At 42.1% G+C, this 144,179-nt stretch overlaps 1 protein-coding gene and 2 long non-coding RNA genes across 3 annotated transcripts; 1 reads left to right on the top strand and 2 right to left on the bottom strand.

Moving 5' to 3' along the window:
* Positions 1–1,838: 1,838 nt before the first annotated feature.
* LOC135980883 (uncharacterized) lies at positions 1,839–16,592 on the bottom strand. The gene is made up of 2 exons (XR_010597803.1): positions 16,484–16,592; positions 1,839–3,483 (listed from the first exon to the last, which is right to left on the bottom strand). It is a non-coding gene; the product is annotated as an uncharacterized LOC135980883 (long non-coding RNA).
* Positions 16,593–16,865: 273 nt separating this feature from the next.
* Positions 16,866–105,403, top strand: FOXO1 (forkhead box O1). The gene is made up of 3 exons (XM_005305612.4): positions 16,866–17,668; positions 99,688–101,044; positions 101,463–105,403. Exons 1-2 carry the CDS (start codon positions 17,057–17,059, stop codon positions 101,029–101,031), a joined length of 1,956 nt encoding a protein of 651 aa, XP_005305669.1. The 5' UTR covers positions 16,866–17,056; the 3' UTR covers positions 101,032–101,044; positions 101,463–105,403.
* LOC135980884 (uncharacterized) lies at positions 22,665–25,775 on the bottom strand. The gene is made up of 2 exons (XR_010597804.1): positions 25,678–25,775; positions 22,665–24,065 (listed from the first exon to the last, which is right to left on the bottom strand). It is a non-coding gene; the product is annotated as an uncharacterized LOC135980884 (long non-coding RNA).
* Positions 105,404–144,179: the final 38,776 nt, after the last annotated feature.

Raw genomic sequence — 144,179 nt, forward strand, 5'->3', positions numbered from 1 at the left:
TCTTTCATTTACCACTCAGCATCAGTCAGTGTCTGTAGTGAGAGAAAGGTGTGGTCTACTGGTGTGAGCACGAGTGGGAGCCAGAAACTCATGAGTTCTAACATTGACTTCTTCCATGGCTTTGGGAAGGTTGCAGCGGAGCTGCCTCAACTTCCCCACCTGTTAAAATGAGGATAAGAATGTTGACTTCTTCCTCACAGGTGTAATGTGAGGATTAATCAGACAGGCCTTGGAAGATGAAAAGCATTATATAGGTTCTAAGTACAAACTCCCACTTCTGTTTTGTCAGACATGCAGCATGTGATTCATGACGGTCTGCTCATGATGAGGCACTGGTTGGCTCCTACGAGCAACAATGACAGTTTTGCACATCGGAAAGCGCTAGGGTTGCTGGGTGTCCAGTTTTCGACCGGAACACCCGGTCGAAAAGGGACCCTGGCAGCTCCGGTCAGCACAGCTGATTGGGCCATTAAAAGTCCGGTTGGCGTGAGGCAGGCAGGCTTCCTACCTGGCTCTGCACGGCTCTCCAGAAGCGGCGACATGTCCCTTGGCTCCTAGGTAGAGGAATGGCCATGGGGGCTCCGTGTGCTGCCCCCACCCCGCCCTGAGCGACAGCTCCGCAGCTCCCATTGGCCAGGAACTGCGACCAATGGGAGCTCTGGGGGCAGTGCCTGCAGGGAGAGGCAGCATGCAGAGCTGTCTGGGCGCGCCTCTGCCTAGGAGCTGAGGGACATGTTGCCGCTTCCGGGGAGCCATCTGAGATTAGCGCTGCCTGGAGCCCGCACCCTGAAACTTCTCCTGCACCCAAACCCCCTGCCCCAGCTCTGAGCCCCCTCCCACATCCAAACTCCCTCCCAGAGCCTGCACCCCAAACCCACTCCCATGCCCCAACCCCCTGCCTCAAGCCCCCTCCGGCACCCAAACGCCCTCCCAGAGCCTGCACCCTGAACCCCCTCCTACACCCAACCCCCTGTCCCAGTTTGGTACCCCCTTCTGCACTCTGAACCCCTTGGCTCCAGCCTGGAGCCCCCTCATGCACTCCAAACCCCAACCCCACCCCAGAGCCCACATCCCCAGCTGGAGCCCTCACCCCCCCTGCACCCCAACTCCCTACCACAGCCTGGATCCTCCCGCACCCTGAACCCCTCATTTCTGGCCCCATCTCAGAGCCCGTACTGCCTCCCACACCCCAACCTTCTGCCTCAGCATGGAGCCCCCTCCCACACTCCGAACCCCTCAGCCTCACCCCCGAGCTCCCTCCTGAACCCGAAACACCTCATCTCTGGCCCAACTCCAGAGGCTGCACCCCCAGCCGACGACCTCACCCCCTCCTGCAGCCCAGCCCCAGCCCGGTGAAAATGAGCGAGTGAGTGAGGGTGGGGGAGAGTGAGCAACAGAGGGAGGGAGGATGGAGTGAACAGGGGCAGAGCAATTTGTGCAATTAGAGAGTTGGCAACCCTAGATAGCGCCTTTGCATTAGCTTCTACAACGATATGCTAAGTTATGAAAAACAAATTCCTGATTGCATTGCATTGCTTCTTACAGTGCAGAATGAGGGACAAGTGCCCAGATGTGGAGGTAAGGTCACAATAATTGTGCATGTGTGCACGGGCTGATATAGCAATGGGAAGATCTGGCTTTGCGAAAGCCAGAATAGTGGTTGGGGTTATGCTTCACTGACAGTATAGGGCCTGATTATCTCCTTCCTTACACCAGTTTTACACTGGTGTAATGCCTTTAATTTGATGGAGTTATTTCTGGTGTAAGCTGGGGTAACTGCAGGCAGAATCAAACTTAAAGGGTAGGCCTATATACAAAAAATAAATTCACACGATGGCTTTCTTCTGGACTTTTTTATTTCCAGGTACACCAAAAGTAAGACCAAAGGGGTATAGGTGCACTTCCCTTCACACCTTTCATTTTTCTCTAATTCACATTTTGAAGAGAGAGGGCCTGATTTGCTGTTGTCCTGCACCTTGGTAGTGATTTACACAGGAATAATGTGGGTAAAATGCTAGCTTTCTGTTTTCGTAGCATCTGATATCCATTCCGCACTGGGGATAATGATTACACAAGTTGTGGGTGCAACAAAAAAACCTAGCACATTAAGTCTTAACACACTTCTCACTTTGATACTCATAATTAGGCAGTATAGAGCAGTGACTAATTTAAATTGTTTCTGTGGCTCTCCTCAGAGAGGCTTTGTAGCATAGTGACTAGACTTATTGCTTATTTTAATTTGGCTGTGGAAAGACATGGCTCCCCTTTGTGGCATTTGACAGAATTCTTCAACCCCACAAATGCTAATGTGATTTTACTACGTACAAATCAAGAATAACAAATCGAGGGATAATCTCTGGTATCTGATACTTCAGGTGACACATATGAATTGGCTGGTTAGAGCAAACCGAAATCTATATGAAGAGACCTGAATCCTTTTTAACTGTGAAACTGAACTGTACATGTAAAATAAAATGGCACGGCCCCTGCTTTTAACAGGAATAGAAATAAAGCAATGAATCCAGACTCTCTAGGAGAAATTCTGCTCTGTGTTATGGCAGTGTAAATATGGAGTAACTCCACTGATGAAGTCAAGAGTAACCGAATTCTGAATTTACTAAAATTGTTCTGTAAAAGATATGAAAATAAAAGGCTCTCTTACTCTTTTTTCTAGTTATTAATTTACCTCAATTAGGCTATCAGAATAGTATTATCTAATACAAATTGCATACAAATTTAGGACAGAGTTAACTGAACTTAATTTGTACATAACTATGTACACTAATTGTTCAAAGTATCTTACAGTTTACTAGATAACATTTTTATCTGTTAACTTCCAAGCTGCTAGTACTAACACCAGCTACTCATGAAATGAGTCAGCTAACTTTCCTTTTAACCGTTTATTTCTGCTCCCCAAAGGTGTTATGAAAGTTATGTGATGACAAGCTGATTGAGGTTTATTCTTTTAAAGCTTGTGTAGCAATTTTATTGTCGCAGTAGGTGCTTAAAAAATGGGTCAGAGTTATTCAGCAATTGGGTTAAATAATACACAATGGTTACCACTCAAATTTGATGACCTGTTTCAAAAAAATGCTATAAAAATTATCTTTACAATATTTTGAAGCAGGCAGATTTTGCTTTTTGTTTAATTTGATTTTTAAAAAATCTCATTGATACCAGAATTATCCAGAAACAGTCAAGGCAGATGTATACTTAAACTAAGACAGACTATGAAAAAATATAGTAAATTATTAATTCTAATCAAAACAAATCTGAATCATTAAAGGGCTGACAACATTCCCTAAAGGAATTGCATTAAAAGGATGTTACAATTCTCATCTCGGTTCTACCAAAAAAGTAGAAATTTGGAGCTGTGAACCAAGTACAGATTTCTTCTCTCATGTCAGCACAACGGGTTTCTGCTCTGATAGTTAGCTCTCACTTCCTGGGTGAAACTGCCATAGATGTCAATGGGACTTTCACCTATGAAAAGAGAACACAATAGCAATAGACTTAAAAACTACTCTGTAGATCCCATGGCACTTTTCAAAAGAGAATGTTAACCCTAGTGTTTGGGTCAAATTCCAACTCAGATAAAACTACATCCTGGCTACCTAACTTACCTCTTACATTTTCAAATGTATGTGGTATTCTTCTTTACTTCCTGTACCTAACCGTTGGGTAGTATTATTGCTATGCACTGTTGAACAGTTACTGCATTTCATACACTATCCCCTCCCCACACCCTGTGAGGTATGAAAAGGAAATATAAAATATATAGAATCTTCTCTTCGTACCTCACAAGGATGGTTTTGCTTTGGTGTTTACAATGTGTTTGTAGACCCTTGGATGAAAAGTGCTGTTAAAGCGGAAAGCATTAAGCATTGTTATTTTTTCTAGTGCACGGTGATTTAATTATTCTTCTATCTGTAGTTTTGCATCAGATTCTTTATTTGTAAATATAAAAACAAAGCCATTCATTGTATCATTATCAGAGGCCATTTTGGCTAGAATGTTGGGACTTTTGCTTCACTGGTAAGTAAGGAACGAGAAACAAAATGAAACTTTCTAGGGAAGCATAATAACTACTGAAGGATGCCCCAGAACAGATAATTTATTAATCTGCTCAGGTGTGTGAGAGACGCTGTCACAGCTGACGGGAAGAATATGAATTTGATCCATTAGAATAGGGACCAAATGAATACCTAGGGCTGGCTACTCCACTGCAGGAGGGGGAATTGCATCTAGTTACACCAGCTGTGATTTTGGCCCATGAAATAGACACTGCGTTTATTGTATCAGTTGAAGTATATTGCTTTCGTGTTACATACCTGATTCAAAGGCCTTTAAAGTTGATGAAAAGATTCCCATTGACTGTAGTGGACTTTGGATCAGGTCCCAAGATCTCTTTTTATGAATTAGACCCCGACGGCATGATATTTTCTAATGTTTTTCTTTTTATTGTAAACGGCTTCTTTCAGGGCTGCTCATCTTAAATCTTTAATCCACAGTGTAATTGGGTTTACCACCCACTGGGATCCTTCGTTTGGCACCAGCATCATCATCAGATATACCAAGTTCTTATAGGCTATAGGCTAAATTGTCCCCTCCCTCAGAGAAATCAGTAGGAGGGCGGGGAAAGTGGTCAGGAAACTCTGAGAAATTAAACTGGTGCAGTTTCAGGGCAATTATCTCCTGAGGTGGGAAGAGTCTTGGGTATTATGGATTGGAGAAGAAAGGACACACAGGATGAGTCATCTGTGCAGTTTTGCTGGCTCCACCCACCCTCTTTAGCATGGCTCCTCCTGAAAAAGCCCTGCAATTAGCTGGGTCTCCTTTGCAGCAGCTCAACTCAAAGCACCATCAATTCCCAATTGGATTTCCACATAGAAATCCATGGAGCCAGTAGAAGACAATACTGGCAACAGTAGGTCGTCCACTGCCCTATCCAATCTTGCCCCGACTCCAGAATCCTGCAGTACACTGCCTCCACATTCAGAGGCGGATTAAGATTTATTGGGGCCCTGGGCACAAAGACCATTTGGTGCCAGAACTGGGAGGGCCAAGCCTGCCCACTTTTTAGCATGGGCATAGTAGCCTCAGTCAGGCACAGAGCGGCAGCAGCATGGGTGTAGCTGGGGGGAGACTGCAAGCCTCAGGCCAGGGGCAACAGGACGAGCATTGCTGCATGTGGGTGCTGCCTTGGCAGGGGCAGCCTGGCAGTGGGAACCAGGCTCAGGCACAGAGCAAGCCCAGGTGGAGTTGGGCGGCAGCCGAGGCCCGGCCAGTAGCAGTTGGAGCTGCACTAGAGGAGCCCTCCCTGCCCAGCTCCTCACTGCCTGTGACCTTCCCAGGGCTCCCCGCCACCTCCCAGGCCAGGGCAGGACTACCTCTCCCTGCAAAGCATGTCTGCAGGTCCTGGGAAGGGGGCATGAGGCCGGACCAGAGCCCCTGCCCCTGGGTTCCACCGGCAGCAGCGTGCCCCAGGGGGTGGGGACATGGCCGGGGGCTGCTCTCAGACCCCCTGGCCCCCGCCTAGGGCAGGTGGAGGGTCTAGGGCTCCCCACAGTGGCCCGAGCTTCCTGGGTGGCTCTTACCATGGCCTGGCTCCAGCTTCTGTCCTGGTCAGGGGATGGGGCTCTAGGGGAAGAGGTGGGGCCACAGTTCCAATGCCAGTGGCCCCTCCACTTCTACCCTGGTTCTGGCGCTCGTGCGGGGGCCCCAAACTTGCTAGGGATCCTGAGCACGGGCCCCATGGGCGTATATGTTAATTTGTCACTGTCCACATTGCTCCAGCATAGGAGTTTCCCCAAGGTCCATAGGCAGTGGGTATAAGAGGCCAGGGAAGCTAAGCCTCCCCAAACAGCTGGCCCACCACCTTTGGAGCATGCCACTGCCGAAAGGATGGGTGCCCCAGCCATGGCCCTGCCCCAAGGCCTCGCTTCCGTTCCTCCTCTTCCCCCTGAGGCTCCACCTCTTCTCATCCCCACTCTGCCCACATGGGGGCCTTGTGGAAGAAGGTGAAGTGGGGCACGCGAGTGCTGAGCGGCCGGCTGGCTGGAGGGGGGGTTGGGTGGGGGGAGCCGGGCAAGGGGGCAAAAAGATGCAAGTGGTGGGCAGGGGGCCTCAGGGAGCATGGGCGGGGATTTGGGGGGAGGAGGCTGAGCAGGGGTGGGCCTCGGGGTGGGGCTGCACTCCAGGCGTGTGCAGCTTCCCCAAATGGAGGATTCATATGCCGCCCATGCCAAGGTCCCAGATAAGATGGAAAAGCTGCCATGGGTCTGGAATGTGGATGGGTTGACAAATGGGAGGTTTCAGATTCTGGCATAGTTGCAGCCATCTTTTTTCCATCCATTTTCTGTCTCACTTTTCTGTCTGCTCTTTTTTCCCTCCTTCTTGGCATCTTTTCCTTTCTGTGAATTCTTTTAATCCTTTGCCACCTCTTTATCTTTTTGCTCGCTTTTTCCCTTCCTACCCCTCTTCCTGTTTCCCCTTCTCTGCTAGCTCTGATTCTTCCTATTCTGCCACTCCACAGAAAGCTACAGATGAAGGGAGTCCATTAGTGCAACCCACAGCTGAACTGAGGGCTGTTGGAGAACAGAAGAGAAACTTGAGTAGGCTGGCTGCTGCCTGAGCCTTCAGTCTTGAATACGTACACCGCTTTTGCAGACAGCTACATTAGTGGCCACCATGGGGGCAGAGAGGGAAGGTGGGTGGCTTTTCAAGGAGCCACCAGCTGCATTATCTCAGATCCAGCAGCACTTTTGCAGTGTGCTTGGTTGAATGGATCTGAATGGTTCTGCAACTTTCTCCAACAACACTGATCCCTTCCTTTGTCCCAGGTCTCCCCAAGCCAGTTTGGTGATTCCCACCTCCCTCCCCCCGGCTGGGAAACACCACCACACTTTTGCTTTTACTTCATCCTATGAGAGACCCAAAACTTTATGTCAATATTTTCTTTATATTTCTTTAATTTTCCTTTAATATAATTTTAAAAGATAAATTCCAATAATAATCTCCTGATAAATTTAAAACATTTACTCTTTTTTCATGGGTTTAGGGCCTGTCTACATGGAGATTTAGTGCGTGGCAAGCTGGGATATAAATCTACAGCACACTAGCTTGCCATGCACTAACTGGCTACATGGATGTAATGTCTAGGTCTCCCTTGTGCAGGGCCGGCCTTAGCAAGAGCGGGGCCCGATTCCTGGGGGCGGGGCTTGCCACTGGCAAGCCCCGCCCCCAGGAATCGGGCCCCGCTCGGGCTGGGGTCGAGGGGTTTGGGTCCGGGTCGGAGCCGCCGGGGCCAGGCCGGAGTCGCTTGGCCCGGGCCTGAGCCAGAGCCGCCGGGGCCAGAGGGGCTCGGGCCGGTGCCGCTCGGGCCAGCGCCCCAGGGCCCGAGCCGGGCCGGGGGTGCTCGGCCGGCACCGCTCAGCTGGGGCCGGGGCCAGCGCCCCGGGGCCTGAGCCAGAGCCGCCGGGGCCGGGGCCTGAGGTGTTCGGGCCGGGACCGGGCCGGCGCCCCGGGGCCCGAGCCGGGGCCAGGGGTGCTCGGCCGGGGCCGGAGCCGTGGGGCCGTGCTGTGGGTGCTCGGCCGGAACTGGGGCCGCTGCCCCGCGGCCCGTGCAGGGCTGGAGCCAGAGCCACCGGGGCCGCTCGGCCAGGGCCGGACTGGGCCGCGCCGCGCCTCCCAGGAGCCCTCCTCGCGCCCCCCCCCCGCCCCAGCTTACCTGTTGCTGCCGCTGCCTGCCCCTTTTCAGACTTCCCGCAAACATCTGATTCGCGGGAAGCAGGGGAGGGGGAGGAACAGGGGGCGGAGCATTCAGGGGAGGGGAGGACGGGGAAGTGAGCTGGGGGCGGAGTGGACAGCTGTGGGGCCCTCTTAGGCGCGGGGCCCAATTCAGCCGAATCGGCCTACTGCCGGCCCTGCCCTTGTGAATCTAACCGCACAGGAGGGGTGCCGAGATGGGGGGTGGGGAGGGGAAGGGGAAGCAGAACCATGGCCCTCCCACTTTTTGAAAGTGGACGGGCCTGTCCTGTCCACATTTTGACCGAGCCCAACTCCCTGCCCCTCCTCTTCCCCCTGAGGCCCTGCCCCTCGACCAGGCCAGAAGTTGGAGCCTGGCCCAGGTAAGAGCGGCCCAGGGAGCTGTGGGGAGACACAGACCCTCCACCTGGCCGGGGCCAGGGGGGGCCCCAGAGCAGTCCCAGCCCATGAACTCACCCCCAGCCCCTCGCCAGGGCAGATGGAGGGTCCGTGGCTCCCCACAGCTGTCCAGGTGGCTCTTCAGCCCCCGGGCCAGGCTGGAAGCCGGAGCCAGGTCGAAATAAGAGCCGTGTGGGCAGCTGTGGGGGGCTGCAGATACTCCACCTGCCCTGGGTGGGGAGCCCGGGGGCAGGGACATGGGTTGGGGGCTGCTCTTGAGCCCCCCCACCCTGGGGAGATGGAGGGGCCTGGGCTCCCCAGCCAGGATCCAGCTTGTAGCTTGGCAGGGGGCAGGGCCTCAGAGGGAAGGGGGGATAGGGGCAGGGCCAGAAAGGAGGTAGGGCCTTGTGGCCCCCGCACTTTTAGGCAAAATCTGTTGCCCCTGCTTCACAGACTCCTTCAAATGGGGCATCATAAACAGATACTACTGTGCATGTCAGTGGGTTCTGTTTAATATTAATTTCATTATTTCAAAATTATATGAAGAAAAATCCCCAGAGGTAATTCATATGAATGAAAACTAAGACCTTGCTCCAGAAAGCAATTAAGCCTAAGGGCCAAATTCGGTGGGACTATTAGCAGAGTGAGTACTGCTAAAACTAAGGCTGGTCCACACTAAAAGTTAGGTTGACCTAGCTACATCACTGAGGGCTATAAATATCCACATCTTTGAGTGACGTAATTAAGGCAACCTAACCCTGGTCAATTTTTAAAAAGAGAACTTGTATTACATCACAGGTCTCTATGTTAACTTTGGGTACAAAATTATTCTTCTTGAAACAGACATGTAGAAAACATTTTTTTTCAATGAAGTAAAGAGAAAAAGTAAAAACTAATTATCGAGCACTGCATTGGATTAAATCATGAAGCCTCCTCAGGATAAAAGGAACAAGAACCGCTGGATTATAGTGTAACTGTCAAATGTCCTGTTTTTAGTTTATTGCTTAAACATACAATTATTTAATATACAAATGCTATCATGTGATGCAAGTCAATTTTTCCTCCAGCAATATATCAGGAAAAAAACAAATGATGAATTCACTTAAAATGTTGAATGTAATATGTGAGAGAATATTATAATGGCTCATATATACGACAAAACAGAAACATGATACTCTGGAAAATACACACACTATTCATAGTATGTTTACTCCTGGGCAGATTGGCCTTTGCATATGGGTGGACCGTATGATTCTGTCAAAACTGAAACCTGATAAACTCTTACCTCCTGCAATGATTGCACATGACACATTAAAAAGGGATATAACTATGCAGGCATTACTTTTGTTGTTTATTTTATTGGTCCATAGTAAACAACATATGTAATTGCTATGTATTTTTAGCATTTTTTCATATATTTTTAAAATGTTTGATATTGAGTTCAGATTGCAATGGTTTATAGTAGAGCTGAGAGAATAACTGATGGCAATTTATTTGGTTGATTTAGCTTCTTTTTCTGCTCATGACATGCATATGAGCAGATTGTGATTTCCTCAAATGTATTCATCATATGAGTTCATTCAATGAATATTCTTTTAGTTTTTTTACTAAAAAAATTGTTTATGTATAGTGGAAATTTGAGTTGTGTTAGTCACAATAGGTCATGTTATTATTTCTCATCCTTGACTGGTATGAATACCTGTATGTGTGAACTTAACATTTGGTTCCTGTGGGTATTCAAAGGTGCAACTTTGAAATTTTCTTCCCGTAAAATTTTTTTGCCTGTAAAATTTATTTGTTTGAATTGTTTGCAGAAACGGAATACAAATAAGTTATGAACATTGCTAAGGTGAATTAATCAACAAATATTTGCCAAACTTTTTTTTTTTTTTTTTTGCATTATTTCCCTAGCTCTAGGTTATAGTGATACCTGTCTCCAAACATTTCAAGCATGCTCTGCAGCTAGTACTAATTTAGTATCCAGGGTGGTGCCACTGTCTTTAACAGATTCATTCTGGATTTACACCAGTGTAATGGAGAGCAGAATTTTTTGTCCTTCATGTCTGTTTAAGTTCTATGCTTTTTGGTGCAGTGACTGTTGTTTCCTATGTTTTTGTACAGTGTCTAATGCAGTGACCTGATCTCCGCTGGGACTTCTAGGTGCTGCTGTAAATAATAAATACATTTTTTAAAATTAAACCAAATATTAGTCTTAATGGGCCAAACTCTGCTTGTTTTACTTCCACAATACTCCCACTTAAGTCAAACTTCAGTGTTCTGACCACTTCAACACTGATGGCTCAGAGACCGTAGGTGCTGGAACTAAGGGTGCGGGGGGGAGGGGAGGTGCTGTAGCACCCCCGGCTTGAAGTAGTTTCCATTATATATAGGGTTACAGTTTGCTTCAATGGCTCTCAGCACCCCCATTATGAAAACTGTTCCAGCACCTCTGGCTCAGACCGACACCGTAGCATAGCTTACACCTAGCCACCTCACAATCTTGGGGATAGGAGAAGGGAATAATGTATCACACATTTCCTAAGTGACATAAAATGCTTTTTTTGATGTTCTGCTCATGTATTGTACATAAAGGGCTGATTTCAGCCCTGGATTACACTGGCTCCTGCTAGTATAACTAAAAGCCAGGGCCCCTGCCTGTGAAAAGGTATTCTGAATGGGAGTTGTACTGACAGAGGACATCTGCAAACCTTGCACTGTTAAGAGGTCTTCAGTCAGCCAGGGGAGAAGCCAAAGTGGATGGCACTGGCTGGGGCATTTAAACAGCTAGGTAAGCATTGAATCAGCATCTCTGCTGCCCAGGCTCCCATAGATCCTTGATCACAAACTGAAGCTACTCTCCTCTGACAGAAACTTGAGGCGGGAGGAGGGACAGAGGGGGGGGGAGGAGTGCAAAATGCACCAGGCCCTCCTCCAGAAATGAATCCCTTCTGTAGCACCGCAGCACTTATGATACCTGGCATTGTCTCTATTTTCTGTCTTTTATTAAAATAACTCTTTTTAAAATACATATACAAAAAAGGAGATATGCACTATATACAGTGCTTTCCATTGACTATAATCCTCACTTATCTGATGAAAACTTCAGAAACTAAATTATATGTACAGTATTAAAAAGAATGCCACTTCGATCCTTAATTTTGGTTGCCTCAAACAGGTGTTACTGCATAATTCAGTGTTCAGCATGTGAATAGAAGACTATGCTTTATGCCACTGTGAGCCCCCAAAATGACAATACAAAACAAATCTTCAGCCATTTATTCTGGGAAAAATATGAGATGATGCTGTGGATGATAAAGGAGAATAGCTGGGAATGGAATGTGTAGGACTAGAAAATGAATTGTGGTGCACCCATCACCATTTAGGGCATTGTGGGAGATGGGATGAACCTGGTACTGTAATGTCTCGTGCTGTGCAGTCTCTGTGTTAAACTGTATTGGGACAAAGAACAAGGCTGCACCTTTAGTAGAACCAAAAGAGGCTGTTTAGATGGTGGGAGAGTTTCCCTGAAAGTATTCAGTAATTTTGTAAAACTGGGGTTAGAGGCTAACATTATTTATTGTTTTGTGTCACAATGGTATTTGAATTCTTAAATTGGTGGATGTGAAGGGGCCATACCCTCCAATTTTTTTTAGGCTGTGATTTGGAAAGCACTCATATTCAGGAAAGCACTTGTGCACCTGCTTAAATGCTTTTCTAAACTGGGGACTCTCATAAGTAATTCTTATTTAGACAGCCCACACTGTTGAAGCCAGTAAGATTACTTGCATAAATAAGTATCAGAGGGGTAGCTGTGTTAGTCTGGATCTATAAAAAGCACAGGACTCTCTGTTGCTTTTTGCATAAATAAGGATTACTCATTTGAGGAAAGTGTACAGGATTGGCCCACAGGTCTTTATTCTCTTAATAAAGATCTGTGGGGATGGAGTGGAATTTACAGTATGTAATATGTCCAACACCCATTGGTTTTAATGATGCAGTATTCGGTCTTATGTGTTCCTTGTGTCTATTACTTGAATTGTCAATAAAATGCAGCATTTTGGAAATTTGGAATTTTTGTTTCTTGGTATCTGCCTTGGCCATACTTCAACAATCCCATTAACAACAGGCAGCACAAACTATTTTATATTTATGTTCACTGATAAGATCTGACCAAGAAGTGAGTGGGGCAATAACAAGTGGCACAAATCTGACAGAAGAGGAGGTAAACAATATCAACAATGTAACTGCTTTCCTGATAGGAAAATGCAATGTTAATCCTGTAAAATGGTCAAGGTAGAAAGATCAACACAGAAGTAAGCTTGGGAGAATTCAATTTTTTTATAATTTTGATGGATAATTTTTTATTTTAAAGCTTTTTTTATTTATATTTTCATAGTTGCATAGACTTTTGACTACCTGCTAAACATGTCAAGTCCAGATGCTGTTTCTTAAACACACCGCCGTAGTTTTCCTCTCTTTTCATTATGTCATCTTTGCTTCTTTAAATCTGGGTGCTCTCTCTTACTACAGGAAACCACTGTAATGTTGTGTAACACTGCTAAATAACTCTTCTCCAAACTGAAATGTGGCATGGAAGGTTTTAGGCTGAGTTGGGACTATTTTTCTTTTTATAGAATTTAAAAAAATATTTTAAAATGTACTGGTTTTATGTAAATATAATTCAGAAATTACAACTTAAAAACAAATAAACCCTGAAATTTGACAGGCAGCCAGCCTGTAATAAGGTTTAATCACCTTTGTCATTCTGGAAAATAAACATGACACATACGGTTACAAATTGGATTGGATTTCTCACTTCTCACCATATATTTTGAAAAGAGTTTTTAAACTACAAACGTTTATATGTGAATGTATGGTATATTGTACAAATTATAAATGGTAGGCCTAAATTTAGTCTTATACTGGTTTTACCCTCCTGTTATCATAGAATATCAGGATCTATACCCTCAGCAGGTCATCTAGTCCAACCCCCTGCTCAAAGCAGGACCAATCCCCAGACACCTAAATGGCCCCTCAAGAATTAAACTCATAACCCTGGGTATAACAGGCCAATACTCAAACCATTGAACTATCCCACTGTAGTTGTGAGATAGATACACCCCATCATGGAGTGTTCAGTCATGTGTGACAAATAATGAGTTCCAGCTCAAATGGCTAGAGTAGATATTACTATCCTAGTCTACAAAGCAGGGCAGTGCTGCCTAGTAGCCAGAGTCCTTGGGGCTGCCCTTGCTCTCAGGGGAGCGTGGCCTAAGAGCCAAAATCCTTGAGCAGTGCCCATGCCCTGCGGAATGTGTGGGGCATGGTAGGGGGACCTGGGCCCACCCTTCTCCAATGGCCCCTGCCCAGGGCCTGTGAAACCAGTGATCCATGATTTGGTTCAGTTTCCTATTTTAACAGTCACTTTCCCTGGGTTCCTGCTTTGTCAGTTCTCCTGGGAATGTCAGCCTTCTGGCTCACGCTTGTCCTCCAGGGTCAGCAGGGGTTCTGCTGTCGATCCCACTGGCTCAGCCTCCACGGTCTGTAACTCCAGCCACTCCCTGGCAGGAGCTAGCAACAGGTATCCACTCTTCTCCTCAGCCAGCACAAACTGAGCTGGGCCACACCCTTTTATAGCCTGTCTCCAGGTTGAATATGCCTAGCAGGGCAAGGGGGCATGGCCTCTTCAGGCCACAGCGTGCAGTTGACCCCAGCTGGATCAGTGCCAGGTAGATACACCCCATCACACCCAGCTTAACTCTACTGACTTCATTATTGTTTTTCCTGATCAAAATCTATTTTTATAGGAGCAATGAGCTACATTTAAAAAAAAAAACATTGCCCACCTTGATTTAAAGATAAGGGCAACAGATCTACTGGCTGGAAGGTGAAAGCAATCCTGCCTCAGTGGGCTCCTTGAGATTCAACACTGAGTGGTGGGGTTAGTAATGTTTTAAGTGTCTAGCTTTGTACTGTATTACATCTAATCATTTATTTAGAAAAAACACAGTTGGAAAGAAACAAGAAGCCACAATGCTCAACTACCTATTTTAGGTACTTATATACCTCCCTTACTATAGTATTCAGTGTCTGAGGGATGGGTGAAGGGCAGCAATGCTGGCAAGGTAATTTTTTAGTAGCTGTGATCCAAGAATGTAGGATTTGAAACCTATTTTTTGCCAGCAAAACCAAGGAATTACAATGTAAGGACCACTAAGCTCACACTCTTTCAATATATAAACATCAAATTATAAGAATTAAGGATGAACTGTCAGCTGCTACTGGTGAAAGTTGTGATTTATTATTCCATGTCAAAAGTACATTCTTAAATGTACTGCTGCTAGTAAGGACAAACGGGATCTTCTAAAATTTGGAGTTGCCAATTTGTAGGCAGTGTTGAAATGCAGTCATGCATCATCCTTTGTGATCTTTTCTCTATAAGAAAACATCTTTAATTTTAAATAGAACTTAAACTTCTACATTCCCTGGAACATACTGGCTTTTGTATGTACATCCTGGAACCGATGTCTTATTGGGAGGAGAAAGTAAAGCCCTACTAAGTTATGTGGCCATGGCTGAGAAAAGCAATATTAAACGTGTTAATTGTTAATTTAAAAATGTAATTATCTCAAAGTCATATACTGGAACACAATATAAAATATATATTCTGCAAAAAAAGAGGCAACTTAAGTCAATGTTCACATCTCCTGGCAAAGTACACTGGCCAAAAGGGAAGATGGTGAAGTTACACCAGCAATCACTTTGATCCTCACTTCTCCCAGGCTGCTTTTACTACTGAGCAACAACTGGTTGTCAGGAAGAACAGAACATCTGCCTGTGTTGGAAGAATTGTCTTTTAATTTATCCCATAGATGTTGTGTGCAGGAGGAAAAGGCATTAAATCATGCTTTTGTATGTTCTAAATGAAGGGCTGGCTCAGACTGACAAGACTGCAAAGAGTCTCTTAAGCTTATGTTGACTGTTATGTGTATGTCAGGTGGGTGGGTGGAGTAGTTCAATGGCCTTGTTGCTGCTTACAGCTGTCAATCAGCAACAGCAAGTAGTCTGGATCTCCATGTGGTCAGGGAGAAATCCAAAGCCAGGATAGACGGTGGTAGCAACAGAAGCCGTCTGTGTCCATCAGATCAGACATTGCATAGTCCAACACTGCTGGCAGGAATTCTCTCTCTGAGGGGGGTTGGATGCCGGCTCTTATCAACCCTAAAACCAACTGTCCATTAAGGAGCTCTCAGCTCAGGGAAAGCTTTCCCTTTCAAAATAAAGCCAGACAACAAAGTCCCTCACATGTTAAGAGAAAGTAGGAGCTACCCTAGCAGACTAATGATTTGATAGAAAATAATTGCCACGGATAGAGAGAGGATGTGCATGCTTATGTTTGCATGTCTTTTCCTATCTACCTTAGGTACTTGTATAGTTCCCATTACCATGAATACCTCACAATCCTTAAAGAGACAAGGTGGGTATTTTTTATTAGACCAACTTCTGTGGATAATTGTTTTGTGTTTCCTACATGATTTCTAGGTAAGTTTCCTGGTTGTTTTCTTCCAATGGGCAGGTGCATGTGATGATTTCTTGTCTGAGATGACTCATTTGGAGTACATGAGGTGTAGTAGTAAATGATTCTTCAGTTTTTCACAAAGCTTGTCTCTCTAATATCCTGGGACCAACACAGCTCCCCCACCACGGCATATCACAGTCCTTAATATATTACTGTAATCCTCATAACACACCTCCGAGGCAGGGAAGCACTGCTAGGTCCATTTTACACAGAAGCAGGGGTGCTGGAACCATTTGTTCACTGGGGGTGCTAACAGCTACTGAACCAAACTGTAAACCCTGTATATGATGGAAACTCCTTCAAGCCAGGGGGTGCAGCATATATAGGGGGAGCCCAGATAAGTGATTTGCAGCAGCTCTAGGTTTGTGATAGAGCAGGGAATCAAATCCAGGTCTGGCGAGCCCCGGTCAAACTCCCTAACCTAGACCATCCTTCCTGTCATTTAGTTTTATTACCTGAGTGATAGGGGAAACACCCAGAGAACCGATTGCACGCAATAAATTGAATACCTTGCAGTGATAATTGCCACTTAATGACTACAGGGCAGCAGTCCAAGGGAAGCCCGCCTAGGAATCAGTGCAATGTGCATACAGAGCTCAAAACAAACTCTTGCAGCCAGGCGAGTCCCGCTGCTGCAAAACCCTGGAGCAAACTCCAAAGCTGCTTCTCTGCTCATTTTGTAGTAAACAAACCCTGCTGCCTGCTCCGGCTACAGGCACCGCACCACCGAGCCAGGCTCAGGCAAACACTCTGACTTACCAGCAGCCACACACACGAAACCCTCATGGAAAATTGGCCTCTGCATAATGCGACAGGCAAATCGTTTCCTAAGCGGCGTGGGGCACCCATTGGCTCGGGCGGGCCCGTCAATCACATGGCGAAGGAGGGGGGAGGAGGCGGGCCCCGCCGCGGCTGCGGGGCGGGCGGGAGTTCCAGTAAGTCCCTGCCGGGCCGCCGCTGAGTCGCTGCTGCCACGGCCGCGTCCCGTACACTCAACAGGCAGCTGCGCGACCGGGGGAGTGAGTCAGGCTGCAGCTGGCGGCCGCGCTGAGCCCTGCGGACCCCACGGCCGCGCTGGCGGGTGCCCCAGCCGGACAGCACCGACCCTCCCCGGGAGCCTTGATGAAGTGGCGGAGCTAAGTGTCCTTCTCCCTCCCCCTTCTCCGGGCTCCTGCCCGGGGCTCCCGCTCCCCCTCTCTGCTCGCCCCGGGAGCGCTGCGCTCCCTCCAGCCCCGTTCCGCTCCTTCCTGCGGGCTCTCTGCCCGCAGCCTCCCCGGCTGCCCAGCGGGCTCCCCTGCCTCCCCCGGAGCCCGTCCCCTCCCCACCACCACCATGGCTGAAGCGCCCCAGCTCGTGGACATCGACCCCGATTTCGAGCCGCTGCCCCGGCCCCGCTCCTGCACCTGGCCCCTGCCCAGACCGGAGTTCAACCCGTCCAGCTCGGCCACCTCCAGCCCGGCGCCGTCCTGCGGGGGGCAGCCCGACGGGGCCGCCTCTGCCTCGGCGGTCAGCGTCGATTTCATCGGCAACCTGAGCCTGCTGGAGGAGAGCGAAGACTTCGAGCCGCCGCCGCTGCCCCCGGCCACCGCGGGTGCAGCAGAAGGGGCCGCTCCCGGTGGCGGCTGCCTGTGCGGGGACTTCCAGTGCCAGGAGGCCGGCTGCCTCCACCAGCAGCAACAGCAGCCCGGACCGCCGCTCCAGCAGCAGCAGCACCCCCCGCCGGTGTCTGCCCTGTCCGCGGGTCCCATCCCCGGCCAGCCCCGCAAGAGCAGCTCGGCCCGCCGCAACGCCTGGGGCAACCTGTCCTACGCCGACCTGATCACCAAGGCCATCGAGAGCGCCCCGGAGAAGCGGCTCACCCTGTCTCAGATCTACGAGTGGATGGTCAAGAGCGTCCCCTACTTCAAGGATAAGGGCGACAGCAACAGCTCGGCCGGCTGGAAGGTGAGGCGGCGGGGCGTGGGGAGAGCTGGCCGGCCCGGGACCCTGGGAGGAGCGGGGACACTTGCCTCTTCCCACCTCGCTTTTTTCAGGGGAGGCAGGAAGCTCCTTCCCGGGCGGTGCAGCGCACACCCGGCCCCTCGCTAGCGGGGTGCGTGCCTGAGTTTAGGGTGCACCGGGGATTGCGGAGCATTGCAACCCCCTAGTGATCGGGGAGCTGGAGGGGAAGCAGGGTGGTTGCAGAGCGCTGCGAATTCTGCTCCCTCGCCCCCGTAAGTGAAGTGCACGAAGTTAGAGGGCAGCGTAGTGATTTGCAGGCTGCCCTCGTTGGCTGTTCATTGGCGCTGGGGTGGCCGGAGCTTAGGCAGGTTGGCTCGGTTTGCAATGTGGTTGAATACTTTAAAAAAGTGTTTCTTTTCCCCCTCCTCCCCGAGAGTTGGTAAGAGACAGGAGGACGTGGCTTAAAGGGGAGATGCAGGGGTTACGTTGTCACAGGTTGCATGTGTCTGCGGCTGTCCCCGGGGGCGAGGGGGTGCCTGCCACTTTCCCCGTTGCCTAAAAGGGCAGCCGAAGTTGCTTGTGCCGGGTTTGTAACTTAGCAGCCAGCCGGCTGCGGAGACTCGCTGTGTCATTTCCCTTTGCAGAGTTGGGACAAACTTAAAGTGACAGAGATTCAAGGGCTAGCGGAGAGCTAGAGAAGCGCAGTGTTAGGGTGCCACGTGCTGGGGGCGACAGGGCAGCAGACACTAGCTCATTTTGCCTGTACTGTGCCCGGTGTGGAGCTAAAGTTCAAGCCTGTCCATGTGTGCAATGCATTTAAAGGGCCGGTGCCTCGTGCTTCAGATCCAGTCCTAAAACACATGGCAGCGCCCTTCACCCACTGTGTGAGACCTTCCCCTGCAAGTAAGTAGGGGAGTACAGAGCCCTTTCCGACACAGACTTCAATTGCAGTTGATCTTATTGAGGGAATTTGCCATTTTTTAAAGGTAGCTTAGCTACAGCTAGTAGCGCTAGTGCTATTTCAGATCTAAGATATAAAATCACCTTTTCATCCTATTGTTCATTATGTGCTCAGGCATTTGATATATGCTTCACAGAAGCAAATAGACAAGTCCTTGCCCCAAGGAATTTACAGTCTAAATTCAGACATGACCCAATAAATAGGGGAGGGGGGGTCATAAACTAAAACGGGGAAGGGACATAGGCGGGACAAGGGTTATAGTAACACTGAATGTTTTCCCAGTGAGCTGTGCGTTCATTGTAATGGCTTTGTTAAATTTAGTTTACAGGTTTTTTTAATTAGCGGGATACTGTTTCCCTCCGAATGAAGTCTGCCTGTCTAGAAGTAGCAGACTGCTAGATGACCTGTTGATCATAGAATTTGCTACTCTGCCTTGTACAGGCTGGAATGGGGTAGCAAGCACACACTGGCTGTGCATCAAGTCCTGATTCCAGCTTCAGGGTGGGAGTGATGATAATAACAAACAGCCAAGAGTTCTGGTCTTTCAGACTTCTAAAGCTGTTCAACAGTGGACATGTTCTCTATAGCAAGTGGCTTGACCTTTCTGTCACTTCACACATCACCAGCAACTCTAAAAGTCGGCCATTAGCTCTAATGATGGCTAGACAACCTGCTATATTAATCAGTTACATCTTTTCTAAAACTGTCTATTTGAATTGGATTACAAAGTGCTACTTGTCTGAATACACTGATTATTAATGCACTGCCCTTTCCCATAGTCTTTACTGGGGACAATATTTAAACAGTTAATTTACTTCAAAGAAGTTAACCTTTGGTTTGATGCTGTATAAAGCTTGCTTTGTATACTTTCATGACAGAGGTATATAGGGTTTTGTCACTACCTACCAGATTATTTTTAGAAGAGGCCTTCTGTTTTTTTGCCTCTAAAAAGGGAGAAAAATCCCCCCACGCAGTGGGTTACATCACAGGAATTAATTTGATACCTCCACAGTATTTTACAAGTTTTAGTGTTTTCTTCTGGCTGGTTCATAATATAATTTCAGTCACTATTAGTTGAATTTTGCAATGTTGTAGATTTATCAGTTTTTCCAAATACATTGTACTTGGGTTTCTAGTTTAGATAATACTTGAGGCTTTTTAAATATTGGGGTAGTTGTCCATCCAAACAATGTCTTTTAAATTTCCCCCCTCTACCTCGGGATATGGTATTCGGAAAGGAACATTTTTTGTTTTTATAGGTAGACAGCATCCTGCAGAGTTCTTGTAGTATAAAGTTACAAAAACAAAAGGACAATACTTTGCTAAATTTACCGGTAGGAGCTAAGAAACCTAAAGGTTGATGTGTGTGAAGAAATTTGAATGATCAAGCTTAACAGAAAGACCAGCATTTAAAAATGAGATCTTTCAGGTGGTTGTGCAGTCGGTTGGTATAGGCTGAGATTATGTCAAGTGCATTTTCAGTTTGAGTAAAGGAGTATTTAAAAAACTAGAAAGTCTAAAAACAATGTCACTAACTAATTACTTTGTATTCTATTACTTTTGGTGGTGCATTGTTTTAACAAGCCCTACAGAGCTTTAGCTCTCAAATTAAGACTTTCCTGTTCCCAACATTTGTTTATAGACTAAAAAACTGCTACTGTTACTTTGTTGGATGTGGAATGTTTGGGTTTTTTTGGGGCTGTCATAGTCTATGAACCCCTATTTAAGTATGGCTTTTTTAATGTTTATTGTACTGTCTCCTTGAGCATAAGTCACTGATTCCTTTTTCTCCTCGTGCATATTTTTGACAGGATGGTAGGAAAGTGGTTAACCACTTATACATCCAGTCATTCCTAATTTCTTGCTTAGGTAGTAGGTGGAGGCTTTTTTACACCCCCCCCCCCCCCCACACACACACACTTCAGGGTTAGTTATCTAAGTCCTGTTGAACTGAAAACCCTTATGCAGTCTTAAATATTGTCTTGCTACTGCTCCACCATAATATATTCTAGGATATTCTGCTTTTAACCAGTTTTATAGCTGAGTTGACTGAGGCACAAGGAGTTCAAGTCACTTGCCTCATTTAACATGATGAATCAATGGCTAAGCTTGAATAAGGGTCTTTTTGGCTCAGGATCTGTTATTTTAGTACAGTATTGTAATCAGTGGACCTTTTTTTAGGTGTAATTAAAACATTCTAAATTTCAGTCAGTTATGGGCCCTGAAAAAGGAGTGTTACTAGGAAGGTTGAATATAGATTAGAGGGTAAACTTTTGCTGACAGAATTTGTAATGGTCTTGGGTCCATTTATTTATGACCTGCAATACACAGTATAGTATAGTTGCCTCTTTCTCACTTGGATTGCATGTCTTATTTGAGTAAAATGTCTGAAAAAAACTTCCCATATTGTTGTTGTTAGAGTTTAGATGCTTTTACAATTATAAACCTAATGTAGTGAGCTGTCAAATTACACACCTTGTTTTGAGTAGAAATTCAGAATGAAATGTTTAAACAAGATCTAATTTCCAGTGCCTTCAGCCTTAGTTATGATATTCTGCATTGGTAACTGATTATTTAGGTCACTGAATAGGTCTCCTCAGTTTCAAGTGTCTGTGATTCTATAACTACCAAATTGTAATTTCAGTTGTTAAAATTCTTTTAGTGAAAAATGCAGTTTAACTAGGTCAGCTTTATCTATCAGGTACTGAAAATAAACAGAGTCCAGGTCTAGTCTGGTATATTTCTTGATTGTTAAAACTTCATCTCCATATTGTGAATAAAAGGAATGTGAAAGCCAAAGGCAATATAATTTTACATTACACAGAAATTGTACTTAAGTACATACTTAAGTAACCTTGACTAAAGTAGGTAAAATTGATCTCAGTTATATGTGTGCGTAGTCTGCGTAGAGTTCCTGAGAATTTCTAGTCTGAAATGTAAACTCTGCCAGCCCCCCTCAAAAAACCAATGCCCACATGCTCATCAACTCTTCTGAATGAATCATGCAACAAAGGGAGAGCCTAAACATTCTTTACCAAACCCTTTTGTACTATTGAACAGTAACAAACACTGTTGATAACCATATTTGCTTAAAAAGAATTGTAGAAAGACCAAGATCTGTTGTAGTGATAACAAGAAAGTTACTGAGTGTGTTGTAAAGAAGCACAAAGATTTATGGTACTATTCCAGTCAAAACAATCTCTTACCCAAGTTATGCGGATAAGGGTAGAATGTGGTTAAGAAATGGAGTCTGTTGTGGTGGCAGTGGACTTACCTCTGAGGGAAATAACTATGGGTAACTTTTTTCCTTATATAAGTCTGATTTTTGGTTAGATATCCTATATAAACTCAGACACCTGGTGTGCACACACTGCATGATGTGCAGCTTTGTTTTACTTCAGAACAGTTGTGAGATTAATTATAAAGAACATCTATCACATCCTCTCTTTCAGCACTTGCTGCTCTAGTTCTTTTATTCAGCCTTTGAAAATGGAATAAAGCCAAAAGTTGACCCTACCAACATTCAGATATCCTCAGAGTAATTCTTTAGACAGAATGTTCTGTTGAAACAGAAAATACTACTAACTTTTGATGGCTTTCGCTGTAAATTGGGTATATTATTTAAGTCTTGTGGAGATTATTAAGATTGCATCACTGGTTACACCTTCTTGACTTCTGGCTTAGTGAAGGCTTGATCACCTAGATTTACCTGTTGTCCTGGCTATAGGAATGAGACTAGATGATAGCAAGTTGCAGAAGTATGAGTGGAAGTATGCCTGATAGGGTGAGTCCAAAGCATATGCTGAGTTGAATGTCTTTATCCATAAGAATTGTTGTAGTGGTCTTGACTAACTCATCATTGAATAAGTGTCTATACAAAGATGATTCTAGGGTGTGGTATTGATTGAAAAGCCACATAACACAATCTTAAATATTTCAAAAGCCTTTTGCAAATAGAGTACAGAGCACTTTACAAAAATTTGAGAAACCTTAATTTGATATCTGAATAACTGGAAATAACAAAAATGCATTCCATGCTGAAGTATTTAAAATAGGTGTTATCAAACATGTAGGTTTTTTTTTAATATGGAAGGTGATAGGATTCTAGTTGATAAACACTGAATTTACACTGCAGAATTGTTACATGCTCAAACAGTCATGATACAAGAAGTGTAGGTATCTAACTTTGTGCCTTTGCGATAGAAATTGATACTTTCCTAAGTGATTTGTGGACTGATAACATCATGCATTGCTATATGTCTTTAATTTTCAGTGAGAGGGACTCTGCCAACTTAAAACATATTGTAAATAAACATATTTGGTCTGATGTCAAAATAAATCTTTCATAGCCATAAATGTCTGTCCATTGCCACCTCATTTCATACAAGCCACTAAATAGCTCTCAGTAGTAACTTTCACTATTTTTAATTGGCAAGATTCAAACCCAGTGACTCAAGTGAGAGGCTCTGTATAGAAGAGTGCCTGCATTCTTATTTATGTGCTGAGATGTTATGATCAGGAAAATAAAGCCAGTTTTGGGAATTAGTACTTGTGGCAAACTTATGTGGCAATAGCATATTTGTTTTAAAGGGATGTATATGTATCTCAGATGTACAAGTTAGTTTAATGTAATATTAAAATGATTCTGGCAACTTGAAAGCTAGTTAGTTCGGTTTAAAAAAAAAGAATTAAGTGACTTCAGGTCTGAGGGCTTCTTGCCAACTTCTGTGGCTTTATAAACTCATTTTCCTATTCTGTTTCAGACAACAGAAGACAACAGTATTTTTAAAGGTCCACACAGATAGGCGCAAAACTGACTGTTTTGGGGCAACAATGAAATTAATGGACAGAAAATTCATGTGCTGTCAAATGCACATGAAAGATCTTTTCCATCTTTTAGTTATACCAGCTGTAACCGTAGTAGATTTAAAAAACCCTCACTTCTGTATGATTTAAAAAAAAAAAAATTATCATGCCCCTGTAGGTTACACACAATTAAAGTAGCAGGAAGTCAGGAATGTGAAAATTAAAAATTCAGACAGTAATGTTAATTTGATCATACTACAAATCCTATATATTTTAAATTTTACCCTTATGCCATATATATGAATGTAATATTAAGGTATATGATTAAGTAAAAAACAAACCAAGACTGGAACATAGTGTGTATGTCCAAGGTGGCTCGAGTTAATGTTTCCGATTAAATCTTGAATGTGAACCTAAAATGTGCAGAATACTGTGAATGCAACAAAATTGCATACAGTCGAAGATCACAATTTCTATTCCTGATAAAGCCGGTTGTTTTTGGTGTGGATTTTCCTATGTGTGTTTCATTAATGCTTATAATCTTTCTTATACAAACTGTTAATGCAGCAGCAGCACATGTCCCTGTGCAAGTCCTCTCCTAAGGCTGGGCAGTTTGAACATGCATTTCATATCCTAAAGAGGAGCATACTTTCATTAGCATCTATTAACAATCAGAGATGAATATTGAGCATGCTCTTAAGTGGTTTTTTTTAAAAGTGCTTTAACATTTTTATTTATTTCCTACCTTACTTGTCTCCTCCCCACCCCCCATGCCCATGTACTCTGTGGTAAGATGGACCTAGGTTTTGTGGTAAAAGCCCATGATTCTGTCATCCTCTCATGGCGAAATAAAATTAGGCAATCTGTATGTTAGCCATTGTGGTGTAGCCATTTTATAATACATTCAGTTTGGTTATGTCCTTTTCTGATTTTTTTTTTTTTAATATGCTCCAGATTTTTGTATTAACTGCATTGTAGAAGTTGTCAGGGGAGCTGGAGATTTTGGTAGCTATGGCTTTTGGCACACGGGACAGTGTAAGAGAGGCAATCTGAGATGGTGGGATAAAGCTTTTAGTTGGATGTTTCTGATAAAATAATCCACAGTAAAATAATTGGCAGTGTTCTTTAGATTTGAGTCAACAGTATTGAGATAAATTGGGCAGTTCACGCCTCTATGAACTATTGTTTCAGGCTGTCTGCAGATTCAAGATGACACTGCCTTGTTATTTTACAAACCATGAATGCTAGACACCCTTTTTTAAATGAATGCTTTGAGAGCATAATTGCTGACAAATTCCATGGCAATGGAATTGCAAAATACACAGGACACTGGTTATGACCATGCTGAGCTTCAGTCTTCAGCCACCTTTTTGTTTTGGAAAAAATGTGAAAACAGGGAGTTCTAATGGAAGTGATTTTGTAACTCTGAGTATAGCAGGTACTGATCCTGCCAGCTAATTAATACAAAGACATACCAAATATTTCTAGTAAATACACTCTTTCTTTCTTTCTGAAATTATATACAATAGCGGTTCTGAGCTGATGATAGGCGTCTGTCTGAAGTCAGGAGGGACCTCAGGTTAAGTCATACATGCAGCAGTTAACTGTGACTTTCTTAGCATTTGCTAGTTTACACTAGAGTATTGATGAGTTGTGTAGAATTTTTATTTATGAATTAAAATGCAGGGCAGTTGAATTTGATGTGGTAAGAATTCTGCCCTTTACCACACTAGCCTGAACTTCTTATATCTAAAATGCACAAGGGAACAATCATGCATGTATTGGAGAACTGCATTTATGCTTCTGCATATAGAATTTCACTAGTTTGGACTGTATTTAAATATTGTTTACTGCACTTTACCTACTGAAAAGAATATATTTGCTGAGTTATTCATGAGTCTTCATCCAGCAAAGTTGCTGTGTAGCTGTCTTTTAGGCTTGTAATGTGCAACTATCATATGTTAGCCCTGGTGCAATGTAACATGACTGCTTTTGCAGTAGCTTTCAATTAGGTCATAAATGAAGATACAGTGAATGAAATCAAATGCTAAGATTGCACTGGAGACTGCTGCAGATTTTTGATTTCACTAGTCTTGGTATCTATTTTAGATCTCTTTTATATGAATATTGAAGAAACTACGTGTCATGAAGTTGCTTAAAATCTGAGAGATGCTTAAGGGGTGGGTTTATTTGCTCCATTTGAAACACTGTTGCAATAGTTGCTAAAGATTTTGAAGTACTTTACCATTTGTGGATACATCAGGGGACAAGAGGCTCAGTTTGAAAAGTGTTTGCTGAAAATCTGCTGGAACTGCGTGCATCGCTGGGTGGAGTGGATTAGTCCTAGAATTTTGATGTGCAGAGGAAAAAGTTAAGGCTTATTGCTGAATAATGTGGGAGGAAAAAATGAGGTTCAACAGAGGTAATGAGAAGACCTGGCTATGTTTCAGTACTCCTTAAACTTTGTAAGTTGCAAGTTACAACTTACAAAGAGAATAGCTAAGTGGTTGTTGGTGTATCATACGTGTGCTGCTGCTGCTTTGTATTGAGAAGGTTTCCTCATTCTGAGCCCATGGCTGATAACATTTAGGGCTGAAACTTCTCTGAAATGTTTCTGAAATATTTGTTGTTGGTCTAGAAATTAATTTTTGGGCAAGCTAGAAAATCCTTTCAGCTGTTTGGTTTGCAACAGCACAGAGTAATGTTTTCAGTGATTATTGCGGCTGTCTTGTGCTCACATAATTCAAGCAGTTTAAGTTCCAAATTTCACATGCATGTACTGAATATAGTATATTGTGCATGTGCAGTACATTTCCTTACAAGAGTACTTATCCAGACTTATATTTTGAGAACCCCATAATTTGCTTTACAAGCTAAAGATGGCCTCTTTCCTGCAGAGTATAGAAACTAAATTACATCTGTGCACTGTAATACATAGAAGCACTTGCTTAAGTGATTAGATATTGCAATACGTGAAGACAGTATATTATTCAGAAGTCCTCCCGTATTAGACCTTCCCAGTGCTGGCACTGAAATGTGAAAGAACTGTGTAAATCCCACTGTCACTGCCCTTTTCTTTCTCTCTCTTTTGAAAGGTATTAAAAGCTCAAAAACACTATTAAAGCAGTGCAAAAACTGAGATTTTAATTGCCCACCAAAAAAAGGGGGGAGGGATTGAAAGCTGTTGTTCCCACAACAACCAGAGCGCTGTCATAATGGATGTAGAAAGCATTGGGGAAATCAGATAGACAGTAATGAAATATTTATATGTGCAAGCAGCCATTTTATTCTCCATGGAAACTATAACTTTGTACAAAGTTAGAACTTTTATTTAAAGGGGCCAGATGGCGCAGTGCAGCTACTTTGCTTCACATAACCTAAAGTAATTGGTGTGGGGAGATCACTCCAATGTAAAGCTGATCCTCTGCTGACATAGGCAATGTGCAGCTCTGATGGCACTCCCTTTCCCTTTCGCCCCATCTTCTGGAATACAGAAGCATGCATGGGGGAAGGTGGTATGCCTGAAAAGCAATTATACCCTGTTATTTTGCAGCTGTGTTTTCTGCCCCATGCAGCTGGTCTAAATTTGATCAGTTCTTCAGTCCTTATGTTGCTCTAATCCAGCACACAGGCTCTTTTACAGAACAGCAGCTGGATCAGGAAAGAGCGACATGATCCTTAAGGAACCTTTTCATTCCTCCCACCTTGTACTCTACTGATCTGCTGGATCTGGCCTAGTCTCAGTCTTAACGTTGCATTCATATAGGTTTTATGAAGTACATAGAATTTGTCTTTTTTTTTTTAATAGTGAATTCAGCAGTGTTTTATTATTTAAACTGCCTTACTGCTAGACCACTTGTGACAGTCCTTATTTAACATCTTGTAAAGAAACTTTTCCCACGGTCATACATGCTGGGTTTTGAGAGTGTCTTAGGAGTGCTGAGATGCAAGAATTGGTTATATAAAAGAGTAGTTCAAATACAGATTACATCAACTTTTCAAATAGGTAATAGAACTACATAGATCCGATCAGATTTTGGGTTTAACATTGATAGTGCGAATTTGTGATTCCATATTACAACAAAAGTTAGCAAATTCTTTAATTCTCTCAGGTTTGACTCCAGTAATTATCCGTTTAAACTAGGCAGTTAGATAAGACTGAAGCAACTTGTTCTAAATATGGTGACTTGTTAGACTGCATTTATTGTGCAAATGAGCTTACATCCTGCAAGATCAGCAGAAATGTTTGTTTACTTAAAGGGAAGTGGATTAAATTAGGTGACTTTAATTACATGAATTGCATACCTATCAGTAATGAGATTAAGGCATTGGATTTGTTACCCACTACGCTATAGAAGGCTGTCTTCCTATGCCCATAAAGTGAATAAGATAATTGCAAGTGGTGATTGAGCTAAAGCCACCCCAAATTTCATTTGCAAGTTGGTAAAGTGTTGTTGCCACTGGAGTATATTTAGAGTCAGACATCACTTCTCTGCTAGTCCAGAAGGCACATTTTGGCCTATTTTAAACAGCTGAAGGGAGAAAGAACACTTACAATGGCGCTACTTCAGAGTAAAACTGGAGTAATGCAGTAATGAATCAGGGCTGAAGATTCCTAGTTTGTCTACAGTGGGTGCAATTTGTATATGCCAGATTAAATCAATCCCTTAAATAAAGTGGGTTTTTTTTGCAAACTCAATGAATTAATATATTAAAATTTCTCTAGTGTTTGGGACCCAGTTTCACTACTCTTAGAGGGGTTGCTTTAGAATCATTGTGTTATGGAATTACTGTAGTCCTAGGTCTCTCTTAAATTAGTGCTTTTAATTTCCAGTCAAGGTATCTGATTTTTGGGTAAAGAGGAACTTTTAATTCTTTTTTTAAAATCAGAAAAGAAAAAAAAGTTCTTTCTTGCAGCTATTGAAGTATCAACAGAGTCTAACATTACTAGCTCTGATTTGTTGAATGTAGTCCGGAGCAACCATCAATAATTCCCCCTTGAATCATTGGCCTTGGCTACACTTGCAGATGTACAGCGCTGCGAGTTAAACCTGACTTCGTGCAGCTGAGTAGGGAAAGCGCTGGAGTCTGTCCACACTGACAGCTGCCCAGCGCACTGTCGTGGCCACATTTGCGGCAATTGCAGCGCTATTGGGAGTGGTGCATTATGGGCAGCTATCCCACAGAGCACCTGTTCCCATTCAGTGCTGTGGGTTGTGGGAAGGGGGCGTGGGTGCGGGGGATTCTGGGTCCTGTCCCAATGCCCCGTGATGCATCGCTTCGCATTCCAGAAATCCCTTTGTTTCCGTCCACCTTTGGCGCCATCTTTCAACGGTTTCTGTGCAGCGCGATCTGTCTGCGGGAAATGGAGTCCGAACTGTTGAGGCGTATGCTGACGAGTCTCGCCAGCACGTTACATTTGGCTGTCGAGCTATTCCTTAAGATCCAAAATGACAGTGAGAGTGAGGAGTCCGATGATGCTATCGAGCCGTGTAACGTGTACGACACGAAATTGCTTGTGGCATTCACGGACATGCTCAGCACCGTGGAACGCCATTTTTGGGCTCAGGAAACAAGCACAGAGTGGTGGGATCACATCGTCATGGAAGTCTGGGATGACGAGCAGTGGCTGCAGAACTTTCGGATGAGAAAAGCCACTTTCATGGGACTGTGTGAGGAGCTCGCCCCCACCCTGCGACGCAAGGACATGAGATTGAGAGCTGCCCTGCCAGTGGAGAAGCGGGTGGCTATTGCAGTCTGGAAGCTGGCAACTCCAGACAACTACCGGTCGGTCGCAAACCAGTTTGGAGTGGGAAAGTTGACCGTTGGAATCGTGTTGATGCAAGTTTGCAAGGCCATTAATCGCATCCTACTCAGAAGAACTGTGACTCTGGGTAACGTGCAGGAAATAGTGATGACTTTGCACAAATGGGGTTCCCTAACTGTGGAGGGGCAATAGATGGGACGCACATTCCTATTCTGGCACCACCCCACCTAGGATCCGAGTACGTTAATCGGAAGGGCTATTTCTCTATGGTTCTCTAGGCGCTTGTGGATCATCGTGGGCGTTTCATTGACATTAACACAGGCTGGCCCGGAAAGGTGCATGATGCACGCATCTTTCGGAACACTTGGCGGTTCAGGAAGATGCAGGCTGGGACTTTTTCCCCAGAGCGGAAGATCACGGTAGGGGAAGTTGAAATGCCCATTGTGATCCTTGGAGATCCCGCTTACCCGTTAATGCCGTGGCTCATGAAACCCTACACAGGGAGCCTTGACAGCAGCAAGGAACGGTTCAACTATAGGCTGAGACAGTGCCGAATGACTGTGGAGTGTGCCTTTGGCCGTTTAAAGGGCCGCTGGTGATCTCTGTATGGGAAGCTGGACTTGGCCGAAAACAGCATCCCCGCGGTTATATCCGCGTGCTGTGCCCTCCATAATATTTGTGAAGGGAAGGGTGAAAGCTTCACTCAGGCATGGACCTCCGAGGTTCAACACCTGGAGGCTGAATTTGCACAGCCAGAGAGCAGGGCTATTACAAGGGCCCAGCGCGGGGCTGCAAGGATTAGGGATGCCTTGAGGGAGCAATTTGAGGCTGAAAACCAGCAGTGATATCTGGTGCCCTGCACGGGAGTGAAGTGCAGTAGTTCCAATCTTGTCTTAGCAGACAAGCAGACTTGCAGTGCCTGTTTATTTCCTGGGCTAAGGAGTCTTTTACTTTATGCAATAATAAAGAATGTTTTCAAAGCCAAAGAATCCATTTATTGAAAAGAAACAAGGGGGTGGAGTGGGGAACAGTGCTCCAGGCTGCATGGCTCCAGGGATTCAGTGGTGGGCTGGATGGAAACACCCCGATCACTCCCGTTTTCCTCCTCCTCCTCCCCTACCCCCCCACCGGCTCTGAAGTGTCCATGGTGGCGCTCGGAGTGGAGGTGGGGTTAACCCCAAGTATCGCATCCAGCTCTTTGTAGAATCGGCAGGTCGTGGGGGGAGCACCCGAGCAGCCGTTTGCGTCGCGGGCTTTGCGGTAGGCACTCTGCAGCTCCTTCACTTTAATCCTGCGCTGCAGGGCGTTCCGGTCATAGCCCCTTTCCATCATGTCCTTTGATACCTTCCCGAAGGTATCGTAATTCCTACGGCTGGAGCGCAGCTGGGACTATACAGCTTCCTCCTGCCAAACACTGATGAGGTCCAGCAACTCGCCATTGCTCCATGCTGGGGCTCGCTTGGTGCGTGGAGGCATGGTCACCTGGAAAGATTCGCTGATAGCACTCCACGCCACGCTGGGCTGAGCAAACAGGAAGGGGATTTTTAAAATTCCCGGGGAACATAAGGGGTCGGTCACATGGCTGGTTATCTGTGGCTAGGGCAGTAGAGTTTCAACTGATGACCAGAGTGGCTAGAACAGGCATTGTGGGATACTGCTGAATAATTCTGGAGGCCGTTCACAGCGCATTGGGCGGCCACGCTGGCGCCGCAGCGCTGCAGCGGCAGCGCAATATTCGCTATTCCTCTCGGAGAGGTGGAGTACGTGCAGCGCTGCAACCACGGAGATACAGCGCTGCAAATGCTTTACCAGTGTGGACGGGGAGTGAGGTACAGCGCTGGGGGAGCCTTTACAGCGCTGTAACTCGCAAGTGTAGCCAAGGCCATTGTCAGATTCAAACCTTGGAAGAAGGAAAAACAGTTGGGAGATGCTTGTGCCAGGGTGAACCTGAATCTTTTCACTCTAAGGAGACTTGAGATTGGCCACTAAAATATTAGTTCATTGACTAGTAATAGGCCAGTTCACCAATTCCTTTTTGTTAAGAGTTTGAATTATGAGCTAATAGCCCTTTTACGTCAGGATTTCAAGTTGGCTGGAGTTTTCTTAAAGACTTACTTTTAGTTCTTAGACTAGCTTGCAAATATTCTGGCAGTTCATGTGTATCTGGCACTGATATACTGTAGGTAACAGGAAGGAATAAGACTTCCTGTTATGTATTACAGGGAGTATGTTAATTATCTAGTGATAAATATACACCAGTTAAGACTATTTAAAGTAGAATATTTATGGTGGCGAGTCTTAAAAATATTGTGCTTTTGGTTGATCTCTGTTTATGTTCTTCCAATAAAGCATTTTGTTTTTTTCTCATTGTTCCAGCAAGGAAAGTAAATAGTTGAGGTAGAGTGGAAGATTCATGATAAAGAAGCACTTCAGAAAGAGATTTCTTAGTTAGGTTCCTTAATGTGAAATCGCTAGTTGGTCAGCAGTCCTGATAACAGAATGCTTTTTTAAAAAATAAATAAATTTGCATGAATTTGATGCTAATGAACATGAAGGATTAATCTGCTAGAGACAGGTATGGTGCAGGTACTGGGTTCTCTGCACAGCGCAGTCTCCAACTATTTCAAATTGCCTCTTCTCTGTTAATCTAGACCTGGGCCTTTTGAACCAAGACTGCCTTGTGCCAAAATGGAGGCTTTGGCTAGACTGGGGTGGGCAAACTTTTTGGCCTGAGGGCCACATCAGGGTTCTGAAACTGTATGGAGGGACAGGTAGGGAAGGCTGTGCCTCCCCAAACAGCCTGGCCTCCGCCTCCTCCCACTTCCTGCCCCCCTCAGAATCCCTGACCCATCCAACCCCCTCTGCTCCTTGTCCCCTGGCCCTCCCCACCCCTAACTGCCCACTGGGACCCCATCCCCTATCCAATCCTCCCTGTCCCCTGACTGCCCCGATCCCTATCCACACCCCCGCCCCCTTACAGGCCCCCCGGGACTGCCACACCTATCCAACCCCCATTCCCCATCTCCTGACCTGCCCCCCCCCAGAACCTCCTCCCCATCCAACTGCTCTCTGTCCCCTGACTGCCCCCCAGGACTCCCTTCCCCTTATCCACCCCCTTACCATGCTGCTCAGAGCAGCAGGACTGGCAGCCGTGCTGCCCGGCCGGAGCCAGCTGTGCCGCCGTGCAGCCTGGCAGGAGCTCACAGCCCTGCTGCCCAGAGCGCTGACAGCACGGCGAGGTGAGGCTGCAGGGAAGGGGGGACTGCAGGGGAGGGGCTGGGGGACAGCCTCCCCAGTCAGAAGCTCAAGGGCCAGGCAGCATGGTCCCACGGGCAGTAGTTTTCCCACCTCTGGGCTAGACCAATGTCCAGGAAAGTTTAGGGCAAGAACACAATTGTTTTAACCTAATCAAATTGAACTTCGATCTTTTGATTCAAACTTGATTTGAACCTAGATCTTAGGAGTTCATAGGAAAGAGGAAAAAAAATCCTTTTTTGGGGGGGAAGGGGAACCCAAAATGTAATTAGATTCCTAATTAGAGGCCACTTTGCTTTCTTTCCATTCATTAGGATGACTTTGTGAAGCCATCCTAATGGAGGTCACAGGTGTATAAATGTTATTACAGAGGCTATGGCTACACTAGAGAGCTTACAGTGGTGCAGCTGCATCACTGTAAGCTCTCCAGTGTAGCTGCTCTAAACAGACGGGAGCGAGCTGTCCCCTTGGCTTAAATTCTCTAGCCCCTGCAAGCAGCGGTAGCTATGTTGTCGGGAGAAGCTCTCTCGCCAACATAGTGCTCTCCACACCAACACTTAAATTGGCATAAGTTATGTCATCAGGGGGTGGCTAATTCACCCCCCCCCCAAGTGACATAATTTATGTTGACTTAAGTTGTAGTTTCAGAGTAGCAGCCGTGTTAGTCTGTTCCATTCTATATGCATCCGAAGAAGTGGGCTGTAGTCCACGAAAGCTTATGCTCTAATAAATTTGTTAGTCTCTAAGGTGCCACAAGTCCTCCTGTTCTTCTTTTTAAGTTGTAGTGTAGCCATAGCCTGAGTTATAACAAATTATTACATTTCAAATACAGACATAATCTGACTGCAAAAACTGTGTGTCCTCCTTTATTACTTGCATGATAAAATGAACAACTTTTGAGCCCTAGTTTGAAGTTAAAAACCTAAACATTCACCTATCTCCCCCCCTCATCCCCACCACTCCTTTTTCCTTGAACACGTATATCCACATTTATCACTATAATAGACTTGTCCTCAAATTTCTACCACCAAGGGAATCTGTGCTCCAAGAACTGAACAGTCCTCTAGTAAAATTAAGGGTATTCATATTCTAACAGATATGAATTGCCTCCAGTGATTGCACAATACGTATTCTGTTAGCCTGACTGCATAATAGTAGTATGCACATGCATAGAAATAGCATTTTTGGGAGCGGGGAGGAGGAGAATATTTAGCAAAGAGCGCTAACACATTCTTTACAACAACTGGGATAGCAGTATTACTGGCTTTGGCCATTGATCAGACAGCCTCCAAAGATAAAGAATAGAAGAAAAGACAATTTTTACTTGAGCAATAACAAATGCAGAAATCAGTTCATGAGGACTGGCCCTCTGGGAGGAGTTTTTAGTCTGAGGCACAGTGTCTAGGCAGTTTAGTCATCTGTCACTCTTTCAATACTCTTTCACAGTCAATACTTTCACTCTATGCATCTGAAGAAGTGAGGTTTTTATCCACGAAAGCTTATGCCCAAATAAATCTGTTAGTCTTTAAGGTGCCATGAGACTCCTTGTTGTTTTTGTAGATACAGACTAACACGGCTACCCCCTGATACCTGTCTAAAGAAAATGTCCTGAGGTGTGGCAATTACTACTATGAGAATAAAACAAAGAAAAAAGCATTGCATATAGATATTTTTAATAAATGATCGTTTCAGTTGAATGCACTGAGCGCTAGCCTGTCAGATCAGTATATGAATGTTCAACATTCCACTCAACTTGTAACTTAATTTGTGACTTCCTACATTGTATTGTATTTCTCTGGAAAACAGCGCCACTGACTCTTCCCCTTTGTGGTCAGGAAGACACCACTTTATTGCTTCTTTCATTTGGGCAGGTAAGTAGGTTTGATGGGGAAGGTGTTTATTAAAGCTACATGATGCAGATAGTCAACTTTTTCACTTCTTCTAACTTTGAAGCTTCATTTTGACCTATCAGCAATGGAGATATTGCTGTTTGGAAATATTGTATCTCCATATTATATTGTCAGAATATTGATATTTTATTGTCAAGCAATGGAGAATACTACTTGGGTATCTGAATAGAAATCTGTTAAGTATGTTCAAGCTAGATCTTTTTCTGTGGGTTATTTCTGTGGAAATCCCGCAGTGGTCAGTCCTGAGGATTTAAGAGAATAAAATCCCTAACTGACTTTTGACTTGTAAATACTAGCATCAGTGCCAGGAATAGTGAGCTGGGACACGCCTTCCACCCCTTTTATGCCTCATGGTAAATTATATAATAGGAATAATCGCTAAGAGTATGGGGGGTGGCTTTTGTATCCCTTAGTAAAACAGCGGCAAGGCAACTTAATGTTCTCTTACAGTTTAAAAATGACCTGTGTAATGTAGCTGTACAGTATCTCAAATGCTTTTTTTCACGTCTTTACTTTTGGAGGCTTATAGTTAGCAACTGAGGCTGTAAAAAGACTGAAGGGTGTTCTTGCACATGCACCACACAGTCATTAGAAACCGAGGCTTAGTTATAACCATCCAAAATTGGCTGAGTCTTAGTTGATGTTGCACTTTGACTCTTTACCTAACATGTAGTATTTACTAATTTTTAGTGCAATACTGTGCGTTATTTCTGTTGTCCCCATTCTTTGCTCCTGTCCATATTAATCCTGGCAATAGGAGTAAATGAGAGCTGGTGTCTTCATATTTGCTGGGTGCTTGAGATTAAAAGAACAACTAAACTGCTTTTCAGAAGGCAGCACACATGAAAACACCTTCTACAGTGCAAAATATTGTTTCCAGGCCACATTGTGTCTGAATGTGACCAGCAGACTGCACTGTGATCATCTTTTTAACAGGATCTCCAAAATGGTACGCTTCCAACTTCAAGGCTTCTAGGTCCTTCATATTAAAGGGCCTAAAGAAGTAAAATTACTTACATTTTGTGGGTCTGATTTGGTCCTTGGCTATATCTATCCAACCCCATTAAAACTAGTGGGGTTACAAAAGTATAACTGAGTGCAGAATTTAGCCTAGTAACTTTTAAACCAGTGGTCTCCAACCTTTGTATGCACAAGCTCATTTTCTGAATTTAAGTGCAACGCAGGATCTGCCCCGCCCCGCTCACTTCATTCCCACTCCCTCCATTGCTCACTCTCCCCCACCCTCACTCACTTTCACTGGGTTGGGGTTTGGGAGGGAATGCGGGCTCTGGGCTGGGGCCGAGGGTTTTGGAATGTGGGAGGGGGCTCCAGGCTGAGCCTGGAGAAGAGGGTTGGGGTGCAGGAGGGAGTTTGGGTGCAGGAGGGTGCTCTGGGCTTGGACAGAGTGTTGGGGTGCAGGAGTGGATATGGGGTGCTGGCTCTGTGAGGGGGCACAGGGCTGGGGCAGTTGGTTGGGGTAAAGGAGGGGGTATAGGGTGTGGCTCCGGGAGGGGGCTGGAGGTTGGGGCGCAAGAAGGGTGCGGGCTTCCACCGGGCAGCACTTACCTTGGGTGGCTCCCGGTTGGCAGCGCAGCAGGGCTAAGGCAGGCTCCGTGCCTGCCCCGGCCCCACGCCGCTCTCGGAAGCGGCCATTACACCCCTATGACCTCGGGCGAGTGGGGGCATGTGGCTCTGCATGCTGCCCCTCCCTGCAGGCACTGTCCCCGCAGCTCCCATTGGCCACAGTTCCCCATTCCTGGCCAATGGGGTCTGCGGGGGCAGTGCTTGCAGGCAGGAGCAGTGTGCGAAGACCCCTGTCCCTCCTCCCCCGGGGCCTGGGGTGTGCTGGCCGCTCCCGGGAGCAGTGTGGGGCCAGGGCAGGCAGGGAGCCTGCTTTAGCCCTGCTGCGCTGCCGGACTTTTAGCGGTGGAGGGGTGAATGCCCATTATAACGTACCCATATATCAGAGTGTTTAAAGCAGTGGTCACCAACCAGGAGATCGTGATCAACTGGCAGAGGCTCCAGGATCAACCAGTCGATGGCGATCTACCAGTTGGTGACCACTGCTTTAAACACTTTGCTATATGGGTATGTTATGGTGGGAATTCGCTCCGGAGTGCCCTGGTGTGGAAACACAATTGGGTCTGTGCCTCAGTTTCCCTTAGTGGCTTTTCAGAATGCTCAATGAGGCTTGTATACAGTGAACAATGCCCCTTCGTGGGGTCTAGCTTATTTAATCAACTGCCAAACATATGTAAACAAGCCTTCTCCTTCTGCTATAAGTCCCCAGGCTTCTCAGCTGCTTGGATCTTTGCTGTCTCTCATATGCTGACTCATGGTGTCTCCCAGGCCTCCCTTCCTGGGGAGTTGTGTAGGCTGTCTCCTCTTGAGCTTTCTCTCTCTGCATTCTGAGGCTATTCCTCTCTCTGGAAGCTTCTGCTCTCTAGGGAGATGCCCCTGGGTGTAGCTTTCTACCCAGTTTTCCTGAGAAGCTCTCTCCCTGGGAGCTTCCTCTGTGTTCTGGGCTCCTGCCTGAGTCCTCATAACCCTTTAGGGCCCTGGGAGTTCCTTAACTAACTAACTGCTGCTCAGCCATGTATCCAGTTAACTATGCACAGGTGGATCTGGATTGGCTGGTTCTCCTTAGAAGAGACTTAGCTGGGGGCCAGCCCTGGTGACAGAGTACTAGTCAGTTACTGTTATAGGAAAAGGTAATACCATCTGGGTAGTGTTTCTCATAGGCAAAGAGTAATGAATACATTGCACTTTATGAAAGTGCTGGTTAACACATTACATTTTTTGACTATACGCCAGTAGTTCTCAAACTTCTGTACTGGTGACGCCTTTCACACAGCAAGTCTCTGAGTGTGACACCCCTCCACCCCCCATAAATTAAATACTTGTTTATATATTTAACACCATTATAAATGCTGGATGCAAAGTGGGGTTTGGGATGGAGGCTGACAGCTCGCGACCCCCCCCCCCTGTAATAACCTTGTGACCCCCTGGGGGGTCCCGACCCCCAGTTTGAGAACCCCTGGACTATACTGTTGTGTGTCCATCCCAATTTTTGCTTAATTTTCTTCAGGATACTGCGAATACCCAGAGCTGTACTGAAAATTATGTGAAGTAAAGCTAACAGACTTTAATCAATCAATAAATAAAGCCCTTCAAAAAACCTCAGTATTTTAAATATTTCTGTCTTGGAGAAACAACATTGACATTCTGTTAAAACTCTAAATAGTAAGATATTGGGGTAATTTTAAGGGTTAATTGCTTTTTTGATGATGGTAAATTTAAGACTGAGATTGTTCAATTGAGATTCACATGTAATTGGGCCTACATTATCTATTCTGCTAGTTAAAATAAAACATTGCAAAATACTTGTTTTAAAATATAAGCTAAGTGTTGATTCTTCTAGATTGGGATTTTAAATTTCTTTAATCCTTTTGGTTGTTGAATTCAGTTTAATATGCCAAAAGGATAAACAGAAGTCTGTGTAGGTTTGTTCTAACTTAGAACTTTTTAAACCTGTTTGGGAAAACCACTTCTGAAGTGAGTTATGTATATTCATTCTAACATGCAGTTATTTAAATATTGATTATCATTTTATCGGCCATACCTTTCCCCAAAGCCAGTAAATTGCAGATTTTCTTCAGAATGCCTCTCTTATACAAAGTATTTACAACTTTTCAAATTTAATTGCCAGTTCATTCTTTTTCACAGCTACACCTCATATAATGATACATGTTACTTCATACTTTTTATGCTCTTTGGAGGTAGCAGACATCCAGGCACAGAATGTTTCAATGAACAGCCAGTCTTGCAGTGCTATAGATACTAGTCATGGTTGGAAGAGCTAAGTTTGACAAAGTCTTTGGAACCAAAATTGCAAGTAGAAGTTGCTGAATGTCTTAGAAAGTATGGATTCATAACCTTGAGGAATCTTGAGAAGGGATTTCCCTTCTCTCTGGATGTTCTAGTAATTGTTCTTTGTGACACTAGCAGTTTTCTCAGAACGGCATATAATATCAGTCCTTTAAATACTTTTAAAAAATACTGGCTAAGTGAATTTTCATGTAATATTTTAAACTTTTCCCCCTCACTTTCATTTTCTCAAAGCTCTAATTTCCTTATAAATAGACTTAACTGAATGCCTTTCTTTATACATATGTGAAAATATTAATGTTTTATTGACATTTTAAACTTTTAATAGAGATTTTAGCTACACGCTGTTCGATGTACCTCAAAACCATATTTAAAAACTATTGTTTGATACCTCACTCAAAACACCAGCACATACCAGTGGAGTGTACAGCCACATACAGAGTGCATACTTGGGCTGGAGAAACCCAAAAAATTAATTCTGTCAAAGCTTATAAAACTCTGGCGGCTGTGTTTTCTTCTCCCAATCAAACAGGACCATTTTAATTACCAAGAATGAAAAGCTAAGATTGTTTGTCCATTTGTAAAAGTTGTGCTACAGATAAAACTGATGCATGGGGAAAGCTCTACTTCCTGTAGCTGATGATGAATGTATGCCCTGAAGCAAATGGATTATTAACACTTGTAATTTTATTTTAACTAGTGTAACAGCAGATGCTGTTCATAAAAATATCAAATTTCTTTTTAATCACAAACTATTTGCCTCAAATTATCCTGCAGCCCTGGGTTCCACAGGTTAATTTCATATTTTGTAACACATTACTTTTTTTGTTTTGTATTTGTTATTTTAGTTTTGAGTGCCTTGTATTATGGATTGGGGGTAAACGGGAGCAAATGACTAGTCGTTCTCTGTTTGAAGGGCTGAAACAGGAGTCAGACAAAACTCAAATTTAATTAAATAATTAAAATGAATTTGTGCTCCTTCAACAATGGGACCATACATATATGAGTGTGGATTTATCATGGAAGTGAAATTAAGCATATTTTGTGAAACCGTTCCTTTTTTTGCAAAATTTGTTATGAACTAAATCTTGAAACTGAAAAACATTTCACACTTATCAGAGGGGTAGCCGTGTTAGTCTGGATCTGTAAAAAGTGACAGAGTCCTGTGGCACCTTATAGACTAACAGAAGTATTGGAGCATAAGCTTTCGTGAGTGAATACCCACTTCATCAGGTGTCTGACGAAGTGGGTATTCACCCACGGAAGCTTATGCTCCAATACTTTTGTTAGTCTATAAGGTGCCACAGGACTCTGTCTCATTTCACGCTTAAATATTCATATGTAGTTTGGTGAGCCCGGTCTTAGCAGCAGTGTGGTGGTGGTGTAACAACCTGTAAGTGAAACAACCTGTGAATGACTTTTGAAACCTGCTCAGTGAAATGCATGTTTTTTAAAAATAAAGACAGAGAGAAAGTTCTTTAAATTTTCATTTGTAATCTAAACTGAAATATAGGTAAGGAATCTTAGAAAAATGTATTTAAATAATTTGTGGGGCTAGGCTTTTTTTGTTTAATAAATTTAAATTTATCCCAAATTATGGACAGGTAATTACATTCTTCATTCTATTTCCCTATGCTAATTTTTCCCCTACTGTTACTCACACCTTCTTGTCAACTGTTTGAAATGGGCCATCCTGATTATCACTACAAACGTTTTTTTTCTCCTGCTGATAATAGCCCATCTTAATTGATTAGTCTCGTTAGAGTTGGTATGGCAACCCCCATTTTTTCATGTTCTCTGTATATATCTCTTTCTACTGTATTTTCCACTGTATGCATCTAATGAAGTGGGTTTTAGCCCACGAAAGCTTATGCCCAAATAAATTTGTTAGTCTCTAAGGTGCCACAAGTACTCCTCATTCTTATTCTTCATAATAGTGTCCACATATCCGTTACAATGGGTACTTCAGGCTGCTTGCAGCTGGGTGCAGAAGCAGACCTGTCTTATCCCACCAACTGAAGGTCCCTCCATTTTTTTTCTTATCCCAGCAGCGGTAGGCAACTCAGCCAGACCTCATTGCTCAGAGTTGTTTTGAGGGAAATTCCAAAGTTCACTTCACATTTTTAGATTAAGAGTTTGGTTCAATAATATGACTGATTCCCAGCCAGGGACATCATCTCCTCAGCTCCACTTCTCCTTCTGAGGCATTTGTAGGGGCTGGTGCCCCTGCATTCTTCAGGGAATGAGCAAGCTAGGCTGAGAAAGGCCAGAGGCAAAAAGAACGGTCTGTGTATTCCGCTCTCCACCCCGGGACTCATTTTGGGGGGTGGGGGTGGGGAGGCTCAGCTGGCAGGCTGCAGTTCCCCCCTCACAGTAGATTTAAGTTATCCTGGCTATGGAAGTTCTCAACTGGATGGAACTTCAGGATGTGGGCTGCTGCTGGTGCCTGACGGATCTGATTCTGCTTCCACCCATTGTAACTGATTTGTGAACTTTATTACTCAAAGAATGGAAGTTTTCACATAAGCAGGAATACCTTTTCCTACTGTTTAATGATTGGGACCTCCTTTTCCAACACATACAAAGTTTTCATTAGTGTTGTTCAACTAGGATAGTAGCGCTAAGGGAAGTGGACAACTTCTTGGCCACTTAGGATTTCCCCTTTGTATCATTAGCCCAGTTAAAGAGCATCACTATAAAGCTGATGGAATTCATTTGTGCATGAGTGCAGCTAGATTTTGAAAATCTTCTTTCTGACCTTGGAGAGCCACAAAAGGAGAAGGGGCAGCCTTGTTTGTCACTGTAAAGTGAGCTGGTGTGTGAGACACTGTCCTCTTCCAAACAGCATGTGTAAGACCTGCTCTAGTGTTTTTCTTCTGCTGGTTCAACTAGCAGAGCAGTTTCTTTTACTTCACTAACTTTTGTATTTGAAAATCATTCAGCCTGTTCAACATGCTTCTTGCTGTGGTGAGAGACGCTCTTGGTTAAGAGGGGATGGAAATGAAAATAGACATGAAGTCCTGGGTGTTTTATAAATTAAACATAGAGATTCAGGAAATAGTGAAGAACAATCAAACTTCTGTACCAAATAACAGTGCCACTTTCAGGTTTGTAGTCTGGAGCTTGCAGGACTAACAGTATGTCTATACAGTTCCTGGAGGACTGTGTGCACTATCTGTTAACTTTAAGATTAAGCAATTCATACTTTAAAATGATCATAACCTCAAAACAGATACAATTCTCAGATTGCTTTCATATCTCCATTACCAGGCTAATGGAGCAAAAAAACCGAAACCACTAAAATTTATGCTCTGTCACAGAATTGCAAAATGCTTGTTTAGTCACATGTGCATGCTTTGTATGGACATTAATCACCAGGCATTTGTTTGAATCCAGAGATTGTCATGACAGCTGTCAGTTGCAACTTTTCCTGCTCTCAGAACAGGTCTGAGGAATGTACTTAACTGTAAATTATTTGGTGCTAGTTAGGAAGCCTAAAAGGCTGAATATTTTAAGTATTAGAACAAAGGAACTAAGAGTGCAGTCTTCTGGTAATCTGAAAATATTTCACTGGCAAAAATCCCTCCCCCCAACTTGGAGGTGTGGCTTTTAAAAATGAAAGCAAAAAATTTTTTTCTTGGCAAATGTGGTGGAGGAAGTGAGAAATAATTTTGAAATATGTTGAGCTAAACAGTGACTGGCATGTTGTATCATATATAGACAAGCAGAACATAAGGTATATGATGTTGGGGGCTTTTGGTCAGTTTTGGCTTAGTAAGATCCTACTCTGTGTCATTGTAAGCAAGCAAGTAAAATTTTCTTGTAAAGAAGAAGTGTGTGTGTCAGGAGGAACATTTTAAAGACGTTTAATTTGTTACATAATGGAAAATAGTTTTGGAAAAGAAGCTGTTGGAAATCCTATAGGTGGTACTCACTATTCTTTAAAGAAGACAGCCTTTACCTACAACCATAAAAGCTTCAATAGTATGTTTTAAATGCACTTGAGAGTGAAAGAACAAAGGGTGAGTATTAAACAATTTCAAATTAAAAAGTAATCCAATCTTATACAATTTTTGTTAGACAAATGTCTGTGCAGTAAGTATTCTAATACTAAATATTTTAAAATAAATATACATACTTCAGTTTTGTATTCCGTCTGGGCCGGGGTGAAAGTAACTTAACAGACTTACTGGTACACAGGGGAGTCTGGGTCCTGGACAAGGTTTGGGGGCGGGGACAGGAGGGGAGAGGGCGGTAGCTCTGGGCCCCCCGGAAGGGGCAGGCCCTTGGGCAGAAGGGGTGGGGCTGGGGCCAGACTCCCCCAGCCAGCCCTTTAGTGATTTAAAGGCTCCGGCAGTGAATTAAAGGGCCAAGGGCTCCGACCGCTGCCAGGATCCCCAGACCCTTTTAAATCGCTGGGCCCGGGGCTGCTTTCTTTTTTGTCTCTCTCTTCTCCCCTCCTATCCCCCACATCATCGGCCCTGCCGGTACAGTCAGCTGTGTACTGGCTGCCACTTTCTGCTTACTTTCACCCCTGGTCTGGGGCAAAAATAGATTTAGAACTCCAATACCAACTGGAGAGCAGCAAGCTTTTGTTTTAAGAGTTAAATAAGACTTGCCATCTGTAGCGTTGCGATATGTCTGCTTATATCTGTGCTCGCCAGCATTAAAAATCTGTAAAATGGGGGACAGACTATAACATAAATACACGTCTTGACTCTGAAATATCGTGTACTTGGGGAGATTTGAAGGATGGAGCAGAAAATGGTAAATGTTTGGCTAAAAATGAATTGGCATGTATCTGTACTGGGCTTGCAAATTCTCATACTCTAAATTTCTCTCTCTTATGAACACTGGCTATTTTTTCTTCACTTTCTGTTGATCTTTCTTTGATTTATGACTCCTTTAAAGTGTGGTTCTAGTGTGAAAAGTGGCTTTAAAGTGACACTGGAATTCCTTGAGTACAGTCTATGCCTTCCACATAAAATTCTATGCATTTTAGAAATAAAAAAATCTCTTCATGAACCAGAAGTCAGAAATGAATGCATCTCACTTTCCCATAGCAATGTAGTAATGCTGTAGCTAACAGGAGTAAGGAGTAGTTAAAAACGTATTTGTTTTGTTGGAGCAGTAGGTTTCTATAACTAAGATTAAACAAAAGGAGCAGATCTCCTGTGTGAGGTACCATTTTTACATAGTCATTCTAATGTTCTACAGAATTTGTGTTGATAAGTTTCAGCAGAATGAGATACTTTTTTGCATTTGGATAGTTTTTCTATATCAGTGTCACACTTTAATATTTTCACTTATTTTGGCTTGTATGTAGTGTATGAATAGTGACTTAGTGTATGAGTAAGTGATACTTTGAATGTCTTAAAAGACCTCTGTGTGCTTTACAAAAATTAGTTTATCCTGAACACCCCTCTGAGTTAGAAGTATTCCTATCCCCATTTTTACAGATGGGAAAGCCGAGGCACAGAGGTTAAGTCTCCCATGGTCATAAGGAGTTTGTGGTAGAACCAGGAATAGAACTCAAAAAATCTTGTGACTTTACTACAAGATCATCTTTCCTTCTGAATGGGTGCTTTAGAGTTAATGGGTTGCCATGGCTTAACAGGGGTAGATAGAGAACACCAGAACTGTTAATTTTTTTTCAGCTAAAAGGCAGTAGGAGATGTCAACAAGCTATGGTACAGGTAGGTTGGTGGGTGGATTGATTTTGTGTTTGTGTGTGTGTGTGTGTGTGAGAGAGAGAGAAGCCCCCCAGAGCAATTGTGGCTCTCCGTCTTGATCACTGTGACCCAAAAGATCTTGTGGTTTCGGCGGTCGTGATAAATTTGAGTTCTTATTAAACAATGTTTAAAGAACTGAAGAAACTTTATTCAAGCAATTGAAAATAATGCCTTTCTGCAGCTTTAAGAATGTCAGTTTACAAGCTGCTGTTGGCCAAGAGGAGCTGCAGAACTTGAAAAGAAAAGCAGGAGAATATATCTTACACTTACATCTATATTTTGAATACATTATTGTACGTTGTTCCTAAATACCTTTATTTAATAGTTATGGTGTGAGTACATGACTCTCTTCTGCATGCAAAGTTGATTGTAGTCTGAATGGAAGGTTTGTTCTATACTACAAACTTTTGCTGATGTAGCTTTGTTGGCTAGAGGTGTGAAAAAAGTCACATCCCTAACTGCTGTAGGTGGGTGTTGTGTAATGTTACAATCTGCTGACTGTCAGAATTTGTGCTTTGCTGGTACCGAGCATGCTCAGTAACATCTGTTGAAGCTGTTGCCCTGACTCTGTTCTTCCTGGAGATAGCAATGTGCTCCCTGCTGCTCACAGGAGTTGCAGGGGCCAAACTGAATGCACAGGAAGATCTAACAATGGGAGACAGGGAAAGAGGAGAGAGGGGCTAAATCAGGGATGGGTAGGAGCTGGTGTTGAGAATGGGGTTGAAGCTCTGCAAGATAGCAGCAGAGGGGAAATCCCTGGGATGGGGAGGGGCAGAGGGGGTAACAGTTACCTCAGATGGGATGCACCATCTTTAGTGCCTGCAAAAATGGGGTGTTGGGGAGCAGAGAGACTTTTCCCCCCCTTAAGGGATGGTTCATCTCATCATGCGCTTCCCAGGGCTGTGAACTTAAAAGCACAATTCTTCCCAATCTCTGGACAAGTCAACTAACCATTCATTATTAGTTTGTGTCTGTATAAAGGCTCATTGCAGTTCAGTTTTCTTATCTGCTGTTCTGATTTCCTGAAGGGTACTGCCTTTTTCTTGCAAGCCACTGTAAATGGAGTATCACTCCTTTAATTTATTTACTTTTTAAAATGTCATTTTTAATACTCTTAGCACTTCATTTATCTTCGTTAACAACGTGCAGCTAGATGTATTATGCCATTTAATTGATATTTTTATACTAATAATCATTGAAAATATTCTTGTCTGCTAGGAGCATCAGCAATCACATTTCAGCCTTTCTAGTGTACCGACATCAGTATTTAATTCTAAATTTTTTGCTTTTTCATTTTTTTTAATGCACAAGTTTATTCTTTGGGATCATACGACGTCAAGAGTGACTGACTTTCCTGGGTTGATGACAAAAATGCTTCAATTTCCTATAATCCACCAACGGGGATTGCCTTTGTCAACTGTTACTTTGCCTCTCTATCCTGCACCCTTGTCCTTTTTCACATGTCACCACTTCTGGGTAGAACTTGGCTCCCAAATAGTCACTATTGGCCAGATTTTTAAAGGTTGAAAGAGTCAAGATGCTTTTGAAAATCCCACTAGTCACCTACATTCCTTTAAAAATCTGGCCTTTAGGGTACTGTACTGTCTCGTATGAAATCTTTCTCAAAGGTAAAGATTGACAACCACAAATATTCAAAGATCATGAGTTATGAACCTAAAAGTCGTGAAATTAAAATAAATAAATAAATACAGTTCTTTTAATTTGCCATTTTGTTTTTGAGCCTTTAGGGCACACTAACTTCATACTTTTTGTTACCTCTCTCAAAGAATCCATATACCTAAAACAGTTGTACATTCCTGTACCATTCAGTACTATTTTGGACTTCCAGTAACATATTATTTCCTCATGCCTTTGTAATTGAAAATTTATTAACAGTCCTTTTTTCTATAAGTAATTCTCCATCCTACAAACACTGAAGTGCAGTTTTTCTATTGCTTCATTTGTTCATAAATGTTTTTCCTATTGAATTGTTTATACTTCTATTTGCATATTTTAATTCAATAGCCTTTTATGTATGCTATGTATTTTGTTATGATAGGTTTTCAGTCATGTTCTTCATTCTGACAAGCTTACTGTTCTGTACTACCAAAATCAAGGATTTTCTTTTTAAGATGAATTATCCTGTTACTCTTTTGCATTGGTTGCCTTTTGGAGACACTAAAGTGCCCTGTCTCCATTGTATTTTTACAGGGCTAATGCATATAAAGTGATGGCACTCTTGTCCCATTAGAGTTAATTAATTGAACCATGTTTTTGATGCTTAAACTGTAAAAATTCCTCTTTGATCACAGCATCTGCCTGTTTGGTAACCACACTTGATATAAACCTTATCTTGTACTAAGTATGTGCTCCCCAGAAAATGTAACTTACAAACACAGCATTTGTTGTGTTTACATCTTTCTTACATTATGAGGGTAATATTAATGAGTCTATTATTGCAATATCCATAAAAGTGTGAGGAGCCAGTATGATAGGCTGAAACAAAAAATATTTTCAGCTTACTTGAAACATTGTGATGTTGTGTCTCAGCACATCACCTGACCCAGAAACATCCATAAATATGGTGTATCAGTTACTAGACATGATCTGTCTTTGTTTCTGAAGCTGCATAGGATATTTCCATTGTAGGCCAGCACTTGGCAGGTCGCTCTCTGTTTCCTCACCTAATAGCTGAGCTAATCAAAGCTCAAGAGGGGGAAATGGTATAAATATATCTGCTGAAGACAGCCCTGTGACGTCAGTGACTGATCATCATAAGAACATGCACAATGTATGCCTGAAAGGCACTTTGAGAAGTCATCAAGTCCAGTCCCCTGGGCTGAGGCGGGACCAACTACCCCCTAGAACCATCCCTGACATGTATTTATTTAACCTGTTATTAAAAACTTCCAATAGTGGGGATTCCACAACCTCCGTTGGAAGCCTATTCCAAAGCCTAACTACGCTTATACTTAGTTTTCCCCCCTAATCTCTAACCTAAATATCCCTTGCTGCAGATTAAGCCCATTACTTCTTGTCCTACCTTCTGTGAAAATGGAGAACTGATCACCGTCCTCTTCATAACCGCCCTTAACATGTTGGAAGAAAGCTCAGGGGAGATCTGTTAACAATCTTTTCTCAAGCCTAAACAGCCAGTTTTTTTAAATCTTTCCTCATAGGTCAGGTTTTCTAAACTGTTAATTATTTTTGTTGTTCTCCTCTGGACTCCTGTTAATACACCCCAAATGGTATTAGCTCTTTTCACAGTTGGATCATGTTGTTAACTCTTATTCAAGCTGTGATCCACTATAACCCCCAGTTCCATTTCATTACTGCTGCCTAGACAGTTATTCCCCATTTTGTAGTTATGCAGAGGAAAGGAAGTACTTTGCACTTGTCTCTATTGAATTTCTTCTTGTTGAATTCAGACCCAATCCACCAATTTGTCAAGGTCATTGAATTCTAGTCCTGTCTTCCAAAGTGCTTGTAACCCCTCCCAGCTTGGTGTCGTCTTCAGATTTTTATAAGCACACTCTCCACTCGGTTATCCAAGTCATTAATGAAAATATTGACTAGTACTGGACCCAGGACTGAGCTGTGCAGGACCCCACTAGAAATACCCTCCAGTTTGACAGCGAACCAGGTTTTACTATAGGTGGTGGTTAGGACATTCTGGTAGTAAATGGTAATGGGAGTACCCCCCAACCACCAGAATTTATTACCGCCTGCATCAGGAGATGGGGAAAGGTAAGAGCTAGCAAATTGTAATAGGCGTGCCTCCATTCATCACAATTTGCTACCCCTGCACCAGGGGGGATTGGGAAAGACAGAGGCAGCTAATTATGACAGGGCAGGAAAAAACACCTAGATGTTAGTAACTACTACTGGTAGCAAATTGTAATGGTAGCAGTTTGTAACGTTACACTTCTGTTGTCAGCATATGCTGCGTCTCCAATAGGGTGCTTTGCTGACATAGTTACATAGCAAAGACTCGGTAGTGTAGACAAGCCCTAAGCCATTTCTCAGTGAGCATTATAAATGTATAAACTTCACATCATATGGTATTACCGTCATAGATATTAGAGCAATTCAATGCTGGATGGTTGGCTATTGTATACTGCCCTAAATGTAAGTGTATTTTAAGTATGCAGAGCTATGGAGTTTACATTGAGGCTGGAGTTTACTTTCCTTTTACCTTTCATATTATTGCTGGTATTTTCACTATGCTAAATATTTTCACCCCCTCCTTGGTATATGCACACTTCATATATGTTTCAACTTAAAATGTTTGGTATGCACTGTAGAAGTGCATTAAGTCTGACAAATAAAAGATGTCCCCATCCCAAGCAAGGAACTTACATTCAGATTTTGAGACAAGGTACATGAGTGATGTGTGGACAAACATGTAGGGGAAATGAGGGCTGTAGAAATAAGATGAGGTTGTTGAAAATACTGATGTTTGCATCTTGATGTATATAACCTGCGGGACTGTTTTTAGTAGACACTGGCCCCAACCCTGAGTTGTCACTTAAGCAAGTTGTGTTTTACTTATTCTCTATTTAATCTTTATTCAGCTCAGTCCCTTCAGCCCCTTAACTGCTTGCCTGTTTGTTTTCCTCTGAACTCCCTCAAACTTGTCGTCTTGGTGAGAAAGTGTCCAGGACTAAACTTGGTATTCCAGCTGCAGTCACACTAGAGCAGCGTGCAGCGGGATGAATACCTCTGGGATGTGATGCCCCAATATATGCAGCCTAAAATTCCATTGGCCCTTCTTTTATAGGGCCACATCCTATTGCAAACTGATATATTTGCTTATCACGTCTCACTTGGCATCACTGCTTTCTGTGTTTTCCTCTCCACCTTCCCCACCTCAAACAGATTTAGTTTGCTCATATTTTTCCCCGAAGATGAACGTCTCCATTTTCTGCCCACGTTTCTAATCTCTGCGTCTCTTTGTGGTGGTATATCTGACATACTCAGAACTCCTCCCAATTAAGGATCCTGTGTATGTTTCACTATTGGGCTATTTATTCTGTCACTAATGGAGACAGGACTTAACAGATGCTTACTGTACCCTACTAGATGCCTCTGCTTCTCCTTTGAGAACTTCCAGTTTACCAGCCAACTTCCAAAATTCTGTTCTCTTAATAGAGACAAGCCTCTTAGGATTCCCCCCTACTGCCTTCCGTACTAGTAGATTGTAATCCATCCTCCAGGGTGGAAAAATTTAAATAATGATTTAAATAATCAAGTGGAAAGTCTCAAATTTAAATAATTGATTTTAGTCCCTTTTCCATTTGTACTTTGGTAATTTTCTACAGAAAACTGCATTTTCATTAACTGTTGTAACCATTAAAACACATTGATTTAAACTAAATACAGCCTTTACACTAGATTTGATATATTTTTGTTGGCTAGGAGGGTACATTACAACTATACTTTTATTGAAGCAAGTATGTAGCTTAATATTTTCAGATTCTTAAGTGTACATTTTTACTATGTTAGAAAATGGTGAATGATATATTGCTAATATAATTAACTTTTTGCTCATGATTTGTGTCAAGCTGCATTAAGATGGTAACTGGAATTTAATTAAACATACAAAACAGCATATACATTTTTTGCTTATTAAATAAAACAAACCCCTAATACAGTACATGAGCTGTTGTGCCACATTTGTAAAGCTTGACCGGAAAGTTAGTATCTGGGGGAAAACATCTTTCATTATATAGAAAAGCAGACTTAACTCGGTTTTTGATAGAAGCTCATGGATTCAGCATAATTATTTCTTGTTTAAATGTTTTAAGAGATTATAATAGTTTAGGCCACAACATATTTTGTATTAAATTCAGATTTCATTTTAAACAGATTTATTTTTAAAAAGAAAAAAATTAAATAAAATAAAATCCAATTTAAACAAAAAAATCTGATTATTTGTTTTCTAAAAAAACCCCCAAACCCATCAGACTTCATTACTAGATTTTAAAAATGCCTCATTTAATTTCTCTAAAGCTAGTACTGTAGATTTATGTGCAATGATTAGGGTTGGGAGAGCTGAGGAAAAACAACTCTCTAAATATTAGCTATTGAAATAAAATATTACATGATCTTTTTTCTTTAGCTCCACACACATTATTCTACAAGCATTTTTTAAATACAGTATGAGATACAAATATGTGGTTTTATCTTCACATGAATGCTATATTTTCACAATGGAATAAAAGCAACTGTAGTATGTGCATTGTAGATTAAAAAAAAAGTTTTATATTGCAGGTGATTGTACCATAGAGAGAATATAAATTGTCTATTTAAAAAAATCAGAATATGGAGGGGAGGGTGGTTAAGAACCTAAGAACAGCCATACTGGATCAGACCAATGGTCCATTTAGCTCAGTATCTTGTCTCTCCAGGTGGCTTGTCCCAGAGCTTCAGTTGGAGTGTACAAAACAGGGCAGTTAGAACGATATATCCCATTCTTCCCCTTCTGGCCTCTGGTTATCAGAGGTTTAGGGTTTCCCTGAACATAGGCTGTAGTCCACGAAAGCTTATGCTCTAATAAATTTGTTAGTCTCTAAGGTGCCACAAGTACTCCTGTTCTTTTTCCTGAACGTAGGGTTGCATCCCTGCCCATCTTTGGCTAATAGCGATTGATGGACCTGTCCTCCTTGAACATATTTCTTTTTAGAATTCAGTTATGCTTTTGGACATCACAACATCCCATGGCAATGAGTTTCACAAGTTAGCTGTGCATTGTGTGAAAAAGTACTTCCTCTTGTTGTATTAAACATGCTGCCTATTAATTTCATCAGGTAACCCCTGTTGGTTGTATTGTGGGAAAGGGTAAATAATACTTCTAGTCACTGTTTCTGCACCATTCATGATTTTATAGACCTCTACGTATCCTCCCTTAGTTGTCTCTGTTCTAAGCTCTAATCTTTTTAGTTTCTCCTCATATGGGAAGCTGTTCCATACCTTTTGGTCATCATTGTTGCCCTTCTCTGAACCTTGTCCACTTCCCCCATATCCTTTTTGAGATGGGGTGACCAGCACTGGACACAGTATTCAATGTTTGGGTGCAAAATAGTTATACAGGGACATTATATTTTCCATCTTATTTTCTATCTTTTTTCCTCCTAATAGTTCCTAACATTCGGTCAGCCTTTTTGACTGCTGCTATGAATTGAGCTGAAGTTTATAGAGAAATATCCACAGTGACTCCAAGATGTATTTTGAGTGGCAGCTAATTGAGTGGCAGCTAATTTAGAACCCATCATTATATATGTGTAGTTGGGATTATTTTTTCCAATGTGAATTGCTTTGCACTTTTCAATGCTGAATTTCATCTGCCATTTTGTTTTCCAGTCACCCAGTTTTGTTAGATTTCCCCCTCTAGCTCTTCGTGGTCAGCTTTGGATATCACTATCTTGAATAATTTTGTCATCCGCAAACTTTGCCACTTCACTGCTCACTTCCGTTTTCAGACAAATACGTTGAACATCACAAGTCTCTGCACAGAACTTTGGGTGACCCAACTGTTTACCTCTCTCCATTGTAAAAACTGGCCATTTATTTCTACTCTTCTGTTTCCTATCTTTTAACCAGTTACTGATCTATGAATTACTGATCTTATCCCATGACTATACTTTGCTTAAGAGCCTTTGGTGAGGACACTTGTCAAAAGTTTTCTGAAAATCCAAGTACACTGTATCAACTGGATCATCCTTATCCACAGGCTTATTGATCCCCTCAAAGAATTCTAATAGGTTGTTGAGGCATGACTTCCCTTTACAACAGCCATGTTGACTCTTCCCCAACAAATTGTGTTTATGTATGTCTCTGATAATTTTGTTCTTTACTATAATTTCTAGCAGTTTGCCTGGTACTGATGTTAGGCTCACTGGCCTGTAATTGTCTGGATTGCCTCTGGAGCCCTTTTTTAAAATTTGGCATTACATTACCTACATTCCAGTCATCTAGTACAGAGGTTTGTTGCAGTGATAGGTTAAATACTACATTTAAGTAGTTCTACAGTTTCATATTTGAGTTCCTTCAGAACTCTTGGGTGAATACCATCTGGTCCTGGTGACTTATTACTGTTAAATTTATCAATTTGTTCTAAAGCCCCTTCCCCCTTCTTGCTTTTGTCATTAAAGCATAGGGCAGAGCCTTGGAGATCTGAATTCAGCTCATGGCTCGGTTGATGATTTCCTGTGTGACCTTGAGCAAATCAACTAATCCCTGTGCCTTAGTTCCCTGCCTGTAAAATGATTATGCTTACTTTCTCCTGCCCTTTGTCTATCTTGTCTATGTGGACTGTAAACTCTTTGGGGCAGGGACTGTCCGGTCTCTATGCAGATCCTTGCACAATCCTTTCTATTGGAGTCTATAAATACAATTGTACTACTACTGCTAATATATATGTTAGTTATATATGCTTCTGTAGTAAATTGGAGACCAATTTTTGGTGCATTGTCCAGTTTCCCTTCTATATGTGAGAAACACTGTAAATTTCTCTGGGAATCTCTGCACGAGGAGTTGTTGCTGAACATGTACATTTCAGGTAGCACCCAAAGGCCCCAGTCAGGATTTGGGTTATTTTATGCTGTACCCTGCATGAACACCTAGCAACAGGCATTCCTTGCCCTGAGGAACTCGCAGTCATGGGCCCTGATTCTGCAAACATTTAATTGGGTAACTTTTTAGCATGTATTTATCTCATCAAGGCCTAGGATAGAAAAAAAGAGAGAGCAACTCCTTGGAGTAAAAGATTGCAGGATCAGGTCTTATGTTTTCCCTTCAAATGAAGTAGTCTGTTGTTTACATTGGTTGACTAGTTTAGTCATTTTGGCAGAAGAGGGTGTTTATCACAGACTTAATATTCTTGACTGTTTATACCCTTTGCTCTTCTACAGTTTTTCTTGGATATTGTTTTTGTGGACCATATTGAAAACGTGCTTTTTCTGTTCTAATTTGATTGTAGTAAGGGCTTTGTTAATCAAAAATAAGAGCAGTAAGGCAGAATGACTTAGTTATTTTTACATTTTCCTGTAAAAAACAGGCTCTGTAAGTGAGCCACAATGAGCCGTGATGTATTTCCTCCATCAGGATGGAAAATAAGCCACTTATTATTTCAGCTCTGACTCACAATGAACCTGCTGACACTGAGACATTTTAAAATCATAATCATAAGGAACAGGTTAGGGCAGCAACTTGGACGCCAAGCTAGGATTACCTACTTATTACGGGGTTTTACAACCTGGATGCTTTAGATTTTCTGCCAGAATGTCCTAAACACCATCTTATTGTATAAGTACTGCTTGCAGGTTTTACTATAGGTGGTGCCAAATAGAAAGTTGCCTTCATTACAGTTTTTTTTACTATAGGAAAAGATTTCATTCTTTTAATTCATACATATTTTACTGTTCTTAAGTGACCCCAGTAGGTATACTTCCGGCTATACCGTCGTGTGCTGTGTTCTTAAACTAATATGGGTTGGGCCTGATCTGTATGTAAATGGGAGATCTCCAAGGAAAACCCAGATTCTACAGGAAGAGGTACTAATGACTCAGTAGATGGCACCTAGTGGTCATTGCAAGATCCCTTGACACATTTTTTGTAAGTACACAGTGTTAACCCCGGTATCCTGGCCTAATTCCAATTACATAATTACATTCTGCTTGCCTAGAATTCCCCCTGTAGCTTCAACTGGAGAAATTAAGCTTCGTTTTCATTCTTATAAATGGCTATGTAGTATTAGTGCAGAATGGCTACTACCTTACACCTTGGAGAGAGCTGTATTTCAGTGGTGGGCAAGTAATTGGATCCCTTTTTAAATGTCTGTAAAGAACTTTGGTAACTTTCTGGATAATAGGTGCTACATTTATTTCTTCAGATTTACGTGTCTGTCCTGTTGCTTTAGGTATTTATACAAGTAAGTTTAAAATATACATACTGAGGATAAAAATGCCTAGAACACGAGTACTTGACAGGCCAATCCACTCTCCACCCCCCCTACCCCGCCACCCAGTAAATGATGCACCTTTTACAATGTGCCATCTCTCACCTAATTACCCCATATATTCTTATTCCACTTTCTTAAAAACCACCTGAGGCTACTGATGACTTTCAGGCCATCTGCAAGGTTCAGCAAATGTAGGTTCTATTGGAAACAGGGTGTGGGGAGTGAGAAAGGGACTGAGTTCCATATTGGAGGATGTAACAGAACACTCTTCCCAGGTTGCTGTTGGCTAAAGCACCACTGCTGATGTACTCTTTTGGCATCTCATAGAGATGGAGATATATTACCTGGTGCCCCCAGCATACTCGAGTCTATGCCTCCTAATGTACTCTAACACATTGAACAGGAGAAGTAGCTAGACAGAACTTGGTAGTATCCCTCATGAGAGATTCTTCAAGGCAACTGAGTATAGCTTTCGGCGCTCTCAGAAAGAAATGTAGTTGCTCAGGCAATTTTATCTCTCTCTGTTGGGGGTCCTTCATGTGTCATTAAATAAAAGGCGTGATAGTACTGAGTACATCCAAATGTAGTGCAGAAAGGTACTGTACCAGCTTTCGCAGGTAGAGTAGTTCTGCCAGTATTTCCTTATTCCTTCCTGCAATAACAGTGCAATTCCAATGTTTGCATTTTTCTGAGAGGATATGGCTAACTAGTCCAGAAATTGCTTGGTCCAGATGACGTCCTTTAACTTGCCACCCAATCTATTTTGACCCCAGGTTTCCACAACTGAAGGGCTATTGTGTTGAGTAGAGGGTGGTTTTTTTTTTTTGTCCTTTTATGTGATTTTGTTAATGGATGACAAATGGAGCCTGATTCATATGCAGCTGTGTACTTTTAAAACAAAAGATTAAAGTTACTTACAGGAAACAGACTGAAGATGGAAGAATTGATTGACAATTCTGAAGACTATAGACCACTTTAATTTCATGATAGAGTTTATATTTGCAAGATCCAGGAGTATCTGTGTGAGGAAGATTGCACAGGGCTAGGTTCTCACTTCCATGAGAATTAAATTTGTTCTCAGGTTTGTGCAAGGGAAAAACCCAAACACACAGTTCTTTTTCTGAATACTGAATAGTATAAACTAGATCTCCTGGTAAATTGCCAGTTGTCATTCTGCTCTTAAACGGAAAATATTAGATTTAAATTCAGTAAAACTTTCTGTGCATATAATAGCTATCTTCTTGTCATCCGCCTTCTTAAACAGGTTAGGCCCTGTAGAATCAACTTATACTATACCTTTTGCTTTCATGGCCACTGTGCAACCCCTGTCTACTTCATTAGAGGACTAAGCAGGATTTTTGTGTGTGCGCTTGTGTAACACTATTCTTTAATTAGCTATAGAGTCCACTATTAATCAGTATAACTTATTTCTTCTCTTTCTCTACCCCTGCCTACGTGAGTTGAGAGCGCTGTTGTTACAGCATTCCTACAGCCTGCCAACATTGGGGCCAAAGTAATTGATTTCTTAATCAAATGCAGATTTCCCATTGAGCCATCTAGAGTAACACAGTTAAGCCTGAAAGAAGAGTCCTTCAGTAGGTCCACTTTGTAAATTCTGTATGTTTGAGGTCTTTTTATTAAAATCTCTGCTCTGAGGTAGATGGTGATCAACACTTTCTTTGCTGCATTTTAATTTGCATGCCTTTTAGCGCTGGTTTTGGCAATCTTAGTTCCTTAGACTATTCAGAGATGAAGAAAATGTGAGTGTGAGTATGCTGTCAAAACAGCAGCTTCTAAAGAATTTTTACTAAATATGTACTGCTGTTAAGCTGCAATTTGTGGGTCAACATCAGAGATAAATAAGTACTTTTTCCCTTCATGTTGAGTAGTAGTATTTCCTTTGCCTTTTCTTTCTTTGTACCCTTTCTTTCTCTTGGGTCATTTGATACTACTTCAGTCATGGCGTGTCTGCAAAGGTAAATAGTCAGTCTTTACATATGTGATTGTATGCCGTTGTCACAAATCTAGTGTGGTGCCACCTTGTTGGCCACCCACTAGATTGCAGTGAGGGGAATCCAAGCCTCTGGATCCTGGGGTGTCTTAAACCTCTGGGGCCTGAATGGAGACCACTGCTCCAATTTTGGGTCCCTTGGCACACTCTTGGGGTGCAGAACCATTGTCTGGCACCCCCTTTTGAGAGCTGGAACCTGCTGCCCAACTGCCTAACCCCTCTGGACACAGGGCTGATGCCTCAGATGCCCCCTAACGTAAACACACCCTATCCTAGAACTCTACCTGAAAGGTGTGAAGCTTCTGGTTTACTCTCTCTGGAGCCATGCCGTAGTTGTGAAGCATTTAGCACGTGGAGAAACTTTGCTCAAGTATAACACATTCCTGCTCTTTTAATTTATCATAGAAAGCACCAGAGAGAGTATAGATCATATAAAACATAAACATCGTAAATGCAGTGCCCCTTAATAGCTCCACCCCTTGCCTTGCTGGGTGGGGTGGGGTGGGGGAAGGGGGGACATCTGTGTTCAGAAAGGGAGGCAGGGTATCCTGCTTCATGCAGCCGATACATCCTTCATTGTTTCTCTTTCCTCCCATGCTAGACATAAAATGGTCAAAGACCCAGATAAATCAGCTCCTCTCTGTTTATAACTTTTAACTACTTTTGTCAGGTGACATCCTACTCAGCCTCGTCAGGTGATCAGAAAAACCTGTTCTCCTTGTTGGGAGCCAATCTTTTGTTCAGAGCTATTCCCTTGCAATGGAAGAGCCCTTAACTTCAAAACTACATTGTTGTTCTTTTGCCACCAGCCTTTGGAATTTGAGCCCAATATGAAGGCAAACAGAGAAAGCAAAAGGCTGCCCATTCAAAAGGGAGTTTGTAGTTTGACAGAATTCATAATCTCTCACAGAATTTATAAATCCTATCTACAGATTACCAAATAATCACAACCACATGTTTACACCACAGACTACTTTTCTTTTTTCTAGTTTTTCTGGGTGTCTTATAAAACCTCCCATGGCATTATGAAGGAATTTATTCATACAGTGCCAGGGGTATATCTTCCTAGATCATTAGGAAACATTACATGCTAGGTTAGATACTCCATGATGTAGGAAAACAATTAGTCAAACAAGTGAGATGGAAGGAAGGTTGGACGTGAAGGAAGTTTACACAGTCAGAGATTGAAGTTACCTGCTCTCGTAGTGTACTCTAGAAAGGTATCCTATATGTTTAAAACAGGAGTGCAAATAATTGCCTTTCACACAGAAGTTAAGATATTGGTTTGATATATTGCTTGTGTGTAAAATTTTGGCATATATTTTACAATTGGGAGAACTTTGTGTTGCAGAGACCAAATTCTAGATATTTAAATAGTCTAGTTACAGTACTGAAACCAATTTCTATAAAGGTGGTATAATGCATGATGAAGAGGAACAATCTGACGTTTATCGAACAGGAATCTGCTGCTGAAGCTTCATTCTACTGTACATGTGCTCGGCATATATACAATTAGGCTTCAATGTGATTAGCTCGTAGCTTTTTAAATATAAAAACTATATATTTTGTCACATTTTAATGCTTTAATATAACATTGTTTTAAAACTTTAAATGTGGTTTAAAAACTAGATTTTTTTTTTTTTTTTTTTGGGTAGAATTTTTAGAAGATGATCAGTATACATTCTAAGCCATTTGCTTTGTGGTACAGTTTCTGAGAAAACTAGTTGACCTTCTGGATACGTACAGTTTAATGTTACTCTTCATTCTCCGAGCACTTGATGGCTTTCAGATTTAGGCAGTTTGCATTTACACCACAAGAACTAACTTATCTAATATACCTTCTTTTTAATTTGTTGTGGTTCAGGAAATAAACAGATGGCCTAAGGAATATTAAACGGAGTAGCCTACTGTTGGGGGGACAATATTTGTATATTAGGACTAAACCCAGATGATAAGTTACTCTGAACGATCTTTCTAGGAAGAATGTTTTCAACCAAAAGGTATTCTACTACAACAACAACAACAATGTCAGCCCATCATGGTCCAGAAAAAGCAAATATCTTTTCACAAACCATACCAAAATACATATTGACTCTGTCCAATCACACTATTTTGAGCAATTAATTACTGTGTGAACCTGCCTTTGAACTTAAGCCCTTCCCCTAAAATGACATCCCTGGACAATCAGAGAAGGTGGCAACAGCACAGAACTATTAAACTCTGACATAGCCATAAATCTGTGTTTTTTTCCAATCTTTTGTTCTGTGGCATAAGGATAACATTCTGACATTTGGATGTGTGTTCACAATTAGCAACTTCTTGGGTTCTCTAAAGATTTGACTTACTTCAGGATTTGACCATTGGCAGAAGCTGTCTCTTGTTGTAGAACACATTTCTCGGCTACAGGGGCTTTTTTCTTATTATAAAAAAAAAAAAAAGACTGTGCCTCATTAATTTTATAATAGGTTAATTTGTAGATCCATTCAGAGAGTCTGTTTTTTAGGATCATAATTGGTGGGAAAACTAAGGGAAAATGTGTTTTGAATAAATTACTTTATTAAATTATTTTTCAAAATGTTTACTATGTGCATTCACATATGGCTACAGATATTAGTCATATGGATTTGGAGCTTGTCTGAATCAGTAGTTGATATCGGACTGCTAATGTGAAAAAGAAATGATCTTCTGAATAAATTATATAGAAATATGGGTTGCATGCCATGCCTTCTGTTACTTCAGGTAATTGATCTTGCTAGTTTTTATGGCTTTGAGACTTTGGCCTCTATCACATATGTCAACAGGAAGGTGGTACCAGGCCAGAACTTCTGAAAGAAGCATTTGTTTTGCTAGGCTGAACTGAAAACCACCCTCCCTGTCACTGGTTGGAGTAACCCACTGAGTCAGCCGTAAAACATCGAAAAGTAACTATCAAAACGTATGAGAACATACTCATCTAGAGCCATGATATTGCAGTCAGAGAAGGGAGGGGGGACAAGAGGTCAGTGACTGAAATACTGTAGAGAAACTTATGAGAGTGCAACTTTGTATTTGTTTAAGTACCCACATAAACAAATTTTAAACTCCGTCACCATCAGAAGGATCAGTTTTAGTGGAATTTTTTTAGTGATTTTTTTTATTAGCATTTTCAGAAGTTATAAATACACATAGAAAATTAATAAAAACAGAATGTGAAGTTACAAACAGAAAACGGAGTAGGCGGATGAAGACTGTATATTTGTGAATATCTAGTTCCTTTCCCCACCCAACCAGTAGTATACCATATTACCTTTCACCCCTCCAAAAAAAAAAAAAATGAGGAGAGACAGGAAAAGTTGCCTCTGTATAGTCTGCAAGAACTTCAAACCAGGATTTTCTAAAGGTATATACCACTGAAAAAAGATCCTGTTTAGTGCACTCATTACTGAACAATTTCAGCTGTATAAGTGAGTAGCTGTAATGTTTCGTAGAAGCATGGACCAAATTGCTTCTGCCTCCATGAGCAGTGGGTTTCAGATTTGGTGAAACTGATATAGGTGTGCAACTTCTGCTGCATCATCCCTCCCTTTCCACATGCCAATCCCTCCCAGGAATCTAACGAAGCATAGCTGCTCTGACACATCCTCTCCCAGACAAACCTGCAGGAAATACAAGATTGTGTTGCTAGGCTCAGTATTAGTTTGCTCCTTTTCCTCACTACCACCCGGGTGCTCTAAAACAACCTCAAGCAGGGCACTGGAACAATTTGTATAGTAGGGGAGTACTGAGATCCATTGAACCAAACTGTAAACCTGGTATATAATGGAAACCAGTTCAAGCCGGGGGGTGCAGTAGCAGCCCCAGCACCTCTAGTTCCAGCACCTGTGATCTCAAGGGAAGATTTGGTGGCAGCAGTCACAGTGAGGAGGCCTGTGACAGCTTGGCTATGGAATTGTTGCCATAGAGATACTGGGATAGATGTTGGGACAGGTCGCAGTATTGAGACACAGCCCTGCCCCCCCCCCCCAGTGGATGTGCCAAAAATCCACGAGTTTCATGGGTGGAAGGGGAGGGAAGAATCCCATATCCCTTAGAGGGAACTGACAGGAACTCCATGAGTGGGAGAAAAGGGGGAAAAAATATGAAGGGGATGATCTGGAGTGATGCTCTGTTTTGAAATTTAAAAACAGAAGAATGATGAAATAAGAGGTGCTCTTGTGCACATTCTGCAGGCTATACTGAAGCACTGTACATTTGGTGATGAGGATTTGTGGCATGTTAGATGACTTGCATTTCTGAGCAAAATGACGTAACAATGATCTTTTTGAATACATTATCTCAAATCCTAAAATAAAAAAAAGTGTAAGATGACTGACTGGCTTGTGCAAATATATAATACATACCACACACACACACCACAAACAGGACAAAGTTCACATATAATCAGCAAACTGGCTTGTGAGTACAAATTGTAAAAAATGCATATGATTACTGTATACTTAAAGCTTCATGTTAGGTTATGACATGCATGACATGCAAAAAGCAGCTTAAAACATATATTTAAGTACTCTATTTTTAATTTTGTTTTAATTTGAATCAATTAGTTTTAATTTGAATAATTTAGATTGATGAAAGTCACTTGACTGGATTTCAGCATCCCCACTTCCTCCTTTACCCTCTTTTAAAAAAAACAAACTAAAAACCCCATTTCCAATTAGAGATTACTAGCTGCTGTATGAGTAAGTTTCTTCAGGCCTTGAAAAGTGTGATCTGAAACCATGCTAAAATGAAGTCCTTGGGGAAATATAAACGTAGCCACTCATTATTATGCTGAGAAGTTGGTTTGCTATATAATTTTGGTGTTGCTACAAAGGAAGAAATGTTAACCACGTGTAGTGCTTTTAAGGCATTTAACATCAGAGTGCTATACAACTCCTACTAAAACTCCTTTTTCAGAGATTCATTCAAAGATTCAGAGGCTCTCAGAAGGGTCCACTCTGATCATCTTGTCTGACAGGCCACAATTTTTTTTTTTTTTTTTTGCAGAAATTGGATTAAAACATGTTTTTTAAAAATATCTAATTTCTTATCTTAAAAATACATGTTTAAAGATTCCAAGCGATGGTGAGTCCACTACCTCCCCTAGTTAGCTGTTCCAATATTTAATTACCTTTACCACTAGGCAACTGCAGTAAGGTTGCCAAATTCAAGGTTTAATTTGTCCAACTTCAACTTCCAGCCATTGGATCTTGTTATGTCTTTGTCAGCAAGGTTGAAAAGCCCCCCACTATCAGATATTTTTCCACGTATAAGTAACTATACACAGTGATCAAGTCACATCTCAATCTTATCTTTGATAAGATGAATAGACTGAACTCCTTAAGCCTCATATCTTCAGACTTGTTTCCTAGACCTGAATAATTTTTGTGGCCCTACTTTGAACTCTCTCCAGCGTTTCTCCCCCCCTCCCATCCTCCTTGAAGTGTGCAGACCAGAACTGGACACAGTATTCTAGTAGTCTTATCAGTGCTGTGTACAGAGGCAATATCCCTTCCCTATCTTTACTTATTTACTTTTGTATATGTCCAGGGATAGCATTAGCCCTGTTAATGCCCTAGCATTGCATTGAGAATTCATATGGAGGCAATTATCTACAATGACTTCTAAGTCATTTTCTTAGTCACTGCTTTCCAAAACAGTCTTCCATCTTGTTGGTATAGTTTCCAGTTGTATTACCTTGCATTTGGCTGTATCGAAATGCATTTTGTTGGACTATAACCATTTATACAGGCAATTCAGATCACTCTAACAGTAACTCAGTCCTCATTAATTACTCCCCCACCAATCTTTGTCATTGTAAACTTATCTAGATCATTGATAAAAATATTGAACAGTATTGTACCAAGAGCCGATCCCTGAGGGACTCCTTTAACGGCCCCACTCATTGATAGCTTAACTATGTTTAGAGTGAGCAGTTTTTAATCCATCTAGTATATGCCCAGTTAATTCAATATAATGGAAGATTTTTAGTCTAGATGTCATGATACTAAGGCAAACACCTTGGAGAAATGCAAGTGTACCATATCAATGCAGTTCCTTTATCAACTGCCCATAATCTTGTTTTTTGAAAAAAGATAACAGATTTGTTTGGCAGTACCTACATTCCATGAAACCATGCTGACTGGTATTAATTATATTTTTAGCCTCTTAATTTTTTGTTGATAGAGTGAATTAACTGTTTGCTTATTATGCCCAGAATTGACATCAGGATAACCAGTACATAGTTCTGAGTCATCCCTTTACCCCTTTCAAAATACTGAAATTAGTTTGGCAATCCTAATATCCTTTGGAGTTTCCTCAGTTTTCCAAGATTTGGTAAAAATTAACATTAGTGGTTCAGAGAGCTCCTCAGCTGCTTCCTTTATGACTTTTAGGTGTAATTGATCTGGGCCTGTTGAGTTGAAAATGTTCAGACCTGGGCAACTTCAGCCTAGGGGGGACACTTGCTGGATATCTCATGTGGCCAATAGCAAAACTTCCTTAGAATTTCTAAAAATAATTGATTTTTCTTAACACGAAATCCTACACACAACACAGAGTAACTCAACATTGGACCTAGTTCTAATGGACAAAGAGTTAATCAGTGAACTAAAAATTAGCAGTTGCTTAAGTACCCGTGGTTCTGGTCTTGTTACACTTTTTGTCCAAACAGAATATGGAACCTGCTAGTAACATGTGTACTTGAAACTTTAAAAGGGCCAATTTCCCCAAGCTTAAACCAATTTTTGGCATAACTAACAGGGAAAAAACTTAAAGTGGAAAGTATTAAAAAAAAATCTTAAACTTGTTCAAGGGCATCCTGCTGGATGTCTCAAAAGCAACGATTCCATAAACATGAAGATAGTTACTGGTCAAAAAAACATCCTGGCTAAAAGATGATGAGGTGAAAGCAGAAATAAAATATTAAAAAAAAATCACTGTATAAAGAATGGAGAAAAGGAGAAGTTAATGGCAATGAATGTTACAATTTTTTAAAAAGTAAGTGTCTGATAGGGGAAGCTAAAGGAATCAATGAAATATCAGTGGCAAATAAGGTTAAAGACAATAAAAAGATATTTTAAAAACATTAAGAACAAAAAGAACCCTAGGTCAGGCTGAGATCCATTGTTTGATGCAGATGGTAACATCAAATAGTGACAGGTTTCAGAGTAGCAGCCGTGTTAGTCTGTATCTGCAAAAAGAACAGGAGTACTTGTGGCACCTTAGAGACTAACAAATTTATTAGAGCATAAGCTTTCGTGGGATACTGCCCACTTCTTCAGATGCATATAGAGTGGAACATATATTGTATGTGTGTATATATATCTCCTCAATATATGTTCCACTCTATATGCATCCGAAGAAGTGGGCAGTAGCCCACGAAAGCTTATGCTCTAATAAATTTGTTAGTCTGTAAGGTGCCACAAGTACTCCTGTTCTTTTATCAAATAGTGAGATATTTGTTCTGTATTTAGAATGAAGCAGGAGGATATATCCATCCCATATGATGATGTGGCTGGAATAGAAGGCTCTGAAATAAAGAAGGATGTGAGGCAGCATCTGCTAAAATTAAACACCACTTTGAGGTAGCTAAGCAATTATTCCCATTTTACAGATGGATACACTGAGGCAAAGGGGTTCTCTCATTTTCCCTAGACTAGATAGTGAATCGGGCAAGTCCCAGGCCAGGAGGGCCATTCTGTGAGAGACCACCCCTCCTTTTCCATAATACTACACCTGAGATCTACAGAGGTTCTTTAATGCTGTATGACTATGGACTGTTGGATTAGTGTTCTCTGCTAATTTCCTCTTCCTTGTCTGAAATAGCCCAGGTCAGTCTCTCTGTAGGCCAACCTTGTCAAGGCCAGCCATTGTAGGAGAGTTTTCAGGGTGGGAAATGCTGTTTGATGGATGATAAAACAGATCATCCCACTCTCATCTCTGCAGTGTACGTTTTATGTTTTTATTATAATTTGTGGGGTTGCTGCTTGCTCTTTTTTATTAATTGTACTTTAATTGTCAACAGTCCTACAATGTAAAATAGGCACCTATGTGGTTTAAAAATGTTGAAATAGGTCATGAAGCACTTCACTCCTAGGCTTCTGCTCAGTCCTATAGCAGTTTCTGCTACATTAAATTCTAGTGCTTGTATTCACATTTCACTCGGCATTTAAGCGTATCAGGGGTGTTCTGGGAACAAAATGGTTTGTATAAGGCACACACAAAAATCTCATTGGATGCTTCACCATAAATAATATTCAGCTGTAAGCTTCCATGCAAAACAGTCTGCATTATTATGAATGGTAGTTTAAAATTCAACTGCATGGCATGCACGTGAAAATGGCTTGCTGTGCTTTTGAAGAATTTTTGCAGGAAACAGATCTGATATGGGTACTGTAGTTAATCTCCTTTAGCTGTTTATTCCCAAACAGCCAATTTCCACTGGCAAAATTCTTGCCATCAGAGTGTAACTTTCTATACTTGGGTGTCTTTCTAATATACAGTGAAATTATGAACTACAGAAGATAAACTGGTGAACTATTTCCATAAACATCATTGTGTTCTCTTACACACCACCTTTCTGTGCTGTCTAAATCCTTTCTCAAGACTCACTTCTGATGTAATCTCTTGCAAGAAATCTCTGTGTTTAATGGCTGGGCTAAGGAGCAGTTGGGGGAAAACTTCATGTTTGTTAATGTATACGTATATGAAATCTGTATATTTCATAGAATCCTCCCATCTGTCATGCATTGCTTGTCTCATTAGAGAGTTGGGTGTGTGATGTGTTTTGGACCAGTGACCCCGTGTACTTCAGTGCCTCTTAAATACCTGGTACAACAAAGCTCCCTTTTTGATCAATGCTACTGCAATATAAATATTTTATAATAAACTCACAACAGCCTTATCGGGATGTTGTTTAATTGTTAGTTCAGCCATATGCCAAGTATTTTAGATTAACAAATGTTCAAACTGGCTGTTACACAAAATGTGAAGATTTCTATGAAAGAACCAGGTGGTCATGTTTACCATCTAGTAGTACATAGGTACTGCCTGGCTTTTCTTACAAACAAAATGTGCATGAAGTGATTTTATTTAATAACAGTTTGAAAATTTGAGGGCTTGATAAGCTTGAGACAACAGGAATCTGATTATTTTATATCTAAGATGTAAAACATAGATTTGCAGGAGATCTAGAATTCACTATGCATTTGTGTTGTCTACAGGAAAGCAATTGTTAAAAATTATTTTAAAAATCACTTTTGGCAGTGAAGTAATGAATTGAGGTTTAATACAAATTTCCTTTCAGAGGAATTAGAAGAAGAAAAGCCTTCAACCATACTTCTTGACTTTTTTTAATCTCAATTACTTTTTATTGTTCAGTATTTGCCACTTCTCTTGGTAAACATCTAGGAAAATCCAGATGTTCTTCCAGCCGAACTTTTTTACTCTTTACTCCACCTTTTCCAGCCCAGTTTGTTTATTGTTCCACATTAATTCTTGGTATATATGAGCACTAATACCATCCATTATCAAGCAATGAAAACTTGTAATGGAAGGCAATGGATTGAGTTTCTAGCAACCTCTAAAGTTATACACAGGAGGTATACAAAAGGATACTACTCAACTCCTTGCACTTTTACATTAAAAAAAAATCAGAGACAAGGTGGGTGAGGTAATACTGTATTTATTATTGGACCAACTTTTGTTGGTGAGAGAGACAAGCTTTTGTGTTTATACAGAGTTGCTCTTATCTGTTTCCACTAATGACACTTGAACAATCCACAGTTTGAGTGGAATATTATCAGTCATATAATTAACTAAAATGTCTATTGAATACATTTATTTTCTTATTTTTTTATAATCATATAATCATAGATTGTATTCTAGTGTCTATTCATAATAATTTGAAGTGAAAGCATAATAAGTATGGGGAAAGGCTACAGAGTGTCAGTAGTTCTAAAAACTGATACAATTTTCTCTCTCAAATGTAGAGTAGTAGTTTCTACACTTAGGTTCCTCAAAGATGAAAAATGATGCTAATCAAAATGATATAACTTTTTTCTAAACTTGAGTGGTACAGTTGACTATTGTGTGCTCAAGTGAAAATATAGTGAGAGTTGCTGCTGTTTTAGTGTTGAATGGATTTTCTTCCTTGAAGGTCTCCTTGCTAGAAAATGAGTTCATGGAAGATGCTTTTATAATTGCTACTTGCCTTTTCTTCATTATGGGCTATATTCTGTTCTCAAAACCATTGTAGCTAGTGGGAATTGCTCCATGCTTTTCTAAGTGTAGAATTTGTCCCAAACTGTTTTTTAATGATAAACTCAAGAAGGGGATGGAAGTACTACTTTCTCTATCTAGCAGCATCAGCACATAAATGTGAACAGATCAAGGAAAAAATGAGATAAAAATAGACCTTTTTTATGACCTTTTAGTATCAAATATTGAATTATTCTTTGTTAGGCAGAGACATCATTAGAAAGGATTATGCTATCTTAAGAATTTGCATCAGATTGTAATGTCTTTCTTTAGCTAGTGGTGGTCGTTTCTGTTATGCTTTTACTTTCCTGTCAGAATACTTTGGAAAGGTGTTTTTTTTTTTTTTCCAGTTTTCATATAGCTTTTTAGTTTGTTCACAAGACAGTTATTCTTGCAATGTTAATATTTGCATCCTTCCCGTACAGTTTTATAGTGAACCTTCTCTCTTATCTGAAAAATCAGTTGATTTGTCTACTACTTCAATATTTTTCTGCCATATAAACTTTTTCTGTTGCAGTCTTGTGTGTGTGGTGTTTTTTTGTCAAAAAGCAAGATCCTGGGACCATAAAGTTGTCCTGCAGCCACACGTTAATAGGAATAGTATTACTCAGCAGGCAGTCTCTTCTTAGCACATTCCTTTCAGGTTGGAGACTGAAGTACTAGATGTTCTGATTATTAACTTACCTCTAATCTCTTTCAAAAGACTCTTTCAGATGGTGGAAGTTTCTATGGGCGCTAAGAGAGAGGACCTCTAACATTTCTGAACAGAGCACCTCAGATACATATTCATAGCTGTTTGGGTCTTCTATGATAACTTAAGTCTTATCCACACAATAGTTGAAATAGTGGAAACTGCTAGAACAGTACTAGCAACAACTATCTGTTGTTTTCTCAGCTTCAGACCTCGCATACATAAGAACCTAAATTACTTGGCCTTGAAAGGCTCAGGCAATCGTGAATCAATATTTGAGGAATTGTTCAGAGGCCATATCTTGGAGCCTGGTTCTATTTCTGTTGTAGTAATTGGAAGCCTTGTTCCAAGTGATTAGGAAATTGTGAGACTCCAGTTTCTACAGCATCCTGTCCCATGACCATTCCAGCAGAGGTACAGAGAATGCTCAAATAGGTTGTCATTTAAGATAGGGATATAAGTATATTCTTTATAGATGAACTCTGACTATCAGAATTATCAGGATCTTCATGGAGACCAAGGGGTAGACGACAAACTGAAGGAGAGAAGACAAACTGGTAATGCTGATCACCTAAGGGGATGAAGGGAAAGTGCCAGTGGCCCATGTGGATGGGGACATGAAGGTAGATGTCCCATAGTTCAGTTAAGAAATGAAAATCACTCTGGGAAAAGGACACAAGACTACACTTAAAGGTGTTTTCATTTGAAATTTGCATTAGCAAAAATCCGGGGACACAAGACCTCATGTATTTTCATCCTTCTCTCTAGCCTTGATAAATGCAGCCTTGCCCCTCTCATATTGATTCAGAATGTTGTTGCAAAAACCATTTCCCTAGCCTTTCATTTTGACCCTATTTACCCCTCTCTTTGCCTTTCTCCACTGGCTCTCCCTCTCTGTCACCTTAAACATAAGCTACTTGTCTTCACTTCCAAAGTCCTTCAATACCTGCCCCCATTCTACCTAACAGTTCACATTCACTATTGAGATACTGACTCCCACCTCAGATCAGCCCACAATGCCAGCCGCCATCACCCACTTACTAGTTTTTCAACCAAGCACCTTTGTGCTTTCTCCCATGGTGCTCCTCATGCTTGAGAGGAGCTCTCTGTAAATTTCTGCAAAACTAACACATTATCTTTCTTCAGAACCTTCCTTAAAATGCTCCTCTTCCATGATACCTATAAAAAAAAATGGATAACAGGTAGGCTGCTGATGTGTTGAGACCACTGTCTATTATGCTGACCAATCTTGTCTCATGGTTTCCTTGTATTCCCCATTTGTTTGTATCCATCTCTTACCTTAGCTTGCAATCTGAGGATCTCTGAGTGAGGCAAGGATGGTCTGTTGGTTCTGTATTTGTACAGCACCTAGTACTAGGGCTCTCGTCTATGGCTAGGGCTAGTAGGCACTATGGTAGTACAGATAATAATTAATGGTAAATCCTTGACACCTTTCACCTGGGGGGTGGGAGACTGAGCAAATGGCTCCCTTGTCCAGATGGTCCTGTATTTCAAAGTGCAAATGCTGGTGTTAAGGGGCCTGGAGGAACTTGGTGTAGTAACCCTCTTTGGCTATCTTTCTTACCCAGATGATGTGGTCCAAATCCCTGTAAATTGCTACAACTGGGCTCAGATTTGAGAAGGGAACAGTGGCTGGAGTGGCCTGATTTCAATATGGCTGATTAATTTATTATTTTTATAATTGTGTGCAGCATTCAATGGGGCATCAAACAAATATTGAGGCCAACAGGAGAGAAAATAGTATGATTATTTGTAATATATATTGGAATAATTCTGTTGTGTATTCAGTCCTGCTGTTAATCTGATTATATTTATAAAATAAAAACAAAGTTCCTAGCTGCTGCCAATCTAATACTAGATCTAGCAGTAGTAAAGGATATAGTAGCTTTTTTCTGTGTAGTAATTTCAATATGTGCAACATTACTCTCTCCGTATCTACACATGTGTATATGATAGTGATTACTATACATAATTACAAGCCAAAATAAAAATACTAAAAGATGATGATCTTACACTGCACCCATCACCTTGTTTGCTTCCTGTCACAAGCTTAAAGCAGAAATGCACAAATTTTCTAACTTTCTTGTAAGAACTGAAGTGTCCAAAAGATTAATGGAATTAATAGTGTTGGCAAATGAATTTTTTTTTAAATTGTTTTTGAAAGCACGTTTTGCATTTGAAAGCAAAAAGATTCACCATTACCACTGCGTGTAGGAGTTTTATTAGCGATAAACCAAATTCCATGCTACTTTAGTGATCAGATACAGTCAGAGATTTCCTTAATATATTAAATATTGCTTTTGAATAGGGAGTTATTTCTGACTGACCATTTTCCGCCATGTTATGTTATACAGTTCTGATTTAATAGTGTCATTGGCCTCCTAGATTACTAATGGCTCTTCATCATCATGGCTACTGATACACTGAAGGCTCCGAAATGCCTGTTTTAACGTTCTTAAGTATTCTTAATAGTTGAGAATTACAAAGAAAAATTTAGTTGTGATATTTTTCAAAGTGTACTTTACAAGAGCAAAATTGAGATTCAACAAATAGGAATTACCTCATACTCTGTTTATTTTAGAGAACAAAGTTTGAACAGTTAAGGACATAAGAATGGCCTGAGACTGCCCCAGCAGCAGGCAGTGCGGCCCCCCGGGCCAGCCGCACTGGTCGCTGCAGAAGTCATTGAGGTCGCAGAAAGTCATGGAATCAGTGACTTCCATGACCTCCATGACAAACTCGCAGCCTTAATCGTAATTGACTTCATGGTCACCAGGTATTTTCCTGCTCTCTAACCTGAGTGTATGTAAGCATGCTTTTGTTCTCCTTTCTACCACCCAGAATGCTCATAGCACAGTTAACATAAAAATGAATTATTCTTAAATGAGAGATGCTACTTATTAGCTTGTTTTATTGAAGTACTGGCAAAGAAAAATAGTGACTCAATGCCGCAGCTCTTATCATGTACATATAATATGTTTAGTAGTGCTGTGTTAATCATATGTCCTCAACATAAATTGAGAACATAAGAATGGCCATACTGTGCCAGACCAATGGTCCATCTAGTCCACTATCTTGTCTTCTGACAGTGGCCAATTCCAGGTGCTTCAGAGGGAATGAACAGAACAGGCAATCATCAAGTGAGCCATCTCCTGTCGTCCACTCCCAGCTTCTGGCAATAAAAGGCTAGGGACACTCGGAGCATAGGATTGTATCCCTGACCATCTTGGCTGATAGCCATTGATGAATCTATCTTCCATGAACTTATCTAGTTCTTTTTTTGAACACCACTATAGTTTTGGCCTTCACAACATCCCCTGGCAACGAGTTCCACAGGTGCAGGGGTCAAATTTGGAGAATCCTTGGTTGCTTCTGTGGTAGGAATGGATGATATCAGTAATTTTTATATAAACCTAAGACTTAATTTTGACAAATTTTAAGTCCCCAAGTAAGGGTAAAATATATAAAGTATTACCCCCATAGATGTATTGCAGGTTTGGTTTTTGTTCCTGTTATTTCTTTCCCTTGGGCTCTGTTGAATGCAACCAAATCTTTAGCCTGTATACTGCCTGTGATCATCTCACATCTCATAGGCTAAATAAAGTTTTGACTAGGTCAATATTGAGACAAAACCTACAAGGAAAAAATGGCATATAGTTAACATCTGTGCCTCAGACTGTAATGCTCTTCCTATCAAGAAATCTCATTCTGCAGTTCTTGTTTCACTTCTCCTTCCATCTCATCCATATTTCGTTTTAAAAAGTCTTTATGCAAATGTAACATGACAGTTATTTAGACGTGAATATGAAAATTTTGGTTTAAGTGCCAAGCTTGAAAAATTTGGTCGTAGCTTTTTCATAGAATCCTAGAATGGGAAAAACTCCTGTAAGTTACCTAGACCATTCCTTGATCAATCCATGGCTGTTTCCTACAGTATATTTTCTAGCGTTGTGTAAATATTTTTTGCTAATAATAATAATAATAACGTATACAAAAGTTAGCTGCTGTCAAGCACAACTATTACTAGTATAAGATGTACTGAAGGTAAGAATTCATATATATTGGGTGTCTGGCATGTATTTAATATGTTTTTGTTTTAAAATACAATCTTCTGCTCTCTTGCTATTTGTTTCAACATATCTTGGAATCCCCTTCGATTCAGTAGCTTTGCAAACAAAAATTGGGATTAGGTAAGGTTGGCTTACTGCATATATAAAATTTAGTAGTTAAAAAAACAAACTACCAAAAGAAAACAGATCTAATCTACGAACCAAGTAGCAAAATTCTAGATGAATTATACAAAGACTTTCCACTATATTTTCTAAATAAGACTTTAAAAGCTTGTCTGTACAATTCTGCTAACCTTGGACCCTGAAAATGGTATACAAGAACTTGCTTAAACATCTGTGTTTAGTCGTCTTCAGTCATGCTCTGGTGACCAGCCCTAGAACTGACACATGTTTTCATGCCTCAGCTCATATGATGCACTGTTGATGCAAAACTATTAATTAATGGAACATAAAGATTATACATATGAACATGCAGGATTGAGGAAATCGGGAAAGTTAAGACTTTTATGGTTCTGAAAAGTTAGACTTAGCACATGCATACCCTTTGGCTGCTTGTCTGCAGAGTAGTTGTGTGCTAGCACAGAACTCCGCATGCACGGACATCCAGAAGTGAGAGGCGCAATGGGTACCAGCACAAACTGTCACTTTTTGTTGCTCTGCCTGTCCACCCACATGCTCAGGAGACATCCTGTGTGGTGCCTGTTGTGGCCAATTTTTGTCACCTTTGTTCAGTTTGTATGTGAAATCACTTTGAGAATTTATTTGGTGGCATGGTCCATGTGAAGATGGTACCTGGTCCCACAGAATGAAATGTCAAGATCAGGAATGACCAGTTTCGGGGGCTCTCATGATGTATGATAGAGATTACAATGAGGGTAAAATAGCTACCTGATATTTAGTGTAGACTTTCTGTTTGTTCTTTTGTTTTGTGAATTTGTTTCTGGTGGGTGGCTGGATTAGATTGCTTTCCTGTGTGTCTTCTATTTAGCTTTAATTAAGAGCTCAGGCTTGTGGTTAGCAAGAGCACTGTGTGTGTGGAAGGGGGATTGGAGGGGAGATTGTAGCACCACGTTAAATGAACATTCAGTTTGTTTGGATTAAATATTTATATTTGGAACTGAGAGTGGGTTATTCTTGGATGCTAATTTTTCAGAAATCCATCTGTATGATATGTTGCCAGAATTTCTGGTACAAATATTTTGTCATATGCTCTTGAGACAATCTGGAATTTCAGTCCTGGGTGAAGCTTTCTGAAATGCTGCTTGAGATGTCATGGAAATATCTTTAGTTAAAATCACTAAGTAGTATTTCTAGTAGAATACTAAATACAGTCTTTAAACCTTAGCGGTAAACAAAATCTAAACAGTTCATTTTTGTGGTACCCATTGTGCTGCACCAATTTGAATACTTAGATATAGGTTGTTCTATCTGTTTTTCTAGGGAGTAATCCAGGACTCAAACATTTGGTGTTCAGTTACTCCACCCTTTCTTGTTGCTTTCTGTTCTTGTTAGCATTGTGATGAGAGAGCTTTTTTTCCATCGTCAGACTTCGTTCTCCTCCATCCTCTCAGAGAATGGACAAAGGTGACAAAAGTCCAGCATCTATCAGGCAATGATATTGTAATATATAGCTTGATATAGTTGCCTAGTGTATAACCCTTTGCATTTAAAGAAGCATATTGAGAGTCTTAACTCGTGGGTTGTAAACCTAGTTCTGCAACTGACTTGTGTGATATTAAGCAAGTCTTTGCTTCAGTTTCCCATATAAAATGGAGACAATATGTACATCCAATTTGGTGGTTGTACAGCTTAACTGTAAATTGCTTTGAGAACACTGGATGAATTGCTCTAATCAGAGATCTAAACTTGTGTTCACTCAAGCTTTGCTACATACAGTTTGTCATTCACATCCAGTTTTACGTTAGCAACTCTGTGGTTGTCACATTTATGAAGTGGATGGTGTAGGCAGTAATTGCTAGTAGTGTATCATGTTATTCATTGGTTACTGCTGAAGTTCCACTGGACTGTTTTGAGGAGTTATTTCTTTCTTGAAAGTTTTTGGTTCTACCAAGGCCTCTTAGTGTAACCCACACATCCCACCCGAGTTTATGGTGAAGGTAGAATATATGTTAATTTAAAAGTGAAGTTTATATTTATGCATATTTGGATGGATTGAAAGTGCATCTCCATTGTTTGGATTTTTATATTTTATATATCTAATAATTGTAAGAACATCTCAAAGTGCAGGCATAAAAATAAACTACGTTTTTGTGAATCTCCAACTGAACATCGTGAAACAGGATAGCCGCCTAACAGAAGTGATGACAGGAAAACTGTTTGCTACTGGTGAAAATAAACACACTCTTCTTGGTTAGTATAGGAGTTTACCTGTTCTCTTGGTTCTTCTATTTAGCTGGCAGGGTCTGAAAATCCACTCCCAAGTTAGAGGGCAGGGGGAGGGTGAAGCAGTCAATATGTGCAAAATTTAATCGTTCAGATACGTGAAACATTCATAACCCCTGTTTGAGGTCCTCAGGTACTGCTTCATTAATACTTATTAATCATGTGGTATAATAACTATAAACATATATTAATGCCGGTTAGTAAAAATTCAAGTTCCATAATTTTGGTTTTGTCCCTTTTAGTTTAATAAACTAGAGTATTTAATACTTAAGAACATGGAAGTCCAGTGTCTAGAACATAATTTCTTACAATTAATCAATTTAATCTTATTTTTATTTATTATAAAGTTTAACGGGGGCTCTTCATGTTTTGCTGAACAGGTGAAAGTTAGATTTGTAGTATAAAACAGGAAGCAGATGGGTACTAATTAAAGTCCTGTTACTGATGAAAGGGTGACTGAGTTTGAAACAGCTGCTTTCCTAATTTAAACCTATTTTTGTGCATTTTCTATAAGGACAGACCTCCCTACATTTCATTGTTTTCTTAAAGCTGGAGGAAGTTGCTTGCAAATCTTGAACCCCCTTCCCCAGATTATTGAAAAAGGTGCATTTTTAGTGTTTGACAAAGATGCCAGACCATTCCTCTTTCTCCCTACGTCACAGAGCAGGTACTGTTCAGACAGCCGTGCTTAGCAATGAGTGGTAGATGAGATCAAGCTTCTCCATGCTACCCTCCAACATTTCTTAACGCAGTGATGTGGAAGAGATGTTTCTAGCAGTGAGATGCAAGCTCCATTTCTCTGATTCTTTAATCACTCTGCAGAATTTGCCAAACTTGCTAGCTAAGTGTCCACTCTCCTCTATGCATGATGCATTATAATTAAGGCTAAGTTTTAGTCACTGGGTATTTTTAGTAAAAGTCATGGGCAGTAAACAAAAATTCATGTCCATAACCTGTGTGGCTAAACCTTAGGAGGGGCGGCCCAGGGGTGCCACGGGTGCTCTGGGGATGGGGGGGAGGGTTGGCGGAGCTGGCAAGCTCCCTACCTGGCTCCTCGCGGCTCCCCTGGAAGTGGCGGCATGTCCCTCTCTCAGTTCCTAGCTCTGTGCACTGCCCCTGCCCCAAGCGCTGGCTCCACAGCTCCCATTGCCCGGGAACTGCATCCAATGAGAGTTGTGGGAGCTGCGCCTGTGGGTGGAGGCAGGGCGTGGAGATAGGAACTAAGAGGGAGGGACATGTTGTCTCTTCAGGAGACCCTCCCAAGGTAACTGCTGCCCAGAGCCTGCATCCCCTCCCACACACACCCAAACTCCTGCTGCTGCTGGAGAGGACCTTTGAGGGGGGTGGTGGCTCGAGACTGCCCCAGCAGTGGCCGGTGCGGCTGGCCCAGGGGCTGCCAAGCTCCTCAGGCAGCCCCTGGACCAGCTGCACCAGTTGCTGCAGAAGTGATGGAGATCCCGGTAAGTCACAGAATCCGTGACCTCCGTGACAAACTCGCAGCCTTAATCATAATTGACTTCATGGTCACCAGGTATTTTCTTGCTCTCTAACCTGAGTATATGTAAGCATGCTTCTGTACTCCTTTCTGCCACCCAGAATGCTCATAGTACAGTTAACATAAAAATGAATTCTTCTTAAATGAGAGATGCTAGCTTATTAACTTGTTTTATTGAAGTACTGGCAAAGAAAAATTGACTCAATGCCGCAGCCCTTACAGCGTACATATAATATGTTTAGTGTTAATCATATGTCCTAAACACAGAGAACATAAGAATGGCCATACTGTATCAGACCAATGGTCCATCTAGCTCAGTATGCTGTCTGCCAACAGTAGCCGGCACCAGATGGTTCAGGTGAAATGAACAGAACTGAGCATTTACCAAGTGATCCAACCCCAGTTGTTCACTCCCAGTTTCTAGCAGTCAGAAGTTTAGGGATACCAAGAGCATGGGGTTCTGTTCCTGCCCATCTTGGCTAATAACCATTGATGGACCTATCCTCCAGGAACTTATCTAATTCTTTTTTTAACCCACTTATACTTTTGGCCTTGACAACATCCCCTGGCAACCAGTTCCACAGGTTGGCTCTGTATTGTGTGAAGTACTTCCTTATGTTTGTTTTAAACTTGCTGCCTATTAATTTCATTGGATGACCCCTGGTTCTTATGTGAAGTGGTAAGTAATACTTCCTTATTCTCTTTCTCCACACCATTTATGCATTTATCAACCTCTGTCTTATCCCCCTTTAGTTTTCTTTCTATGCTGAACAGTCCCAATCTTTTAAATCTCTCCTTACATGGAAACTATTCCATACTTCTTCTAATAATTTTTGTTGCCCTTCTCAGTACTTTTTCCAGTTCTAATATACCTTTTTTTGAAAGGGGTTGACCAAAACTGCATGCAGTGTTCCAGGTTTGGATTTATATAATGACATTATGAGATTTTTCTGTTTTTTATCTATCCCTTTCCTAGTGGATCCTAACATTTAGTTTTTTTGACTACCGCTGCACCTGGAGCAGATGTTTTCAGAGAACTATCAATGATGACTCCAAGATCTTTCTTGAGTGGTAACTGCTAATTAAGATCTCCTGATTTTGTATGTATAGTTGAGATTATTTTCCAATGTGCATTACTTTGCATTTATCAACCCTGAATTTTGTCTGCCATTGTGTTGCCCAGTCAGCCAGTTTAGTGAGATCTCTTTGGGTAGGTCTATGCTTACCTCCGGGTCCGGCGGTAAGCAATCGATCTTCTGGGATCGATTTATCGCGTCTTGTCTAGACGCGATAAATCGTTCCCGGAAGTGCTCGCCGTTGACGCTGGTACTCCTGTTCTGCGAGAGGAGTACGCGGAGTCGACGGGGGAGCCTGCCTGCCGCGTCTGGACCCACGGTAAGTTCGAACTAAGGTACTTCGACTTCAGCAACATTATTCACGTAGCTGAAGTTGCGTATCTGAGCTCGAAGTGGGGGGTTAGTGTGGACCAATCCTTTGTAACTTCTTTGCAGTCAGTTTTGGATTTAACTTGAGTAATTTATTATCTTTTGTAAACTGTCACATCACTGTTTACCCTCTTTTCCTGATCATTTATGAATATGTAGAACAGCACTGCACTCATTACAGAGCTTTGAGGGACCCTGCTATTTACCTTTTTCCACTGTGGAAAACGAATCATTTATTCCCAACTTTTGTTTCCTATCTTTTAACCAGATGCCAATCCATGATAGGACCTTCCCTCTTATCCCATGACTGCATATTTTGCTTAAGAGCCTTTGGTGAGGGACCTTGTCAGAGGCTTTCTGAAAGTCCAAGTACACTCTATTGATTGGATCACCCTTGTCCACATGTTTGTTGACACCCTAAAAGAATTATAATAGAATGGTCAGGCATGACTGCCCTTTACAAAAGCTGGGTTGGGAGAGGGCTCTGGGCTGGTTTGGGGTTCTGGCTTTGGGAGGGGGCTCAGGGCTGGGGTTTGCGGTGCAGCCTCCCGCCAGGCAGCACTTACCTCCGGCGGCTCCTGGTTGGTGGCGTGGCGTGGCTGCCACTAAGGCAGGCTACCTGCCTATCCTGGCCCCACACCTCTCCCGGAAGGGGCCAACACGCCCCTGCAGCCCCTGGTGTGTGTGTGGGGGTGGGTGGCACGTGGCTCTGCACGCTACCCCTCTCTGCAAGCACCGCCCCCACAGCTCCCATTGGCCGCAGCTCCCCATTCTTGGCCAATGGGAGCTGCGGGGGTGATGCTTGCAGGCAAGAGCAGCGTGCGAAGGGAGACCCCTGTCCCCAGGGTCGCGCTGACCACTTCCAGGAGCAGCGTGGGGTTGGGGCAGGCAGGGAGCCTGTCTTAGCGGCAGTCCCGCTGCACCACTAGAGATCGCGATTGACTGGGAGATCCTCTAGGATTGACCAGTCGATTGTAATCGACCGATTGGTGACCACTGCTTTAGCACCTTGATGGTCTAGTGGACCCGCAGGTTTGGTTTGGCGGGCGTCCTGCTTCTGACGTACTTAACTTTTTTTCTGTTAGTTTGTGTCTTTTAGTAGTTGCTCTTCAAATTTTTTTGGCCTACCTCATTGTACTTGTGCACTTGACTTGTCAGAGGTTTTTATGCTCCTTTTCAATTTTCCTCACTAGGTTTTGATTTCCAATTTTTAAAGGATGTCTTTCTCTAACCACCTCTTTTACTTATTGTTTAACCATGGTAGCATTTTTTGGGGTCCTCTGACTGTTCTTTTTTAATTCAGGTATACATATAGTTTGAGCAACGGTAGTATTATGGTATTTTTAAAAAGTTTCCATGCAGCTTGCAGGTATTTCATTCTTGTGACTGTTTCTTTTAATTTCAATTTATTTAGCCTCCTTATGTTTGTGTAGATCTCCTTTTTGAAATTAAATGCTAGTGTGGTGGGTTTCTTTGGTGTTTCCCCTCCCTACAAAGATATTAAATTTAATTACATTATGGTCGCTATTACCTAGTGATTCAGCTATATTCACCTCTTGGACCAGATCCTGTGTGCCACTTAAGGACTAAATCAAAAATTGCCTTTACTACTCTCTTGTGGTTCCAGGACTAGTTGCTCCAAGCAGCAGTCATCAGTGGTGTCTAGAAATTTTATCCCTGCATCCCATCATGAGGTGACGTGTTCCCAGTCAATACTGCAACTATCTCCATTCCCCATTGTTATTGGGTTTTCTGTTTTTATAACTTCTTTAATCTTCTTGATTATTTCAGTCATGTCACTGTCCTCGTCAGGTGGTCAGTTGTATATTCCTACTTCTATACACCTCTACCCCGATATAACGCTGTCCTCGGGAGCCAAAAAATCTTACTGCGTTGTAGGTGAAACCGCGTTATATCGAACTTGCTTTGATCTGCCGGAGTGCTCAGCCCCACTTCCCCGGACCGCTGCTTTACCGCATTATATCCGAATTCGTGTTATATTGGGTCGCGTTATATCGGGGTAGAGGTGTACTCTTTATTAGTCAAGCATGGAATTCCTATCTGTAGAGATTCTGACTATATTTGACTCTGCTTTCTTTCACATAGAGTGCCACTCCTTCACCAGTTTGACCTACTGTGTCATTCCTATGTATTTTGTACCCTGGTATTACTGTGTCCCACTGGTTGTCATTGTTCCAAGTTTCTGTGATTCCTATTATATCTATATCCTCATTTAATACCCGGCACTCAAGTTCACCCATCTTAGTATTTAGACTTTTAGCATCTGTATCCAAGCACTTACAACAGTTGGCAATATTTTAGTAGTCTGCCTTCATGTAATATAAGTGAATGGAACTTTTTTTTGTTTGATTGTTTCACTTCAGTTCCTACCTGTACTAATTAATGTCTATCCTCTCCTCTTTCATAGGATATAGAGGAACCCCTTTAATAAATCCTCCCCATAGGGTAGGTCTGTCTGAACCGTGTGCTCCTCTGCACCTGTCAGCTTTCCCCTTAGCCCCTAGTTTAAAAACTTCTCTACAACCTTTTTAATTTTACATGCTAGCAACCTGGTTCTGTTTGGTTTAGGTGGAACCCATCCTTCCTTTACAGGCTCCTCCTTTCCCAAAAGGTTCCCCAGTTTGTAATAAACCCAAATCCCTTCTCCCTACACCATTGTCTCAAACATGCATTGAGGCCTCGTAGATAAACCATTAAATGGTAAAAACTCCCATGGACTTCAGTGTGGCCAATATTTTGCCCAGAATCTATTATAAAATTATTTAAAAATTATTTTGTCATATGCTGTCACTAGCCAAGCAATCTGTATGAGCTTTCATTTATGCTGCTACTTACCCTGGAAAGTGTTTGCTTTTCAGTGTTAATGTAGAATTGACAGTCATTACAGTAAAATTTAAGTAAACTTGGCAAATATGTAAATTGGGATAAAGTTTCATCAGACATTGGTTTGAGACATTATGAACGGGGAATGAGCTAGAAAACTTAATTGGCTAGTTGCAACTGCATGTGTAAGAAAAGTATGTTTTCCTACAGAGAGATGATGATGATATGGGCAAAAACTTGAATTTCTCTGCCCTGTACTGATTGACTATTTGCTCCAACTTTCTCCCTTCTCCCCTCTTCAGTCTTTGCACCTGTAATTCAATACCTGCTCCCTTTACCTTCTTCTCCCCTGCCTTGTCACTTCACCCTCTTTACCTTCTCTTTTCTTTCCATTTAGCTTATCCCCTCCTACCAAAATCCATCCCTCCAAAAAAAGAAATAATTGAACATTGTTTACTCTGCTTGTGTTACACGCCTTCCCTGACCCCGTGCCTGTGTTTTCAATTTAGATTGTAAGATCTTTTGGCCAGGGACTCTCTGCTACTCAGTGTTTGTACAGTGCCTAGCCCAATTCTTTGGTTACCCTTAGACTCTACTACAGTAAACATAATTAATAACTAAAAATATTCCAATCTTAATTTCCAACTCAATGAAGCTCCTAATAGAGAGAAACCCAGATGTCTTTTGTCAAGAAGAAATAGCCCTTCAGTGTCAAAGCCACTACAGTGGGTGTAAATTCTTAGTTTGCTGCTCTTTAGTAGAACAAGGGGGTTGGAGTGCAGGAGGGGGTACAGGGTGCTGACTCTGGCGGGGGGGGGGGCAGGGCTGGGGCAGAGTGTTGGGGTGCAGGAGGAGTTCTGGGGTGCTGACTCCAGGAGGGGGCTCGGGGCTGGGGGTTGGGGTGCAGCCTCCTGCTGGGCAGCATTTACCTCCGGCAGCTCCTGGTTGGTGCTGTAGCATGGCTGCCGCTATGGCAGGCTCCCTGCCTACCCTGGCTCCATGCCACTCCCAGAAGGGGCAAGTGCGCCCCTGGGGCCCTTGGGGGGTGGCACGTGGCTCCGTGCGCTGCCCCTCTCTGAAAGCATCACCCCCCTGTTCCTGACCAATGGGAGCTGTGGGGGTGGCGCTTGCAGGCAGGAGCAGTGTGTGGAGGGAGACCCCTGCCCCCCTTACCCCGGGGACCACACTGGCCGCTTCCAGGAGCAGTGTGGGGCCAGGGCAGGCAGGGAGCCTGTCTTAGTAGCAGCCCTTCACCACCTGAGATCGCAATCGACTGGGAGGTGACCACTGCTTTACAGTATCTCCAGACTTTAAAGACTATCAAGCGTCTCTACAGAAACAGCTCTAGCCATAGATTTGCCTGCCCTGAGTGGGGAATGAAGCCTGTCAGAAGTGAGAAGGAGGAGAGGAGTTTAGGAGAATGGGTCTGTGCCTTGACCCTGCAAAAGCAGTATTGTTTGCTAGTTGTTACTATGTTCTCTAAGCTGTCCCTTTCTAAATTTAAGTGTTTACTTCTCAATTTTTGGATGGTTTCATCCCATTGAGGCAGCTGTAACAAGGACCCTGCCCTGCAGACTAGATCACAGAGAAAAGCACTAGGAAGAGGGGAACAAGAAACAACAAGAATTTGGGAGAAAGGGAACAGGTTTTTTCTCTTTTCCAAACTAGGAAAATAGTGGTTTTTATTTGAGGAGAGCTGGGTTCTTTTTCTCTTAAGCCAAGTCTGCGAGTCCGAGCCAGTGCTCCATTCCCAGCTATCTCCAGAACACTCATCCATTCCTCAGCAAGCTCAGTCACTGCATCACTTCTGTCTCTCCCACGCTTTCCTCTGCGCATGTGCAGAAAACAGACAAAAATTCACAAGCTGGAAAGTTTGTTTTAAATTTTTAGTAAAACTGTTTGGTTTTTCATGGCGCATGGTCCCTTTCACATTTTTTTGTGAAACTCCTGACAGTAGCTTTTACTGAAAGTTAAATGCCCTAAATGTTCTCAAATGCACATTTGCACACTTCTGATGCACCTTTTCTAGTGCTAGACTCTTTATTAAACTTTCTTGCTTTATTTTTTTGACATACATGTAACGGTTTTCAAGTATCTATTGGTAGGCGACTCACCGCTACATTGACATCTTAATGCAGTAATGCTCACTGAAATAAATCTGGTTTAAGCTTGTTTTCCCACACTGACCCTTTAGCAAAGTTTGGGAATAGTGTTCAAATGTAGTGTAAACATGGTTCTTACTGTACTGGCTTCTAGTGTAAAGAAGAAAAAATGTGGATGAAATCAAATGGTTAAAACCGTTCTGTAGCCTCTAAGCTAGAGGGATGCTAAAGGGATGTCTGTACTGATTAAAAACAGTTGTCAGAGAGCCTAATTAAAACATGATAGTTCACATGCATGTTTAAGACCCCTTTTTCATATATAGTACCTAATGATATCCCCAAATTGTCTAAACCGATGCAGTAACACAGGTTGAAGGGCCATTTAAAAATTAGGTCTCAGCTGCATTACAAGATTGAATTATACCTTTAATCATGTTAGGAGACAAGCATATTGTCACTGGGTCTCTGAGAAGTTTATTCATAAGGTGAAAGAAATTTAAATTTCAATGTGGACAATGCAAAGCCATGTTTAAACCAGTCAGCCAAACAATATAGAAATTGATTTAACTGGAACAATATTTAAACTGAGATTAAATGCTTCTCCAAAACTCTCCCAAAGGCTAAATGTGTAGCCTTAAGTTTCATTTTTATCACATGCTTTCTTTTAAATGATCCTTGAAGGATTCTCCAATTCAAAGAGGTTAGCAAAAATTGACCAAAATGGGTGAGATGCTGATGTTTCTAGCTTTTACTTTAAAATATGTTTTTGAAATAAGATATCTTCCACTGTTGTTTGCAGCGTTGTTGTAGCCATGTGTGTCCCAGGATATGAGACACACAAGGTGGGTGAAGGAATATCTTTTATTGGACCAGCTGCTGGTAGTAAAAGAGAGACACTTTTTAGTTTCATGGACCTGAAGAGACCTGAGTGAAGCTCATCATTAGAAGCTGGTCCAATAAAAGATATTACCTTGTCTCTTTTCGAAATAAGCCCTACAGCAGGGATTGCTATTGATAAATCAGCCTTCTGTAGTCTGAGTCAGCAGAGTAAACGTAGAGATGCTAATTTTCTCCTTGGAAAATCATTCAGATGTCCTTCCGGAACAAGGTTTTTAACAAACTTTGACCCTGATATCTCAAGGCCTCCTTATATGATGTCCTAGCATTAAGTTTAATGCTGCTTTTCCCCTCTCTCAAACCAACTATACAGGGACCCCTGATGCCCTCCGTCTGCCTGTCGTCTGCCTTCCTTGGGAAGCCCTAAGCAATGTTGCCAGTTTCCATGATGTTAGTGTGAGCCTAACAATGTTTTATTAGGTGTTTTTCCTAAAGCCCCAGCTCCTGAAATCATTTGACTACATGAGAATTTCACTTTCATTGTAATAAAGTACATTTCTAGACCTGGTGGTTGCAGAGAAAAGTTTGTAAACACAATTCATAAAAGCTCAAAAACCAGAATGCAAGTAACCCCCCCCATGTATTATTTTTTAAAATATAATTTTTTGAATGTTTGGGGTTGGCAATATGGATACGTGGGATTCTGGATTTGATGGTACAGGAGCAATAATCGGAGAGAAGCGGGAGGGGGAGCTAAGCTCCATTCTAAGTGCCTCATTTGAGGCAGAGGATGGAGAGACTGGCAAAGAGGAAGGCAGACAGAGGTGTACATTTAGTCTCCCCCACTCCGAAGGTATCTGTGCACAGTGAATCTAATGTGTAAAAATGTAAGCCAGACACAAGAAGCAATGTAAGCCAAGTGCAACAATAAACTTTAAAGTTAGAGGTAGATTTGAATGCTGCTGTATTTTGGCACAACAGTCAAGTGTTGTTGTAACACTGAAAGATCCAAGTCATTGGTGGGCAGGATGGAACCTAGGACCTCTGGAGTTTAGCGCGTGAGCCTCTACCACCTGAGCTGAAAGCCAACTGGCTGTTAGCTAAGACTGTAGAGCAAACTCATTAATCTCTCTCTCTAAGTGGTCTCGGTGCCACTAGGTGGAACAGAGCACCACACCCAGAAGGTGTGTGGGTTACATTATCATTTGGCATTTTTACACCATTAAAAGGCAGCATGGCTTCTTTTGTGGTAACTTGTAGTACAGAATGGCTAAGCCTTTGACTAGCAGATTCCATGTCCTTCTCATTTAAATCAGCCTTCCCACAGTCTTTTGAAAAAGACTGAATCTTTAAAAATAGCTCTTCTACAGGACCCGTCTCACAAGATTGTTGTTCTCAGTTTTTCCTTGAAATTTCAAATCAGACAGTTGAGATAATGAAGAGTATTCAGTTACGTTGGATCGACGATTTAAGTTAAGATAAACTTTCATGCTTCAGAGCATAAAACAATCATTAACTGATGAGAATTAGGAATAATACTTCTCCTGTGAACAAAAGATTACTCCATGATTATCCACCATGGTGTTTTTAGTACTTTTAAAGAATCTGGTACTGGCTGTGTCAGACACAGGATACTTGAACTAGTTGGACCATCGGTATGATCTGGCATGGTAACTGCTATGTTCCTAAGATTCTTCTAATGCTGCTCTCTCCAGTTTAATATGTCTAGAGAATTGGGGCAGATCAGAGGCAAAGATGGATGTTAGAACTATCCTATATAGCCCCAGAAAACCTCATGAATAGATGCAGGTGACAATATCCATAGGAAAACTTATTTCCCGTTCCTAATAATTTGACCCAGTCAAATCTCTGATTACTAGTTATTAAAGGTTATATAACAACATAAAATTTAGAGATGGAAAAGATTTATTATATCTTCTAATTAATCTGCATGCAAGGGATTGCACCCTCACATAAGTTTTCCATTGTTTTAGCTAGCTAACTTCTTGCATTTTTTATAACAAGCCTTTATGCTGTCTGCTGTGCCAAAAGTATTAGGCAGATGAATTGAACAAGCTAGTTGAATGTGTTCCAGTTCCAAAAGAAAGGTATTTTTGGATATCCATACTCTGCTGTGATATAATCAGTAATTTTTTTTAAAAAAAGTTCATTTTGGCAGTCTATAGAGTCCTTCAATTTGGGGAGTCAAATGGTTGTCAAATGAAATAGCAGAAAAACCTGTTTCTTCCCAGCAAATGGGTTTTTTGAGGCTCACATTGGGATGATCCAAAAGTAAGTGTTTGTTTTTTTTTTTTTTTTAATTAAGATCTTTACATCCTGTTCTCTTAACCAACAAAAGCAGGTTACTATACCTTAGATGAAACTAATGTCTTGCATTCTTCTGGCTGTGTGGCCTCTTAAGTGATGATTGTTTTAAACTTATTTTGGAACTGATTCCTTTGAGTTTTGGAGAAATCTTGCTTCCCTCAAAACTGACTAAAGGAAAGCAGTTAATGAAATTGGAGGGTTCTTCCCCATTATTTTGTATTCTCTTGACTGGTCTGCTCGGAGGGGTGACAGGGTGGGGTGGAACTTTCTCATGTTTTTGAACGAGGTTGTAAATCTGACTCTCTTCATTGATGATTTGCCAGTCTTTGTCCCTCTTTTGTTTCATAATCAAACTGCAGAAAAAGCTGGAAACCTATCAGTGTCTCCTTCCCTTAAACAACCCACAAAAAGTCCGACCCATGGAGTTTTTAGACTGCCATCTTGATGGCTTGTCTAGCTGGATTTACCTACATGAATGATTTGAATGTTTATCCTTGAAAATAGTAACTAAATTGGGAAAGCTCTTTATTCTGCAAATCCACACTTAAACCCATATGCAATTGATATTTTTGCCCTAAAACTGATCTACAGATTTTCTGTAGTATGAACAAGTATTTAGCAGCACTGGGTGTGAACACCATAACTTTAGGAATAGTATACTGGTAGGCATACCTATCAATTCCAACTTGACCAATAAGAAGATATTTATTTCCAGTGATACAAAAGCACAGTTTACTCAGCTATATCCAATTGCATTTTTGTACTTTGATTTTTTTTTAAAACAGATCTAGAGTACATAATTAGTTTGTTCTCCGGTGTTAATAAAAAGTGCCTGTTATTATAATACCATCTTTGGGAGCCAAGTAATAAAAAACAAATGGCTTTAAACTGTGTTTAGTTGTTGCAAAAGAAGGTAGTGGGAAGTAGAGTGGAGACGTGTCTGCAAAGCAGCATTGCATTAAGACAATGACTTCACCGACTTGAACATTCTTAAAGGTACATATGCAGTATGTGTAGATGCATGCATACATATATTCTGTGTGTGTACTGTGTATTAAAATATTTCTTAGAACTCTGCCTTCTTAGTGTTACAAACTGTCACTTTCTAGTTAATATTACTATCTTCACCCTTGTTTCTGTTGAATAGGCATTGTATTGCTGCTTAGCCGCTAGGTTATATCCCACTGTAAAAACATTCAGATATTGCTTATTTCCTTTTTTGCTGTTCAAAACAACCTCAGAGATGTTATGACCAGGCCTAAACAATAACCTAAAGGAACAAAAATAAACATTTTAAAACAGAAAAGGTGTATGGCCTGCCAAATACTGTGAATAATTTATGAATGTATGAATGATCAACAAACAAAATGTTTGAAAACACTCTGCGTTCCTGGGGGGAACTTTTTCTTTTTTTATTTTTAAAGCAAGACAAATTTGGAAACATTCCCCAAATCTTTGAAACTAAAAATAATAAAATAAGCAAAGCATGGACCATAATCTATGGCCCTTTTTCTTCCAGCTGTTCAATGAATGCTTGGATATGAACGTGTTTGTAAACATTGTGCAGGGGTAAACTAATGATACAGTAGTGGAAAATTGCTACAGTAACTCTATAAAGAGCAGTTTACCTTTAGATGTGATTGTTTAAATAATATTAAAAACAAAACCTACAGAAAACTTGCATTCCTTTTTTTTTCTTTCAAGTTTATTTTTAGGATACTCATCTAGGCCTTAAAATATCCTCCAGTATCTTGGAAGCTGTTGCAAATGGCAGTTCTCATAGATAACATTCTGATAATCTGAAGTTCTACATTTTTAAAAATGTAGAACATCCCATTCCAAACAAATCAGTGTGTGAATTGTCTCTTTGAAGAGATCTTGTGTCACCATTTGGCTGTCTTTTAAACTCTGTATTAAATATCTAGCTTAAATATACAAAAGAGAGAAACAAAATTGGAATCCTTAAAATAAATAGCTGCCAGAAGGAGATGAATAGTTGTAAGGCCTTGACACTTGTGCCTTTATACTTAAAAAAAAAAAAAAAAAAAAAAAAAAACCAAAAAACCCAACTAGTCTTTTGGGTCGTTAGGATGCCTTTTAACTGTCTGTCAGTATTTCCATTGAAACTGTTTCAGAAATGTATAATTTGCTGGTTTAAACGGTAAGGGGAAAATATTTTGCTCAAGGCTCAAACGTGGCAGTTGGAATATGAATCTTACAGCAAAGTTCACAATTTGTTTTAAAAGTTAGAATGTTGTCATGTATAAGTTTTAAATAGGTAAACAGAAAAAGGCATAGATTTAACAACTGGGTACTTTGGGCTGAAAGAATGTCCATGGTTTGTATCCATACCACCTTGAGATTGGGCCCAGTCAGTAACTTTATGGGAGACCTTCAAGAGAAATGCACAAAGCTGCAGGTTGCAGTGTTGGTGTTTCGAGTAAGGTGGTTGTCTTTGCTTTGAATCACTGCTCCAGTTGGGTGTTGGATTCTGCACCGTTGGAGATGCTTTCTTTTAGATGAAGCTGACGACTGATATCCTGACTACCTCCGGATATTAAACATGCTGTGGTGGTTTTTGCAAGAATAGGGTGTTGGCCTGTGTCCTGGTTATATACCTGTTTCTGTTCAGTCTGTTTCCTCTTGCAGATTCAGTTGCATAAAGCAGTGTTCTCTTCCTGTCTTAGAATGAGGTGGTGGTGGTCCAACAGTGTCTAGGATACCCAGTCTTAGACCAGGGCCCCACTGTGCTAGGCACTGTACAAATGCAACAGAAACACAGCGCCTGCTCTGAGGAGATAAAAGAAAATAGATAGATACAACAAATGGACAAGGGGAGCATAAGGAAATAACGAGACAGCACTGGTCAGCATGAAAAGCAGTGGTCACAGCACACCATTGTCAAGATTTTTTTGGTAGGCCTAGTGTTGCTATAGGCTGTTCAACAGCTGCCATAGTTGCATTTCGTTCCAGAGGTGGGTGAAGTGATATCTGTGTGCGTGTGTGTGTGACATGTGCATGTGTGTACTGTTCTCCTGCACCTGTAGGCACACATTCAAGAAATGCAAAAGTAAAGGAATCCAGGCCACATTAGCTTTGTCCAGCTTGAGTGCCCATAGTATTTTATGTTATCGTTTGCAATTATGAATACTTTTCAGTTAAGTTGCATTTTAATTAACTTTGTGAGATCCTTGAGCGTCCTGACTTTCTGTATTTAAATTCTCACAGTAACAATTTTTTAAATGGAAAGGTTGTTTTTGTGTGTGTGTGTGTGTGTGTGTGTGTGTGTGTTTTGTGGTGGGTAAAAGGTAAACGGTTGTGGGAGAAGGAGGGAAAGTAAAACCAAAAACTAAAGTTAAAAGTGATCTCTGCTTGCAGAGGCACTTATGTGTTAATGTGGAATTTGAGTTAAACCAGTAAATTTGTTTCCCATTTACTATGTGCTGTATAACCTACATTAATGAAGTCATGAGATTCCACCTTCTCCAGAATTGGGATAGGGAGAAGAAACAATATCTACTAGTTTTTCTGCCCTCTGCTTGCTTGCCACGGCTAGCTTTGACAAATAATATTCTGTCTCCTTTGAATAAGGTCCATTGAACCCTTACAAACATGCTTTAGAGTAACGTTGTTTAGAGTCAATGATATAAACACTTTTTTCCACAAGGCTTACAGAGCATCACAAAGTTATACAAACAGATGTCATAAAAACAAGCAGTGATGGAAATTAATGTTTCTCACACAGGAGAACTGAAAACTAAACACATCTCAAAGGCCGTTTCAAAGATGATGGCAGCAATATTAAGATGCATAGCTATCAACCATCAGTTCTGTGTCCACTTAAGACAAGTATAGGACTCTGACAATCCAAACTACAATTGCATCAGCATACCTGGTTGTTGCCCAGAATACTGGTAGTATAATCTGGCTTCTCACCTGTATGTATGCTTAGCTAACATGCTCAAGGGAAAAAAATCTGCTCTTCTTGCACTTCTCCAGTAATAGAGTGGATATTTGTGCTTCTGCGATCCTGGCCAAGGCACAGTGAACACAGTCCCTTTCAACAAGAGAGTTCACAGGCAACAGCAGAATGTGGCTGACTTGGTGTAGGGAAAACAGTGCTCTGAGGATGGACAAAGGATTGAAGGATCTTGTGAAGCCTACAGGGATGGCATGATCAGCCGCTGCTGTAGACTGCAGGTCTGCCAGATCCTAGCATCAGTCCCACCCTAACAAAGCTGTGATGAGACCAGGAGGCACCCAACACATGTACCCTGGTTAGGCCCATCTCTGTTTTTTCCCTGGATGTTTCATCTTGCGGACCAGCTTTCCCACCAATCAGGCAGTTTTCTAAATCTGGAGTCTAATCCTTTCAGGGACTGCCCCTTCTATATCTCTTACCACAGGGGAGACAGCCCATTCTCTCTCAGGACTAGGTACTGTCCAGAGAGCCTGTGCTGAAAAGCCCCAGAGAGGATGAAATGGCCAAGTCTGAGACATGGAGGGATCCCGTAACAGATCATTGGGTGCATCTTAGATCTGTCCCCTTCTCCCCTATAACAGCTCCACAGTGGGCCCAAAGTAAAGTGCCACATTCTATGGGGAAAAACGCATAAGCCTCCAAAGAATATTTGTAGGCCATCTCAATCTGAGTCACAGCCCTTTTCCTTACCATCATTTTAGGAAAATCTAAGAGTTCAGAGGTGCTACCCAGGGCCTAATGGCTAAATAGAAAAACAACAACCATGAATCCATCTTCCAAATCTGCAAATTCCACCCATTCCAAGCACTGAAGTGCCCACGTATTAACCCCCCTCCCCAAAAAAAGCCTTAACTGAAAGACTGTGGGAAGAGGGCTAACTATCTGACTCAGTTTATCCTGCACATCATCTCTTATGCCTCTGGTTCTCTTCTACCCCAGATCGCTTGGAGACCTGGCTCTGGAGAGAAGGCAGGCACAAAATGAGGAAATGCTTTGTCAGACTAGGACTTTTGTTGTCCTATCCACTTGGCTTTGGAGGATGCCATCTGATCACAGTGGGAACCTCTCAGCAGAGGCGCTGACTTCCCCTCTGCCTGGTGGGTGCTCGACCCTCCCCTGCTCCTGCCTTGCCCCACCTTTTCCCACCCCCATTCCACCCCTTTCCCCCAAGTCCCTGCCCCGCCTCTTCTCCACCTCCTCCCCTGAGCCTACCTTGTCTCCGTTCTTCCCCCTCCCTCCCAGAAAGTCCTAAGTGCTGCCAAACAGCTGTTGGGCAGCGGGGGGAAGGGAGGACGCACTGGGAGGGGAGAAGGAGGCGAGGAGGGGGGAGCTTGGCTGCTGGTGGTTGTGGAGCACCCACTAATTTTGCCCCGTGGGTGCTCCAGCCCCGGAGCACCCATGTAGTCGGCGACTATGCCTCTCAGTAATCTGAATGCTGCAGTAGACAGGCTACAAAGGATCCGCAGTGTTCACCAATGTAACCTCACATTTGGTCACCCTACCTAAGGAACCTTATCATCGTTAGTAAAGGAAACAGCAATTCCTAATGAAGGAGATTTCCTTCCGAAGGACTCCACAGGCAGGATAGGGAGGACTCATCCCTGAGAGGAAACTGAGTCCACGTTAGCGGCCTCAAGAGCATCATTGGCATCCACATGCTTTGCAGAGAGGTTCTAGCATGGAGATAGGTGCTACTGGATGGATTGTTTCTACAAGGTGAGAAGACCCACAGACTGAGACCCACTCAGACAATTATTTGCTGTCTCATACATCAGATGCATCCATAGAGACTCCTTGCTTTTTGTCTAGAGTGGTAGGGTACCACATGGTATCTTGTAGGTGTATATGGCTCCATACGTGGAACTATGACATTCAGGAAAATACACTGACAAGAAAGTTGCTTGGTGAGTCAATGGACATGGTAATGGCAGAGTCCTCCAACAAGAATAAAAAGACACTCTCCTCCTCTAGGCAGCACAGGAGGGAGCACCAGCTGCTTTATAAGATCAAAGAGTCTTTTCATAGTTCTTTCTCCACAAGGTACAGCAGAAGGGATAACCAATTCCAGAGGCAGATGGTACCAGGCCCAGGAGTGCCTGATTCTCCAATAAAGGAGAATTTTCAGGTCAGTCTGCATTGACCTCAAAGCAAAATGTTTGACTTTCAACCAAAGTAGCCTAAAGAAGACCCCAACTGGGGACAGGCTCTATCTCTACAGAGAGAGATGACAAGCTACTACATCAGTCTTTCTCCCGGGTAGTTACCTTTCACTTAATACGGGCGCCTAAACAAAAACTTGTATTTTTCTGGGCGTTTACTCCCAAAGCCCTAATGTGATGGCCTATTTTTTAAACCCTATGATTTTCCTTTCCCCAAAGCCCTCCCAGTGTTAACTTAGCCTAACATAATAAAGATAAGGTAATGACATTTTATTTTCAGTTTTCAATATGTTTCTCATTTTATAGGCATACATTAAGATTAGACTCCCACTCTCTTGCATCTTCTGGGTGAGAGGGTGTTTCTAGTATTTTAAGAGTCCTCTGTAGTCAAATAGAATTGATATATTTTAGTTCACATGAGAACTTCTGCATGTTAATTGGAGCTAAAACACTTCAGTGAAGCTGCCTTAAAAAAAAAAAAAGTTTTCTGTAAACAGTGCCCCACACTCTATTTGTGATGACTTGGGTGTAACTGGAGAGAGTGGCAAAGGTGAAATAGGCTGTCTGTTAAACAGGAAATTAGTGATTAACATTTTTGTCTGAGTGATCATAATCATTCCTGCCGTCTGGAGAAACAAAACAAAAAAGCCACACCCATTAGTCTCCCATAATAGTCGTGGAACAATATTTTAAAATGATTTCTAGGGATTCTGGCACTGGATCATTATTCTGCTACTTTATTCATATATAGTGTCATCCTTCACAGCTATTCTGCAAATCTCCGAATCTTTTGTAGTCTGTTTTTATTTATATCCTAGTTCAATATTTTATGAATCTCAATTCTAAGCAAAGTCTGTTTATATAAAGTATCCAGTTAAGATACTGCATCCAATCAAAGATTAATTTTCTTTAATTGAATCTTCAGCATTCACCACTCTGTAGTATTTGTTGGTATTTTCCCCATGTAGTTGTGTTGATGGTAGCTGTTATAAAGCTTGCACAAAATTTAATTTTAAATCTTAATGTAGGCTGAGTTTTTTTTTTTTTAATGGAGGGGACTGCCTTTCTATATCTCACAAATGTCTCTAGCGATCATTACTGTGCCTTTACCGCAAATAATTCTGATTGTCCTATGTTACATTCCCTCCAGCACAATCTTATTCTCATTAAAAGTAAAACGATATATTAGCAAATATTCATGTATATAGTGTACAATATATTCATATTACACTCAGTATGAAGCTGGGAATCCTTTTTATACAAAGAGTAGTTATAAAGGTTTAATTTGCACTAATTTGGATGATCTACATAAATCACTGTAGAAATAAGTATGACATGATAGCAGGATTATATCAGCATGAGTTTGGAATGGATGCATTACTGTTTCTTTCTCTGTATTTGCATGTGTGTACATTCTATATCGTTACTGTTATACTTAATGCTTATATAATGTTTTACAGTTCTAGCGTGTTTGCATTGATCCTTTCCTCATCCCCTGTGAGACAAATAGGAAAATGTTATCAACCCAGTTTTACAAATTGGAAAACTGGAGATAGTGAGGTTTCTATGTTACCTGCTCAACGACCCCCAGTGAGTTAGTGGCAGATGTGGAATTAGAAATCTGAAGCTCTTTGTAGAGTGTCAATGTGGATCCTGCTGTAGGTGCACGTGTATGAGAGATCAGTTTTTTGAAGAGCCATGCCCATTGGGGGTTTTCATGCGCTCTCTGCCTCCTTGTATTTCTGTGGGAGGGCCTAATGGACAGGGCAGCTGTGACCCTCAGTTCCTTCTTACTAACCACGGCAGCCACACAGACGCCAGCGAGTGTCCAACCTGCTAGTCTGTAGCCTCAACTACGTCTTCCCAAACTCCTTCAAAACTCTTTTGTTTCATCTATGAAGAACTGCTGCGAATGAATTTGATTCTGGACTAAAAATTAGGTGGTCAGGCTCCCCTACTCTACCATAAGACTTTCTGTATAAGACACCTCAACATGGCAAATGGTGAGCATGTGGGCTCCAAGCCCTGCCTTCCTGTGACAGATTAATCCCACTGAAAAATGAGCTCAGCAGATGCCTGTTTTGTCCAGGAGCATCCCATATAATGAGTAGATGCTCAGTATGCCTGTTGTTCATAGTGAGAACGTGTAAGTCACAAGATGTGAGGTTGACACAAGGCTGCTGGAACTAGGGGTGATGGCGGCAGCACGCCCTGACTTGAAGTGGTTTCCATTGTATGCAGGGTTTACAATTTGGTTCAATGGCTCTCAGCACAATCACTATAAAAAATTGTTCCAGTGCCACCAAAAACTTAATCTCCTGGAACAATTTATGAGGTTTCTTCACATGGAGAAGAGAAAGTCACCAGAGGTTTGGTACTGGACAAACCAGCTTTGTCTAGCTTCCCATCTGGCAAACATGACACCGAAGACCAGCATTAGCACTGATACCAGCACCAAAGCAGAACCCACCAGCAGAGAAGACCACACCAGCACCAAACAGATGCTGATATCTCCACTACTGAAGTCCAGCACCAAGAGAGGCCACTGAACACCGAAGCAGAGAATCCAGGTGTCGCTCAGTGCCTTCACACATGGTCAGTCTTCTTAAGGCCTCACGGGAGAGAACTACTAAGCCCCGGGTGGCATGGAGAGCTGGTGATAGAGTGGTCTGCGGGACAGAAAAATGCCTCCAACACCAACCCCAGTGTCAGTGATCCAAGGATGCAGCATCAGCGCCTACACCTGAACCAAGGCTACTTGATATGCTCCTACAAGAACCAGGATTCTGTTTTGATACATAGGCACTTACTGGTACCAGTGAAGATCCTGGTACTGAGAGCATCATATACCTTAGTGCCACCTCAAAAGGAAATCTATTCTTTCCTTTGATCACCAAGGCATATGTACTCACCTCCTTTGAGCAAATAATCCTCTCATCTGAGATCCATAGGTGGCATCACTGAAAGACCCATGGGCTCTCCCTATGGGGCTCTGTTGCTGCTCCATCAGGAATGGCGTTGACTAGCTAATATCAAACAAGTCTGCCACATCCTTATGGCATGTTGCTGGGGCCTTACAGGATGTATTGGGATTTGCCCTTCACATTCTTCTAGCAGCCGATCTCCAGTGCACTCTAGGAACAGGAAGAGATCACTCTCCCCAGAGACATTCCTGTCCAGGCCAGGCCACTGACGGTTGTGAGGGGAACTGAGGAAGGATTGTGGCTGCCCCACCGTTTATGGACTTGTAAGATACAATGAGGAGGCAGAGGATGCATGCACAGCTCTAATGGCCAGTGCTATTCAAAACACTTCGATCTTATGCACATAAGGTGCACGCGTGGTTATAGTGAGATGCACATTGATAACACCTTGAACCATAGTTCTTGTTGGGTAAGTTACCTATCTTTCCTACTTCTCAGTCCCATGTTTGCATCATCTTTCAGTAGGGAGAAAATAAAACCAACCTAATTGTACATATTTCTCTTAAGCTTGTAGGCTTGTCCATATTTATTAATCCGGATATACTGTAGTGGAGATGTTTTCTCAAATGTCCCTTGCTCCACCCAGTTAACAAAAAAATATGACTTCAGAGAACAGTTTACTTTGCAAACAATGTGAAATCTAACCAAAAAAAAGGGGGGGGCGGGGAGAGGGGGTATTCTCCCTTTAGAGAAGTCTGGAAAATGAGGAAAGGTATAGTTTTCAGGCATCTGCCAATTAATTTTGGATTGCTTGTTTTTTTAACACATTCGTATCCTTGCCTTAAATTCAGTATATTAGCAGCTGAACTCACTGTGTCACAGGGGAAAGGGGAGGGGAGATTGAGAGATTTTTTACCTCATTTTAAAATTAGTTGAAGTAAATTATAGCTGAAAAAATTTGTTCACTGACAGAAACAAATAGCTTCCACGGGTCCTCCTACATTTTATTAGCTGCTATTTGCTAATTACAAAGTCAGTACTGCATTTGTTAATTACAGTTGTACACTTTGACTCTCAAATAAGTAAATAATGGCAAGCACAGTCATAAACCATAGTCTATACTGAAATACAGCAGAGCCAGGTTTATTTATTTATTTATTTTCCCCCAAAGGTCAAATAGAACTGAAGACTTCATTAACTTTCTTTTAGGGTCACAGATATAGAATCAATCCCAAGGAGCACCCCACAGGTGGCAGCAGTCCTACCATATTCATAATTAGCTTTTGATAAAATTCCAGCTCGTATGCTTTGAAATTTAACTCGCATACTTAGCTTTTGCACATAAAATCAGTTTAAATACAATTTGCATTTCATGTCTTTCAAATCAAGTTTAAAGGTTTGACTTCAAATTAAATTTTAAAAAACAGTTTTAAAGTGATCTGCAGCAAAATAGCTATTCATAGGAGCTTGGCTGGTGGTTCAGAAATGAATGCCTCTGAATCTTGACAACCACACTTGCTCATCTTGCTGCCAAGTTCCATTGCTGAAACTATACTTTTATCAGTCATGTTTGTGTCTGGCAAAGGTCTGTAGACACAACATAATTTAACAGCAGTGCATATTTTCACAAGCTTTACCTCTTCAACACTTTTTCCAAGTTAGTAAATCATAGCTTCTTTAATGTCCTGCTGGCTGTGTGAAAAACAGGAATTTATGTAACAAGCTCTGTGCTGCAAACTTTTTCCTGTTAGGAAAATTTTTTTTATTGTTGGCAAAGTTAGGAGACAGCTCTGTTACTCAGAGTGACCTCAAATGTCCTCAGTACAATAATACCAGTTTATAACATTTTTGATGACTAAGGAATTGCAGTAATTTCTTAAATATTTAACACTTTTTTTTTTTTAGGGAAGGAGGAGTTAAATGTTGCTGCATTTCTATGGCCTAGTGTTTTATGTGTTTGATGCTTTTTTTTATAGTAAACACTATATCTGTGCCAAGATGGAGTATGATTACAAAATGCAATAAAAATGAGCTAGTGCAGGAGGCTTTTAATCAACAGCCTTGCAGAATAATTTTCTTTTAACATTTCTAAATCTGTAATTTTATCAGCCTTTAATTCAGCTACATCTCAAAAGTGGTAACAAAGGACTGAGTTTGTCTGGATTTTCTAGGAGATCCAGATACTTGAAATGATTGACTCTCTGTTGCCACCTGGGAGACCTTGGTTGAATATTCTGATCTACAGTGAGTTCAGCCTGTTGCAGGGGCAACAGTGAAATTTATGGTCAACCAAAAAGTGACATTTGGACTGCCAAAGGAGTTGTTTGGCCCTCATTGGCCTATAGCCAGTAGATGAGATGCCAGGTGTGGTGAAGAGAAGGGCATTCAGTCTGGGTCCAGCAAGGTGCTGAGAGCCCTAAACTCCCAGCAAAGATGATGGTGGTTAAGAGGTACACAGCATCAACAGGCAGTATTATCACTAGCAGGGTTGGGCCCTTATATGAGAATAAAAAATGGTGATCCCCACTGTTCTAACTAGAGTACATATCCTCAGATCAGAGATGAAAGAAGTAGTGTGCCAAAGAAGGGCATATCCCCATTCTAACTATTTCATATTAGAGAGCCTGTTTAAAACGAACAAAAACATCCCCTTCACAATGGAGGGTGGAAATTCTGGCATTAATATTGATATGTATTTTTAATTGGATTACTTTACTTTTTAAAAAAACAATTTAAACTTTTTTTGTTTCTAAAACTCTTCTAGATTCCCTGCAGCAGTGAGGCGGCTCACATTTGCAGCAGAGCCTTTGGCAGCTTACTGCTAGCTTTGTTTTGAAATCTTGAAGGTCTTCAGTGTAACTGACCCTGAAAGCATCTCCAGCAGTTAGCGTGGGAGAGGAGCTTGCCACTGCTGACTCGCTGGCAGCATTTTGTACCTCCACCTGCGTGTAGGTCTGCCTCTGCCACCGTTGCATGGAAAAAGAGGGGCAGTGTGTCTCTTGAGATGCTCCAAGTTGCTAGAGCCATTGCCAGGAAGGTATTGCTGCCCTTGCTGGCTTCTGTCTTTCTCCTTCAGACAACAAGAAAACAGGCCACCCTCCTTAAACTGTTTTCTTTGGCCCCAGGAGCTGAATAAAAAGAGAGTGGCGTTGAAGAGCTGGGACATCAATATTTGCTCTTCTCCACATGTGGCAGAGCCCCCTCCCCACAAAGAGAATTCTCTGACTGGTCCCATAGCAGCTAGAGATTTCAGATGGTTGAGAGACAATACTCAAGTTGCCTTCTGTGGTCTCAACCAAGTCAGCAAGCTAACCTCTTCCATCTGGGTGTTGCTACAGGCAGTGAGATGTACTCATTAGCTGAGTAATGGTAACTTTGAGAAAACGGGGATTGTCTTAATTTCAGAGGACTAAGTGGGCCCAAAGAGACAAAATGTTAACGTGGCGCTGTCAGTGTATAACACTAAGCACTTTAAAATGTCTCAGGGTTTTGAGTACATAGACCTCGGTCTGGTTAGTCTCCTGGCAAACACATTAGAAATGTCACGCCAGAATTTAGAAATGTATTGATTGGAATACACGAGAGAGAGAGAGAATAAAAAACGAAACATAAAGCATTTTGGAAATGAAGTTGTTTGGCTTAACCACTCAATGTGATTAATTGTGATTAAAAGTTCCTTTTTTAGAGAGACGATACTGGTTATTCTCTTATTTTGTGAAATAATCCTTTGTGGGGAAGATAGGGTTAGTTCTCCTGTAAAACAAGGGTAAAAGAAGAGATAGTAAAGGTGGAGGAATGTGACTTTTTGTTGATGTTCTCCTGTCTCGAGGTGGCTGGTCAGTCACAGGCAGATGCTTTGAGCTGTCAGGCCACTCACGACAGCTCTTGCTCTAGACCCTGGCTTGCTTGCTTCCCTGCTGTGGGATGTCATCTGGCTGCCTCGGTCAGGTGCCTCTTTCACCAGACCGTCTCAGGCTGGGCAGTCTCTCTATAAGTACCTCAAAAGGGGGTGATGGGTGGAATAAGCCATCTTCTCAGATCTTATTTTGCCCACCAATTAGGCCTAATTTCCAGCACACCAATTTTGATCCATTCTTTTCCAGTTACATTCTCCTGTTTAAAAGTCACGACCGTTCTTGGGTCTGATTGATAGGCCCTCTAATTTGCACTAATCCAGTCTTTCTGCATCTCTTCATACCCTTTCTGTCAATACTCACTGTTGTAGGTGGTGTAACATTTTGAGCTTTTACCCAGTTTCTGGCCATTGAGCTCACAACTGGGGGTAGGCCCGCTTGACCACAATTGTAACAGGGCTGTGGCCCTGCAGCAGCATATGGAGGGGGAAAAAGTCCCTGGGTTGGTCAGGACTGGAGAAAGTGCAGCTGGAGACTTGTCTGTCCTCCACCTATCAGTGTCCAGCTGCCAGATGGCCTTAGCATGAGGATGGTCTTTTGGGAATGCGGTCCCCTATTCTTCATGTGGCATCCTTAGTTATTGGGTTCCTACCTGATGCTTCATCCCCCCCTTGATCTTGGCTCATGCACTTGAGGAAGAATACCAGGAACATTTAGGTAGACACGCTACCCCTTTCTTACCTTCAGCAGGAATGGGGGCCTTGGGCGAGGCTATGCAAAATTGCTTATCAATGGCATGAGATTTCACAGCCAGCCAGAGAACACACTGGATCTCCTGGGGTCAGTGGCTTTTCTGAAGCCATTCATGTCTCAGGAGGTGACTAGAAGCTCCAGTGGCTCTGTTGAAGATTTGAGCAGTCTCTTCTCTTTGCAGAAGTACAGTCATCCTTTAACTCTTGTGCCTTTGGGTATTAGAATGGTTAATTTCACATACTAAAATGTTGAAGGAGAAAAAGATGGTTTTAAGGATGAAGTTTAACTCTCCATGAGTCATGTTTCCTTTCTGCTGTTTGTCTTCCCTCTTGCCTCATTGTTTAGCAATTGCAATTTTTATCTGTTTAACTTGAGACCTTATCCTGAAATTACTTATGCATGTGAATAGACTCTGAGAGTTTAACTACTTGTGTGTGTTTGCAGGTTGGGGCGTACATGATTGTATGGTTGAGGCTGGGTCATGCTTTAGCTTTAAAGTGCTATCCACAACATTGATATTAATAAACTCTGGATTTCCTTGTAGTTGCTGTCTTACAGCAATCCCATGTTTCTAGCATAATTTTTGAGTTTTATTTAAAATAAAGAAATATTACAGAAAAATACATTTTTACAACTTGATTGTAATGAATCCAGTCTCATATGAGGCCCTGCATTTTTAGGCGTTTTTGTAAAGGGTAAATTTTTGAACCGGTGAATAAACTGTTTGTTGTGTTAATACATATTTTGTCACAAAAGTATAATTATTCAAATTTTCTTTGTTTAGCAGTAACCCTCCTGAAGCTGTGATATTACTGCCAGGTAGTATGTGTGATGAGATGGATAGATAGATAGAAATGAAACAGTTGCTCATGTACTGGGTTAAAAAATACATTTGTTTAATAAATGCAGGCTATGCATTAGCAGGGACTCGTACAATCAAGTTGAGAACCAGTTCTTCAGTGAATTTTTCTTATTTTGGTGTCCTTATCATGTTTCAAATTGATGCCTTTGGCACATGACAATTTCTTCTTCTTTTTATCATGTCACATACAATTAAACCATATGATAAATTGTATGACAAAGCATGGCTAACTCGTTTAAGCCAGTTTTGAGCCAATACGTATATTTCTAAACTAGCACCCTTCCAAGCTTTACCATTACACTTATGTTTTCAAACTAAATGAAACATTGAAGGGATTTTTCTTTTCTCCTATGGAGGAGTTAAAATCATGTAAATAAGGATTTCTAGCAGAACCTGCTAGTAGTGCCACTGGCTGTGTTTTAAGGAGATTTGATGCACAAAAATGTTTTGAAATATAGGTTACGTTAAGGGTATTAAGCAAAATATTCCCTTTCTAAAAAAAAAGATACTGGGTACAGCCATTAAAAGTTTGGTGTTTTGGAAACTTCAGTTTTGTACAGTAATTCAGTCAGTTATTTTTATAGCCTCTTTCACACAAGTAACGTTAGAATGGCCTGCTCATTTAAGTGTTACATGTTGAGATAAAGAGAACTGGCCCATTTCTTATCCCATATTTTATCTTTCAGAATTCAATTCGTCATAACCTGTCGCTGCACAGCAAGTTTATCAGGGTGCAGAATGAAGGAACAGGAAAAAGTTCTTGGTGGATGCTCAACCCTGAAGGAGGAAAGAGTGGAAAGTCACCTAGGAGAAGAGCAGCGTCCATGGACAACAACAGCAAGTTCGCGAAAAGCAGAGGAAGAGCTGCCAAGAAAAAGGCAGCCCTTCAGTCAGGCCAAGAAGGAAATGGAGACAGCCCCGGATCACAGTTTTCAAAGTGGCCTGCAAGCCCCAGCTCACACAGTAATGATGACTTTGATAACTGGAGTACCTTTAGACCTAGAACTAGCTCTAATGCTAGTACAATTAGTGGAAGGCTTTCTCCAATCTTGACAGAACAAGATGACCTTGGAGATGGGGATGTGCACTCTATGGTATATCCTTCATCAGCTACCAAAATGGCTTCTACTCTACCCAGCCTTTCAGAGATGAGCAATTCTGAAAATATGGAGAATCTTTTGGATAATCTCAACCTCTTGTCACCTAGTACATCACTGACCGTATCGACCCAGTCTTCACCAGCTACAATGATGCAGCAAACACCAGGTTATTCATTTGCATCACCAACCACAAGTATAGGTTCACCAAATCCAGACTACCGAAAATTTACATATGCTCAAGCTAGCATGAACTCTTTGCCCCAGATGCCTATGCAAACTCTTCAAGACAGTAAATCAAGCTATGGAACGATCAGCCAATATAACTGTCCTGCAGGACTCCTGAAGGAGTTACTAACTTCTGATTCTCCGCCGCACAATGATATCTTGACATCAGTAGATACTGGTGTTTCTCAACCTAGTGGTAGAGTATTGGGCCAAAATGTGCTGATGGTCACAGATTCAGTGATGTCAACGTATGGTAACCAACCATCCCACAACAAAATGATGACTCCCAGTGCCCACCCACACCAAGGACGTAATCAGCCAACAGTTGCAGTTAATGGTCGTGCCTTGTCACACACAGTGAACACCATGTCACATACTTCAGGTTTAAATCGTTTGTCCACGGTGAAAACTTCATTACAAGTGCCTATGAGTCACCCAATGCATATGAATACAATGAACCCTTATGCTGCTGTTAACAGTTGCAATGGCTATGGAAGAGTGGGAATTGTTTCTCTCCATCAGGAGAAGCTTCCCAGTGACTTAGATGACATGTTAATTGAACGGTTGGACTGTGACATGGAGTCAATTATTCGTAATGACCTTATGGATGGAGAAACATTAGATTTTAACTTTGACAGTGTGTTGCCTAACCAAAGTTTTCCACACAGTGTAAAGACTACCACACACAGCTGGGTGTCGGGCTAGGAGTTAGTGCAAGGTAAATTCTCATACTATTTTAAAAATAATAATCTGAAAATGAGTTTAAAGGAAAAGTACAGGCTTTAACAGATTTGGAAATGCTTAAAGCTTTAATGGTTTCCAGTGTCATGTGCCTGCATCTACCATCACTTTGTTGTCTAACTTGCTAGCTTTTTTAATGGGTTGCAAATGACATTAGACTTATACATATGCAATGAGGATACCAAATACAGACTTCTAGCATTTATTTGGACAGGTAGAGTAGTAGTTTTGGACATCTAGCCAGTAGTAGTAAAATAAATAAATATATAAAATAACAAAGTGGTAGTTTTCATTATTGTCTGACTTAGAGCTATTTGGAGCACGTATTCTATATCTTTTTTGTGAAGATGACTTTTGTTTTTTGTTTCATTGTGTTTTTTCTGTTTTTTTCCTAGGCTACAGTTTAAAGCTCTTCAGACTTGTCTGACAACAGGAACTGAGAAAAGTAGTCCAAAGATGTCCTTCGCCCTTCTTTTAGTTTTCTTGATAAAACTGTTCTCATTTTTTCCTTTTGTCAGAATTGGCAGCAAACAGACTTTTCCTGTACAGGATGTTTGCCCAGTGTTTGCAGGTTATGTGCTGCTGTAGATAAGAACTGTGCCATTGGAAATTTCATTACTCTGAAGTGCCAAATTCACTACACCATATAATCACAGAAAATACTTTTGCATCATGTTGTGCTTTCGGTTTTTGTACAGTATGAGCTGTAGATGGAGAATTGTTTTTTTTTTTTAAATATCTGTTTGGTCCAAAAAAAACTATAAACTTTTTGTAATACTGTGGTGGTCTCATGCCCTAAGTAAGTTTAACTTTTATTGAAGTTATCATCTGTTGAACTGATGAATTGAGATAAATGTGGACTTTGTTTTGCAGCTGTATGAACTGCCTTGTATTTGTTAAAATTGATACACATTTCATATGAGAAAAGAGAGGCCTGGTAAATAAGATCCAGCTAAGCTCATTGAATAGTCAAATGTTCAAAACAAACAATAGATTAAATGGCAATTGGTATGTTACTGATCTTTTTATTATGTAAATTTATGCAAAGATATTTGTGGATCTGATTTCCAGATTAATGAATGTTATTGTTGGACTTGAGAGAATATTTGGAATAGTTATAAAGCTATTTTGTTCTTATAATTAAAGTCTACTTTGCTATATAGCCTACCTAAAAATTTACAGAATCTAAAATCTGGCAGCATTCATAACCTTCATTTATACAGTATTTTAACTGGATGAAGTGAACATTTTTAGATATGTGCTTAGCACCTTAGAGTGCTACTAAAGAAAGAGAAAAGCTTAATGAGTACCTTGAATACAAAACATTTCTGTCCCATATTTTTTGGCAGAAGAGTGATGTGTATAGACAGACACTTTCCGTTTCATGTTTAGGAAATATTTAATCGGTTTTGTATATGCATTTTTAGAAACTTCATCAGCTTCTATTACCATTTTAACCCTGACTACCACAAAGTGTTAAGTATTCATTGTTAGATGCTTGTACAGTGCTTCATGTTGTATTTATTTCATGGAGGTCTCATAATGTTTGTGGACTCAAAAGCAGGATCTTTGTTTTAAGAACGTTCACATTTTGATAAAGTAAATGACAGAATTTCCATTTGTATTTAGCATTAGTTTTAGGGTCTGTCAGCATTTTTATCATCACACCCTATTTTAGGGGGGTTAAAAGTGCTACTATAAAACTACATGAGGGATAAAACGTCCATTATATAGCATTTCAGGGAAGGACATATTTGTTCTCCATTTCTAGGAGTGGGGAAGATTAGTGAAATAGCAAAGTTACAGAAACACAAGAGTTTTAAGGAGAAGGGATAGCTTTAGTTACTAAGGCTTTGGTCCTGCAAACCTTTACCTTTAGGTGATTAGGCCCATTGACAGCTATTTGAGGGTTTCCAGGATTGGACCTTTACTTGGTAAATATTTGCTTTATTTACATAGTTAAATTGTGTTTTGAGGGATGAATGGGAAGGTAAGCCTGCCTGCCACTGATTACTGCACATCGTTTATATTAAAAAAAAACAAAAACAAACCAAAAAACTGAGGATTTTTATTTTGCACTTACAATATTTGCAATTTTTACGATAGTTCCAGGGATGGAAATGAATTTTTCTGCTGTACTATTTTCAAGTGATCCATAACTGGAAAGTGATTATAATCCCATTTTAGCTCCCATCTTCTCCATGATCATTTGTGGGACGTGCCAGGAGAGAGAAGATTAACAAAACATAAAAAAGTCTATGATATTAATTACAGTGTTTGCTCAGTGCTGGCAGTTCACTAAAACAGCCTGCATTTGTCTAATATCTTCCCTATCAAATTAATGATATCTGAAATGTGACCACAGCTCTTGGCCATGGCATGAGCAGAAGACTCTGTGGGACCAGTTTCAAAAGAGCCTCCTTTTTGGTGCATGTGCAAAATTTTTGCTCTCCAATGGCAATTGACTAGAGTAAGTGAAGTACTTACATATAATTATTTGACCTTTATGTGCCAATTTTGTGTGCAAAAAGAGAGACCCTTTGAAATTTGACCCTCTGGCGCAGGAGCTGAACATGCTACATTTAACAATTTACCTCTTATAATTTTATTGCTACTGTATAACTTACAAATATATTCTTTCTTTTATAGCTATGATGAACTTGAATGCAACCGTTCCTTAATTAAAATAGGCTGCAGGAAGTCCTGTTTGATCATTATCAGAATAGATACTTATAGATGTTGGGAATTTTGGTTCTGCATTTTCTTTTTATTTTGTTTGTGTGTCAAAGTTCTAATATTTTTGCTTGTAACTGTGGGATACTGTGAAATCTAATGAAGGGTAGGTTGTCTGTCTTGAAAGCAAACATTATGTGACCTCTAGTAATAAATTCTTTTAAGTAAAAGTACCGAACTTTTGGAGTAAATTAGTTTGTCAGAATTATTGTAAATGATTGCTTTGTGAATTGTGCAGATGATCTTACCTATGCAGCTTTGGTTTTGACTTTTCTCTGGTTTGTACTGTTTTTAAAAGTATATTGTATTATAGAGCTGTTCAGATATTTTAAATATAAAGATGTATTGTTTCCATAATATAGCTATATGATATGTGTTTAGGTAGTAGATGCATTAATTGGAAAGCTCTGCTTGGATAAACTGACAAATTGCCTACATTTATAAGCAAAAGTTGTACTGCTTATTATTGGCTTAAGTCAACAGAGCATCCCTAAGAAGAGGAGAGAACTTAAAATTGGACCAATTCTAAAATAGTATAAAATTTGCACTTGTTAAACCACTGGATGTATGTTAGTACTTTTTTATTTTTTTACTGATTTGAAGTTCATATTTTCATTATGAAATTGCTAGGATTCTTAATTTATAACTGATTTTAGATAAGATGTTGTCATGTTTTTTTGTAATCATTACGTAAAAATGCAGCGTGGTTTATGCAAACAAACAAAAAAACTTGGCATTAAAACTAGCCTCCTTTTTGAGGGTTGTTCCACAAACCAGCAATATCACCAGAGAATGGCTTGTAAATATGGCTAATTTTACTCGTGGGTGGTGTAACAGCACTTCTGTGTTCCACTGCTCTTATTCAGTAACATCGCAGAATTAAAGTTCATATTTGGATATTTTCAGAGAAGTGCCTGATGTACCTACAGACACAAGAACAATCCTTTACTGTTATTGTATAAAGCCATAAATGTATATAAATTATGTTAAAAAGGTTTTGTGTCCTTTCTTGTATACTGGAAATGAGATTTGTACCAGGATTCTACTTGTGATTAGCAGTTATCCTATTCAAACACTCTAGTAATTAAATTCCTTACTGCCTAATATTTTCAATAATGATAATCCCATTTTGACAATCTTGTTGGCATTAGCAACTTTATGTGGAAAAATACCTCATGGTACCAAGTCTTGGAGTTCAGCAAGATGATACCATATTAATAAGCAAACACTAACTGCAAAATAGCTAACAGATTTTTCCAGTACTTCATGTAAGGGGAATTATCTTTCGGAATTTCTTCTGGAATTGGAACTGTATCAGGTACAGTAACTTAATAGGGCTGTGTTAAGTATTTTATCACAACATATTGTGATAAAACTAACTTGTTTATAACTCTTTGGGACTAAACACAAGAAGAATCCATGCCTGAATTGACAAGATATATTGTGTAGAGAGACTTGGTTGCTGGAAGCTGCTTTACACAGCTCAAGCGTTGTTGCCATTGGTTCAACAAGCCTCGTTCAGAGAAAATTGCAAAAATTCCTGAAATCCCTTCAGAATGCATATTTGTAAGTATAAGCTTTTAATAAAATTGCTATGACATGAGATGGTGATTAATGTATTAGAACATTATGTAATACATTTAGAAAATGTGAAACAAAAACTTACATAAAACCACAGGAAGGAATTACTCTTAAATTAGCACGTTACAGATTAGATCCTAAAATCATGGGAGGGGGTCTGAGTGGGGTGGCAGCAGAACCTTTTTTAAAAAAGATGGAACACAATCTAACCTGAGGGTACTTAATCCAGAAATAACCCACGTGGCTGAATAAGTTCTGAAATGGAAGAGGAGGTGTTTGTAGCAATTTTCTGAAGCCAAAGATCTCAAGTTTATTAGCCTGGGACATGGTGGTTCCAGGTGAACAGCTTCAAATCTCTGCTATGCTTAAATGTTTGTTTATTCAAATTTCCCTGCTGAAGAATTAAAAAAAAAAAAATCTATTGACCCTGTTTTTCCCTACTCTTATCTCTCCCTCTCCTTCCTCTTCATTTCCATCTTTTCACTTCTCCCCATCCCCACAGGTCAGCAATGCTTTGATAAACTTCTTCCACTTCATATGTACGTCTGTTGAGTTAATCATCTTCCTCTGATACAATCTCCCACAGTTGGCCTTGACACATTGTGGTTCTTTGGGGGTTCATCCAGACAAGTAAGGGGTTGTGCCTCCTCTAAGCCTGGATCTGTCTGTGCTGTGCAGCTTTGGCTCAGAGCCTGGTTACTTCTTGCAGGGTGGCACTACAGCCCCTCCCAACCCAAGTCTCTGCCAAACCACCTCCCCTGCAGCATCCAGTCCCTCTCACTGGATCCTCACAGCAGTTATCATGTTCACTGCCTCCAAAGAGCCAGAATGCACACCAGCCTCTTAGTTTTGCTGAAGACCTGCACAGTGACACAGCCATTTGTAATAAAGCAAGAATAAGTTTGCTAATAAAGAACATAGGTTTAAGTGATTTGCAGTGAGAGTGAAAGAAAAAGAATGGTTACAAACAAAACACATTTTCTAGTGCCTCAAACTTAATTCTAGCAAGTTACAATCTTTGCTAAAGCAGTTTCCTTCCTTACACCAAGTTATCAGCATCCTTAATCCTCCAGACCTGGGGACCCAACTTTCATAGGGCTTGAAGAGTGCTGTACCCTATTGTCCCCTCAGGGATGAATAATAAAATGGCTTTTTGCCTTTGCTTGTATCTTTCTAAAGTTCACTGACTCTGTCTGAAGAGGCAGAAAGGCTTCCTGGGGGGTGCAGTCTCCAGCCCTGGTCAAAATTCTTAACTTGCCATTTTCTCCCCCTTGCTCACCTGATTGCTTTGTTTACCTTCTGTGTAAATGTGCTTTTTCTTGGCTTTGGTCTCACCATGTCTAATTACACTAGAGACACAGTCAAGCCTGCAAACCAGTGTTGCTTTGTGTAGGACCGACTGGCCTTAGGCACACATCTATAATTCTTTGTACTCCTCCCATATGTGCACCACACAATAATGTTAATGACCAGTGTGTTACCAGTTTGCATATGACACCTGACACGACACCTTTTAGATACAGATGATGACAACAGCGAGTTGGGGTCATGAATGTGCCAGGGCTGCTGGGAGTTATGAGATGGTGTGCCCTCTGCCAGTTGGCATTGATGGGCTCTCTGGGTCTTACACCCACACCGCCCCCCCCCCGTGTGATTCTTTATTTCCCTGAGTGGGGGGTTCAGTATCTCTCTGCCTCTTCGATTGCACCCCAAGTCCCTTTTGTGCTTATTCCTGTGTCTTTCCCTACTGAGTGGTCAAGGAGATTCTAGCTCCATCTCCGGAGCGGCTTGGACACACTCCAACCTCTGTCTGCCTGAGGAATTCCATCTGCGTGAGGAAGAAATTAGTTTTCCTTCCTTTGTGAAGAAATATCTAGTGGTTCCAGCCCCAACTCCTGACCTCAGTTCTTACAAAGAGCTCATTCATAAGTTGGCTGTGAACTTTCGAAGTTCCTTTTTCCATGGTCCTCTATGCAGTGTTTCTCAACAGCCAGTCTGTGGACTGGTGCCGGTCCCCAAGATCTTCCAGACACAGTTTAGGAAAGTAGCATGCTGGTCCTGGTATCAAAAAGGGTGACAAACACTGATCTATAATACCCCCTTCAGCCCACGAAGAAGGTGTCCCCTCCAAACAGTCATGTTTTCTCTTCACAGTAGACAAGTTACGTGACGGGGCATGCACTGTCTGCCCAAAGCATCGGGATGAGTTTCACTGAACTTTGATGCCACTCAGGCGTTGCATGGCAATGTATAAATTGCTTATGAAATCATTCCACAAGCTTCAGTTGTACTGAAAGCTTAGGAGGGTATAGCAAAATGAAAATATATTACAAAAATGGATGTCTTTGCACAGTAACAAGGTTCTCACCCTTTTAGGACTAAACATGCTGTGGGGGGGGGGGAGCCTTTTTGGTCTGTGGCTGGCTGGGAAATCAAGGCAAGCAACAGCTTGAGGATCAAAAAGGGCTTTAGCTCTTTTGGGGGAGGCAGAACTAAGCCAGAGCAGAACTTACCTTCTGTTAGATTTTAAAGTTGCATGCAGCAGCTGCCTTCTGCTATGGCACCATGTCTTAAGCTGTGCAGGAGCTGTTTGCTGCCTAGGTGGCCTGCCAGCAGAAGATGGTTACCAGGAGGAGCTACTAGACCCTGCAGGAGTTAAATTCTCAGCTTACAAGCCTAAATAAGTTACCACCTCCTGCTGGCCCATTCAAGATAGAGTGCTTCAGATGCCTTTTCAGAGATGGCCTTGTTGGGCAAGTTATGGTACTTGGTAAGTTGAATCATGAAATGGCCTGTCAGATTGCCTTCTGTGCCCTTTTAAGGGTAGGAATTGATAACCCACAAAACTTCTTGTGGAACACGGAAAAACAGACATGAAGAAGGAAGCCCAGATGCTGAGCAGATAAGATGGAAGATGGCAGGAAAATTGCCATTTTTGTAGAGCAAGGTGACATGTGAGGGGCTTTGGACAAAAGATAAATATTCGGAGCAGCTACATGACTCCTTAATTACATTTATACACAGGATTCTGCTTCCTAATAATGAAAGTCAGATCTGGGAAAAGAAGACTCTGGACAGAGCTGCAACAGCAGCTGGTTGAAAGCATGCCAGGTTCTTTTAAGGCCTTACATGGGATGGTCAACATTTAAAGGTTATTTTCCCCCTTGAGTGAGCTTTTAATTCATTAGAGGTATAAGCCAGAAACCCCTCAGTCATTCCATTCCAATGAGGATTCCAAGGGAATCTCTTTGAGGCGGGAAGGGCTATTGATCCATGATCCTTTCCGTGTGGGTTGCTATCAAGTAGTTCTCATTTGAGAACTTGTGCAAAAAGATGCTTACAACCCCACAACTCTTGCTAACGCCAGGTGTAACGCTGACAGATCCTGGTTGTCGGCGGCGGGATTGAACCTGGGAACCTCTGGAGCTAAATGCATGAGTTTCTACTGCAGGAGCTAAAAGCCACATGCCTCTTAGCTAAGGCTGTAGCAGACTCATTAATCGCTAAGTGGTCTCCGTACCACTAGAGGGGACAGAACACCATACCCAGGAGGTGTGTGGGTTACACAGTCAGACAGTTGGTTTAGTGGGTTTAGTAACTGAAGGTGTTAGGGAAAGGAGTGTTTGAGAGAGGTCTATCTCCCCCCCCCCCCTCAAAAAAATCACCCCTATTAATCTTGCAGTCTTGCATTGAAGGAACTTCCACACTAAGGTATTAAAAAGGTGTTTGTTTAATGCAGCCACCCCCCTCTATTATGCATTGATGGTAAAAATGCATCCAATGTGGGTTACTTGTTTCCAGGGTGGACACAGTAAGAGCTACAGCTCTATAGTCTTTAGAATCCTCAAGTATCTGCCTGTCTTTCTTTTAGTGATTCTAGAGTGTGGATACAGCCGGTCAAATTGGCAGCACTACTTTTATTCATTTTTTATAGAGTGGGGAATGGACATAGCCAGAGCTGTTTGCCACAAATCATTTGAGACAAGCTGATAGAGCCTCAAGTCTTCTCTCAAATTTTCAGGCCGTGATGATGAACTCTTACGTTTTGTACTCACAACCCTGGGTTTAGCAGGCCAATGCTCAAACCACTGGGCTATCCCTCCAGCCCGTTTTGTATTTCATTTGTTGCTAGAGGTACCACTTGAGATCAGAATCCCATTGTGGTAGAAGGCACTTTAAAAAAACACATAGTAAAAACCAGTTCTTGGGGCCCCCCCCCCAAATTTATATCTAAACAGCCAAGACAAACTAAGGGTAGGAGAAAGGAAGTATTTGTTTTTCCAACTAGCTGTACCAAGGATACAATGGGTACAGTGAGGTGATGGAGTTCCACATTTTACATATCGAAAAACGTGGTGAAGAGCATATGGCTCTGACATCTTGCAGGATGTTAAAGTCACTGTCTCAGATATACTGGGGCCTTGGAAAGAATGTGATCCAAGCTACTGAACAGTTAGCTGGTGAGAGAAGTTTTGGAGTTAGTTGTATGTCTGTGGTGGCAGCTCCCATAGCACTGATAGTCCACCTCAGCAAGAGCAGAGTCTTCAGGACAATGAACTAAGCAATTTTAACTCTTCCTAAGCGTTTTAATGATGTGGATGCATGAAGGATGGGATGGAGTTTGATTTTTTTGGATCCTTTGTTCAAGCCCTTCCCCTTGTATTTTAACAAGATCATGCTGGAGCTGAACCAGCTGGTTGATAAATACTGAAATAAAGACACAAGGGGGGAAAAGCCCCATTATCCAGTCCTTAGCCTGTCATGAAATTTAAAATGTGAGGAACTACTGAAGAAAGATCAGACCTGACTCTTGGACTCTAACGGTAATCAATGCTGCTGGGACTAAACTTGCACTGTCACTCACCAGGCCTATGCACAGGAAACCACAAGACCTCACTAAAGGGGGGAAAATACAGTGCTAATGAACTCCTGCATATATTGCAAACTTGGCTTTCTTTGCCCAGATCTCTGCCCAGTGCTGCTTCCTCTGAGGCATTTCCACTACTCTGAGATGTGATAGCTGGTCAATGCTGGCTCTTGCTTAAAAACACAGAAAGGATTTTCATATATTTTTAAATTTCATCAGTCCATGCTCTATAACCCCAAGAGCAATATGCTTGTGAAAGGTACTTTCCTTAGATATATCTTTCTTTATTACTGAAGGTGGAAAGTTAGAGTCTTGGCAGCTGGAAACATGGTGTGTAAATTTTAGAACCTCCAATATTTTATTATTTGTTGCTGTTCGTTTCTAGGAGTGTCTTCTTGTGCTAGGCACTTCCAAACATCATAGAAAATATTTTCCTAAAAGGGTTTACAGTCCACAATGCCTGTGTATCCCTTGTGAAGTTTGGGGGGTAGGGTATATCTGTTTCCTCCCAGTTTTACAGAGCTTGCATGTGTACCACCTTTCAGATGCATCAGGCATCTGACTATACTTTTAGTCTAGGCAAATACTGAGCTGGAAACCAGGAGCTGATGTGCAACATCTTTCGCTGCTATTTCTATTTCTATGCGGTTCCTAATTCTTATTGAGCAAAGCCTCCTATACCCTCACTTAAGCAGCAGTTGAGTATCAACCCTCTTCAACCTTTTTATAGGTAAGTTAACTGAGAGGTTGTACAAAGTCATAGCTGGCAGAGATGGGACTAGTACCATTGGCTCTAAGTACCCATCACATTGCCTTTCAGAATGAATGTACCATATTGACAGGCTTGGCACTGCTAAGTGTAACCACTAGAACATAACTCCCACCCACATAAGTTACTCCTGTCTAACAAATAGTGATCTAACCCACTTATCACACATTGTGAATGGTTGTTACTCATAAGCGGGCTTGAAGGTTGAGAGGTATGATGGGAATGGCTAGATTCACAAAAGGATGAAGACATCTAACTGCCTCTTCAGTGCCTAAGTCCAACATTTAGATGCCACTGACATTCTGAAAACAACTGTTTAGCTGCTGCCTCACCCTGTAGGCTCCTAAATCCCCTTAGGTGCCTATGTTTCTTCTGGAAGATATGGGCAAAACTGATCAAATCCTGATGCTACCTCACAGCTAATAAGCTGCTCTGAGCCCTCCTTCATGCTTAAGCCCCAGCGGGATTCTCAAACTCTGTGTTCCGCCACCTATCTCACCTGTGGTACCTGCTTTTGTAGGCATGGTCAAAAGGTGACTGGGGTGAGTAGGTCCACACAGGGAATGTATGAGTCACAATCTAGTGGTTAACTGCTCACCTGAGAGGTAGACGACTTGGGTTTAAACCCTCTTCTTCCTGATTTGGAACAGGGATTTGAACTCAGCTCTCCCATACCCCTGGGGATTACCCTAGCCAATGGGCTATAGCATCACTCTTTCTTTGGTCTAAGGATATATAAACAGGTTTTCCACATACCAGGTGATTGCTCTACCCACTTGGCTTTTGGGTATAATGAGGCAGCAGCTCTATTTCTGTGGGTTTTTTATGAGAGAGGCACAACCTGGCTTAGGTGCCTAACTCCAGGAGAAGGTTCATGGCTGAGACTCCTGCGTGGAGATAGGTATTTATGGCCCTGTCAATGGGAATTAGACACCTAACTACTAGGGCTGTCAAGCGATTAAAAAAATTAATCGCACTGTTAAACAATAATAGAATACCATTTATTTAAATATTTTTGGATGTTTTCTAAATTTTCAAATGTATTGATTTCAATTACAACACAGAATACAAAGTATACAGTGCTCACTTCATATTTATTTTTTGATTGTAAGTATTTGCACTGTAAAAAAACAAAAGAAATAGTCTTTTTCAATTCACCTAATACAAGTACCGTAATGCCATCTCTTTATCGTGAAAGTTGAACTTACAAATGTAGAATTATGAAAAAAAAACTGCATTCAAAAATAAAACATTGTAAAATTTTAGAGCCTGCAAGTCTACTCAGTCCTACTTCTTGTTCAGCCAATCGCTAAGACAAACAAGTTTGTCCGATTTTTAAACCTTAAATCTCACATTGGTACCTTATTTGGGTTTTGTCAAATCCGCAGTGAAAGTGTTCTTAAAATGAACAACATGTCATCATCTGAGACTGCTACAACAGGAAATATATGGCAAAATGCGTGGGTAAAACAGAACAGGGACATACAATTCTGCCTCAAGAAGTTCAGTCAGAAATTTAATTAACGCTTATTTTTTTAATGAGCATCATCAGCATGGAAGTATGTCCTCTGGAATGGTGGCTGAAGCATGAAGGGGCATATGGATGTTCAGCATATCTAGCATGTAAATATCTTGCAATGCCAGCTACAAAAGTGCCATGCAAACGCCTGTTCTTACTTTCAGGTGACATTATAAATAAGAAGAGGGCAGCATTATCTTCCTTAAATGTAAACAAACTTGTTTGTCTTCGCGATTGGCTGAACAAGAAGTAGGACTGAGTGGACTTGCAGACTCTGAAGTTTTGCATTGTGTTGTTTTTGAGTGCAGTCACGTAACAAAAAAATCTACATTTGTAAGTTTCACTTTCACGACAAAGAGATTGCACTACAGTACTTGTATGAGGTGAATTGAAAAATACTATTTCTTTTGTTTATCATTTTTACAGTGCAAATATTTGTAATAAAAATAATATATACTTTGATTTCAATTACAATACAGAATACAATATACAGGAAAATGTAGAAAAACATCCAAAATATTTAATAAATTTCAATTTAACAGTGCAATTAAAACTGCAATTAATTGCGATTAATTTTTTTGAGTTAATCACGTGAGTTAACTGCGATTAATCGACAGCCCTACTAACTACCTTTGTGGATCTGGGCCCTAAGCCTCACCTCTTTCCTCTGCATTTCTGTCTTGGCTCACTTAAGTGGCTCCCCATTCAGCATGCTGACTTCTAAGAATCCTTTTCTTAGGTGCCTAACTCTCCCCATCCAATGCAGGGGAAGCCAGGATGAGTCATTACACAGATTGAATATATTCCCCATGCTAAGTACCCTACATCTCTTGTCCAGTGTCTGAAATGGGCTATCTTGATTATCACTACAAACGTTTTTTTCCTCTTGCTGATAATAGCTCACCTTAATTAATTAGCCTCTTAGAGTTGATATTGCTACTTCCACTTTTTCATGTTCTCTGTATGTATATATATCTTCTTACTATATGTTCCATTCTATGCATCTGATGAAGTGGGCTGTAGCCCATGAAAGCTTAGGCTCAAATGTGTTAGTCTCTAAGGTGCGACAAGTACTCCTGTTCTTTTTGCAGATACAGACTAACAGGCGGCTGCTACTCTGTAACTCAGGACTGTGAATTCCCCGGGGTGGCAGGGCAGCCAGGCATTGGGTGTTGCAATACCTAAGTTCTCTTTGTGAATCTAGCCCTTAGTGAAACAGTGGTCATCTTTCCTGAGGGTAGTTGATGGCGTTAGTGCCATTTGAACTATTGGGTGATGGCAGCCATCTTTACTAGGGGCAGGCTTCCTTTTTACATGGTAAAACTAGTGAAATGGCAGCCAGCTTCCTTAAGAGAAACCTAATTCCTGTAGGAATGGTTTCTGAGGTGATGTGGAGAGAGTGGATAAGGAAAAGTTATTTACTTATTCCCATAATACAAGAACTAGGGGTCACCAAATGAAATTAATAGGCAGCAGGTTTAAAACAAATAAAAGGAAGTTCTTCACGCAGCGCACAGTCAACTTGTGGAACTCCTTACCTGAGGAGGTTGTGCAGGTTAGGACTATAACAGTGTTTAAAAGAGAACTGGATAAATTCATTGTGGTTAAGTCCATTAATGGCTATTAGCCAGGATGGGTAAGGAATGGTGTCCCTAGACTCTGTTTGTCAGCGGGTGGAGATGGATGGCAGGAGAGAGATCACTTGATCATTACCTGTTAGGTTCACTCCCTCTGGGGCACCTGGGATTAGCCACTGTCGGTAGACAGGATACTGGGCTAAATGGACCTTTGGTCTGACCCATACGGCCATTCTTATGAGGTTCTCAGAAGCATGGCTTTAGGATCAAGGTTTATATATAATGTGTCAAAATGCTTCGTTAATGCTCAAGTTAGAATTCATGCCAGTATATCTATAATAACTGAGCTAAAATGAGAAATGAAGCAAGGTTTTTGCTTCTGGCGGTTTGATGTGGATGCATCAGGAGCTTTTTAATGAGCTGAAAATCAAAAAGGAAGCTTACAAAAAGTGGAAACGGACAAATTGTTAAGGATAAGTTCAAAAGAATGACCCAAGCATGAAAGGACAAAATCAGAAAGGCGAAGACACAAAATTAGTTGCACCTAGCAAGAGTATAAAAGGCAATAAGAATAGGTTCTATAAATATATGAAGGGCAACAGAAAGACAAAGGAAAGTATAAATCCACCATTTAGTGGGGAAGGAGAGCTAATGATAGACAACACCAAGAAACAGAAGTGTTTAATGGCTACTTTGTCAGTCTTTACTTAAAAAGTTAAGTGTGGATGGATGCTTAATACAATTGGTATTAACAGCAAAGAGGAGAGAATACAGGCAAGAACAGGTTAAAGGATATTTTGATATGTTAGATGTATTCAAGTCAGCAGGGCCCGACAAAATTCACCCTTGGTTACTCAAAGAAGTAGCTGAAAGCAATCTTAGAACCCTTAGCGATTATCTTTGAGAGCTCATGCAGGAAGAGTGAGGCCCCAAAAAACTGCAGAAGAGGAAATATAGTATTTATCTTTAAAAAGGGAGAACAAAGAAGACCTGGATAATAACAGACCAGTCAACCTAACTTCAATTCCTGGAAAGATGCTGGAACACATTATTAAACAATCAATTTGTAAGCACCTAAAGGATAATACGGTGATAAGGAATAGCCAACATGGATTTGTCAAGAACAAATCATACCAACCCAACCTAATTTCCTTCTTTGATTGGGTTCTTGGAGGGGGGAAGCCATAGATATGATATATCTTGATTTTAGTAAGTCTTTAGAAAGTGTCCCATATAATATGCTCATAAGCTAATTAGGGAAATGTGGTGAAGATGAAATTACTAGAAGGTGGGTGCAAAACTGGTTGTAAAACCATACTCAAAGAGTAGTTAGCAATGTTTCACTGAGAGGACATGTCTAGTGGGATCCTGCAGGGGTCAGTCCTGGGTCCAGTACTGTTCAATATTTTCAATAATGCTTTGGATAATGGAGTGGAGAGCATGCTTATAAAATTCACAGATGACACTAAGCTGGGTGAGGTTGCCAGCCTTTTGGAGGACAGGATCGGAATTCAAATGACCTTGATAAATTGGAGAATTGGTCTGAAATCAATAAGATGACATTTAATGAGGACAAGTGCAAAGTACGACACACAGGAAAGAAAAATCAAATGCACAAATACAAAATGGGAAATAACTGGCTAGGCAGTAGTACTGCAGAAAAGGATCTGGGGGTTATAGTGGACCACAAACTGAATCTGAGCCAATGCTGTGATGCAGTTGCAAAAAAGGCTAATATCAGTTTGGGCTGTATTAACAAGAATATCATCTGTAAGACGCAGGAGGAAATTGTCCAGGTCTATTCTGCACTGGTGAGGTGTCAGATGGAATATTGTGTCCAGTTTTGAGTATCTCCTTTTAAGGATATGGACAAACTGGAAAGAGTCCAGAGCAGAACAACAAAAACGATATAAGGAAAAGATATGGAAAACCTGACCTATAAAGAAAGGTTAAAACAACTGGACATGTTTAGTTTTGAGGAAAAAAGAATGAGGGGGAACTGATAATTTTCAAACATGGGCAGGGCTGTTATAAAGAGGATGGTGATCAATTGTTCTCCATGTCCAATGACAGTAGGACAAGATGCAGATTTTAAAAATAATTGCTTCAGTCACAGACTTCAACAAGCAGATGTTTGGAATATGCAGCAGAATCTGGGCAGTGTTCTGGCTATTAGATTAATGAGGAGAAATTGTTATGTTGGCAGTTTGACCCAGTGATACGTAGAGAAGTATTTTGAAAAATGGATCAGAACAAATATAAACCCTATTTGTGTGTGGTGAAGAGAGAGTGCATTAGAAATTTTGGAGAATTATGTAAAGTGTGATAACTGTATTAGAAGTACTAAAGAACTGGGTAGAGCTGCTGGGCTCCAACACTGATCTATTTAATCTCTTACAAAACTGCATGTGTATTTTGCGTTCGGTACGTGCCTAGAATGTTTGGTGTATTTGCACTTGATCTATAAAACTATGGATTATATACTTATGTGATCCTTGGTGAATAAATACATTTGTAGATTGGTTAAGATTAACTAAGGGTATGTCTACACTACGAGAGTACTTCGATGTCACTTAAATCAAATATGTGTAATCGATATTAGAAAGTCGAACGTGTGTTTCCACACTAAGGACAGTAATTCGACTGTGTGAGTCCACACTAACGGGGCAAGCGTCAACATTGGAAGCGGTGCACTGTGGGCAGCTATCCCACAGTTCCCGCAGTCCCCGCTGCCCATTGGAATTCTGGGTCGAGCCCCTAATGCCTGCTGGGGGAAAAAATGTTTCGAGGGTGGTTTTGGGTAACTGTCGTCATCCAACCGTCACTACCACCCTCCCTCCCTGAAAGCGCCGGCGGGCAATCAGTTCGCACACTTTTCTGCTGAGTGACATCGCGGACGCCACAGCACTGCGAGCATGGAGTCCGCTGTGACCATCGCTGCAGTTATGGCCGTTGTCAACACCTCGCACCTTATCAGCCACCTTTTCCAGAGGCAGATGTTGAGAAATTGGGCGAGGAGGCTACGGCAGCGCGATGAGGACATGAAGTCTGAGAGTGGCACAGACCTGTCACAAAGCACGGGACCCCGCGCCGTGGACATCATGGTGGCAATGGGTCATGTTGATGCCATGGAACGGTGATTCTGGGCACGTGAAACAAGCACTGAGTGGTGGGACCGCATAGTGCTGCAAGTCTGGGATGAATCCCAGTGACTGAGAAACTTTCGCATGCGGAAGGGAACTTTCCTTGAACTTTGAGTTGCTGTCCCCTGCCCTGAAGCGCAAGGACACCCGGATGCGAGCAGCCCTGACTGTCCAGAAGCGAGTGGCCATAGCCCTCTGGAAACTTGCCACGCCAGACAGCTACCGGTCAGTCGCGAACCACTTTGGCGTGGGCAAATCTACCATGGGGGTTGTTGTGATGCAAGTAGCCAAGGCAATCGTTGATGTACTGCTGTCAAAGGTAGTGACCCTGGGAAACGTGGAGGTGATCATAGATGGCTTCGCAGCGATGGGATTCCCAAACTGCGGTGGGGCCATAGATGGAACTCCCATCCCTATCCTGGGACCGGACCACCAGGCCAGCCAGTACATTAATCGAAAGGGCTACTTTTCCATGGTGCTGCAAGCACTGGTGGACCACAGGGGACGTTTTACCAACACTACGTCGGATGGCCGGGCAAGGTTCATGACGCTCGTGTTTTCAGGAACTCTGGTCTGTTTAGACGGCTGCAGGAAGGTACTTACTTCCCGGACCACAAAATAACTGTTGGGGATGTCGAGATGCCTATAGTGATCCTCGGGGACCCAGCCTACCCGCTAATGCCATGGCTCATGAAGCCCTATACAGGCACCCTGGACAGTGAAAAGGAACTCTTCAACTACCGTCTGAGCAAGTGCAGAATGGTGGTGGAGTGTGCTTTTGGCCGTCTCAAGGGGAGATGGAGAAGCTTATTGACTCGCTCCGATCTCAGCGAAACCAATATCCCCATTGTTATTGCAGCTTGCTGTGTGCTCCACAATCTCTGTGAGAGCAAGGGGGAGACCTTTATGGCGGGGTGGGAGGTTGAGGCAAATTGCCTGGCTGATGATTACGCCCAGCCAGACAGCCATGCGATTAGAAGAGCCCAGCGGGACGCGCTGTGCATCCGGGAGGCTTTGAAAGCTAGGTTCCTGAGTGAGCAGGGTAACCTGTGACAATTTTGTTGGTTTACAGAGAAGCTGAACCTGCCCCCGTTTCTTTACCCAGTGACTGTTCACAATCCTCTCCAGTTTCATACCCCGTTCAGCCCCTTCCAACCCACATTTAAAAATAAAATCACTGAAAATTTGTTAATGAACAACGTTTTATTTATTACTGTTTTCGCGGGAAAGTGTTGAAACTGGGACGCAGACTGTGGTGGGGAGCGGGTGTAGTGTACTCATGCAAAGGACGCTTCTAAACTCGAGGAATGCCAGGCTCCTGCTTCTACAGTGGTCCGCACTGGCGGACTGATTGTTTGAACGGAGCCTGCCACCCCTCCTGTTCGGGGCTCTGTGTGTGGGGGCTATGTGACTTTGTGGCAGGGGGAGGACGGTTACAGATTCCCTGCTGCGTGGTTCTGTGATCCAGGATAAGGACCGCTGCATAAGATCTGTAACCGCCCTGCCATCGCCAAAAAATCTCATAGCCCCCCGCCCCCAACAGACAATGAAAACCACCTCCCAGACTGACCAGGGTGCCTAGTGACTGCACTGTGTGTGTGACCTGCTGCTGAACCTGCCCCTGTGTCTGTACCAACCACCTTTCCCCCCCTTAAAACAGACTGTCATCTAAAAAAAAATGATGGAAACAGCAATTAACAGAAACGTATTTTTTATTAGCAAATGGACAGTTAGGGGATGAAACTGGGATGGGGGATTGGGTGATGCGGGAAGGAAAGGACTTATTAAATTTTGGGGAATGACAGCCTCCTGCCACTTGAGCAGTCTGCAGGGGTAGAGTGACAGTTTTCACGGGCTCTGCAGCCCCTCCTTCTTGGTACTTTCGGTGAGGGGGGTATGGGACTTTGTGGCGGGGGACGGTGGTTACACACAGACTGCAGCGGGGCTCTGTCCTCCTGCCTCCGGTCCTGCAGAACATCCACATGGCGCTGGAGCATGTCCGTTTGCTCCCTCATTAGTCCAAGCAGTGTTTGAGTCGCCTGCTGGTCTTCCTGCCGCCACCTCTCCTCCCGTTCGCTGTGTGCTTGCTGGTATTGGGACATGTTCTCCCTCTACTGACTCTGCAGGGTTGCCTCGGCTCGGGAGCAGCCCATAAGTTCTGAGAACATGTCGTCCCGTGTCCTTTTACGTCTACGCCTAATCTGCGACAGCCTCTGGGAGTCTGATGACAGGGTAGGTCGGGAGACAGCCACAGCTGTGGGATGGGAAAAAGGGAGTGAATTCCTCAGAAAGATAAATTTTTGGGTGAACAAAGAAAATAGTCTCTCTCTGTGAAAAAGACCATTCACAGCACCTATCACATGCTCACTCAGGATAAGGTCGAATTTTTGGCCTTCGCATTCAGTCCCTGGGGTCTTGCAGTGCAGATCACAGAATCGGAACAGCACAGCGGAATTTGGGTAGCAGGCTGACATGGTAAGCCGTAGACTTGTGGCAGCTTAAAACTTTAATAATAGCACTGCCCTACTTTCACGTTCAAAGCAATGCTCCTAGTGTTGGCCAGTTCCTGCTGCCAGCAATCCGGCAAGCATGAACTCTGCCCCTGTCCCACCCCCTCGCGGCTGTCCCCGGGAAAGATCCTTCTATGCTGCCCCTCTCCTGCCTCCACCGCATGGCTGTAAACCGGCGGTTACAGTTCTGTAAAGGAACAGGGAAGCAGTCCCAATACTAACATTGCCCTAATTCAAAGCAGGTGACCATGAGCGACATCACTCTGATGCGTATTTCAGACAGCGACAAAGAACGCATGCTTCGGGAAAGCCTCCAAAGACCAGGGCCGTATGCCGCCATGCTGTGCAAGGCAATGATACCGGAGTACTTGATGGTAGCCTGGCGCGGAAACGTTTCATACTACGGAGGACACAACAAGGCCGCTCTTCCAAGGAACCTCATGCAAAGGCTTTCCAATTACCTCCAGGAGAGCTTCATGGAGATGTCCCATGAGGATTTCTGCTCTATCCCCGGACATATTGACCGAATTTTACTGTAGCTGCACTGGCAAGGGCTAAACAGTACAGCGCCTAGGGCAAACCAATCAAGATATACCGGACATTGTTAGATTTTTTTGCAGCAGTTGCACTGCCAAAGACTAGAACTTTAAGTGCCTAGGACAATCTAATCATGAAAAAGCCACAGTTAATATTAATATTCTTTTCTAAATAAATGTTTACATGTTTAAACCACTTACCGGCTGATCCTTCCCCTGATTCTGGGTCCGGGTTAACGCCTGGGGACGGTTGGTACGGGATCTCTGTGAGGGTGATGAAGAGATCCTGGCTGTCTGGGAAATCAGCGTTGTAAGCGCTGTCGACTGCCTCGTCCTCCTCATCTCCTTCCTCTTCTTCCCCGTCCACTACCATCTCAGAGGAAGCGGGCATGGACAATATCCCATCCTCAGAGTCCACGGTCAGTGGTGGGGTAGTGGTGGCGGCCGCACCTAGGATGGAATGCAGTGCCTCGTAGAAACGGCATGTCTGCGGCTGGGATCCGGAGCGTCCGTTTGCCTCTTTGGTCTTCTGGTAGCCTTGTCTCAGCTCCTTGATTTTCACGCGGCACTGCGTTGCATCCCGGCTGTATCCTCTCTCTGTCATGAATTTGGAGATCTTCTCATAGATCTTTGCATTCCGTCTTTTCGATCGCAGCTCTGAAAGCACGGACTCATCGCCCCACACAGCGATCAGATCCAAGACTTCCCGATCAGTCCATGCCGGGGCCCTCTTTCTATTCTGAGATTGCATGGCCATCTCTGCTGGAGAGCTCTGCATCATTGCCAGTGCTGCTGAGCTCGCCACGATGTCCAAACAGGAAATGAGATTCAAACTGCCCAGACAGGAAAAGGAATTCAAATTTTCCCGGGGCTTTTCCTGAGGGCTGGTCAGAGCATCTGAGCTCTGACTGCTGTCCAGAGCGTCAACAGAGTGGTGCACTGTGGGATAGCTCCCGGAGCTATTAGCGTCGATTTCCATCCACACCTACCCTAATTCAACAGGGCCATGTCGAATTTAGTGCTACTCCCCTCGTTGGGGAGGAGTACAGAAGTTGAATTTAGGAGACCTCTATGTCGAACTAAATAGCTTTGTTGTGTGGACGGGTGCAGAGTTAATTCGATTTAGCGCTGCTAAATTCGACATAACCTGCTAATGTAGACCAGGCCTAAGTGGCCTGATTTGAAAAATACTCTCCAAGATAAAGTGGACCGGGAAAGAACCTACTGGTAAAATTAGTAAAGTAATGCTCCCTGGATTCAATACAAAGAGATTTCCTAATGAAATTCCAGTCGGATACTGGTGATAATGCTTATCCAATTGGCAAATCTCATTTGGTAGATTTCAGCTTTCACATCTAACTGGCACCTCAGAAAATTCGTATCATGCTTATGTAACCCACACACCTCCTGGGTGTGGTGCTCTGTCCCATCTAGTGGCACCGAGACCACTTAGAGAGAGAGATTAATGAATCTTCTCTACAGCCTTAGCTAATAGCCATGCGGTAGAGGCACATGCATTTAGCTCCAGAGATCCCAGATTTGGTCCTGCCTGCCGACAAGCAGGGTCTGTCAGCGTTACACTTACATAATTCAATATCAATAACAAAGTCCCTACTGGACTTTTTTGGAGGCTCTGGCACTTCTCTCTTTTTGGGATAAAAACTCGGCTTCCAGGAGGGTGAGAGTTTTTGATTTTTTTTTTTTAGACCATCCTAATTTTCTTTGACACCCCTCCTACCTGATGAACCTCTAACAGTGTTGTCACTTGGACTATGCTTGCTGTGCACTAGATGTCATTTTCAGAGAATCAGCCTTCAGCACAACAGTCAAGTGGTATGTGGCCAGGTGCAGCAAGTTATAGTTTCCTGTCTAATGACCAGTTCAAACATAGTTTTGTGGTAAGGCGTGATCATGCCCACAACACATGATACTTTGACTAGGTCACTGTTGGGATATTTTGCTCTGTTTTATTAAACTGTCCTCAATTTGAACTGGCTGGTTAGAACAATAAAACTCAGCACCTGTGAGAAGTATATCGGATGCTGAGGGGACCTTTGTGCTTAGGTTAAGCCTGATATCTTAGGTCTGGGATTTACAGCCTTGGAGAGTTTAAGCTATAATACTGCATTTGTTGGAAAAATTCAAGCTGCTAAATCCATTAACGCTCTAGTTTTAAGGTATCAAATTCAGCATTTATTTAGTTTCTAGCCAATTCATTTCCAACCGAAATATGTTTTTAAAGAATCCACGTAGTTTTCCTACAGAGACTGTGGCTACCTCCTTCATAGAAGGGTTTGGAAGCTTAATTAATTTGTTTTAGACATTTGTAAGGAGCTTTGAGATTTTTGGATGAAAGGTACAATGTTTGTGCAAATTATTATTACAAAGGCCCTCTTATTTGAAATGCCAACGTTTCCCCTCTCATCTCTGTGAAGACAATGGAGAGTAGGTCTGTTTGGTACAAGTTTTTCAGACAGGAGAACTGAAGGAGCCGATCAGCCAATTGATAAGATATTTTTTTCAGAAGTTAAACTGACAAATGTAGTGCTTATTTGCCACTCAGGAATTTTGGGTTCAGCCTGTCCTGTGCCTGTGAGCAGTGAAAGGAAAAAACTGGTTGAAACATCATGTAATGACTTAGCTCAGCTGATTACAAGCTACAATTTTCTGTCACCAGGAGGTACAGAAAGCAGCCAGAAGTCTTCTGTTCCTAGCAACTTTTCTTAGTAACAGTGTCCTATTCCTGTGGTGTCTTTTATGTGGCAGCTCAGCCACTTGTTAGTGGATTGGATTCTTGGCTGGCGGCTGCTCTTAGATGATATAATGGTGATCCAAGTTCTTTGAGTTATGTGGTATAATGCACAATATATTTCACATAGTTGTTTGAAAATAATCATGTAATCTCTTTAGGGTACTTCTGTTTTTTCATACCTTTTAAACTACATCTTCATTCCTTGGGTCTCTTACTGCTTCAGTATCCTCTTCCTCAAGTGTTTTGGAGACCGGATAAACTTACATTTGTCTTTTGGCCAGCCATGGAACTTTAATAGCCTTTAGACTAGTTTTAGAATGCTGAGGTGTAATTCTGTGGCATTTCAACCCAGGTGAAACAATCGGATTGTTCTCCCTAATTTACAATAGTGACAGTGAATGTTTCCTTCCATAGAGTCACGTTAAGACAAGTAAAATAGCCGATCTAACTTCTCTTTCTCGTTCTCCTTCAGTTTCTTACTGAGATGGAATCTCGAGAGCTGAGAAGTAACCTGAGTGAATGTTTAAAAAATCCATTCCTGGTAGTTATCCTCTTTAAAATCTCTGTTCTACCAGGAGCATGGACAAACTTCTCAGAAACACCGGCAAGACCTTATCTCCCTCTGGGTGTGCCTTTTCTAGCTAGTGAGTGTAGAACATCAATGCTTCTGAAGCTTTTTGAATAGTTTCCCAAAGATACTTCTTGGAATCAGCCTGTGCAGCTCATAAAACTCCATTGTGAGGCAGAGTGTCGTCATTTCACCGGTAAGACAGTGTAAAATAAATAGTAAATACATTCTCTAGTGGAATGGTTCCCCCCCGCCCTCCATTTTGATTTAAAAAATTTTGCGGGCCCCCAGGGACCCCGCTCCACCCCTTCCCCTAAGGCCCCATCCCCACCCCACCTCTTCCTGCTTTCACTCTACCGCTGCCCCTCCTTTCCCTGCCTCTTTCCACCCCCTCCCCTGAGTGTGCCTTGTCTCTGCTCTTCCCTCTCCCTCCCAGTGCCTTCTGCACACCTCTGAACAGCAATTCCCTTGTGTGCAGGAGGCGCTGGGAGGGAGGGGGAGGAGTTGATCAGTTGGGCCCACGGACCCCCTGGAGTACCCTCATGGACTCCCTGGGGTCCGCGGACACCAGTTTGAGAAATGTTGCCCTAGTGTAAATAAAACCTATCCCTTCGTCTTTAACTGTAAGTCAAGAAACTCAAAAGTATTTGCAGTTGCAGATCTATTGCTGGAATCCTGTTAGGCTGAAGTGAGTGCTGCTAGCTTATCAAGCAGGCCAAGTGCTTGTTTCCAATGTACCAGGTTGGAGCATTCACACATTGCTGCTTAAGATCCAGCATTTGCAAGGAAGAATTTGAAAGGTTGCTTTACTTCTGTTTCTGCCAGGTATGGTATTGCCTTCTCTGTATAATAGCAAATCCACAATATACAGTATAAATAAATGTATTACCAGTATGTGCAGAATTAAAGATACATTACCAGAAACCTAGCCAAGTGTATTGAGGCAGTTCTGCTTTTAATATCTCTAGGAACTGTCTTTTCAGAATTAGTGAACGTCCTACATGAAGGCACAGTTAAAGGGGAAAAGAGAATGGGGGGGATCCAGCCCTATTAACTGTGAAAAGCAATAATGTTCTGACTGTAGCTATTTTGTATATGGCAGACTATGGTTTCTGTAAACATAAGCATTTGTGAATCTGTTAGAACATCTTAGTCTAAATCTAACCCATTTCCCATATCTCACAGAATTGCCTCTTCTAATGTAGAAAATGTAGCCGTTACCCATACACGCTTGACCCACAAACCCACTGAAAAGGATTCTACTCCTCTGAGAACTGGAACTCGAATATTGACAAAACGTTGTTCACCTGGATGGCTATGAGGATAAGTAAGTTTGGCAAAAACTTAACATTTACGTGGCTTTTTTTGTATCATTAACTCATGGAACTAAAATTTGTTTAGAATGTTTGCGTTTGACAGCCCTGGGACTTAGACGATGAGCTCTGAAGAGGAAGGAGTAAAGCATAACATTCGCTCCCTGCAGCAGGTGGACATTCCACAAATCAAGCCTACTTATCTGAGACTAGCCATGAGCAGCACCAGACAGGGCAAAGGTTTTGAAGTGTGCTGCTGTCTGTGGTAAGAAATGAGACTGACCAGAACATGTTGCTAGATGTTTAGAGAAGTAAGGAAGATGGCATCTAAAATGTCAGTGATCCGTTTCAGCGAGGTACAACCATTGCCATAGGCCAGACAGTAGGAGCAGAGGGACTCATCAGTATTAGTGAATTAATGCAGTTGATAGGCTGTCTTACAGTCAAAGCCTTTGCAAAGGGGGTTAATGCTGTTATGAATATTGGATGACCACTTGAATGTCTTCACCATTAGTGTGTACCAGGACACAGTACTTTTTAAGACAAAGGAAGGCAGGCTAAGGACCTATCTGACGGTCTGATTGTGAAGGCAGAATACCTACCTAAATGAAAATATCCTTCTAAGGATATTTCATGCTGGAAGTGGAGTTCTTATGTGGGAGGAAATGGATATTATCCGGTGGAAGCTATTGCCAAGATCCTTCCATTATTCACAGGATCAACATACTTGGAGCTCTGGGGAGAGGCACTCCAGCAAACAGGGTTGTAATCCAGGAGTTATTTCACTATCAGCCTCTGGCACAATGGGTCATTCAGAAGAGTTTAGGAGGCTGTGAATGGAATATTCACTGTCCAGTATTGTGTTGGGAACTACTGGGGCACTCTACAAGAGAAGTTTGATGTCTGTGAGAATAGAAGCCAGGACTAAAGTCTGGAACACCCTCCCACCTACAACAAGTTGCTCTATAAATTGGGGGCTTGAAGCCTGGGCCTTTGAGGATGTAGCCATTGAAAGTGGTTATCAATCCCATGCATGAATTTAGCAGCATAACAGCCCTGTTTAGTGCCCTGTGAAGAGAAGCAGTTCAGAAATTTCAAGAGAGCGCAAACACTAACAAGGGAACTCCTTGCTGTACCCTCACAATGACTTTAACAATGGAGGATCCCACCCCCCCATCAATGTGCAGTTTAGAATCTCTCCTCAGCTCTCCAACTCAGGAGACTCCTAGGCAGGAGAACTTTAGAAAGTGGCTAAAAACAGGAGACAACTGGCCAAAATAGAATGTGTGATAGGTCTGAGTAGATTTAGTGAACCAAAGAATTTAGTTCATAAACTGTCAACATTTGACAGCTAGCAATAGGGACCTCAAGAGAGGGAAAATAAGGTTGTCTTTAAGACTTATTCTTTTTAAAAAAGAGGTTAGGAATTGATGTAATTTTTGGAGAGAGAAAGTGAAAAGAGTCACTTCCCCGCCCCTCCACTAAAAATCCAGGCTAGCTGGAGGGTGTGAGGCAATGTTGTGAATTTCTGTGTGTGTGTGTTGTGTGTCTGCTTGTAGAGTAGAAGTAACAGGAAGCAAGGCTTTTAGAGCTTCTGCCAGAAAACCTCAAAGCTTTTGATGGTATTTTAAATGTCAAGTATATTTTAAAAATGAGGAAAGTAGCAGACTTTGTTCCGGAGAAGACAATAGAGACTTGATGGTATTACAGGAAGTCATATGTGAAAATTACATAGAAGTTCGTGGTATAATACCCTGTAAAAAGCGAGTTCCTACCCCTTTAACTCACACCTCCTTAGGCACATATTCCAAGGCACATAATAAAGAGTGTGTCATTCTGGTTAAATTGCAGAGTTTATCATTGCTGTTTAAAAAGCACTAAAAGAGAGTCCTTTTCTGAAAGCCTACGGCAGGATCTTCCACATGGCAAAGTTTATAAGAAAAAAAAAAGGCAGAACTTCTGCTTACTTGTGTGCACTTCACTTTATGATTTACAACAAAATCAAGAAGCTGATGGGACAAGACCATCATATCTAGCCTGGAAGATTCTCTGAACACTGGAGAACTAGTGAATGTGAAATAGCTATAGGTCCTATGCAGCAGGTGTACCAACAATTTCTTATCTGTGCATCTTTTGTGGCATTAGAATTACTTCAAAATAAGCAAGCAAATAAGAATTCCTACAGTGACTGCTATATCCTGGCAGTGTTCTTGGAGTGGTAAAAGCTTAGATTACATGCTTAGATTGGACATACTGTAGTAAGCTTAGAATCCAAAATGACCCTGAGAATTCTACTTCAGCAAGCTGCCACTCCCTAACTGTTGGCCTTATACCAAACAACGATGATTCTATCTTGGCTGCATTCAAGCAGAACTTATTATAATCCACCCAAGACTAAATTGCATTCAGATAATTGGACAGCAGAGACACTGGATTAAAAAGTACAACTGTATCCCTGTTAGAGTATAAAAAAATGTATCTAGGGGTCTTGAACTAGTGCCCCTACACCCTTTATTCTGCAGCTTTTAAAGTATATTTTTTGCCTTTGCAGAAAGGGTAGAGGAGAGAGTTTGAAGTGATAATGGACCTGCTCTAAAGTCCTGTATTTAATTTTTTTTCTTTAAAAAGGTTATTCTTTTTCATAAGCATTGGCAGGGCCGGCTTCAGCATTTCTGCCGCCCCAAGGGGAAAAAAAAAAAGCTGTGATCAGCGGCGGTAATTGGAAAAAGAAAGAAAAAAAGCCGCGATCGGCGGTGGCAGTTCAGAGGCAGGTCCTAGAGGGAGTGAGGGACCTGTCGCCCCCAAATTGCCACAGGTGCCGCCCCTCTCCCTTGCCTGCCCCAAGCACCTGCTTGTTAAACTGGTGCCTGGAGCCGGCCCTGAGCATTGGAACAATACATCACATTTTCATGCCCTGTAGTATTCTGAGGTTGAACGGGGAATACAAAGCTGATTGCATGTAATTTTCAAAATATGCTATCATCTATCTAAACTAAAAGAGAGAATAACAAGCTATCTTCAGTACAAAAGCCCACTGGGAATGGAGTCTTTGTTTTGTTGCTGGGAAGTATCTATCCTGTTTAAGATTTATGAGTCAGTAAATGGAGAAGGCATCCTGTGAACTTGATGCATGTCTTGCCCTCCTGAAAGTGTCCCATTATATGAATTGCAGAGAGAGGAAGGGAACACTGAAATCACCTTTTTTAAGTGCTCTCTTTTCCTCATTGAGCAGGCTGGAACATGCCAAGTCTCAGGAGTCACCAAACATTGAGAACTTTATACAGAAGGAGGATGAAATTCCCTTCCGTGCAGAGGGCCAGTATGAGGCTGAGGTGTCACTTCCCCCTTCTGCACAGCAGGACATTTCACCCAGAGAGCTGGCTCATATGGAGCGCTGAGCATCTTTAACACCCATTAGCTTTATCAGGAAATGAAGGGCTTTGGCAACTCTCAAGATGAAGCTCTGAGCTTTTCCTGACAACTTTCTCCAAACTGGCTTAGCTCTTAAAAAAATTCTTTGAGGGCTTGATTTGTACATTCCAAAGCCAGGAAGGACCATTATGATTATCTAGTTTGATCTCCTGTATGACACAGGGCAGAGAACTTCCCATAATAATTTTAGAAAACATCCAATATTGATTTAAAAATTCAGTGTTGGAGAATCCACCACAATCCTTGGTCAGTTGTTTCATGGGTTAATTATTCTCACTGTCAAAAATTTATGCCATATTTCAAAGTTCATTGAAGTCAACAGGATCCTGATCCTGCAAACACTTACATACATGCTTAGCTTCTTGGATGTGAGAAATCAATGATCTGTTGAGAAAGTCTGAAGTCAATGGGACAATTCCTGGACCTAAAGTTAAGCAAATACATAAGCGCTTGCAGGATTGGGTCTTTGGTACCTAACGTAAATTGGGAATGGAAATGTCGGAGGGAGCTGCTTGTGGGACAGGAAGGAGAGAGGAGGACTCTTCAACCCACTAAGGGAGTGATTCAAAAGGAGACACTCTGGCCCTAGTTCGGGAAAGCTCTTAATCGTATGCTTACAGTTAAGCATGTGCTTACATGCTTTCCTGAATTGCGGCCTTTGTGTTTGCAGAGGACGGAGAGGAGCAGAAGAGAACGAGGGGAAGGGAGAAGAATTTTTAAAAGCATTTTTATGGTATTAAAAAAAAAAGGCTCATTTTGACTTAATGAGGCTATAATTCTATGGAGAAGTTATGGTGACGTACATATTAAAGTTTCATCATGTAAATCACTTTATAACTGTTAAGAGTTATCTTATTTATTGGGCCAAATCTTGATATCTTTACTCCTTTTTTACTTGTCTTACTCAGGCAAAATTCCTAATGACTGAAATGGGAATGGGTCTGAGTAAAAAAGGAGTCAGGATTTCAAGATTTAGCCCATTTTTATCATTATTAGTTCCGTTTCACTTTCAGAGTTTTGAAGATTATAAGAACCACCTGATCACAGATATTTGAATGCTGATATTATTTTTCTACATGCTGGAAAAAAAGCTTACTGTTTTTTTGTCCCGGGGCAAAAAAAATTGCAGAAAGTACATGTCCCTGTCTCAAAATAAAGTTAGATGATGATCTGGGTTTTACAAACCATTTTCAGGTTGCTCGGTCCTTATTATGGGCCAGATTCTCTGCTAGTGTAAATCAGCATAGCTCTCATGTTTGCACGGTCTTTGGAAATGCTAAATTGAATCTGGAAACCCAGCCATTTTCATGAATGAAAAGGACACAAACGTTGTCTTGCAGACATGGCATTTTCAAAGAAGATTTGAATTGGTCTGCTTTCGTAGTGCAAAAACAGGCTCACCGAACCAGCTCACAAGCAAAACCGAAGCACCAAAAAGACAATATACCTTCCTTCCTCAGGGAGATATTTCAGGGGTTGGGGAAACACAGTTTCCTGTGTTCTCACATGGATTTCGATAAACTCTTGGGCTGTTTCAGAAAGAATAGAACTGTTGAGAATAACGCTGTGTTATTGTGTAATGTGCAGTAGTACGAAACTACCAGCTGTAGTGGAAACTACTTGAGCGCATGTCCTACAAACCAAACATACGCAGCATCCAGTCTGCCTTCAGTCTTTTAATAATACGATGGGACCAGGGAAGGAAGAGGCTGGGGAAGAGAGTAGCAGAAAGAAAGAAAGACATGTAGCAAAGATTATTATGAATGCGCTTGAAATTTTTAGGCTATTTCCATTCTTTAAAAATTATTATTCTTATTATTGGCTGGGCTGATAGCAGATACTATTATTAAGGTTTCCTCACACTCCCCATGATAAGACCCCGTTTTCAGTTGCTTATAATTTTTGCCAAATTTTAATAATTTGAGCTGAATTTTTCCATGCCTCAGGCTGAATTTTTTTCTGGAAAACATTAACTAAAATAGCTGTGTCATTTCCATGAAGGAGGCTAGGGAAAAATACATTTTGCCCAGCTTAAAAACTTCCGGTGACTTTTTCTTTGAAATGCTCTAGTGCCCGCAATACTTTGAGCAGGGACTTGAACTTTGGCAGGGGTTACGGCCTTTATGTCAGGGATGTGCCTTTTGCTAGCCCCATGAAAATCCGCCTATATTTGGCCACGTCTTTGAAAGCAGTTTGCACATGCTCAGCAAAGACTTGCTAGAGCTTAATAGCTAAGATAGATTCCATCCTCAATGAGCATGCTCAACCCTCTCTCAGCTCCTAGTGCTAACCAGGCTGTGCATGCACCATCCCCACAGAGCGACTGAGCATGTTCCATATCAGGATTATGATGGCTCAGAAGGACTTTCCCGGTAATTGCTGCTCCAGACCAGGCTGGGGCTGGGCACTGGAAGGAGAGCAGGGAACCTTTTTCTCCTGTGCTCTTGATGACCGCCTCCCCCCTGCTGGTTCCCTGGCAGTATGGAGGAGGAAGGAAGCCACCTGAATCAAATGCAGAGGGGAGGAAAAGAAGTGGGTTGGGAAAGAAATTGGGGCAGTGAGTTGGAGTGGGGAGAGTGGGATTGGTTGGGTGAGGAGACTGAAACAGCAAGATGGGTGGGGAGGCTGGGCCTGATTGGTCAAGGAGACTAGAATTGGTGACCTGGTGAGGAAAATGGATTGGCTGTGGGGAAAAACAGGGAGGAGAGACAGATTTGACAAGGATCTGGGGTTTGGAGGTAGAACTGGGACTGGCTGGACAAAGACTGGGTCAAGGAGCTGAGAGAGGGCAGGGGCTGAGATTGGATGAGGAGCCTTGTGAGTGGGAGCCAGGGGGTGAGAGGGGAGAGACAGATCAGATGAGGATCCAGGAAAGAGGAACTGGGCCTGGCTGGACAAGGTGACTGGAGCCAAGGAGTGGGGGAAGAGGGGAGAGATGAGAACTGTCTGGGCAAGGAGGCTTGAACTGGTTTGAGAAGCCTGAGGAGTGGAGGGTGGGACTGGGTAGAAAAGTAGACTGGGACTTGGAACAAGAAGCCAAGATTGGAAAAGAGACAGGCTTGGGACAGGAACAGGTTTGAGGGAAAGAGGCAAAAGGGGTCAAGCTTTTGGAAAATGGGCAGAGAAGTCTTTGCCCGCTGGAGCACACTCCCCTCCAGTGCCTGGAATGAAACCCAAGATTCCTGCTGTCATTGGACTGTTTCAATTCCACCAGATCAGCATTTTCTGATGGAACTCTGTACCATCGCTCAATACACTAGAGGTTTGAGTTCTGTTTAACTCTGGCCAAATATGAGTGTCTGACTGCTTTATGCTTGTTTGTTTTATTTCCCTTGTTGACCTAGAAGTAGAGCAATCATTACTTTCAAAGTATGGTTTTGATCCTGCAAACTCTACCTTGCTCCTGGGGTCCCACCGAGGAGTTTGTTAATCCAGGATTTAGTGCTGTATCTTTCCTGGAGCAGCCATATTCATATGACAAACTGACTTCTTGTATGAATAGAGGTTTGCAGCATTGACCCTTAGTATCTTTGTTATTTTCTTAGCGCAGGCTGGCACAAGATGTTCTTATAGTTAGGAATAATAATAATGATTGTTGCTGAAGACGATGGATACGTTTTAAAAGAAAAATGGTGATTCTTGCCAAGTTTCGTCTCATCTGACTGCCTAAGCTGCTTCACATTAGGACACTGGGGGATTGTGAAAGATGACGTGAAAAGGATAGGCATCTCAGGAGAGCTAAGTTTATATCTGACAGAACCATTCTGTTCCCATTGGCCCCCATGCTGAGAGGTGCTGAAGACCTATATATCACGTTGTCTGCAAAGGGAGATCTAGGGGCTTGTGGCCTGTCAAGGTCAGGCCCAATGCAACTTTGGGTAAGTAACATGTCTGAGGCACAAGGACATCAACAACTTACCCTTCCAGTTGGGTAAAAACAGGACCTTGCTGAAAAACAGTTATTGCAGTTGAGTTAAGGTAGCTCTGGCACACACAGGAAACTTAAAAATAATTACGTTCAGGAGGCTTGTTAAAAGAGTCAAAAATGTTCATTGAAAAAGAAAAAGGAAACTAGTTTATGGTCCCAACCCTGCACCGGGATTCACTAGCATGCACCTGTGTGTGTGTGTGTGTGTGTCTGACTTTACTAGGGTTCCCCGTGAATGCTGATCCTGATGCACAATCAGGTCCTTTGTTTGGATTCCCCCCCCCTTCCTCTTTCTCATTTAAACAGAATTAGAACTCATGTGGAAAGTGCTCATATTACCAGGAACAACAGTAGGAAACTCTTTGTTAACCTTAATTTCCCATCTAATATTTCTCTGCGGCGTAAGTCAGTCTCCAAGGAGATAGGGTTGTTGACAATAACCCCAAATTGCTATATAAGTGTCATATTGTGCAGTTCATTAAGAGCAAATTGTTAAATCATCTGCCTGAGTTTCCCCAGATTTGCTGCTCCTGCTTATTTGCTTTTCCTCCTTTAGATACCATAATACCTCAGAACCTCTGATGTACATTTATTAAATTACAGACCTGTGTCCCTGAGTTTTCTACCCATGAAATCATGAATTTAGATTTCTTTCAAAGGCTCAATCCTGCATCCTCCTGATCTCCTCCTCTGTGGTTCTCAGAATATTTCCTTTCCTACAAAGCCAATAGGAGTTGACGGAACTCAACATCACACCAAACATGCTCAGCATCTTGCAGGATCAGGAATTATATTTTCTCTAAATTTAGATTGTTGCACTTGGGACTAAATCAAGAAAAATGCTGAGCCCATGAGACTCAATGAAATCAACACTCTCAGGATTTCATCCATAGAGTGGATTGGTTTGTGTAATTCTGGTATCTTAGCTGCTATTGGCTATTAAAAGGTAGCTTCATGCAGCTTGGAAAGAACTTAAAGGGAGTGGTATATCAACATAGTGTTGAAGTTGGAAAATGAAATATTCCATCAACCTAAAAGAAACAAAGTAGAGTTAGTGTACTCCTTTCCTGGAGGAATAAGCGTAATGCAATTCAAAGCTGTAGTGACTCACAGCAATAGTGACTAGTGAAAGAAAGAATTAGTTTATTATAAGGTTTTTCCTGTGTGTTCTGGTGTTTGGTAAAGTATATTGTTCTTACAAGTGTTGAGCAGACATTTATCACATCCCCTGTCATAATTATTAATGGCAAGGTGTCTGAATGAAAACAAATGGAAGAACAAAGTGTTTATTTCAATGTGAATTCTTTCTGATAATGCCTCTTGAGATTCTTTCCATCTGATGTTTGCGGGAACTGAAAGAGGATTTTGGCTGTGGACATATTGGACGTATTACAATTGACATGACTGGGAGTGGGAGCGGTCTCTATAATGCATTCACGCCCAGAAAGTATAGGCTGGATTTATCCCAAGTGGGTGTTGGGTACCATGGACTTAATTGCACCTCTTCAGCCAGTTGCATTAAGCCTGGCTGTAGGTTCTCTTCCAAGTTCTTCGTGGTTAGTCCCTTTGCACGCTACATTTTAAAAGTGATGAAGTGCTACTGAGTATAGGTTTTTTGTTTGGCTTTAGAAGAATGACACCAGGGATGAATTTAATCGACTTTCCCTACTCTTAAGGAGCTTTCTGCCACCACTGTGCTTTCATTACATTTTCTACTAGTCAGATGTAAAACCACATGTTTATGAGTTGCTTTATCAGTAGCTAGGAACTGCAATATGTACTAGTGGAGGAAAGAAACAAACCTGGCAGTCCAGAAATGGATATATGCCCTTGATGCTTGTTTGCTATTGGCTGTTTATAGAATAAAGGGCTTTCCAAGAATTTTGAGAAAATAGATTCCAAGTCCAGAAGGGACCAGTGTTATCAGTCTGACCTTCTGTATAGCACAGGCCGTAGAACTTCCCCGGAAAAAAATCCTTTAGAAAAACATCCAGTCTTGATTTTAAAATTGTTCCATGACTCCATTTTGCTTGCTAAGTATTGATTAGGAAGAGGAAATGTTAGCTTTTGGAAATGTTAGGTCTAATTTTTTGTGGGGGAGGGCTTCTAGTGCGTTTTATGATGTGTCTTTGTTCTTGGTGGTCTATGTGATTTTAAATCTTCTAAAACGATATGGGCTGAACTCACTCTTAGCACTGATTTTTTTTTTTTTAATTGATGTTGTGCAGCTGCATACGTTTTCTGTCCCTGGTAATGAGGAGTTAACATTTTCATGCCATTTTCTTTCATATTTAGATTTTTAAAAAATTCTGAGCTTTTCATGCTGTGACCCTGGACTTAGTCAAGACATGCTGGGGGTGTGTGTGTGTCTACGCAGCAATGTATGTTTCCATTGTGTTTTGGAGACAATAGAAAAGATGCCCTACATTTTTGTCTAACTGTAAACCATAGACTGTGTAGGCTAGTAGAAAAAAAGATGCCTTTTAAACTGTAAATGCAGTGAGTACCAAGCTTGGTGGTGGTGTAGTTTTCTTAGTTCTTAGTCATGCTTATACTCTGGGAGCTAACTCTTCAAAACTGGCTGTCTGAATTCCATCTTCAAAATTTGTACATCTGCTTTAGGGAGACCTCAGATGGCAGGTTAAGCTGGAGGATCAGGATCTGTCCTATAAAGTCTAATTTTCAGGAAGCTTTGCCTGCTACCGTATATACATCTTGGTATGAACTAGGGAACGCATTTTGGTTGTTTATAGTCTATATTTTGTGAAATAGTTGAAAAGAAAGTGTTTTAGTAGGACACTGGTTATAGTACCAGATTCATTAGTATGAGTCATTAATGTTGTTAATTTGGTCATGTAGAATTACATTTGTATTGCTTAGTTTCCCCTCTGACACACACTGTTCAAAACATCCTATATGTCATGTGCGGGATGCCACAATAACAGGTGTTTCTAGCGTGAAGGGAAATTCCCCAACACTTATGGCTCAGACTCTGCATCAGTGGCTATTAAGAGCTTTGGCTAGATATGCTTAATTTCTTTGCACCATTCAGACAGTTGAACTCATGCAAGGGGAGTCAACAGTGCATATCTGCAGCTGTGAATGACACAGTTTTGAATCACAGAGCTAATGGGATCTACTGACTGCTAGACTATGTTACAATGGGCACTCAGTCATTAAGAAAACTGTTGCTGTAAGAAAATGATACTTATCAGAAATGTTAATTTTCCCTCCCCCCTCTCTGTTGCAAACAATAGATGTTGTGAAATTTGGCTTGGGATCATTCAATCCAGCTACAGAGCCTATTTTGATTCTGGACGTACAAGACCTGGATATTAAAACAAAAGGTAAAAAGGAAATTGTGACTTGAGGTTGATGAAGCAAGATAAAGTATTGGAAGGAAAGAACACAGGGAAACTAGTGCTCAAAGCCCACTGGGAACACAGGGAAGCTGGGCCCACACATCTAGGAATGAGGCCACTCATTAGCTGAGAAAAAAATAGAGGGGCACTGGGCCCAGTGATTAAAGAGGATCCCTCTGGCTCTGGTGCGGGAAGCCCTTATTTATCCCTGTGACTTCCTTTGTAGCTGGTGCTGGCTAATGGGGTCAACATGGTATATGAGAAATAGGGTTGACAGAAGACAATGGAAGATTTAAATGGTACCTGGATCTCTGGGACATGACCTGTTCCCTGGGAGGTCCTAGGCATCAGCAACCCATATCAAAGTCAATGTGAATTGCTGGTGCTTGGCATCTTTTGGGATTTGCTTCTCTATGTAACAGACTGAAAGACCAAACTGTTTGTGGAATGGGACATTTACTGCTGGAGAGCTGTGAAGAAAAGGGAGGTGGCACTGGTGGATGGTAAAGTCAGAGGGTCTGATCCTTGATTGGTGTAAATGGACATAGCTCCATGACAATTATGCTATGTGGATTTACACCAGCTGAGGGACTTGCTCTGAGATTTCTGTGATTAACATTTAAAGAGAAGCAGGTCGTCAAAATTATAAACAGCGCTATTTGCATCCAACACTTCAATGGACAAAGACAGTTTTTCCTCCCGGTGTGGTGGATGGAACACAACAGAAGGATAAATAGTCTTCTCACTTCATTGAAATGAAAATCTTCGCCAATCTTGTGTCTGGGGCGGGGAAAAAAACTGGTGGTCTCTTTCAGATCCCAGAAGGTCAGTGTCAAAACAATCAAAAGACCTCATCAATCAAAACATGTCATCGGTATGATTTCCTTGTTGTCTGTAGAGTTGCTGTATCTGTGTTGGTCCCAGAATATGAGGGAAACAAGGTGGGTGAGGCAATATCTTTTATTGGACCGACTTCTGTTGGTGAAAGAGACAAGCTTTTGAGTGACACAGGACTCTTCCAGACCTAAAAAAGAGCTTTGTTTAGCTCAAAAGCTTGTCTGTTTCACCAGCAGGTGTTGGTCCAATAAAAGGTATTTCCTCACAAACCTTATCTTTCTGATTCCCTTGTTGACAGTCCCAGGAGGATGCCTTTTTGCCTCTAACAGCCCTCTGCTGTTTAGGGACTGTGGCATTCTTTTGGTCCTCTTATTGTCTTTTCTGATTTGGGATATACCTTTAGTCTGAGCCTTCAATGGGTTTTGGATCATGGCCTCTGTACACACTTACAGATGGCCTAACAAAATGTTACAATCCCTAAGTCTCTTTGTGGATCTGGGCCTTAGAAACTGAGGCTGAAACTCCTGAAAAACAAAGTGCTGCTTAGATTAATTTTCTTCCAAGTACCTTATTGGAAATATGATGTTACCGCTTCAGGTTTCAATTAAAGATCTGCCAACAGTGAACATGCCTAAATATTTTGCTCTCCCATCTCTCTACAGAAAGTAATTGGCACTGAACTCAGTACCATATGGTAATTACACACATGGTGGATTTTGTTAGATATTCCTAACAATTTTTGCAATATATGGGGCCCAATCCAATGCCAGCTGAAATCTGTGGGACTCCTTCTATTGACTTCAGTGGACAGTGGCTCCATCCCTATGTGGGTTAGATGGCTCTGAGCTACAAAATGTTTAACCAAGTCACTAGTCTGAATCCATCCCAGATTGGTAGTGACAAGGCTGAAGCTATCTGAAGGCTGATTGACGGCCTATGTAAAATGAGTAGCAATTTCAGTTCCATGAACAAGTGTCTGTATAACAAGACCCTTCCTGGCAATGTGGTAGGGAAGATTTTTACTGCTTCTGCCCGTGGTATAGCTTTTCTGCGGATAAAAGGCTTCTCTTTCTTGGGATGACAATCAGGTATCTTTAATGCATCATATTGATATATTAGAATCAATAAGTAATATCTAATTAGCCCATGCGCTAAGCAGTTGCAAACTCTTGCTTTAAAAAAAGGTAGTTTTAAAAATAATAACATCCAATATTATGTTAACTATACAAGTATTTTTAATAATTAGTTACTAGGAAAAACGAAGAAATACATTGTCTGTTGGTTACCTCTTCTGATTTTTCTATATCCCTGTCAAACAGCCCTTTTACTCCAAATGGGTGATTTGAATTGGTGCCTTGGTTGCATTATTTTGCATGATTGTACATGTTGCTTATTTTCCTTGTGGAAAATTCAGCTTTGCCTTTTAGATTTAGAGATTTCCCTACGATTAGAATGTAGTGGTTACACACATTCTCTCCGAGGGCTGTGGGCATGTCAGTGTGGTAAAAGAGGAGGGTTTGCAATCTTTAGGATAGAGTTTCTGAATATTTATAAACATACTGAGAATTCCTTTCATAGTTTTATGCATTTCCCATGAGAACGAGCGGGTCCCAAGGATGTCTTGCACTTCTCAGAAGTGCACTGAAGTTTTATCAATGCATACAATAATATATTTGCTTGCCAACATTCTGGTGTGTATAGTCCCAGCATTTCAATTAATCAGCAAGGGATTTTAAGGAAGATAAAACTGAAGACTCAGAGAGCTATTGTCTGAATTCCCTGGTGGCCATGGAACCTGTGCTTTCATATCTCAATAAATACTAAGTCTAGGATAAAACCACTTTGGTCATCCAGTCTGACTACCTGCACTTTTACAGGATTGCTCACTCCCACACGCCTGTTATCTAACCTATTCTTGAATACCTGGGGTGATGGAAACTCCGCCACCTATTCCCCTGCTCAATTGCCCTTAATAACATTTTCCTAATATCTAGTTGTTTCCTAAATGTCTCCTTCACCAGCTTCAAGTCATTGCTCCTGGTCTTCATATTGTATTGGACTGTGAATAACCTTGGGCGTAGGCACACAGGATTAAGCAGTACATATGCATACTCCTTCCAGCTCAGAGTGGGGGCAGGGAATGGTCAGAGCCAGCAGGAAATTGCTACCCTGTAAGCAAGGAGGGAATTGTGCCTCAGAGGATACGCTTCCTCTTGCCCAAGGCTATTCCTAAAGGCACAGCTTTAAGGATTTACTGCATATGCTACATAGGTACCTTTCAAATGCACCCTTTAGGCCCTGAGTCTGCAAATGCCTCCTGCCTGTCTGTGCCGAGCTGTCACGCAGCCATGCAGGTGACCATCTGCACAGAGGCAGTTGCAGAACCAGGGCGTAAGGGTTAGATTTTCAATGGCACTCAGCATTGGCCTAAATCTGCTCCTATTGAAATCAGCAGTAGCCCTCCTGCTCTTTAGGAGCTCCCACTGACTACAGCAGGAGCAGAGCAAGGCCAGTGCTGAGTGCTATTGAAAATCCCACTCTTTAGTTTTTCATGAAAATGCTAAAAGTACCCGTCCACTTGTAAGAGGGAACCGTCAGCAAAATGTTTGTTTTCTTTTGTCTGGAGCTGTCAAGGAAGTCTGGAAAGGCACATTAGGTCCAAATTACAGTGTTTGCTTCTCTCTCATTTAGAAAATAACACAATGGATTCAATAATGTTCAGTTAAAACTTGCTTCAGTTGCTTCTGAACTGCATATACGTACACAAAGTTAATTGATGGGCTGTGGTTAAAGAAAAATCCTGAAGGCTTTGAAATCCTGTTGTCAGATTTTTGTACAATGCAAGGAAAATTATAGAGACACTGCTGTATTGCTGTATGTTAAGAGACATTTTTGAAGAGATCACACTCCCCATCAAAGGGAAGAAGTAATGAATTACTTACTTTTAAAATGAACATGAATGCTGTTCTTGTGAAAGATGTCAGCCCCGCAGAATGTAGTCCTCTCTGAGCCAGATTTTCAAAAGTATGTAGGCACCTAAAGATGCAGGTAGAGCTTACAAGGGGGAATAAGGGGCCTAAATCTAACATTTGGGTCCACACCCTCCCCCATTGACTCAATCAATAGTTACACCAAGTGAAACAGTTCCAGGAGCAGAGATTGAGTGTAACACCCCAACATAGCCAACAGCCTGGTACTGCCCTAGAATATGGGAAATGTGGCCTCAAATCTCTGCTCCCTGTCAGGTGGAGGAGGGATTTGAATGTGGGTCTCCCAAATCCTAAGTAAGTGTTGTGACCACTGGGGTAGTTGGTAAAGGGGGGGGGTGGGAACAGCAGAACCCCCTCAATTTTTCTTGACAGGACTGATCTGGCTGAGCACCTAACTTCCAGACAAGGGTCACAGCTGTGAATCCTCTGGCCTCGACTTAGGAACATAGGCCCCACCCCTCTCCTCAGCATTTTCTATGGGCTAGTTCAGAAGGCTCAGTATACTGGCTTCTGTGAATCCCTCTTTTAGCCCCATGGGGAGACTGTGCACCTTTTTTAGCTCCTGCTGGGATTTTCAAAACGGTCTAGGTGCCCAACTTCCAATGGGGAAATCTCGGTAGCTGCCTATCGTATCTCAAAGTGCCTAAATCTGGCCCTTTGTGCCCACAAGCAGTGCCAGCTTTCCAAGACTGCCTTGTTAATGAGTCTCAGACCAAACCAGGAAAAACAGCCTGTGGGGATTGGAGGATCCTTAGTTCTACCTGTCTGTTCAAACTTGGGCTAAAAAGGATGCCAAAATCTGTTATTGTGATTGGTCCATTCGAAGCCTTTTTCTGCTAATCCAGGGGTCTCTTCTGTCACTCCTGTTCACTTTGAATAGTACTGATGAGTATAGTCCCCCTGAGTTATGAGTACTCTTGTAAGTAAGTAAATGAGAGAGGATGGAAGAATTGGGTCCACATCCAACTATGTCCCAATCCTGCAAAATCCTTAGTTCCATGAGTAGTCCTAACAAAAATAGTCTCTTTGACTTTAATGGAATTGCATATATAAGTCAGGGCTTGTGGAATTAGGCCCATAGTTAGGTGGATAACAGACGTTTTGTGTGGCGCCCACTTAGGCAGGTCCTTCTTTTGTTTTTTTTGGCTAAAGGACGTAATGCAATTCTAGCTTTAAACAGTCAATCTCAGCAGGCATGTGGTGAGGTCTGAGGACTTTTAATAAATTCTGCCTATGATAGCTACAGAACGGCGCACTCTGTTTCCTGATTTGCGCCTAACTATGGCTTCATTGCAATGGTTCCAGGGAAAAATAAATTACTTAAAATTTATAAAAAGGTCACTCAGTTACTTAGTCATTATAATGACCCACTTGTAATTCCCTGCCACACCTTTACCCTTATGCACCTGCTATATGAGCATTTGTGTTTTGCACAGAATTGAACAGTGGTACACTGTACACACACTTCCATAATGGGGCAAATTTGTCATTGGCATACCTGGACAGAACTCTGTTGGCTTCAGTAAGTGCACACTCAACTAGCTGTGCAGAACCTGTATTTTTAAGTGCAGACCTGTTGATATGAGATGATTTTCTCTTGCACACACTTTGTATGGAATTGTCAAATGGTCATTCCTTTGTTAAATCCAGACCCATCTTTTTAAACACAGCAGCCTTTACTTAAGGGGATTATGATGGAAACTATTTTGTTAGATTACCTATTATCACAGGCATGACCAGTGAGGGCTATAATTTCACTGCACCCAGATTTAAAATTGGATGAGTTGTTTAATGCTGGTGACATTTGATTTTTATCTAGCATTTGAAACTGATTCTCTCCATCTCATGTCATCTGGTCAAGTGCAGTTTTCAATTAGGACTATTTCACTGACTGAAAGAAACAGTATTACCTTTTCATACTGATCTTGGTCCCTGATTGCTGATGGACAACACAGTGCAGGGGTGGTGCCTATTGTGAAGGGCCACTCTCCCTCAACCAATACTTACCGATACTTAGCACTTACCTAGCGCTGTTTCCTCTGTAGATCTCAAAGGAAGGCAATAGTTTCCCCAGCTGTAAAATAGGTTGGATAGAGACATACACTGCAAGCGTGTGCAGTGACTTCGTGGCAGAACTGGGAACAGAGCGCCCTTCTCCTGAGTTAGAGGTCTGTGCCTGCTCCACTGGACTACACTGCCTTTATGCTGAAGCCTTACTGAGTCAGTGGAAACTAATGGACCTCAGCACTTAACAGGCTTGGGTCCTTTATTCTTAAAGATATATAAGAGTGAGGCCCGGCTGAAACAAGCTTTGCATGCTTCTAGGGCTAGAGCCACAGAGGGGATTTAGACTCAGCATTGCAATGACTAATGTTTAGCTGCCCTGCTGCCTAGTGAAATCCACCCCAAGTTGGCACCCAGGGTCCCTATTCATGGAGAGAGTTAGGCACCTAAGAATGGGATTCACAAAAGCCAGCGAGTTGAGCAGGGAGCCTTCTAAGCTAGCCAGTAGGAAATGCTCAGGAGAAAGGTGTGGCGTAAGCCCCACCCCTCAAAGGGAGTTAGGCACCTAACTCTGGACTGGGGGGCAGACACTTTCCTCCAGTAGGGATTCACAGCTGTGAACCCTGTCCAGGAGCCGGGTCAGTTGTTTCTCACAAATAATGGTTGTGGTGTGCATAGGTGCTGACTTACTTAGATCCCAGGGGATGCTTGATGCCTGCTGTGCCCTCGGCCCCACCCCCACTCCACCCCTTCCTCTAAGTCTCCACCCCGCCCTGCATCTTCCCACCCCCACTCTGCCCCAGCCCTGCTCCACCCCTTCCCCAAGCCCCCACCCTAGCCCCACGTCTTCCTGCCCCTGCTCCGCCTCTGCCCCGCCTCTTCCCACCCCCTCCCCCAACCTCTTCCTGACCCCGCTCCTCCCACTGCCCCCCCAGTGCCTTCTGTGGCTGGTGGGAGGTGCTGGGAGGGAGGGAGGGAAGAGAAGGAGCTGATCGGCAGGCCGGCGGCGGGGAGGAGGGGGAGGCACTGATCCGCAGGGTTGCCAGTGGGTGCTGAGCACCCACTATGTTTCTTTCTGTGGGTGCTCCAGCCCTGGAGCACCCATGGAGTCACAGCCTATGGTGGTGAGAACACTCACCCAGAAGTGGGAGATCTGGGTTCAAATCACTCTGCCTGATCTGGAGTAGAGACTTGAGCCCAGGTGAGCACCTGAACCACTGGGCTTTTGCTTGAGCTTTCCAGTTGAAGATCTTTCATTTTGTATAAATATTCATCTAGGTCCAGGGACTAGACCCTGAGTCCCCCTTGTGGGCGCTCTAACCAGTGGGCTACAGATTCTTCTTGCCTCAGTTAACTTTCAAGTATTTTGTACAAAGCAGAACTCCTTCAACAGGAGAGAGTGATAGAGCCACTCACTCAGAATAGACTATAACCTGATTGTCAAGACACTCACTTGGGGCAGGGTAGGGGGAGCCCTGATCTGGCTCAAGCAGAGTGGGGACTTGAACTGGGGTCTCCTACCTCAGTGGGCTGATTACTGAGCTATAGCATATAAGTGAGGGTAGGGGTGGAGCATCACCATTTTGTGTGAGGCCCAGCCTGGTACATGGCCTCAGAACACCTACTGGATTGAGCCTTCAGGGGAATGCCTACTTTGAGCATCTCAGTGGGACTTAGGTGCTGAGTAGTTCAGTGCTATACGGACTTACGTGGCTTTGTGTATGTGCACTGGCAGAAATGTAGGCAACTAGGGGACATTACTGGCAGAAATATAGAAGCCAGATAAGCAATGGGTTTGAGGATCTACATTTTGGACTTAAGTGGTAGTTAGGTGCCTAAATCCTTCTATGGATCTAGCCTCTAGGGCAGAGGTGGGCAAACTACAGGCCTCATCCAGCCCGCGGGACTGTCCTGCCCGGCCCTTGAGCCAGGGCTGGCTTTAGGCACCACGGGGCCTGATTCGAAGGAGCTGCTGCCGAAGTCCCGCTGCTGTCTTTGGCGGCAGCTCAATCGCTGCCGTGGAGGAAGGATCCTCCTCCGAAATGCCGCCGAAGACAGCGGCAACGATTGAGCTGCTGACCATGACAACGCCAGGATTTCGGCGGCAGCTCAATCGGCTGCCGGTGTCTTCGGCGGCACTTCGGCGGGGGACCTGCCTCCGCGGCAGCAATTGAGCTGCTGCCGAAGACAGTGGTGGGACTTCGGCGGCAGCTCCTTCAGGATGTTGCAGGGCCTGATTCTGGGGAATCGGCTGAATCGCCCTAAGTACGGCCCTGCCTTAAGTTCTCGGCCGGGGAGGCTAGGCCCCGGCCCCTCCCCTGCTCTCCCCCCTTCCATGCAGCCTCAGTGTGCCGTGCCGCCAGCACTCTGGCCCGCCGCTCCTGCCAGGCAGCGTGGGCAGCATGGCTGGCTCCAGCCTGGCGGCATGGCTGCGAGCTTCTGCTGCTCTGAGCAGCATGGTAAGGGGCGGGGAGTGGGGGGGTTGGATAGGTGTGGGAGTCCCGGGGGGCGGTGAGGGGTGGGGGTGTGGATAGGGGTTGGGGTGGTTGGGGCGGGGTTGTGGATGGGATCGGGGCAGTCAGGGGACAGGGAGCAGGGGGGATTGGATAGGCATGGGAGTCCCGGGGGGCATGTCTGGGGGTGGGGGTATGGATAGGGGTCGGGGCAGTCAGGGGACAGGGAGCAGGGAGG

The sequence above is a fragment of the Chrysemys picta genome, chromosome 1 (genome assembly GCF_011386835.1).
Source record: "Chrysemys picta bellii isolate R12L10 chromosome 1, ASM1138683v2, whole genome shotgun sequence".
NCBI lineage: Eukaryota > Metazoa > Chordata > Testudines > Emydidae > Chrysemys > Chrysemys picta.

What these genes read in the sequence shown, in the direction of transcription:
- FOXO1 (XM_005305612.4), top strand. Translation starts at nt 17,057, where the DNA reads ATGGCTGAAGCGCCCCAGCTCGTGGACATCGACCCCGATTTCGAGCCG. An exon ending in ACAGCTCGGCCGGCTGGAAG is followed by an intron (nt 17,669 to 99,687) that starts GTGAGGCGGCGG and finishes TTTATCTTTCAG; the next exon opens with AATTCAATTCGTCATAACCT.